The sequence below is a fragment of the Tetrao urogallus genome, assembly GCF_951394365.1.
Source record: "Tetrao urogallus genome assembly, chromosome: 22".
NCBI classification, from domain to species: domain Eukaryota; kingdom Metazoa; phylum Chordata; class Aves; order Galliformes; family Phasianidae; genus Tetrao; species Tetrao urogallus.
The window spans coordinates 4,068,899-4,186,474 of NC_136835.1; the positions used below are offsets into that span (position 1 = coordinate 4,068,899).

A 117,576-nucleotide genomic window follows, 5' to 3' on the forward strand; every position below is an offset into this window, starting at 1 on the left:
TACTCATATATTCACCAACTATTTTCTCCCTAATTATAAAAATGAAGAGGTCAGTCATAACATGTTTTTAAAGTCAGTGGAGAGCTGGACTCGGAGTTTAGTTCACTCTCTCTCTCCTGCCTCCAGCACCATGTTACTCCCTCAGATCCTTCTGTCCATAACATCATGCACAGCCATCCAAGCCCCAGCTTCTCAGCGGTGCACGCAGATGAGCTTCAGCTTCCATCAATGAAACAACGGATTCCGGTTCCTTTGAGGCCCGTTCTCTCTTCTGAGCTTACTGCCAAAGAGCAAATCCTTGACCTGGGTCTAGTGGAAATTAAGAGGCCCAAGTGCACGGGCCATCATGTCCCCAGACATGCAACCAGGAGTGTTCAAGATGAACCAAAGGTGGGAAAGATGCTCTCGTCAGTCCACATACTGGGTCCTTCCCAAGTAAGGTATGTCGACAGACTGTATGATCCGTCCTGCAGTGCGTTCCTCAAAAATGATGATCTGCAGAAGAGAGGCACATGGAAAGCTCTTCATACAAAGGCTGAGTTACTTAACAACTTCTAAGGGTAAAGGGCATACAATCACTGCAGAGAAAGGAAGGATCATTTAAAGAGATCAATCAATATGACTTGGAACAGTAACTCTGATTCTTCAGCACCGCACAATGCAGAAAAGGAATGAGCATCAAATCGGCTTCATCTCGATTTTGAACTTGATGCTGCACTGTGAAGTTTAGCTGAGATCTTTGTCATGTCTTAATGACTGTCAGAGCCACATTCGTAGCTTTAGAGCAGCACCTCCCTTCATTTTCACAGATCTGAGGAGCTACGTCTCCTTCCTTCTCTACTGCCCTCGTTTTCAGCTGTAGCTAACTAATTAATGTACTGCATTTGTCTAGATCTTTGGGGCATGACCCTGAGCAGGATCTTTAACAACACACACACAAGACATCAGAGCCTCTCACCTCATTGCTCCCTTTCCACAACCAGGGGCCAGGAAGGTACAGTGTTTCCTGAGGTCCAATTTTCCAGTAGCGGCCAAGGTTGTGACCATTGACAAACACAACTCCTTTTTCCCAGCCCTAGAATCAGGACAGCACACAGAATTAGTGAAGCAGCTGTATCTAACATCCCTACAGGAAATGCACTTGCACTCTTTCCAGTCACTTTCTGCAGGTTTTCTGCTTGCCTTCCTGTGCCATGTCTATAAAGAAGGAGGTAGGGATAAAACTTGCCCCTCCTTTATGTTTTGTGCCCATCACTCTTCAGCAAGTAGAAAACAAATAGCCCTTGCCTATCAGTGATCAAGACTAACCATTCATTAGCAGCTCTGCTCCATCAGCACTGCATGTTTTCTCATTAAGGCCACTGCAGACAGAACAGCATTGCCTGCCAGCTTTAGAAGACTTTTTTTACACCATCAAAATAATTTGTTTTCTCAAAGCACAGAGGAAGACTACAAGGCAGCGGCCTTGACTGGCTCAGAGCTGTGACACAAGGCTCTCTTCAACCAGCTTTTGCAAACCCTCATGAATCAAAAACGGTGGGGAAGGACAGGGACTTGCCTGTAGCTTCAAGAAAGTATCCTGTGGTTGATGCTCTATCCACAGCTTCCCACGAAAAAAAGCTGGACCAACAAAGTAATCTGGGACTGCGCTCCATCCAGCAGTGTGCCGCAAGCTGAAAGAGAACGGCCAAGCACAGCTAACAGCTGGGCAGCACCCACTTCCAACACAGCCTCAGCATCATTTCAGAGCCCTGCTTACAGCAGTGGATGGGATCTGTTACACACAACAAGGCTGCAGTTTCCTTCCATGCCTGATGGAAGGAGTTACTTCCTGCTGGTAGTGCCTGAAGGCAATATCTTTTGCACTGCAAAATGGTGATGCTGTTAGCAAGCACCTAGCTGAAAGGAACAGGTGGAACATGTCTTGGTCTTCATTCTCCTATGCTTGCCATGCCACTGAAATGCAAGTCCTTGGTGCAAGAAAAGGAAATATGGAGTTTCACCATCTCTGCTGCCCTCTGGAAGCAGAGGACAAACAGAACAACCAACACAGAGCACCGAAGTCCCACAGAACCCTTACAACTGCATCTCTTGGATATAGGGAATTTATTGATCCAGTGCAGCATGACCACTACTGAACGATTCAAGTGAAAGCCTATGACAACTCCTTTCACAATGCCACATCTTCCTGCGCACTCACTGCAAGCTGACTGTGCTCTGCTGCTACTGGGCAATTGCCAGTGAGTGGCTGTGGTGTGGCCAAAGCTGCCCTGCAGTCACGGGTTTTGCACATCACCCCTCAGAAAGACCCCCTTCACACAGCACCTGTTAAGACTGTCCTTAAAAATTTCGAAATGTTGATTTTTCTTTTTTCCTCTTTTAAAAGCCTGCTTGGTTTCACATCACCTCTCCCTCCTTCCTACGCACGTTGCGGGAGCTGTGCTATCTTGGGGGACGCACATGTGTTATTTTCTGACATTAACAAAACTCAAAATAGTCTGTTTGGAACATTGGCCAGAGCCCACGGGGTATCTGTTGTCTTCAACCGTGTGGAGAAAACAGCACTGTGGTCTGAAACGTTTTGGGGAAAGGTATCAGCAAGGAACTTAGCAAGGCACAGATTCACTCACATACTTTTACATGGCGTTGCCTTTCTGTTACACGTGTAACTGCTGCCTCCCAGATTCTGCACTGCTGCTAAGCAGTTGGTTTCAAATGAGCAAGAACAATTGTTAAATCCCACAAACCTTTTCAAGAAGTCAGGTTTCATCTCCAGGCTGTAAATCTTGAAGTTCCTCAGGGGGGTTTTATTCAAGAAGATGTCACCAATTAAGCCTGTAAGAGCAATGGGGGTAATGAAGAGTTGAAAAGCAGCTAAAACTGATAGATTCTCCTCTCTGAATGCAAGGAACAGCAGGAGATGGAAAGCAGCCACGCTCTGCAATGGAATTAGAGTCCATATGGTCCCATTGCTCATCCAGACTGAGTGGAGAACATTACTATACTTTGGCCTCTCCATTCCCTCCTTCGCTTTAACTCACTAGGCCATTAAAACACCCTCCAAGCAGAAAACACTGCTGGCACGCACAGCAGATGGGGTTTTGTTGTTATTGTTGGTTTTTCGTTAGCTGCCCACGTAGAGATTTGTTAAAGCACTAGATCAGTTACCTCTCTAATAGGAACAGCAAAATTTAGCACGGGGAAGCACTCACACCCAGGGCTGATGCACTGTTTTTCATCCAAAGATCTTAAAATACTTTAAGAAATAATTTCTCTCCAGCACTTCCTTGTTAGATACTCTGCATGTAGCAAACAGAGCCTAGGCCCTAATCGAGCCCCCTAATTGCAGGGCTGCAGTTGAGCCTGCCCAAGAAGTAGAGGCTTTATACACATACTCTGCAGTATAACAAAATTAGTACAGTCACATGCCTCGCTCCATTATTCTTTCTTGTATGCTTTTTGCATACATTTCCCCACTAAAATAGAATCCCGGGGTTTCAACCTCTTCCAGCTCCACAACTGTATGTAATGGACTTGAAAGTTTCAGCAAATTCTGCTCAACAGGATGTAACTCGTTCCTCCTGAATACGCTGAGCGTTGTGTGAGTTTTAAAATGCTGTGATTCTCCAATATCAAACCCCAGGGGAGGACAGAGTTTAAAAGAGGTCTTTTCCTTCCTGCCCTGTGAAGTAACACGCTCAGAGAGCAAGAGAATGGATACCCTTCCATCACCTGGCAAAATCAAACAGAGCAGGACTCAGTGATGGCCTTGGGTTCAACTGCTGCCCTATAAAGTGAGATGCCTTAATGCAATTTGTCAAGCAGCCGCTACTCTTCACCTACAATCACTGCAGACAGGGAGGGATGAACAGCAGCTCTCACAGGTTCCCTCTGTCACACCATTTCCCCCCATCTCCCTCACGCCTTGGCTACAACTAACACAGCTGCATCAGTCTGCAGTTTGTAAATTACACAAGAAGTTTCACAGTACTTAAACCCAGAGAAGCATCTCGGACAGTGAGAGGCTCCATGAACAACAAACTCAACTCGCCTTTCCGCTGCTCATTCAGCGCCAGGCCATAATTGACACGACCACGGTTCTCAACCAAGAGTCTTAACTGCCTGAATCCCTGTGAAGAAAGAAGAAATGAAGAAGAAATGGGAGAGCATCAACAAGAGCAGTGCACAGCACTAATGCCTGGAAAACAACTGTCAGCAGCAGTGCTGAAGAGGGGAAGTAGCACCAGGACTTTTGGCAGTCGCAATTCATTGCTTACTGATGGTCTCAACCTGCTCATAAAGGTTTTTCCTTTTCTTCCCCTGTTGAATTTTTAAATACCAGTTTGATGGAGAAGTGGAGTTTGACATAGAGCAGGCTTTTGGCATGTAGCTTTGCCATGAGCTTCAAGAGCAGCACTGAGTATTCATGCCTGCTCACCTTACCCAAGGGGCTGTGCACAGCAAGAAGAACTTGGCAGTGAAATCATGCTGTGTTCCACTAGTGAAATGGTATCTCATTAGGGCACACCAACCATCCTCTGCATCAGAGCACCATACCAGCTAGTTAAATGGATGAGGTGGGAGGTGCCTTCTTGGGAGCTACATCTCATTAGAGGTTTTGGTTCTGTGCGCAACCTCCATCAAGTTACCTGTCCTTCAGGAAGGGAGAGCTCCACCGTGTTGTAGTCCAGCTCACCAACATACATGGTGTTCACAAACACCTGCATAACAGAGCACAAGAGACAAGAGCAGCATCTCATCAGTTACAGTCTTGTGTTGTGTAGGTTATCAGAGCAGTATCTGGGGAAAAAACTGTCTCCAATGGAGATTAGAACCTAGGGTCCACAACTCTCTCACTGATTCAGTCCGGGTGGAAAAAAAAGATTCGAAACCAACATTTCTCAGAGCATTCAAAACTTAAAGATATTCTGAGTTTTAGCAGACCTCAAGCTGATTTACAAATGAAAAGGGTTGGCACTTAGCTGAGAACTGAAAGAGCAAGTTCTAATGTAAAAACATCACATCTTACTGCACGGTCGACCCATTTGCTGCCTACCTGCTGAGGTCAGAGCATTTACATCAGTGGAAGTTGGCCCCAGGCTCCTCACCTGTGCTCGGTCCCGGACATGGTCTCTAGAATGCAGGTGTCCACCACCAAATATGACAGTCTCATAGAGTACATATCCATAGGACTGCCCACTGCTATCATTTAGCTGGAGGTTCTCCATGTTAACTGGGAACTCTGATTTAATGGGCTGCAAAGGAGAAAGAAGTTGAATGGCAGCAGTGCTCTCTTAGCACCAACAGGTCACATAAAGGCAATTCATTTCAGACAGGCATTCCACTCTGCCACAGATCACATCCACTCTGGGAGTTCCCAGAGATCTGTTCTGACCTGAGCTCCCTTGTGACCCTATGAAAGCTACAGCAATAAAGGCAAAGTACCAGAAAAAGGAGCCAAGGAGTTGCAAAGCTGGAATTCCAAGAGAACAAAAGCAGCAGTAAAAAGCGTAAGATAAGAAAATAGGTTTGCTTGACAAAACATCCTTATCCCTGCATACCAGTGCCAGATCTTTCCCTGCTAATAGGTGATGACTTTTCATGCTGAGGTGCATAAAATTGGTGGTACTACCTGTACCAGAGATGGTAACACATCCCAGAGAGAGATATATTGATGCAACAGGATCGCACCGTACGACGCCTTGCTTTCAATCATGGGAGGGAGAGGCAGAGGCTGGCCTGCAATGCAGAAAGAAAGATGGAGCAACTATTTCAGATGCAAAAAGCCGACACAGATCTAAGGCCTCTCCAGACCTCTTCTGATCAATCTTTCCACTGAATTACAGAGCCCTGTATCTGCTGCCAAAAAACGTGAAACAAGTACAAGGGTTGAGTAAGAACTGCAGTCATTCTGCAACAACTGCCACTTGTCTGGGCCCAGAACAGTAAACACTAAGACATAACAAGATATAATATAGCCAGTGGTGTTTCCTTCAGATCTGCATTTATTTCCAAATAGCCACCATACATCTCAGGGTACAGTGAGATGATGCCAAGTGCTACCTGCCAGCTGATCACAGACTAAATACCCGAAATCCCTGGTCCTCCTTCCCATCTTTTGGAAAATGCTCCCAGACAGTCAATCAAAGCTGCAGGGCTCTGGCAGTTTAGAATATTCTGATTTAGTGCAGTGGACTGCAACAGTACTTTGGCTCTAGGATTTATAATTACCAATGATTGTGCTGAAGAGTTGTCGGAGCTTGAAAAATTTGGATGTATAGTCTCCAGCCTCTGTCAGCACAGCATCGTAATCTGAAAAAGAAGCACACGTACCATCATTCAAGAAGTGGGAGCCCAAAACAATTCTCTTAGCAAGAGACAAGTTAAGGAAACTTGTACTATGATTTGTGTCACTGTACCTAGTGACACATCCTGAAATGGGTCTGCAAACAGGAAACATCAAAGTAAGCCTCCTCTGAGATAAGCATTTGCTTCAGAGCTATGTTGCAGCTCAGCTACCCGTGACCATGGGGTTGCACTGATTATTTCAAAGTGCTTCTGCAACTCTTAAGTAGCTCAAAGGGCAGCCTGAGCTGCACTCTCACAGTAGGTGCATGAGCAAAGCAGTGACAGAGAACTCACCGTAGCTGGTGACATCCGACTTGTATTCATCAGTCTTCAAAGCACCATTCATGAAGCCAAAGTTGGTGCCTCCATGAAACATGTAGAGATTAATGGATGCTCCTAATTTCAGGATGCTTGCTACAGTATTCACCATTTCTGTAAAGGAAAGGCAATGCCAAGAAGTCCACAAACCAAGAAGCTAGGCTAAACCTCTTCTAGTAAAGCAGACTCAGACATTCTGGTCCTTCTCAGTCAGCCATGCCTGTGTAATTACAGCAATTTGTACTGTGATCTGCATTTAGCCCTCAATAAGGGCAGCACACCCATTGGCACACTGGGGTAGATTAATCCATGCAAATATACCTCTTGTACAGGCGAAAAAGTAAAACTCATGGACACAGGCAGGAGTTCTGCTCTTAAGCAGGACTACTCAGTCATACTCCTGAACTCAGCACAGCAACGATCCAATTACAAAGACAACTGCAGGAGGATGAAACAGGCATTAAAGTACACTTACACAGGTCTTAGATGCCCTTGAGGTGGTGGAGTTATTTATTTTAGTACTAGATTTCCTTCCTAACGAGCTTGTAAACTGCAGTAAAAATGAGTACTTATCAGAAGGTGTCACAACTGCAGGAGGCTTAGATTTGCCCTGTTCCCAGAACATTCATTCAGTAGACAAATGATGTTACTATGATGAGGGGTGCAGAAAACTTCAGTGAAGATGATATTTTGGCAAAATGGGGTTTACATCAGCTCAGGAGGTGGAAGAGAGAACTTAAAGCACTTGTTACATTTTCAACATCAACAGAGCAGCTTGAGGCCTTGGAACACATCATAGCTAATACCTTCAGATGTCTGGTTCTCTGCACAAGCTCAGAATGTCCCTCTTGGAGAAATAGAAAGGAAGCCGGCTTTGAAAAACAGGAATTAAAGAGAAGCTGTTTACCAGCACTGCTGAAGAAAACCCAGGGCACAGCAATGTGTTCACTGAGACATTGGTCATTCACAAAGATTCACAGTAAAGGTTACACATGGACAGAGCATCTGAAAAAGTTCTGCCATTTTTCTGTTACTGTTTGCAGAGGAAGAATCCCCCCTCTACAATACCACGTGCTGCTCACCATCTGCATCGAAGACATAGTGAGGGCCTCCCCAGTTATCAAACCAGCCAGTCCAGTACTCCATTACCATCTTGGGCTGATCTCGCTGCACCAAAACAAAAACAGAGTTACAATGGACAAAGGGAGTCTTGCATGCATCCCTCCTTTTTTTCCTCAAGTGGGCAAAAAAATAAAAGTAAATCAGTGAGTAGCATGACAGTGTGGGCCAGCAATCCAGAAATGGCAGCAAAACCAGAAAAGTGCAGCGTGAGGCACGAGGCAGCAACCACTGCACACCATCAGGTGATACCCACCAGTTTTGGATATTGTTGTTTGGTACAGCTGTAGCAAAAAAAAAAAAAAAAGTCTAACCAACTGTCAGTGTTTAGTTTTTGCTAGAAATAGGCATTTATAAATGTCTACTTATCAGCTATGCCACTGCCAGCTGAGGGTTTGCAGGTGCACTGCAGCCAGCGCTTGCCAAGGTGGGAACAGCAGACCTTAGCAGCTTAATGCCTTTTTAATGCTGCATATGGCGTTGGCAGGAAAAAATTAGCCTTTGCAGGAATTAGGTCTTCATTATAAAGGCTCTACACACAGAGCAGTTGCTTCCCATTCTTCACTGCTTGCCAGCTCCCTCAGCTCCTGCAGAATTCCACCCGGCCCCATCACCTTGCACAGAACAACTGCACTCCCTGCTCACGATATTTATTTCCAGTCAAGGCAATTTGGCCATTTATTTGATAGGGGCTTTATCTGATGCCGCATGAAATAGCCAAGGTAAGTAGCATTAAAGAAACTCATGTTTCATTAGGAGAAAACAACTGCAGGTGCCTGTAATGACCTAATTGCTCCAGGTTCAGACCAGCTCTCAGTAATATGTTTAATCACTCCATCCCCAGTAAACAAGTCAAAGAAGTTCTACTGACTTCTGGAATAAGAGATCATGACAAGGAAAAGGTAACAGAGCCTCACATTCCTTATGAATATGAATGACAGGCTTCCTGTCTCCTAATTAGTAAGTGTGGCAGTGGAGGAGCTGCTTTTGCTGGGCTGTGCTTTCTGTATGCGTTCAGTTTGTGTGAAAGGTGCCCTCTGTTCATTTGCTGTGTGTGGTGGAATTTTCCTGGACCTGAAGAAAGCAGAAGCACACAAAGCAGAATCTCTTTTGTCTGAACAAGACAAAAAAGAAGTTAGTGATGGGATTCAGCTCTCAACACACCAGCAGTAAGGCTGCATTTCACAGACTGAGCAAAAGCCAGGGGAAGAGATCAGAATCGAATCGATCGTGGCCAGGGGCACATGTCAGCTGTTCTGAACTTCCCAGGCTGACATCTGGAGCACACAGAGCAATAGGGAGAGAAGAGGACAGAGAACGCAAGGAGAAAAAGAACCTGTCACTAAAAATCAAAATTTGCTCTTGCCTTGCCACCCCAGCATCACACAAGATACTTTCAGCATCAACTGCTCATCAGGCAATTCCCTACCTCTTTTTTCACACTGATTCACATCTCTGACAGTGCAGGGAATTAGAGGTGCTCAAGCAATACGCTCCGTGTGAATGCATTTCTGCAGCAAACGTTAAATGCCAAGTAGGCTGGGCTGCTCGGAGGGCAGCAAGGGCACTGCACTGCTGGAAGGTGCTGCTGGGAACTTTAGTCTGCATCTGAGGACCACAGCCTTCAAACAGACTCCTGAGGGATTGCACAGCACCAGGATAAAAGAGCCTGGGGAAAAGAGCAGCGACCTTCTGGAGGAAGGGCAACTGCAAAGTAGGATGCTATTGGGTCAACACTTGAAAGTGGAGTAAGCAATGAAAGTGGGCATTAGAGAAAGCAACACGGCTGCATGCCGTGTTCCCTGTTTGACAGTTACTTTTCTTGGGGATCAGCTACATGTATAATCACATCCACAGGAGCTCTTGTTAGGCAACTTATGCAGAGACCAGACTGCTCCACCAGCTTTGTGCTTCGGATGGTCTTTTGTCCTTCCCACTGGTACACACTGCACTGTCACTACAGAAAACATGTTTGCCAAACAGCCTCGTGGAGAGCACCTTCTCCTGCCAAAGCGTGCTCATTTTAATTATTTAATCAATCACTGAATATTCAGAAAAGAATTACTAGGCACTCTAATCTGTTAGGCACTAAAGATGATCTACGCAGGCAGACCTACAAATTCAACCAAGGAAAGAGAAATAATTCAGTTTATTGCAGCTCGTGGCTTTGTGACAAATCACATCCATCACCAGATGTCAGTGCCCTGTTGTTTTACAGCAGTGGGTGCAATTGTGCCATACTCTAGTAGCTGGACTAATAGCCCTTCAATACCTTCTAATTTGTTATGTAGGACCCTTTTGTGGATCTAATTGTCATTAAAGCCCAAGTAATAAAGGGCTTGCTGCTTGCACCCAAAGGGTAACAAAAACTCCAACTATCCTCCCAAAGAATATTGTCTTCCAACAGAAGGAGCACTAATTTTCTGTTGAGATAAGCTGTCCTTAGACAAACAGAGTCTTTCTGCATCTTACCTGCACTGTGTCCAGGTATTTCAGTACACCAGGTTCCAACTTCTGAAAGTTAACAGTGGCCAATGCTGTCAAGAAAAGAAAAAGCTGTTACCAATTCAGACACCTGCAAAATGCTCTCATGCATGGGCTCATGCATCAGCCCAGAGAGAACTGGAATATCACCTGAACCACCTCCCCAAGAATTTCCCATCAAAGTCCTCACTGAGCATGTGGGACCAGAGGGGACCACAGCACACAGTGGAATACCTGCAGGCTGTGTTCTCAGCCACAGCATTCAGAGCTACAAGAAAGAGAGCATCAGAGTGCCTCATCAGCTTTAATTAGAGGCTGTAAAGCACCTGGAGATCCTCAGATAAAAGGCACCGCATAAAGGCAAACTTATTATTAGAGCATCATCTCTGGATGCCGCACCAACCTCCCAGGCTTTAGCTGCAGGAATGGCAGGCATTACCCAGGCAATCTCACTGCTTGTGATGTCTGTGGGGATGGGGAGAGGGACTGCAGTGGGAGTGAACCAGGCAGAAACTGTGAGTGGAAGACGGCTCTGTGCTCCTGCCCCATGCAGCACAGGGGAGCCAGCAGTGCTGCATGCTGCAAAAGCTGAGGCAAGAGCTGGCAACACAGCAACCTGCTGTCAGTGTCCCAGCTCCTAACAGATGCTAGAATTGTTTTCATTTGCTGGGATGCTCATTTAGCGTATATTCAAACAAAGCAATAAAAGAAGAACTATTTTCAGCCCTTTAATCTCATGGAAGCAATGTTCATCTCATGCCTAACCTCACTGGCAGTAGCACTGCCTGGTGTGACACAGGAGCAGTGAGGTGTTTCATCTGCACCTATTCAGATTCTTTCTAGACCTCAGTCACTCCGTTTTCCCCAGAAAACTTTGAAATTGCAGGAGCAGTAGTGTGATTCTCTTGTAAAAAGTGACTTCTTACAAAAGAGCCGGCATGGGATCCAGCCCCAGTTGTGTCAGACAGAGCACTTCAAACAGAATACTTACAGAAGCAAAAGCTTACTTCTCTCTATATATACCTTGAACGTAATGGGCTGATCTATATAGTGTGCTGAGCTGAAGAATTCAGCACAGGCAAACACAACAGGAGAACAAAACAAAATGTAGATTTAGCCTTGATGTGATACATTAGTTTGCAATCCTGAAGGCAATGCCTAATGCTGCTCCTTGTGCAGATTAACAGCACACCATTCAACATTGGACAGGGATGGAGAACCAGGCCCAAAGCCTTATTCAACCTTTCTACAGTAGGCAACGCTCCCATGCACACAGCTTTCCATCACGGTGCTTTAGCTTTGGCCTGGAGGGAACCTGGAGCTTTATTTTGGTGCCCATCAGTGCCCAGATGGGAACCAGAGCTATAAGGCACGAGTTTCTTGTCACTCACTGTGCCCACAGAGGAATCAAAGAGCTCTCAGCATGCAGCATGCTGGAAAAAGTAACTCTGAGCATGATGGAGCTCGGAGCTGGAAACACTCCTGCAGAAGATGCTGAGGGCTGGATGGGGTGTTTCACATCTCCTGGACAGCAGTGAGAGGGTGACCCTACGTGGTCACAGCTGGAAACTGCTGTGCTCCAAAAGAATCAAAGCACTGCCTGGTGTGACACAGGAGCAGCGACGTGTTTCATCTGCACCTATTCAGAACCCTCAAAAGCAGAGAGGCTGCCTCCGTGTGGGGCAATCCTGCAATCACTGCTACACCATGCACTGGGAAATAAGCCTTTCTGAGAAGGGACTGCTGTTGTTCTGCATGCTTGCAGTCACCCAGGGCTGAGCTCCGGCCACAGCCACAAAGCAGCTGCTCTCCTTCAATGCAATTTCATTCAATTTCATCCGCTGCCCCAAGGAACAGCCTCACCTGCTTCTCCCACGAGCTCTCACCTCCTTCCACTAAGCCAAACGATAACCCATTCTTGTTGTCCGAGGTCATCAGCAGCTCCACAATCCCCCTGCTTAACAGAGCCTGCATTAAAAAGAGGAAAAGCCAGCGTTAACAGCCCGAGCTCTGTATTTGTCAGGATATTGCAGTGTTAAAGCACGCTGTCACCATCTCTTTGTCTAACAATAGAAACTAATAGGAGAAAAATGCCCATTTGCCAGTGAGCATATCCATCACAGGACAGCTGGGGTTCTTGGATAATCACACCTGAAAGAATTGATGGGTTCCACAGTACCACAGAGCGCTGTATGCAACGGCACTCCCAGCCTTGTTAGAATGCATGCACACGCATGCTATTCCCACCAGGAGTGCTCTCTCACCCTCGTCCCTTCACACTGTGGCTGATGTTTGAAAGAGGGATTAGGAACTGCTAGGAGCAACTTAACCCCTCTTCTCAGTACAGCTGCAGTCAGAGGAACTCCAGCAGCTCCAAGGAGCTTTGAACACACGCCTTCACCCTCCTTAATACCAAACCAGGAACTGCAAAATGGTGATACGAGCACCCACAGCACGTGTGCCGACTCGTTACTACCTGCTGCTCATTTAAACAGCCTTCTGCAAGTTGCACACACCCACACACACTGTGCAGAGGAGACCTGAGCATCACACACAATCTATGTTAGAGATGACAAATTCAATTCAGGGTGGAAAAAACGTGTTTAGTTTATCGATCTGTCATCGCTGCATCAATACCCAAACGGATGCTGGGCTCTGATAACAGAACTGGAATTTCTAGTAAGTTTTAGGATAACTCTTTAAGCATTTAGAGCTAAGTCTCTTCCTTTTTAAATATACTTTCCATTGAAATACAAGCGCAGCATGGGGAAACAGCAGAGCTGGAAGGCATTGAAATGCACTGCAAGACTTCAGTGCGCAGCACAGAATCCAGGAATAGCAGCAGTGTCTGAGGCAGTCACAGGTGTGTGCTCAGCTAACCTCAGGTCACTGCCAGCACACCCTCTCATGGCCTGAGATGGCCCAGCAGAGTGAGAGGAGGACAGATTTTCAGGCTTTGTGTGAATTGCACTGCACGCTAAGTGCAGGTGTGATCTACTTGCTGAGCTGAGGGCCCAAAGCACCACTTCAATCCAAGGAAGCTCTGCACACATCCAGCTTTCCCACAGCTTCTTCTGGAAGCACTGCACTTCCTCAGCTGTAAGCTGTGCACAATTCTAGCATACAACAAAGCAGCACCACAAAAACACACCCACAGGCCTGGTGAGGAAACGTTATCTGTTCTGACAAGTCTATGGAACATCACAAGCTCTTTCATCACTGAGAAATGGAAAAGTAAGAACGGGGCTGGCACGCTGCTCAGACACAACAACCTCTGTGCCCCATTCATCCGGGGCCCTGAAAGCCACTGACCCACTTGCTTGTCACGGGGCATGGGAAACAAAGAGCAAAACAACGCAGATAAAAAGAGGCAATCTTGACTTTATCAGTTGAGGTCAGCAGCTAACCTTAACATGTTTGCATGCATACTTGCTATATATCTTTCCCAGCAGTATGAAATCACTCCAGGAGGTAGAGTTAGTGCAGAAGCAGGCACCCTGGGCAGATCAGGACTCCTGCCTTGATTGAAGAGCCTCCGTATTCTTGGAACAACAAGATGACCTGCGCCAGAACTAACCTCAGGGTAACACCTGCACACCCACAGGGCCTCAAAAAGACCTGATAATGCTGGGAACACGCAGTTCATAGGACGTACAACCTCTCTTCTCTACTGTCACACTTCAGGTATTCGATGAAAAGAAACCAAGAAACAAACTTTGTAAGACAGACTGCTGATCTGTTACTTCCTGTCTTGCTATTGTACTGGGGAAGAGTGAGCAGGCCTGACTTATGTTAGATTTCCCTCCTTGGGTACTGACCAACTTCACTACATAGCCTGGAGGCAGGGAGCAGTCCATTCCAACTGAGTAAGGGAGACGTTAGGTAAAATTAACCTTCCTTTGGGTAAATTAACCTTCCTGATGCTGAACCTCAGATTACACGAGATTAGGAATGGAGAAACCCTTCTTTGATGCTGTCCAAGAGAAGCAAAGCAGGATTAGCAGGAGACAGCTTCTTCAAGGCCAGCTATGAATGATGGCCACTCCTCCATTTCTGTTACCCTCTTCTCTTGAATACACAGGAACTCAGACTGTCAGCAGTGAGAGGTGTAGCCAAAAGAAGTACCATGGAAAATCTAGATGGATTTAGCAGTGATGCTTTCAAGGCTTCCCAAAGGCATGGTCAAATTTACTCAGAAGAAAGTACTGCAAGGAAGGTGGTTTGAGTGGGACTCACCACAGAAACAAGTAAATGTGCCAACATTACCATTTTCACGTAGGCCATGTAGTTTGGGTCTTTGGCATAGGAACCATATTCATTCTCCACTTGCACTGCAATGATGGGACCTCCTCTCTTGTACTGTTGGAAACAAAAGGGAGACGTTCACTGCGATTTCTAATCAGAAGGAGCAGAACCACAGCAGTGCTGGCTTACAGAAAAGATGCACACATCTGCACAACCCTCCCAGCACAACCAAACGTCTCCCACTGCAGAGCTGACATGGGCAACTACAGCAAACAGGGGTTGCCCAAGTGAAGCTGGTAGATTTGTCACTGCTTCGACGTGCTGCTGTGACACAGCCCAACACTCATCTGGGTACAAAGGGGCAATGGCTGTACTTGCCTGAAGAGGGACTACGATAGGCATGAGGCGATCAAAATAGGCATCCACTGCCTCTGTGAAGCCCTTGTATGTTGTTCTCAGCTGCATCTCTGGGTCCTGCAGCAGCCAACTACGAAAAAACCAGCAAACAGGATCTGTTAAAGCCTCGTGTCAAGTCCAGGCTGCTAGGGGAAACACCACTCATTGACAGCAAGTCACTTTTGGGCAGGAATAACTGATCCTCCTGTGTCACTTGGCTAAGCTCTCAGTGCAGGTGTGGACAACACAGGGAGTCACCAATGACGTGATCTTAACTCTGCTTAACTCTGTTCTCTCTTAAGCTTCTGCCCAACCAAAACACGCTCAGGTTGCAAGGCGAAGGAAGTTTTTCTACTTGCACACAAGCTAAAACCTGAATGTTAAATTATGGTGGGTGCTTCCAACTTCAGAAACATGGCTGCAGAAACAAAGTTGCTGCAGCAGACGCTTGTATGTAGATAATGCAGAAGGCAAAACAATCCTGCCTGCTCTTCATGTGCTGTTTGCAACAGCGTAAGTGATAACTATAGAGGGGATTATTCAAGAGCAAACCAACAAGTACAAAAGGGTAAGCTTATCACTCTAAGGTTACTCCAGAATTGCCCGTATCCCCAAAGGCACCCTACAGCTAAGTGCTCTCTCATAAAACCCCAATCATCATTCAAATCAATGGTTCCAGTAATTGTTCCCATGGTCTCTTCTGCTGATTTACAAGATTTAGTTGGCTGCTTGGGGGTTAACACAGAAACAGGCAGTCTAAGAGCAGAAGCATGTACTGCTGTAACAATATAAGCAGAGGAAGACTGCACCCCCCCTGCCTCTGCAAAAGGCATCAGTGAGTTCTGCTTTCAGAGGTTGGGAAGACATCCAGCTCAGTGAGCTCACAAAAATCACCTTCAAAGTCCTGTACCTGAACCGTGCAGGAGACAAAAGGCATTTTGAAAAAATAAATAAATGAAAGACTGAAAGAAAGAATCCCCAAGTTTCGTCACGTGTCTCTACTGAAGGAAAACAAGGCGTGTGTAACCAGGCACTGGTTCCACTGGGATCCAGTACCCAAGCAAGCCTCAGTACTGACGTACTCACCTCAGCTCCCAAGGGCTCCTACCAACAAGCAGTTTGCTTTAGGAGAAAACACAGCCAGAGTTCGGAGAAGCTACAGGACCTTAGGACTTTATCACTGCCTGTCAGATCACACATATCTTCCAGCAGGACTTTTAAAATGGACCTGAGATTAAACGAATCCTTTCATCAAGCTGCAGATGCTACTGATTGTATTATGAAGACAGTCAACTTGCAACAGCAATGAAGATTTCCTCAATTCTGTTTTCCTCCTGTAACCATTATGTCATAACAGCTATTGTTTTTCAACGTAATTCCTCCCCCCACCAAAAATAAAATAAAAGGATTACATCTGCAGGCTTACTATCTTTATTCCACAGCAGAGTTCAACAACACGATGAGCATTCACCTGCACTTACCTGGGCAGGCCACCGAGGTCCCACTCTGAGCAGATGTAAGGTCCAGGACGCAGAATCACCCACAGCCCATTCTTAGCTGCCAGGGAAAGGAAGGCCCTAGAGATACAGACACTGTGATTACTGTCTGACTGCAGCATCCCTACTCCAAGTTCCCCTAATACACCAATCACCATGAGAATTTAGGTACAAGAACCAGAAAGGAATTGCTAGGTGAAATGATTACACTGGATTGATGCTTAACTTGTAAGCTCCCAGGGCTCTGGGAAGCAGGGGAAGAAGTGATGGTCTCCATCACCAGACCAAGGCAAGGCTTTGCTTCAGAAGCTGGAAATGCTATCTTCACCCAGAACCAACACGCACACCCTCCCCTCAGTATTTAATGACAATATTTGCACCACATACTCCAGATCCAGGTTCTCACTGAAGTCAAACTTCCCTCGTGTTTGTTCATGAAGGTTCCATGGTACATACCTGAAAGGCAAAGTCAGGGCAGTGATGACGAAGCGCTGTGTTTGTGAAGCACAGAAGAAAAAAAGCTGCGTGCTCCATTTCTTAGTAACAGATTCAGGGATCACAGAATGCACACATTACAAAGTCCCTACTTAAATGTTATCTGTGCCTCTTTCCTTTTTGTCACGAGCCCCTTCCTTGCTGCACTCTTTTCCTGTACTCTGCAGTACCTGAGTTTCTCAAGACCACCAAACACAGTGAGATCAGCAAAGAGGAACAGCAATCACTGTCTACATTTAAGTGACAACCTAAATTTGAAGACACTGCATCTGTGTAAACCACAGATGCTAAAGGGGCTGGCAGGACAAGAAACTCATCTTTTGCCACGGCAAGTACCAACAGACATCACCAGGCGCCACCACATCCCCAGCAGCCTTAAGGCTGTAGGCACATATCCCAGGGAGAGGAGCGAGCACGCTTACGTTGTGAGGGTGTTCAGACCACACGCCTTCATCTTCAGCATGCGATCTTCCCAGTATTCCCTGGGGACTCGGAAATAGTGCATTGAACCTCCGAAGATACGGAAAGGCATTCCCTCCAACAGGAACTGCGAGCGCTCCGTCTGCAGCCCCAGCGTCCTGCCCCACAGCCGCAGCGGGACCAGCTCGCTCCAGTTAAACCTGGAAGAGAAAGGGGGAAAGGTGAGCAGCCAGCCTGCAGCAAAGGAGCACGTCCTCCTACGAGGGATTCGTCGCGTCACCCCCTCAGTTTAAAGGGAGATTCAGTTCATCACTCAGGAAAGACGGCGTCTGCTGTCATCACAAACTTACGTCCGCCTGCATTCCTTAATGAAGAACCAGACCAAATGAGACGTCGGGTTCTGAAGCACTTACCGGCTGGAATGCTTATAGCACAGCTCCATTCAGGTCAGTTCCTGCATGCAGGAAACTACCTCCTATTGCCTCGCACTGCTCCCCAGTTCATTTTGGCTGAATCAAAACAACCTTCTTATCAGCTAGTCCAGATCCAAAGCAGCCACAGTGCCTCCATCAGACCACCCCAGTTCCATACATGAATACACAACAGAGCTGGACAATAGTAGCTTGTTCCACTGAGACATCATCACAGCCAGATGCAAGAAGTGAATTCCAGTCTCAAGAAAACAGCAACCCACACATTTCAGAAAAAGTCACATTTGGAGAGGGAAATGCCCCAGCCTCTGGCTGTGTTCTATACTAAGTGCAGAGCGGGTGTTAGCAGAGGGTGAAGGCTTTCAGAGCTCACAGCCTACAGGGATTACTGCCCAGGAGCCTGCAGCCATTACCTGTCCTCCAGCATGAGACAGGGACACTACGAGGAACTAAATCTAGGGCTTCCCACATATGGCAGGGCTGGCTGGCAAGCACAGAGTACCTGTGTACAACAGCATTCTCACAGGGCTCTGAAACAACAGGCGGCAGGCATGGGTAATACCTGGAAAAGCAAGTCTAGGTTAGAATTCACTGCCTTCAGTCAATGAGTACTCGTGCATTTATCAAATCATTTACAGAAAATGGCGCTGAGCAAAGACTTAGTAATGTATCCCATTCAGAAGGTGGTACAGGAACAGCAGAACTTTTGTGAAGACAGCACAGCTGCAAAGAAGAAGAAATCAGCATGAAATGAATGGCAGTCATATTGAAAGGATGACTGCCTGGATAGGAAAAGCATCAGAAATGCCCACCACCACAAGCTGAGCACAGCCAGGGAATGATGACTTAAGGCTGAGGAGCAACAGCACTGCCCTGAGGAACTGGCTGGGGGAGCCTGAGGCAGGAAGCTCAAAAGTTCAGGTGATGTGAATTTTGGAAAAAAGTATACATCAAATCTGTTCATGAGCCAAAGCCCTGAATTACACCTGCACACAGCGCCGATGCAAACAGTGTCACTGGAGGCAGAAGGAACACGGCGCTCAGGAAGCATACGTGGCCAGATAAAAATAAACTAATCACTTAATCTCATCTTCTTAATCCTGGCCATAACTTGGCTGGAAAGTCCCCTCCGAGTTTCCCACCTCCCAGCTCCAGCAGCTTCTGTCACCAAAGAGGCCTGGGAGGACTGAGGTCCTCTCTGCACCCCAGGTGTGATGGAGTTTGTTTATCGCCCTACACCATGTGCTCAGGATGGGGAGAATGCTGGAAAAGAAAGTCAGAAGTGGGGAATAAAGCCTGGGGGCTACGAGCTGTCTTTGGCAACACTAAAGGATGCGCTTCAGAGGACAAAGGACTTTACAGCTAATCCCTAAACCCTACTTAGAGCTGCCCAAGAGGAATTTGTTGTTTATTTCAGGCTTCTTTTGACTTCAGAAAAGTGAAAGCTTCCAGCTGCCTTCTCGTGCCCACATCGCAGTGACCAGCAGCGCATTTCAGAGTGCTTTACTTTCAGGTGAGCCGAGCCACGGGGCAACGCTCCGTGCCAACCAACGGCGTCCAACGGATCCACTCTCGGTGAAGCCAGACTCCCGTGCTCCCACCGCCATCGCTTCGCAATGACACGGACACACGCGGAGGACGGCCGGCAGAGCGCTCGGATCGATGCGCAGAGGACGGATCCATCGGCGCTCTGATGCAGTGCATGAGGTCAACGGGCGGCACGCCTTCAGCACCCAGCGCTCTCACAGCAGGCAATAGTTATCATTTTACCGCCGTGTTTATTTAAAGCCCAATCCACTGGCCGAGCACCTAACAGCCGATGTGCGCTGCGATAACCGGAGATGTTCCTTTGATTCCCCGCCCCTGAGCGCCCATAAAGCAGCGGCCAATTCATTCTCGTGCTGCACAAAGTTCACAGCGCTGCGCCCATCGGCAGCTCCCAGCTCCTGCGGGGCTCAGGTGCGCTCAGCACGGCCGCAGGTGGCCTCGAACCCGGGGCCGTCGCACGGCTTGGGCGCAGCTCCCCATTATCGGAAAGAAATTGACGATTGTTAGTTATTATTATTATTATTATTATTATTATTGTTATTATTAATCTAAACCTGCATTTCTCGGCCCCGCCCGCCCCCAAGCCCGCCCCCAAGCCCGCTTCCCCCGGCCCTCAGCACCGATTGAGCGGCGGGGCCGCGGCGGCTCTCACCTGCGTGCCAGAAGCCACAGCACGAGGAGGAGCAGCGCGACGCCCCCGAACCGCCGCTGCCGCCGCCCTCCGCACGGCCACATGGCGGCCGCCCGCGGCCCCGCCGCACCGCCGCACCGCCACCAGCGCTGCCGCCGCCGCCGCCGCGCCCCCCCCACCCCAAGCGCGGCTTTGGGCCGCTCCGCCCGCCGCTCGCCCTCCATTGGCTGCGCACAGCCGTGCCCCGCCCCATTCGCTGAGCGGCGCTGATGATTGGCTCGTTCTCAGGGTGGGGCGAGGGCGCGCGGCGCAGCGGGCCCCAGTCAGTCAGTCAGTCAGTCGTCAGTCAGGCGGCGCGGTCCGGCCTGCAGCCCTCTCGTTGCGCGAGAAAACGACCAGAACTTGCTCAATTTACCATCGCAGCTTTACTGATTACAACTGCGGGGAAGAAATTGGATTTGCCAACATTTGTACTCCCGCAGCCGGAGCTCCGATCCGAGGGCTGCGTGCTGGGCTGCGTGCAGGGATGCAAGGAGTGCTGCAGAGCAGCGGGAGCTCCTCCATAAACGCTGCTGCTGCGGGTCAGAGGGCTGTGCTCGTGGTTAGCTGGTGTGCAGCGCTGCCCCTCGCCTCCATGATGGGGTTTCAAGCAGAGCGATTAGTTCCTTTGAATTCAGGTTTAATTGGTAGAATGGTTCCAAGCGGTCAGGCTGCGCCTCCAGCTCTGCCTGCAGCTCCTATGTCCCAACTCGGGATCTCCTTCCATGGAGGATGGATGGCAGCCCACAGCCACGATCTGGGGACAGAGGCTCCTGTTCGGAGCTGTGATTGACATCTTCAGGCTGCACAGCACAACGCCAGGCACAGAGCACAGCTGTGGCTGTGTGGGTGCTGCCCAGCTGTAAGGCAGGCAGGCTGTTTCCACAGAGGGATTTTGCTCCTGGCTTCACCCCTGTAACAGGTTCCTGGCCACAATCATCCGCATCACCTCGTTGGTACCTGCAGTGGGTCAAGGATGCAAAAGATGGTTAAGAGATGTTCTGATTCTGCAGCTAGTGAGGGCATACAAAGTTCTTCCCTGATCTGCACAGAAAACCTCTCCCTGAGGGGAGCACCTGTGGTGGCATTGAGGTGGCAGGCTGAAATACAAAGTGCTAACGCATTGCTCAGGAAAGGCTTCAGAAATGCTAGTGCTTCTTTTTATTTGGGCACTGGCAGGGCACCAAACACTGAGCTGCACAGGAGCTGTGTGAGCAGCTGAGTTCACTGCTTTGCTATGTGACACATGGACAGCACACAGAAAGCACAGGAAAGTTTACATCCCTACACGGCGCCTTGGTTTTACGTGGATGGGTTTCAAAGAAAGGAAAACAAAATGAGAAGGAAGTCAAACTGAGATTAGAAAAGGCCACTGCACACGCAGCTGTGCCCAAACACTGGAAGAGAAAGAAAGCCAAAGACTAAATGGGAACTGCTGGAGAGTGTCAGCACTCGTCGGTGGGAGTCATCGGATTAAACTGGATGGAGGCACCACTAACATGACAGAGATCTCCCCCTGCTGTAAGACCCTTCAAATACATGGCAACTTCACCAGAGAGTTGGAGATTTTACACACAGAGCTCTTGGCTGGGGGATGCATGCATGTGATATCAGGCACAGTTCAAGCTCAGGGCAAAACTAGCTTCTGAAACCTTAGAATCAGTCATGTGGCAAGGCCTGGAAGGCCTGTTCTTTCTTGTTACACAGCCAAATCCCTGCCTGCTAACAGCATCCTTTACCTTCCAGGATCTGGTGGACTCTGACGTCTCGCACAAACTGCTGCACCGCATAATCCTTCAGGTAGCCATAGCCCCCATGCATCTGGAGAGCCTGGTTACAAATCTGTGGAGACAGCATTGCTGCTGAAGTGACTTACTGAGGACAAGTCAGCAGCAGAAGCACAGTAAGAACCCAGGAACCTGGGCTCGTTTCTTTTTTTCTGGTCACCTAATCTCATCTCTTAGCAGTCTGGTGTGACAGCAAGGAGCTTTCAGTTGCCATCAGTGCTGCTCTCAGTGCTGTCATTTTACCTATGTGCTGTTTCACATTAATGGTGCAGTTATGTGAATAATACAGCACGTAAGTAACCAAAAAAGGCTTTACTTAACAAAGGTTTTGCTGCGTTTCCATGCTGCTATTGATAGAAAAACCAAAACACCAGATCACCACCTAGCGGCAGTCAGCTGAGGAATCTGTTCAAGGCTTTGATTTCTATTGAAACGTGACTCCGTGTATCTTTATCTACCAACTCGAGATGTACAACCCAACAGGCAGCAAAAGTGCAGAACGCTGAGAAAACATGTCTGTATGAAACTAATCTAAGTAGTGTCATAGCACAGACTTCACTTTTATTTATTTTTCTCTCTTCTTGCTTTCTTTTTTCGGGGATATTTTGTGATAATGATTGATTTCTGAGTGGTCTAGGAAAGACCATTCACTAGCTAGGACTTATCAGCATGTAACATGTGTGTTACCCTTTGAAAATGAGAACGCTCTGCTGCCTATCCCATGTCCTTGCTTGGTCCTTTAGAAAGTTGTGCAGAAAGCCTAGAAGCCAGGAGATCTGAACTGTGGAGACACAAACAGTGCAGCCTCCAGTGCAGAACTCTGTCCCATAAAATATCCTGGTCCTGAAACGAGGCTTCTGGCTCCATGAACGTGCTTGGATCTCCCAAGATTCCACTTCAGATGAGTAACCTACCGCAAAGCACTCATCAGTAGCAAACAGCTTGGCCATGGAGCACAGCACGGCTGCGTCTTCCCGTCCGTCCTGCAGAGCCCGTGCAGCACTGCGCACCATGAGCCGTGCGGCCACCAGGCGCGTCGCCATCTCTGCCAGCCTGAACTGCAGGTACTGCCAGCAAGGGAAAGATGAGGTCAGCATCTTCAGAGTGCCCTGAACCACATCTCCGCTATCTGCAGGCGGGTCTCATGCCTGACATGCTTTCTTACTGTGGAAAAGCACATTCCTGACTTTGATCTCTGATCTCCCTTCAGGTTTACCTTTGACACGTTGAGAACGTCTGCCTCTAGCTGTTTGTTCAGCCAGAATGAGACAAAGAACAGTTTGCAGAATGCAAATCTGGTAGAGAGCTTACCTGGTTGTTTGCTAGGGGTTCCCCAAACTGCTTGCGGACAGTGAGATGTTCCTGAGCCAGAAGAACAGAGGCGTGAGCAGCTCCTAATGAGCAAGAAGCTGGTGGGAGAAAATGAGAACACAGAGTGACCATGAAGCCAATGCAGAGTCAGCAATATAACCTTGCCCTTCTCACTTGTCTCTCTGCTGTCTGTTTTTCTCACCAATGTTTATCCTGCCTCCGTTCAGACCCTTCATGGCAATGTTGAAGCCCTGCCCTTCAGCTCCCAGCCGGTTGCCAACAGGAACAACGCAGTCCTCAAAAATCACAGCCCGAGTTGGCTGAGAGTTCCACCCCACCTAGGAAAAAAAAAAAAGTACTTTCCAAATGCTTGGGGAGCAGCACACATCCATCTCACAGCACAGAAATGCCCAGCCTGCTCTCAACCCCTTGATCTCATTGCCAAGCTGCTGCAAGAGCACCTCGGAGCCTGTGGTCTATGTGGTTTGGTGTCGGTGTGCTGAGCTAGAAATTGGAGTGTATTTGAGCAGAGCAGTTCTGAGATTAAAATCCTTCATTTAGCAAGTGAATGTTATTGTGCAAACTTCATCAAAATTAGACGTGGCTTGGAAAAAAACATCCCAGCTGATTCTAGTCCCATTCACCAGAAGATTCCCGGTGCTTTCTTTGCAGATGAGCTCATCTCTGTCCTGCTCTTCCCTCACAGGAAATAAAAAGCAAGGCTCTTACCTTCTTCTCTTTCTTGCCAAAGCTGAGGCCTGGTGTCCCCTTCTCCAGCACCACACAGGAGATGCCCTTGGGGCCTGGGCCTCCTGTGCGACACATAACCACGTATATATCCGTGTCACCTCCTCCGCTGATGAAAGCCTGCAGAAAGGTACAACAGGAAAGGGTTGGCTGCTGGATGTTAACTCAGAGCCTGCAGCACCAGCCAGGGTATAAGAATGGAGGGGTGAAGTGGAAGGACAAAGACTCCACTGCCAGGAGGCATTTAGGGACCCAACTGTGCTAAGCTCTGGTGGGCGCCCTGCAGAGGATGTCACAGCGTGGGGAACAGAGATGAGGAGACAGAAGGAAATGAAAAGGATGGTGAGACCCAGGACCCTTTGTGCATGCAGTGCCATCCAGCAGCTTTAAGAGGAGCAAAAAGGTACCTTGGAGCCATTCAGGACATAGGTGTCCCCTTTCCTCTTAGCTGAGGTCAGCAGGGAAGCTGCATCACTTCCACTTCCTATTTGGGAGGTAAGGGAGCAGCCAATGAAGCAGATCTTTGAAGACGGAGCCTTTAAGCTGTCCTGGGAATCATACCCAGAACTGGGGTCTGTACCACAAGTATTCACCAACCATCAACTGCCCCTTTTGAACTTCTGGTGATTGCACAAGAGAATGTGAAAAGAAACATTCTGCCTCTGGCTCCAGTAAAATCTCGCTAGGAGTGAGGGAGATTTTGTTGGTAAATGCTCACCTGGCTCAGTAAGGCAGTAAGAAGCAAATTTTTCCATGCTACAAAGCGATGGGCAGAACCTGTGCCTCTGTTCCTCATTGCCAAAGGTGTCAATCATCCAAGCACACATGCTGGAGCAGGAGAGAAGGAGCAGCATTACAGTGTGTGCATGTGAACACAGCCCTAGAAGGAAGGTGGGTCATACAAGAACATTCCTGACACAAAGAACAAAGCTCCACAAAAGCACTGAGGCCTGAAAGGTTATTATTCCACCCCCATCACCTGCCCCAGGCACACTGAAAGGGAACAAAATTACATACCACAGAAGCTGGGAAGGACATCAGCTTCCATTCACACCAGGGTTGCTGCCTGGTGGAACAGCACATTCCCATTTAACAGCCTCAGCATTCCCCTCAGCACCAAGCTCTATTTTGCAAAGCGAGCCCTTCTGTGAACATGTCTGTATGAGCAGGATAGGGCCCTGGTATCAGCTGTGGCACTGTACAGAACAAGCAAAGCAAAAAAAAAAAGCTTTTTCCAGACAGGTTACTATCTATAGACAGCTTAAGTAGATGAGCAGGAAACAAAATCCTGAACTTAATCCCATCCTGCATGCCACGAAGCCAAAATGACTTTAGTGGCATCTTGGCTTTTGTAGCCTATCTGCTTGCTGCAGTCAAGGGATCCTCATAGTGCCTGTTTGGGCTGCAACTGTAAGTGAGCACCAGGAGAGCTGTCTCCAGCTGGATGCAGAGCCATAGAACAACTGTGGCTGACACCATCCACCCTCTGCACTCACTTGTGGATGCTCATGTAAGCAGTGGTGCTGGTACATCCTGTTGATAAGGCTTCAAAGATGATGGAGGTGTCAAGACGTGACAATCCAGAGCCACCCACGTCTGGTTTCACGTAGATGCCACCAAATCCCAGCTGGGCTGCCTTTCGCATTGTTTCCACAGGGAATATTTCCTATTGGAACAGAGACACCAACAGTGAATGTCTGTGGTGAAGTTCTGAGACACCACGGCCACCAAGTTCGGTCCCAAACTTCTGCAGTGTTTGTTAATTGGATTGGTTAAAAGATAAGCAGTTACCTAGACAGGTACACACCATCTTCAGGGGTAAATTCAAGCTTCCAGATGATTGAATTACCTGCTTAGGAAGGCTTTAAGGGAATTTCGGATGGGTTCCCACTAGCAGCATCTTCAAATAAATCCCTATTGCTGTCCTTACAGCCCTGAGAAGCTACTGAAGGGATCCTTCCAATGAAACCCAGGGGCAAGAACACCTTAAGGGAGCAGAACAACCCTTTGGAGGCTGCCGTACCTTTTCATCCCACTCAGCCATGTGAGGAGCCATCTCTCTGGTGGCAAAATCAAGGGCCACTTTTTGGAATTCCTTCTGCTCCTCTGTCAGACCAGCAGATGCTAGAAAACCAGAAAGGGATCAAATAGGTCAGCATTCATGCTCTCCACTACGAAGCCCATTTCTCTGCTCCCTGGAGCCACTGGGATCTGTGCTGGAGAAGGCTTTGCTACAACCAAACAGCCTCGGTGCTGCACACATCTTTGGCTGCTCAGCACCGTGCTGTGAGGTTGGGGCAGGGACAGCACAGCTCCTGCAGCTGCCACACCATCCTGCTGCACAAGTACAAGGGAAAGCTCCTGCCAGTTCAAAGTGATGCTAGAAGGCGAGCAAGAAAAGAACCTCTTTGGAAGCTGCATGGAAAGCTGTAGCTACATTCTGCCTTGGAAAACTGCTTTGTTTGCACGCAGATCCGACGTCACTTTGTTAGTTCCTCCCCTAACATTCACACAGCTGCTGCTGCTTCTCTCCTTAACACATTTAAGTGCCGGAGCAATTAAGCAGGGAAGCGTTACGGGATCCTTTAGGAGACCACAGGCGCAGTCCCACCGCCGGCAGGGAGCGGGTGTGGAGGTCGGATGTCAGCGGGCACGACATGCTGAGCACGGCTTCCCGATCAACCTCGTGCAAGCGCTTATTATCGCGATGCTCCGATCGACTCCCAGGTCCGAAGCACAGAGGTGCAGCCGGAGGGCCGTCGGCGCTGCCGCTACGAGCACGGGGCAGCGGGCACCGCGAGCATCCCTCCCTCCTCCCCTCCCTCGGGCAGCGGGATCCGGCCTCGCCCCTGGGAGCCTTACGGTCGATGCAGGACGCGATCCCGCGTTGCCGCAGCAGCAGCGGGGCCGTAACGCGGAGCCGGGCCGCTCTCCACGCCATGGCGGTGCGGGAGGCGGCGCCGCGGCGGCGGCCGGGATTTGTAGTCCTCGCTTCGGGGCCGCCCGCATTGGCCGCTGGAGGAGGCGAGCCGCCGGGCGATGCCTTTTTTGCATAACGGTTACAGACTTCCGACTCCAACAGGGCGGGGGACGGCGCGTTTCCTCCGCCCGCGCCGAAGCTCGGGCAAAGCGCGAGCATCCTTAACCCGAACGGCGGCCGGAGCCGGTGAGGGGAGCGGTGGGACGGGACGCTGGGTGCGGGCGGGGGGAAAGTTGGTGGCGGCCGGGCTGACGGGAGGAGGATGGCGCAGAGCCACGTAACTTCTGACAGCGGCTGCCGACAGAACGGGGCTGCGGTTCCAGCGGCCGAGTCGCGCTGCGTTTGACCAAATGTTCGCGTGCAACGAGCTGCGCGCTGGGCAGGCTGGACGGAGAGCAGCGAGCGAGCTGCTTTCGCTTTCCTCGCAGCACGGCTCCTCTTACGCGGCAGAAAACGGCCGTGCTGCGAGGCCGAGCGCCTTCGGGACTTTCCTTCAACAGCTGTGGGGAAAAGCAGCCCTGCTGCCAACGTCCATCAGAGCGCGGCTCGGGAGGGCAGGTCGGGTGTGGTCCTCAACCGGTGCCAGGATTTGCACTGATAGAGGAAATGGCCGAGCTCAAGGGAGGAATACACTGCACTTACTGCACAGCTTTTCCATTCTCTCAGCTATCCCAACTTTTTTTTTTTTTTTTTTTCCCTCGGCTTGCCAGTAATCTGCCCTCTTTCATTCTGCAGGTGCTTCTCGGTGAAGAGGATTCAAAGAGCCCAGAGATGCCTTGGCCAAGCAGAAAGAGAGACAAAGGAGCAGTAGCAGGTCTGTGCTATGTCCTGACTAATTGAGCATCTCTTACACGGGGCTCCACTGCAAGTACAGCCATATAACCGTCATGTCTTTCAAGCCACGTGTCTTTGAGACAGATCTGGGACAGATTTGAGACAGCATTTCCTCTGTAAAAAGCGGGCTGAGCATCCATGTGTGACTGAGACAGGTCTGGTAGATGTAAGAGAGGGACAGTGGTGTATTGTCAGCACAAGACAGTAAAGAAATGTGACTCATCCATTTATTAAGAGCTCTCAGAGCCTGCATGCTAGAGCTGGTCGGTCAAAGTGTACCCGGTTCAGTGGCACAGAAATGATGTGGTACCATCTGCAGAAAACACAAAACAAAAATGATTAAAAGCCTTGCACTTAAGGCAGTGTTATCTGATGTTTAAAGCATAAGATGAGAGAATTAAACAGTTGCTCCTCTGTGCTACTCATCTGTTGAATAGGCTCCAGCAGATAACCACCTTCATTCCCTTTTATCACTGCTTTTTGCTGTGTACGTTCAGGACAAACAGGCAGAGGGGCTCCCTCCATACTGGAAGCACAGCAAATGCCTTAATATAAGGTTTCTAGCTAATGCAGTAACCAAAACAGTTTCCTTTGCTGCTGAATTTTCCTGTTATTTATCAGACTGATCTAAATTGACTTCTTTTGGCCAGCTGTTAATTTCTCAGCAATTAATAATAATTAAAAAAAACCCTTCAAATAACACTTCATGAGGACAGTATGGTCTATCCTGGCTTTGTTTATGCACACAACAAGAAACAAAATCTGTATTTCAGGTGCAAACTAGAAATGTGCAGAAACAGTGATAAGTAAAGCAGCTACCTTCCATGTAAGATCCAGGGCACACCGAACTTGTGATTGCACTCATATGACAGCATGGGTGACTAAAATGGTTTCAGCACCAATCCTTATCAGAAACATTCTGTTTTACCAGAATGGTCTTTTCTTCCTCGTTTCTTTTAAGATAAAAAGGAGCCTGATGCTAAAATTGCCAAGACTGAGGAGGAGAATGAAGATAAGGAAGAAGAGGAAAAGTCCACGAAACCTCCAGCTGGGAGCTCCAAGTCAGGATGGAAGAACTGGAAAAAGGCAAAAGAGTCTGATTCTGGTGGGGAGGAAAGCAAGATAACATATTGCCATTGGCTTCTGAAATCGGAACCAGAGAGCAGGCTTGAGAAGGGAGTGGATGTGAAAGTAAGCACTGACAGCCATTCTAGTATTCTTATTCAGCAAAGTCAACTAAGTAAAGAAGCAATTTCACTCCTAAGCAGATCATTAGCACCAGGGTGCTGAATTACAGGATCACACAGTTCAGACTATTTGCAATATCAACACTATTGAGTCTCTGGTCCTTCTCTAAAAGCACTTGTCTTCCTGAAAAAAAGGACAAGATAATTCTGTTCACCTGAAGGGGTTTGATACTTAAATTGGGCCCTTAGAATGCTTAGCTGTAGGTAGCAGGGACTCCATCTGTTCCAGGCTCTGCCCTTACACTAAGCATTCCTTCTTCATGAGGATTTTTCTTTAAACCCTATGGGAACAAAACCAAAAGTTTTTGTGAAGTTTGAACTATAACTGAAGGAGCTACAAACGTTTAGGTAAAACAGACAGTAAGGCAACAGAGATCAAACTGCCTCCTGGACTTAACCTGTGTGTTCATTGCACTTGGCAGTTCAGCATTGAAGACTTGAAGGCTCAGCCCAATCAGACAACCTTCTGGGAAGGAGTAAGAAACTACCAGGTAAGAAGCAGATGTCAAAGGCTGAGTCACTGAAGTATCAGTAGACAAATGTTCTCTCTCTTCACAGATGACTTGTTTCCTTTGCCTGAAGTGCTGAAGTATTTTCTTTTGATGTAGTCTGCCTGCTTTGACAGCTGTTTTCTGTCAGGAGTCAAAACTGCTTAATTATCTCTAAATTAAACATAGATGCAAGCTGGGTAATATTCTCTTCAATCGTCCATTTTTTCTTTAGCTTCGTCTCTCTCAGGTCCCACAGATGATCAGCTTCTATTTCCCTTGACACCTCTAAGCAAGAAACTGAGCCAAACGCTGTGCCTTGTCAGTGTGCAGCTGTCTGCTCTGTCTGTTCCAGGATTCCTGTGCAAAGGAAAGCCACATGCACTACCTCTGCCTAATACAGTCTGCCCTGCTGGCTGCTTGCTGACAGCTAACTGCAGTCTCTCGCTATCCCCAAATGAAGGAGTCTGAGCTGTTACAGTCCCTCATACCTTCTAACAAAGAATACCTTGCTCTTTACCTTTATTTCATTTCACTGCAGTGTAGAACATCTGTATGACCAACATAGGAGAGTTGTATGAATAGCACTGAAGCTCATACCTCTCTCCTGTTGTTAGGTCTTGCTCCTAGCAGTTTTAAGAAATCCTGAGAGGTTTCGTATCAACTGCTCAAAGTCTCTCACTTTAATTTGACAGGCAAGGAACTTCCTGAGAGCCATGAAACTTGGGCAACAGGCATTCTTCTATCACAGTAACTGCAAGGAGCCTGGCATTGTTGGCATTGTCAAGGTGAGTGCCCCATTCTATGTGTTGGGGGAAAAAAAAGTAATGAGTGGGTTAACAAACAGTTTGTTAGCCTTACTTCTGTTTCACAACCAGAGGAGTGCAGAAGGAAGTCTAATCAGAGCAGCAAATAGGCCTAGGGTATCTGGGCTCACTGTATGTATTGCAGTGAGCATCTTGGAGAAATGAAACCACACCACTGTTACCTTGCTGTCATTTCAGAGCATCTCCAGCCATGCAGAACATTGCTCTGCACTCATGGCTTCTGATTGGTACCTAACTCACTAAATTCTGCTGTGCAAGGCAGTGGTGTGAAGCCTAGGGCACAGGAAAGCTTTTTCATTAAGATCTGTACCCAGTTTTCCTCTGTTACTCGTGTTCCCTACACTTTGCTCTCTAAAGAGATGATGATGCTCCATTGACATCCATACTGTCCTGCAGTGCTTCCAGCCAAGGAATCTAAAGGAAGGAAATACATCTGTTAGAATGGATTTCAGAGAAAGCAAAGCTCACTTTTGCACCAGCATTATTCCTCTTCTGTCCAGGCACAGCTTTCTCAGGGGCATTTCATACCCTTTGCTGACAACAGCATTTAACTGACAGGAGCTCGTCTCACATTCATCTCCCATTCTGTTTCAGATTGTAAAGGAAGCATACCCTGATCACACACAGTTTGATCAGAAGGATCCTCATTACGATTCCTCCAGCAGGAAAGAGAACCCCAAATGGTCCATGGTAACGTAGCAAACTAAATATGATCATTTTAAACTCTGTGTTTGATCCCAGTGCAGTTAGGAGCCTCTTACATTGCATATCTTCGGAAGCTTCTGCCCTAGCCTACCTACCTTTTTCTCCATCAAGAGAAAACCCAATCCTGATTGTTTTCTCTACTCTTCTGTTACTTCCACAACAAAATGCATCTCCCTGCATTTTCAGATCTTCCTTGCATGGAGGTCAGTTCTGCATCCATTGCAGAATTCTGGGTCAGGAAGAACAAACATCTTCAAGCATTACTCTTAGTCTGTAGCAATGAAAACTATGGTTTTGATTCATACTACATTATAAGGAAGTGACTGCTCACAAGCTGGCTATAAAACCTGCAGCTTTGTTTTATATTGTCTGTGACCACATAAAGGTATGTTTCTAGTGCATGGTGCTGAGATTGATGTAAACAAGTGGCCTGCCAGAAGCATCTGAGATTTTCAGCCTTCAGCAAGAAAAAACTTCTGTACCATTACAAGATGCTGTACACTGGTCATTTGATTCAGCTTAAAATCCTCATGTCCCCAAAGATCTTATGTGTTATCTGGATGCTAAATCCTTCTTCATCCATGCTCCTCTGCTGCTCATCCCCTGCCAGGTGGATGTCCAGTTTGTGCGGATGACAAAACGCTTCATCCCCCTTTCTGAAATCAAGACTCACCACCTGGCACACAAAGCAGATGGAGGGCCCCTAAAGAACATGATGCTCTTCTCAAGACAACGTCTTTCCATCCAACCACTGACACAAGGTAAAAGCCTTCTCCTCCTTTGGTCTCAGTGCCACTCTTTCTGAGAGGCAGCCTCCAACCCAGACAACTTGGAAGTCCCACTTACAACTCTCTCTTCCTTACCTTCCCAATACAGAGGAATTTGATTTTGTCTTGAGCCTGGAAGAGGAAAAGCCACATTAAGAAACTGACAGCAGCACAGCTTGTACCCAGCCCATCGATGCCTCCTCCTAAACCAGCATAATTCTCAAGTTTACTCAGCCACAGCAAGGAGAACAAGCCTGCAAATGATTTGAAGCTTTATGTTCCTTACTCCAACACTGTTGTTGTTGTTGTTTTTTGCTTATTTTTAAATAAAGCCTTTTAGAATCAATTGAAGCTACTCAATTTTAGTAGTGGTGACATTCTGCAGTTTCTCTCTGCAATTTCTTCTCCTCCTTTCTGGAGGATGCAGTGCAGTTCCATGTACTGCAGTGGGACATTTTTCTGCAGAAAGGTGTCACTTTGCTTCTGTCTAGAGCAAGAAAATTTTGGTGTATACACATCTAACCTAATTACTGCCAAGCAGACCATTGTTAACTTCCTGCAGGTACAAAATTTCCCATATTGCTTTAGCAGTGACATCAGAAAAGAGAAATTAGCCTGCTAATTTTTAGGCTATGTGTCCTCTGTAGGCACGGCTTCCACCAGTGACATACTTTCTAAAGACAGTATCAAAGCAAAATGCCTTAATGCCATAAAAGAAGAAACCCAAGCCAGGCACTACAAATCATATCAGACAAACTCACAGCATTTGATGGCCAAGGCTGGCTCTTTTTTAATTGGAGAGACAAAAAAAAAAAAAAACAAGTTTTAAAATACAGCCATTGAAAAGACGACGAATTAAGAAACATGTAAACACAGCAGAGGCTTAATTACAAGTTGCACTGCTTGGTTTAGTACTTGCCTGCTCCCCCCTACCTGAAGCTGCCTAGGAGAGAGGGAATGACCCAAGTAATGAACAGAACCATCCAGCTCAGGGGAACACAGCTCAGTGTCTGCCCCCCGCCGTGCTAATGAAGTGCTTTCCTAGAGTACCTTGTTCTATGCTTCCACTTACCTGCCCAGCACATCTGCTCCACCCCAGACAAACAGAAGGCCTAATGGGCAACGGGTTAAACGATCCTCAGATGAAGTAAAAGTGGGGATCGTTTCTAAATTGTGATTTCGCAGCTGGGGACACGGGGGAGAGAGGCACAAAGGAGGAAAAAACAAAACAAAAAGCCATATAGGCTCATGCACTTTTTTTCAACCCTGCCCATGGAAGGGGAGTTGAGGAACTAGATGATCTTTAAGTCCCTTCCAACCCAAGCCATTCTGTGATTCGTTCTAAGCAAGCTCTCTAGAAGTGATGAACAGATGATTAATTGAAATCTCCTTACAGTGCATTATCTTGTCAGACTGTACTGATGCTGCTCAGACAGTAAACAAACCACTCCTGGAATGCAAAGACATTTTCATCCATGGGGTTTCTTTAATACCACATGGCCTACAATCAAAAGGAATTCAAGAGGGGAAAAATTCTAAGTTGGAGGGGAGCTGAGGGCAAGCAGAGGGTGGTTTAGTTGCTGCTGTGCTCAGCTTAGCTGTGGAAAGATAGTCTGCTATCCCCTGAGGCTCCTGCAGGAGCTCCACTTGTCTCTCAAAGATTGTGTATTGCCACAGCAAGGTGGTTCCCCCTTCACAGAGGGGGAGTAGAATAAGTGAGTGTCAAAATAACAACCAGATTGCTTTGCCAGGTGAGACCTGCAGACATCACCACCCCTTGCCCTGGCGTAACAAGGTAGTTGTCTCAGCTTTTGCTTCAGTCTGAGGAGCACACGGCTCCAGCCCATGGCACACACTTCTCATGTAAAGAAGAGCAAGTCACGTCTTCACTATTACAGAGCAGAACACGGTGTGACACGAGCATTCAGCAGAGATGAGTTCATTAGTGTCCTCTACAACAGAGTGAGACTGCCCAGCTCTACTAAAAACCACAACCTTACACATGGTGATTAAAAGATAACTTACTTTGGCAAGCAGAAACACACATTGATCACTGAAATACAGTAGCTGTCTTATTACATAAAAAGCTCCCCACCCTGACCCCATTCCCTCCACCAGCATCATTCGACTAAACGAAGCAGAAGATGCTTCCATTTCCCAGCTGCAAGACAACTGTTCTACATTCAGCTGTAGGACAGAGGCAGAGGAGGTTCATTCCAGAATCAAAGCAGCTGGACAAAACCACAGCGAGCCACAAACTTGCAGAAAAACTCAGACAAATCCCACTTGATGGAGCTCCTATCCCAGCATCTAGTGCAGTGCTGTCCCTCCATCTGGTAGGAGCTCCAGCCACCTGCTTCCCCGAAGGGCATCTGAACAGGATGGATATTCTCCAAACTCAATCAAATCCACAAAGCCATTTCTAATTTTTAATGGAGGAATGATTCCATTCTGGGAATGTTCTCATGATTCTACTTAGCTGAAGACTAAAAGCAGCTTATTTTAGAATTAAAAAGAAACAAAAACAACCACAACTGCATTCAGGTTCTCAGCTCAAGGCACACCCTCAGACCTCACTGGTGACTTCAGCTCAGGCCTCAAGAATGTCTCTCTGGAATTTGAGAACTCTACCATCCTTCCAGCTCCTGCTTGGCTTGTTCTAGCAGCATGCATCAGCCACGAGCTCCTTAAACACCTGCATCCTCTTTCTGGCCTTACCAACCCTCATTCTGCAGGCGAGAGAGCAAACAATACAACACACGTTTCTGTACTGCTCTCTGCCCTGCTGTGATGCCTGCTCTGTCACAAGGACACAAAGCATCAGCACAGCAGCATGTGCAGTACAAACTCACTCCCACAGTATTTTTCACATCCCAACACTGTGCTCCAACCTCCCGAGGTTGGTCTGCCCTGCTCCGCAGCAGCAGCTGGGACTGCAACCAAAGGCTGAATCTCAAAGACAGCGCTCAGAAGGCACTGCTCTCAGCCTGCAGCCTTCCTGCCCTGACTTCTCGACCACCCAGCACCACCGCTTGCTCCTCCTGACCCTCACTGCACTGCCCAGCCTGTGCCACCTCTCTGTTCCACGTCCTACTGGATTCACATGTCAACCAGCCCAGCTCCCCCCAGCCCAGCACACGGCCAGGAGCTCCCACAAGGACACACAAGCCGTCCTGCTGCCCATGTCCCACCAGCAAAGTGGCTGCGTGGCACTGCTACATTCTATAACTGCTTGTGACAAAGCATCCACCGCCAACACGAAGAGGAAGAGGAGGCAGTGAGGGGATAAGATGAAGCCACTCCAAGCAGGCTGCGCCTCAGTCTCCGACTCCCTCCTCTACCTTCCAACTAAATGCTGTTTTTCATTTCATTTTCCCTTGTGCAGATTTCTGAAAGGCAAGAAAAATATCCATCCCACGCAGTCCCAAAGCAACCTCTGCACCGCTGAGCCGCAGCAGGTTTGGCTTTCACTTGCTCTCTCCTTCCCTGCAGCCACACCAAAAGGGTCTCGGGGCAAAGAGGAGATCAGGCAGCTCCGCAGCCTCCAGATGCGCCTCAAAGCAGCCGACCCAAGGAATGTAGTTGATGGAGAAGCACTGAGGTAACTTCAACTCTGCGCCACCAGTGCTCCGCCTCGCCCTGCCCTCCCAGCCCCTTCCCACCCTGCTAGTCCTTTGAAGAAAGGAATTGAGTTCAAAAACTGGTTATTTTTTTTTTTCACAAAGTCTCCGAAGTGTTTTTTTCTTCCTCCTCGCTGCTGTCCCCGCTGGCTCCACAGCAGCCCTCCTCTGCGTGGCCTCTCACTGCCGGCCGTTGTTCTCTGCAGGCTGGCTGGGGGTCTTGGCCTCCGTGTGTGAGGACGTGCCCTCAAACCGCTGGGAGGCGATGGCTGCTTGGTGGGACATGCTCTTCCTCACTATGTCTCCTTTCCTCCAAAGCACCACCTCCTGCAGCAACACATCCAGCACGGCTTGTCAGGGCTTGTGAGACCTGCCCCCAGCCCCACCCAGACCCAAAGGCTGAACCAAGCTGCCCAGCACAGCTTGCACCCAGTGGGAACTTGCCCACGCTGGCATCTCTTCCACAGGCTACGCTGCCTTCCTGAAAGTCGGGTAGAGCACTCCTCCCCTGGATCTGGGCATGGAGGCAAACCCAATGGCTGTCCAGAGCTGATCTGTCCCATTGCCACTGCTAACTACATCAGAATCAATAAATCAAAGCGCTGGAGCAAGAGAGATGAGAAGTACTACTGGGTGAGCGCCTTCTACATGAATTCCCAGCAGAACACACACCCGACCCGTGTGGACCATCTCTTCTAGGCCTTCTCTGCATGCTCTAAGCTGTCCAGTCCTTACAGATACTCTATTAAAAAATGTGCTTCTCCCCCCCAGCAACCCAGCAGGTGCTCAGTGACAGCCTGTGGGTCTGAGAGGACCAAACAGCTTTTCTCACCTGCTGTTTAAAGTAGCGTCTCTCTTCCTCGTCAATCAGCACCAAGTTGAGGTAATAACGCACTGAGAACTTCTTGTTGATGTCTCTCATTGTTGGAGTCAGCTCGTAGCCAGCCAGAAAGAGTCTGATGGGAATGGACTCCCCTACAAAGAGCACAAAACATCAGCATGGCATCCTGGAAATACAAACTAGGAGTGCCAGCAAAACGACATTTCACTGGGATACATCAAACTTTGTGACTTTCCAGAAGGGGAGCAAAATGAACTGACAGACCTCAAGTTCCTTCAAAAAGCCATCAGCACACATGGTCCATTGCCAGATCCTGCTACTGGCAGCAGCTATTTCACCTCAGCTTTAACAGTACAGAATTTGTTTGTGACCTGCACCAAAACAGCACTGCAGGAACAAACAAAGTGACATTTTTCTCTGGCAGGTAACTCTGCTGGGCAGTGGAACTGGAAAACAAGTGGCACAGGAGGCTGGAGCTGAAGTAGAACACGTTCTGCCCTGAGTTGCAGCAATGCCAACTGATGGTCCAATCCAACTGTGAATCTACATCTGTTCCTGGTTCTGCCACTCCTTCATTAAAGAATTAAGTAAAATCACTGCTACTCGTTATGCCTCTATTCCTCCCATCACTCCAGAGAAAGAAGAGGGTCCTATTTTATCACCCACATAAATGACCATGAGTTCACCTGTAAAACAGGATGCGTATTTCTAGTGAGCTCACAGAGTCAGCTGAAAATGCTGCAGCATTCATATTCCCACCCTTAAAGACTCGAGGAGAAGAATTTCAAAGTCATCTGCTTTCTCACCTCTCACAGGGGCACCGTCCATGATCTCATATTTAGCTATTGTGTCATTCTCATGATAAACGTTGGGTCCAGTCCCCGTCGTTTCTCTCTTGATGATATCTATCTCCATGTGTTTGATCTTGATCCGCACTAGCAAGAAGTAGATCTTACCGACAATCACATCTTTTAAATGATACCTGGCATACGAAGGAGGAAAGCACCACAGTCAGCATCGCGGAGCAGATCAGGGCAGCAAAGAGCCCATGAGTCACTTTGCTCTTATCCTCAGCCCCAGCCATAAGGTGGAGCGTGTGAAGAAAGTGCATTTGAGACACGAGCTTCAGGCTACCAAAGAAAGCAGCCCCTGTAGCAGATTCCCCACCACCACTGGCTGCTCTTGAGACACTTACTTGGACTTGTTATACTCAAACTCAATGTGCAGGCAGTCCTCAATCCCAACCTCCATCTTAATAGAGGAGTTGAGCTCTGGGTAGGTGCTAAGAGTGTGCACAACTATGTCCATCTCCTTCACCACGTCGTTCAGCCTGCGGCTGACAGTCGCTCGGAGGAAATACCTGCAAGGGAACCCCCTTCCTGTTAGTGCTGCATAGGAGTAATGGAGATGAAGCAAGGAGGGGCACGGGGCTGAACGGATTGCACTGGGCTATCCAAATAAGCTTATCAGTATCACAGAATCACAGAATGGCTTAGGGTGGAAAAGACCTCAAGGATCATGGATCTCCAACCCCCTGCCACATGTAGGGCCACCAATCTCCCCATTTAATACCAGCCCAGGCTGCCCAGGGCCCCATCCAACCAGGCCTTGAACACCTCTAGGGACGGGGCATCCACAGCCTCTCTGGGCAGCTGTTCCAGCACCTCACCACTCTCACGGTAAAGAAATCCCCCCTGACATCCAACCTCAATCTTCCCTCAAAGTACCCTGGCTTCTGGAGCAGCCAACAGGTTGCAAAGCCAAAAGGGAATTTTCAAATGGAATAACAATTTCTAAGACTCTTCTAAGCTTTCGTGCATTTGTGAGCCTGAATTACCTACGTATCATTCTGGGGATCTCAATAAGAGCTTGCAGAGCACACATGGAAAACCACTGTCCTTTTGCAAGAAGTGAGATCACATTGGTCTCCAGGGGCTGCAGATCTCACAATTTTCCAGCCCACCCTCTGAAGCCAGTGACTGGATGTGAAGTCAGTTGGAGCACTCAGATGTGAAATACAGCTTGCAACATATGAATGAGATACCAGCGAGGCATCTGTTTGCATATAGAGCACAATTAAAGTCTACAAGACTGATTACACGATGGTGAAAATGTCCCTGCTGAGGACTAAAGCAAACAATTTCTTTTGTGGTTCGTTTTTTTAATTACCAAGTAAATTGGAAAATATTAGGTAGATTCAGAAGGGGCTGATTTCTCTCGTCACAGAAATGGGGCCAAACAGGTTCCTTTGAGCCTGATGTATGCTTATAAAAGCCCTCAGAGACAGCCTTTCACAATTCAGAGCATCAAATTTCGTTTGGAGTCACATTATAAACTCACAGGGATGTTTTGGAAGGGATGCTGCACTCCAGTATCACTATGGTAAGCATCAGGATTTGCACACAGAACTGAGAATAGGGGTCAACAAAGGGAGGAGACTCACCTCAACTTCACATTCTGCCCCGTGTAGGACTCATAAGGTTTTTCCACATGTGTGAATTCAAAGTCAAATATCTGTGATTGAGTGAATTCCCCAGGACGGGCCAGGTCTTTCACCAGGGACACAAACTCATGGTGGTTTCCTCGGTCATAGTAGAGCTCTAGGAAGATTCAAGTCCACGTTAAATGAACAACACACAGTAAGGATATGCAGACTTCACAGCTACGAACCACGCTCATGTCCAGATCATTAGCACTGCACAGAGAACCTGCTGGGGGAGCCCATGGCTGCAGCACACTGCACTTGTTCACTGCTCTCCATGTAGGCCAGAACTTGAGCACATGCCACCACTGTGGCTGGGACAGCCGGATCCTCGTGTGTGGCAACCACTGAGCCAGTACAGCAAGCTGCTGCTTAGGCACAATTAGCGATGTGCTCGCTCTACCAGTCAGCAGAGCTGCACACATTAATGGATGCCTGAACTGAACGCAGTTCTTCACAGTGATGCCAAAGTCAGGAAGAAGAAAGGAGTTGTTCTGTACCAGCTCAGGTTCCTGGTATATTTACTTGATTTACTGCTAACCTTTCCCACGCTCATCTATACTCAGAGCAGCCCTACAGCTTGCATCACCTTTATGCCAGAAGACATTGGCTCTTATATGTGCTTAAGGCATAATTCAAAGCAGAACAGCAATGCATTCAGAACAGAAGGCCAGCAAACACTCAGCAGCTCTCATCGTTTCCTACACAGCCTTATACTCAAGGCCAAAGGCACTGGCACTATAATGAAAGGAAAAACACCACTGCTTCTATGGAGCAGCAGTGACAGAGCAAAAATGGAGTGCTAGGATGCTTCCAGCTGGTGCTGCTTCAGTTTTGATTCACACCAGAGAACAACAACAGCACAGATCCTCACTGATTCTGCACTTAGGCAGTGCTCAGTGCATAGCAACCAAACGTGTGTGTCCATCAGCCCCAAGAGAACAGGTAAACATCAATAAAGAAGAGCATTCACCTTTGGGAGCACAGCCTAAACCAGCTCAACTCATGTGGTCACACTGCTGCAGTTTGCCACGCAAGCTCCTTGCATGACATGGGACTGCAGGCTCCTCCTTTAATGCACAATTCCTTCTACATTTAACAAACTTCTCTCTCCCAAGTCAGAGCAACAGCAACTTAAACTCCACAATTTCCATTTGCAGCTGTGTATTACGCATAACCATCAATGAAATCTGCCCTTCCCAGCCCTGTGAGTGAGCTGTGTGAATGCAAGACACCCACGCAGTCCTTCCCAAAAGTAAAGCCTCAGCCAAGCTGATACGTTCTGATGAGAAAGCAAAAACTGAATTGCACACACAGGTTTACCATCAGCACTGAGCTGTGCAGAAGAGGCTGTTGGGATGGACTGCAAGAGTTCAGCAACAGCAGCAAGATTCAGTTCTCTGCTCCTTGAGATGTACACAGAAGCGCCATGGAGCTCATCAGGCTGGGCAGCAGGGTGACACACACAGATCAGCTGTGGGGCAGCAGTGCCACATGTGCCCACTGGGAGAGGAGTGCTCACTGATGTGACATGGAAAAGCCTCGTGCCACGTAAGGAGGAATGAATATCATCTTCCCACACGATGCAGGAGGCAAGGAGAGGTGAACGTCAGCTTGCTACGTTCTCTGCCAGCTCAGAAGGGCAGAGATTGGCACCTTGAAGAGAAAGAACTGATGTTTCCCACACTTTTGAAGATTTCCACATGTCAAACAGGTATAAGCTGCAATTTCAGCTTTTGGAGCTGAAAGGTTTAAAAACCAACCCGCCAACATCTGGTTGGCACGCTCAAGGCACAGTAACTGCAGGTGAACTGAAATCTTCAGTGGGTTCTGTGCTCGCAGGCTGGGCTCCAGCACTCAGCCTGGAACTGCTGCACTCCCTGTGCCCCATCCCCATGTCTCAACCCTTCAGCTGGTAACTCATGTTTTACACGTGCTGACCTCATGGCAGCGAGGAGTCCGAACAGAAGGAGAGCTGTGTTGAGATGGAAAGCATGCAGGGAGTGCCATCAGCAATACCAGCTTCCACACCTTAACCAGCACAAAGGGCAGAACCAAAGGACACAGCAGCTCTGAGCACACACTGCCTATGGCCACGTGTATTAATTCAAGGGTGTTGTTCCAAATATATCCAAAATGGGGGAAAAGAGGCATGCAAGGCAGCATGGAGTGGAGCAGAAAGTCCATGCCTCGTTTCCACCGAGGATCATAACAAAGCAGGAAGCCTTCAGCTCCCTCTGAGCAACAGGCTCACCTGCACTCGAGCGTTCACAAGCTCTCTCAGCCTATCCTTCCTTTACAGAGGGCGTTACGCACAAACAAGGCCAGGAAAAAGAACTGAAAAAACATCTCTGAGCAGGAACATCTCCAGTTCCATTTCCTACAGCGTGTGATTCACAGTGCAAAGGCTGCAAGCGTACAGCTTGTGTTTTCAGGGCTAAACCTCAGTGCAGAAGGGCACAGTATCACACATGCATGGCTCAGCTCGTGCATCAGCACAGAGCAGTGATGCTGTGAGACATCTCAGAGTTACCCTGGCTGTGGATCTCAGCCACGGCTGTGAAATGCTGCAGTCACCATCAGATTGAGGAGTGGGTGTGGCAGCCTCCAAGCACGCAGGAGATGCTTACATCCAAATTGGGGACATGCACATAGAGCTGCTGGCTGCCAGCAACAGAAAGTCAGCGGCCTGTCTGTGCCACGATGTGTGCTCATCAGGGCGAAGCAGAGCAGAGCTGGAGATGGACACTGCATGGCACAGCTCATAGGGTTCAGGAAAGCTGAGCTGCAGCACTGCTATGCACGGTGGAGCAAGGGGAGAAGGTGCAGTTGGGGATGTGAAATGCACATAAAAAAACACCTGATTTGCCATCCTCTGCCCTGAGCGTCGCTGCTGCGTGGAGACCAACGGGCACACAGCAATCATCACGCCGTGCATTAACCAAAGCAGTGGCAAATGGACACAGTCTGGAGAGTGCTACCGAGCAGCTGTCAGCACCAGGCCCTCCAGCCAAGCCCTGAGCCTGCAGGATGGAGTTTTACACCGAATTTCACACCATCTCAGTGCATATTTATCAAGGGATTTACATCAGTGACTGAGCAGAAGGGAAAGAAACAGGACAAGGGAACAACGACCTGGAAAAGGCCTGGAGCTGTAAGCGAGGAGCCGGGCTGCTGGCCGCGGGGATTCTCCGTGCAACTCGTAACCCACTTTCAGCACCCGGCACACGTGCGGAACCGTCGCCCCGCACCGCCACCGCGCAGCCCCGCTCACCGATCTGCCCGATGAACTCCACTTTGATGCCCTGGTGCTCCAGCCGCCTGTTGGGGTGTTTCAGGGTGAGGATGACCCGGCCGGACACGGTCTCCCCATCGTAGAAAAGGAAGTATTTCTCCTTCTTGCCCTCCTCCGTTTTGTGCTCCACCCGCCGCCGGCTCTCAGCGTCGCTCAGCACCAGCTCCACCTCCGCGCTCTGCCCGAACCCGAAGAAGCTCATTGTGCCGGCGGGGGCGGCACCGCGGACAGAGCCCCGCGGGGACGAGAACGCGGAGGGGCCGACGGCGGCCGGGAACCGCCGGGATCGGGCGGCGGACGCTCACCGCTGGGGCGGAGGGGCCGCAATGCGGCACGGATGGCGAATGCCGGTGCGGCACGGCGGACCTGCGGGGCGGGGATCTCCGGACCGGCTCAGCTGCAGCGAGCCCGGAGCGGGCGGGCGGGCGCGGCCCCGCAACCCCCCACGCTCGAGCGCCGTCCCCGCCTCGCAGCGCACGGTACCGGCCCGGGTCGCACACAGCGCATGCGCCGTCCGCTCGGGGCCGGGAATCGCGGCGCGCTCCCCGCCCGTTCCCCTCGTGCGCAGGCGCCGCGCGGCCCCGTGGTGTCGCGCTTCCGGTGTGCGCAGCGTGCAGGCGCGCTGAAGGCGGAAGCGCTGGGATTGGCTGGCGCGGCAGGCGGCGCGCGATTGGTCGGTTCGAAGCGCGGCGGCGCGATGGCGGTGGAGGCTGAGCTGCCGCGCGTTGTGGCGGAGTGGCGGCTGCGGGACGTCCGTGAGGGTGAGAGGGTGGCAGTGGGGTAATGGCTGAGGGCCGGGGCGGCCGTGCAGGGGGAAAGGAGAGCGATGTGAGGTTGGATAACACCGTGAGGGGAAAAGGGAAGGGGTGGCGGTGGCGTCTGAGGACGATGTGTGCGGCCTTCGGACCTCAGTGAGCACTGGGGGATGGCGTTGGGGGGTTATGGGGTTGGTACTCTCTGCTACCGCTCCGTGTGGCTGCTGTGCTCTCCGCTTGTTTGAAGTGTTTGCCTGCTTATCTGCTTATCTGATTTGCTTAAACCCGTTTTTCTCCCAGTGTGGGTGAGCACGGTCTGGGACCTGGATTTCACAGAGACGGAACCGTTGGATCCCCGCATTGAAGAGGAGATCACAGAGGATGGGCTGGGCGCCTTCAGCTCTCTGTACCAGGCGCTTGCACCGTTTGCCACTGGGGACGACAAGAGCAGAGGGGTGAGGTGGATGGATGGCAGTGGGCTGTGCTGCTCAGCAGAGGCTCTGTACCTTTTTATTGCTCAGTTTGCCCTGTCTTGAATCTCACAGCAATATTCTACCATCAGCCTCTCATCTGACATACTCACTGGAATGTTTTAGATGGAGCCTCTTTGTGTGTTAAAATATATATACAAACACAATTTACTGAAATAGTGATGGGAAGGTTCAGCCTCTACAGCCATACCACCAACACCTGCCTCTGATGTTGGGAGCCAGCATAAGAAAATAGGAGGTGTTATTTTTGGGGCAGCCCTTTTCTGCAGTTGGTTACAATAGAGCATGAGAAAGCATTCTGTGCGTCCTTTACCTGAATTTCTTATATTCTGCCTGTGCATTCTAACACGTGTGTGTAATAGAAATGCTGAGTCACAGCTTGAAGCAGTGATGGAGCACCTGGTGGGAAGGCAGGGCCAACCCAGGGGAGCTCAAGTGCATGCAGTGTATCTGAGTGACGAGAAGGGATGGAGCCAGGATCCACCCCTTCCCAGACCTCATTTTAAGGGTTAGCTGTAGAGGCAAGGGGGTTTCTATAGAGATTCTTGCCTACCTGATGCCTTCCAATGGTAAGCAAATATTTTTCCTTTGTTTCTATATCCACAGCTGCTCATTTGGGCTTGTTCTCATTTGCTGCAGCCCAAGCTGCTATTATTGCTGTGCATCACATGGAAGGTGATTTTCATACGGTTTGGCTTATTTAAGAGAAGTTTATTTAATTTTTTTTTAATTAGTCTGTTCCCTGGATAAACGCTTTTCTTGCAGTCAGTGTTGTACCTTTTTAATTAAGGTTTTTTCCTTTGCGGATATCCTTGTAGAGAGGTGTGTTATTATTGGGTTTCTTACTGTTGTTCTTGTATTTTGTTTTAGAATATCTGGCGTTTGTTTGTTGAAAACAACCTCTCTCGTAACGCCCTTGTGGCTGTGTGGCACCACTTTGTCCAAGCAGGCCTGAATAAAAGAGCCAATGCACAACAGAGGGTTTATGCTCTCCATGCAGCTGGGTTGTACTTCTTACTGCTTGAAATTCCAGGTGAGTGAAGGGATTCACCTCCTTATTGTTGAATAAAGCATCGTTTGTTCTTGGAAGGGGTTAATACTCTTTGTGTCCAGAAGATTGCTCACGTTTCCTTTTCTGGACAGGCAGTATAGCTCATCAGATGTTCCATGATGTGATGTTTGATAAATGTCTTCAAACCCTGACAAAATGCTGGCCTCAGGGACAAAATCTGATGAGGAAGAGGAAGAAGGTGCATGCTGAAAGCTCTCAGACCAATGCAAGAAGAAACAGAAGAAAAGGAATGGCAAACAGGAATGGCACCTCCAGTGTAAGATGTTTGTGTAATCTTCAGATACAGATCTCTATTAGCAAGCAAATCATTGGCAAGCTATTTCAGTTCTAGGTCAGTGTAATGCTTCTCCTTGCTTTTTCAGCCCTTTTTTTTCCTCTTACCCTTTTATTCAGCTGTTGATCTCTGCTCTCAATCCCCTACCTATTATTAGGAATTTCTAGAGGTGTGATGATTCAACATCAGCTGCGGTTCTTTGGCTGCTGACTAATAGAACAATAAAGCTTGTATATCTGTGATGTGCTGTTAGACAGTTCAGTAGCAGAGGGAAAAACTAATTGGTATCATCTTCAAGAAACTCAACAAGGTTACAAGTAGCAGCTGAGTTTCCTTACTGCTGGGGTGTTGAGGGCTAAGTGCTGTGTTTAGCTGTACTCAGCTGACAATTCTGGTGTTTGTAGGGTTGTTTTTCCAAGTGGCACTGAGGATTTCACATCAGAAATCCTGAGAGAACAGGCAAGGGAAGTACGGAGCAGATAGCATGGCAATCACTGTGGGATGGATTTCCAGGTGTCAGATTAGAACTGAGGTGGCAGTCTCTGGTTCTGAAGGACTTTATGTTTTAAATTCTTTGCAGTGAGAATAAGCTCTGCTGGAACTTTCTTGTATCCAACCTCCATCCTGTTGTCTGTTTTGCTGTTACTAAGTGTGTTTCACTAACCTGAAGAAAAAGATTGAGAGTTTTGGATATGAAGTATTGCAGGACCTAGCCTGGGAATTCTGGGAAGCACTAAAATGTGTGAGAGAGATCAGTCAGTGCTGTGGGATGGGGTGATTCTGTTTCTCTTACTACCAATACAGATGGAAGAGGTATTTGAAGAGGAGGAGGAAGAGGATCATGAGAACGTTTACTTTTCAACAGATGATCTTCTGCAAATTCGCAAAGCAATCTTCCTTCTTTTACAAAACTTCTTAAGGTTTCTACCAAAGTTCTCCCTAAAAGAAAAACCTCAGTGCTTCCAGAACTGCCTGCAGGTAATGAGATTCCTTGAGCAGAACGTTGTGTCCCCCAGCACAAACAGGCAGTGCAGAACACTGGATGGCCACAGAACGTGGGCAGTGCTGCCTTTCATGAGCTGCCCCCCCAAATATTGCTGTCTGTGAAGCTCAGGCAGGTTGTCTGCTCTGTGGCTGTCCCTCATGCTTAGCATTTGCTGGCTACTGCAAGCAGGGCAGTTAGTGTTCCTTTATAAGGTATCAATCCTCCCTGTAGCTGGAGGAGAGATGCAAAGTATTGAGCCTGCAGGCTTTGGAGCCTGCTTATGTTCTGCTTTGACTGAGGGGCCGTGGTTTCAAAGCTAGAAAGGCTCACGTTCTCTGTTCTGGCATCCATGCAGACCTGCACAGCTTGTCCTCATGTGAATTAGCTAAGTTTGGCTTTCTTTCCTTGCAGACTTTTGTTGAAATGACAAACTTTGAGCCAGTGGAACGCGAGTTTGAGTTTTCAGCAACAATGTGAGCAATTGATTCTGACTGTTTAAACATTGCTTTAAAAAGTAAAGCCCTCAATGCTTGGGTTGTTATTATCTTGCTTATACCAAAATGAAAGCATTGATTTCTTTTACTTGAGATAATTAGGATGTGTTCCACCTAGCTAACAGTAAACAACATTTAGTGAATATTGAATGTTTTCCAGTCAGTGACCACATGTAGCTGTAGTAGATGTTTCTCACGTGACAGATGAAGATATCTCTGCCTTCCTCTGTTTAGGAACATTACTCGTGCCAAGTATGTTCCTGAGCTGGCCTACCATGGACTGTGGTTATTGTGTTCACCTCTACACGGCACAGAAAATGAGGTAAAATTTGGGCCACATCTTTTAGGGTTCTCACTGCTTTATTGAAAAGCAGATGTTTCTTTCATCCTCTGCACGTTGTTTGGCTTGCATGTTTTTATTTTACATGATATTTACATTTCTGTGTGTATGTTTGCTGGGTCAGTGACAAGATGCTTTTTTCTACCCCCATGCTTATTTCTTTGGCTTGCTGGATGATGCATTTCACATGCATTATGTTCTGTGCTTTAATGACTCTTGCCAAGTGAATCGAAAACAAAGGACAGCTGCAGAGGCATTGGATCTCAGATTCTTAATACAGAGAGTTCCAAGGTACTGCCTTTGCCTGAAGTTTTCTGGTTTCCTGCTAGGTGGAGCTCCAGCACTGTTGGCTGGTGTGCAGTGGCTTTGCATTGTGCAGTGAAGCACGGTGGGAAGCAGGGAAGTGTTCTGCTCAGATAATTATAAGCAGGACTGATGCTAATTCAGAGAATGCTGTCGTCATGCAGCATCCAGTTCTACCAGAAATCTGTCTGCAGCTTTACATTTTTATTTTGTTAAATTATCAAGCACGCTGTGTCATCTCCTGCTTATCTGTGTGCTGCTCTTAGGAGATGGAGCTTTTGAACTGTGGGTGTGACTGTGCTGCTGTGCTTTGGAATCAGCATAATCCCATCTGAACTAGTTTTAAGCTAGCGAGCCAGGGTGCTGTTGGCCATCTAGTCAAGAAATCCTGGAGCTGAGTACATGCTAACCTGGTATACTTGTAGCTGCCCAGCCTGGAAGCCTGTGTGTTTCAACCACCTCTGTTTCTCAGTGCAGCTTCTCAGAATGGTTTACATTTGTAGTATAAAGAAGATCCAATAGCTCCTCTTTCAGACCTGCTGCATCTTCCCCGTCTCTCCTGTTAGGCTGCTCAGTGAGTGTCAGGATGATGAGGCTGTGGTCCCTGAAGTGCAGCAGGGAGGAAACTCCCAACATTCACATGCATGTGGTGGTAAAACACACTAGGAAAGATAAAACACACTAGGAAAGATGTTTCTTGTATTATTGGTCCTCCCTGTGTTATTTCACCAGAGGTCAGGTGCTATTGTTGGGTTCAGAGTTATTTCATAAACATGGCTAAGAGTGCTTATCTATCTGCTCTGCTCAAGATAGATGAAGATCCATCTTGCTGCTGAAGGTGAACCTGAAGGTAACCTTTTCCTTCCAGATTCTTCGCTGTGTCTTCCAACGAATCCTCAGTGTCATTCTAATGGTGCAAGGTGGTGCAGGTTCCAGGCACGCGGTCCTTGCAATCACATCAGCTGTGATCAGTGCCAGGAATCAGGCTGTAAAATTCATCAGGTGAAGTACAAAGCTCTGGCACTACCCTTCCTGGGTAGGTCTGCTTTTTCTTCTGGCTGCCTTTGCTTTACACTTTGGTTGATGAAGGGATGAGACAAACTGAGAATGACTTTGATGTTGTTTGCACGATTAAGGTTTAATTAAAATTCCTTTAATGTAAGTTTACTGAACTTGTTGTTGGAGGGGAAATAAGGAGCTGCTAGACAGTGAATTGACAGTGAGTGGAGGGGACGTACCTTCTGTGTTGTGCTTTCTGTTAGCATGCAGGTCACTTCTCTTTGGCTCTTTGCTGCCTCTTGCTTAAGGATATGTGTTGCCTTTGTTTGTTATTCTCCCGTGCGAGGATCCACGTTGTTCAAAAACACATTTTGTGTAGAGATCCCCAGACAGTGTTCAGTAAGATTGAGAATAAAGCAGCTTTTCATATTGCCCTCTACTTGTAGAAAAGTATTGGAAGAAATGTTTTCTGTCTGAAATGTCAGGTCAGTGCAGAAGGTAAGGTCTGCTCTCTGACCGTGTCTCCTACACCAGCACTCATTACTCCTGAATATGCCCTCTGCCTGACTTTCAAAATGCATTTCAAAAGGAATGCCCTACGCTTGATTTTTTTTGCTCTGTTATAAAAACAGCCTTACTTAAATGTGCTTGGCTTTTTTTTCCTGTGCAGTTCAGTAGTAGAGGAGCTGAAGGAAGCTGCCTTTCCTGTTCTTCGAATATTACTGCAGCACATCTGTACCAAGGTATGCTAAGTTTTGGTGCATGTTGGGCTGAAGAACTTTGGTGTGAATACATTGCAGTACGTGTAATAATTAAGAAATCTGTTTCCATGGTGTTTTATAAGGAAAGGAAAAGATTTTCCTTGTTGTTAAACGTATTAACAGCTTGATTGCGCTACATCCTGCAAGCATGCCGACACTGCCCACCTCAGTTAGAATTAGTTGTGTCCCACTTCTGACCTTTCCAAACTGTGCAGTTGCTTTCAACCCTCTTACTAGGGGAAAATGAGGATTATGAGAGCTCTGTACTGCCATGTAGAAGCACTGCTTCTGGATTTAATCAAGCTCCACCTTTGCTTTGGGGAATTTGTGCTGCCTGTGGTGAGCGCTGAAGCAGTGACCAAGGAAGTTGGGATTGTTGTCCCAGTGCTTGCTGGATGTGCCACACTGCCCCATTACATAAATATTTCTCTTCAGACCTATACACCCTCTGGCTTCTGGGACAGTGTTGGAATATCACAGTGCAAACCGCTTTTGGTTTCCAGGTCCCAGATAAAGCTGATTATCGCACGTATGCTGCGCAGGCCTTGGTGAATTTGCTGAATAAACTCCCATCTATGGAGTTTGCTGACTTCATTGCTTGGCTTTATAAATACTCACTCCACACAAAAGTAAGTACATCTTAATATCCCAGACTTTAGCCACAGTAATACTTTGGAGATGGCAAGCTTAGAATCAGCCCTGAACAGGGCTGTAATTGCTAGCTAGAGGCAGGTAGGCTGAGTAGGTAATACCTGTGTCTGTTTTACACACTAACAAAATGCCTTGTGTGCTTATTTTTTTTCAGATTTCTTACAGAGTGTTTGCACTTGATGTAGCTTTAGCTTTGTTGGATTTGCCTGAGAGAAACCTGGACTCCTCCGTGTCGCTGGATCACCAGAGGTTTCTGAAGCACAAGTTCTTAGTGCAGGTCATGGTGTTTGGCCGCTGCTCAGACAGAGCACCTGTAGTTCGTAGCAAAGCTCTGAGCAGTTTTGCCCACTGTCTGGAAATGAAAGCTGCTGCTACTTTGGATAGTATACAGGACTTGTTACAAAGTAAGCACTATCAGTAAATTACATGGTTGAAATATTTCTTGATGTGTCTGGGGAATAATTCCTGGGAGATTGTAGAACTGGTGGTCAGGATCTGTAATACCTGCACAGAGCACCCTTGGTGTTTGCCATAAAGGGAAGTAATAGATGTGTCTTACTTGTAGCCTTACATCTGGAAGGTGCTCATTTTGTGTACGTGTTCTAAATAGATTACTCCATGAGATACTTTTGATGGGTGTTTACTGAACACTGAAATTGTACGATTAAAAAAAGTTAATTTTTGACTGAGGGTTGATTAAATCCTGAGTTGCCTTTTGCCTCTGCTAAATTCGTTTCTTTGTGATTGGCATTCTGCACTCCCTTGGGTTCGGTAGAGGCCAGATGGCACAGTTCAGAAGCGTGCACACAGCATCGTGTGGTTGGATGACTTGCCTGCAAAAAAAACAAAAAACAACCCTAAAAATCAGAGTGACAGAATATGCTGAATGAGAACGATTCATTTAATTTCTTTTTTAATTTCTTCTTGGCAGGCTATGAGCACGCAGCCTTGGAAGCAAACACAAACAGCGCGAGTTTGATGCTCAGTGAAGGTGTGGAGTCATTTTCTTATGATAAGTCTCAGGCTTTTCTTGGCATGCTGTTTGCTAAAAATATGTGTACCCATAAAACGTGGGGCATGCGTGAAGCTCTGTTTAATGGTGAATCACATTGAGTGAATGCATGCCTTTTTTATTCTTCAGCTTTTAACTTCTCTTCCAGTTTTGTCCAGTCATCCACTGAAGACCTTACCAACTTTCAAAACGATTGAGCTGACCAACAGCAGCAGTGCTGCCATGGTGGATGGTAGGTGATAAATTACACCAGCCTTTCACGTAGCTTTTCAGAACTTGAACTAAAATCATATTTTCTGAAATCTGTTCACTGCCCATTTCTCAAAGAGCAGAGATTTGTTTTGTACAGCTATTTGAAAAAAAAAAAAATAGGTGATGAAGGGGTGGAAGTTCTTGCTATACAGAAATGCTATTCCCACTTAAATTTGGAAAATACATTTAATTGTGAAATACTGGTGTTCATTTGTACTAATGTGGTAGCAATACTCATGGCAAAGCAGATAATTTATGCTTTCCCAAAAGGATGGTAATTGATGTGGGATGTAGTGCTTGTAACTCCATAGATTTAAGGGTAATTAAACCTCTTGCTTCAATGCACAAAGAACGGATATATTTTCACTGCGTAGAACACAGCACCTTTGTCTGGCACTGTTATGCAGGGAAGCATTTAATGCTCTGCAGCACCAGGTATTGGCTGATGTTAAAAGCAAAGTGTGAGGTTAAATGGGCTGACGTGATGTCAGTCTGCTAGCTCTAATTTCTTAATGGCATGAAATCAGCACAGAAGTTGGCTTTCGTGGCTGTGATCTTTCATAGAATTCCTCTTCTATGTGGAGGCCTCACATTCAGGCCTCTGTCAGCATCTTCCTCTCAGTTGTTGCTATTCACCTCTCTTGAACTGCTGACAATTCAATTTACTGCTTAGCTCACATCCTGCCTCTGTGTCTTTGTTACATTTCTCATGCTGCTCTTCGTGTGGGATCTCTCCATATCTTCATGAACCAGGCTCCTGTCTTCTCTATTGAAAGCTTTCTTTCAAAACATTTTGCTGATAAATTTCATTAATCTGCTCTCTAAGATAGAAATATCCTTCAGGCCACTAAAGGTATTGTGTATTCCCTGTTCAGTTGCAGACTCTGTGTGGCAGAGGATGCCTGGTTTTGTATCTGATACCCAGCTGAGCGTACGCTTGGCACTTGGCAAAACAAATTAAGCAAAGGATTGGATCAGAAAGGGCTGTCTGAGGCTCAAGAGGATAGCTGCAAAACAGGCTTCTCAGAGCCAGTCAAGGTGCATTAGCAAAGCTGTCTGGCACACGCTTACTTGGCTTCTGCCTGTGCTAATTTTGCACTTCTATGAAGACCAAACAGCTCGTATTTTAGAAGCAAAATAAATCTTCGCTGAGGATATTCAGGACTTGCTAAATGCACCAGGGTAAAGATAAGAAGGGTAGGGATAATCTGCAGGGTGAAGTATATTCTACAGAATATGCAGTGCCTGTCAGCCTATAAACACTCTATTCCCTTGCTAGTTCTCAGCCATTTAGAACTCAGCATTTATTTGTTTGGTTGTTTTTATTCCTATGCCACTATGCATAGAAATCCATGACAGTTGGCCAAAGTTGATCATTTTAGCAGATTTGGTCACCTTCACAAGAGCAGTGTGACTGTTTTCTTGGCAGCATCTTGCAAAGAAAAGGTTGTGTCTTTTTCCGTCAAGCTATTCTCAGGAGTAAGATGCAGTTGCAGTTACCTGTCTGTTAAGAAAGCACCAGTCATGCAGATTAAAATCCCTTGGCTTCCTTTGGTTTAAAAAAAAAAAGCCTACTCTAGACCCTCTGTTTATTGGTTCCTAATGACTAATGCTTTCTCTTAATGGCAGCATGGTGGCTCTCCAGATGAATCTCTCAAAGAAACAGATTTCTGAATTTGGGAGTTCAAAACGTTCTTAGGAAATTTCCAACTTTGAAGGTAGCCTGGTACCTTTTACATACAGAAATAAATGAATTGGAAGCTACAGATCATTTTTGCTGTATCAAATGATTTGGGGTATCGCTTGATTTTGTGCTATGTCCTGTGATTTGTTGTCAAGATGACAGAACTTGGATTTTCCTTCCCCTGTCAGAATGGCAGCTGCAAAGGAGAACCTGCATTCTTTCTGTTTGTTGTTGTGCTTTCAGTCTTTTTCTCTTGCTCCTGAAAGTAACAAACTGAGCACTGCAAAGCGTGCAAGGGGAGCTCAGGGTGGGTGTTCTAACTTCTTTTTATCCTGGGTTTGCATAGGAAAGGAAATCATGGCCCTACTGAGACTGAGAGCTGGGGATGAGAAAACCACTGTGAGGAAATCTGCTCTCCAGGTATGGTGTTCTTTGCATGATTTCTTGTTCTGCGTGGTTACACAGAATGCCACTGGAACAAATAATTAAGCTGTAGTACTGCAGTGAATTGTATGCAAGTTTGCCCAGCTGTAGCTTCTTGCTATTCCCACTGAGTGCATTCAGTCCTTAAAAAGGTCATTTTTCTAGTTCTTGATAAGTAAATAATGCAAGGAAGAAAAAGTGTTTGAGTACTCTTCTGCTGGCATTCACTTATTCCATCATTTAGAAAAAGAGCCTCTTTCCAAATGTCAGTAGGTATTTAACTGAAGTGACTTCCTTATAAACTGAGGTTTAAGAGGTGCTTTGTTTGTTTCCACCTTGTTAGCAAAGAGTTTGGGCTGTAGCTGGCATCATTCTGAGGAATGCATTGCTTTCCTTCTTGCTTAACTTCTTTAATTGAGAGGTGAACTTTAAAAGGGATCTTCTTCAATGTGAACTTCACTGTTTTATAGAATACAGGTCTGTTGTTGACTGCCTCTCCCCCAGTTAGTTCTTTCCCCTCGTTTTCCCCTCCAGGTCAAATCACAATGAGAACACTTCAGGTTAAGGGTTCCTACTGTTTTGTTGTGAGGTTTTCAACCCTTTTCCCTCTTATTGGCAGGTGAAAGATGTAGGTCATAACAAGAGAAACGTTGGCTTCAAAGGGGAATTGCAGTATTGACTCAATGCAGAGTTTTCTTATACAATCTGAATGACTGATAAGATGTTCTCTTAGCATTCTGTACCAAGTTCTGCCCAGTACTTAGAAATTATTAATGTTATGTATCTCACTGAAAGGGAAACGTTCTATTCCCTGTTGACTTCAATTAGAGATGAATTTATTTTTGATTCATTACCTGGCGCTCCTGGCCTGTGTTCCCAACAAACTTATGCTCCCTTCTGACTTGCAGGTTTTTACAAACATCCTGAAGCACAAAGCAATCCCTTGCACTGCAGAAGATTTGTCCACTCTGCAGGACCGCTGCAGGGACCCCGCTGTGTCTGTGCGGAAGCAGGCCTTGCAGTCTGTGACAGAGCTCCTCGAGGTGAGGAAAAGAGCAACACCAATTCTCACCCAGTCCTGACGTAGCTGAAGTGTAGGTTAAGAGGATGGGGACACAGCAAATCACTTGTTCATTCCCCACATTTCATTTTATGGCTGTGTTTAATTCTATATCTTTTTATTATCTTTTGACTGGGAAGCCATCACTTGCACATACTTGCCATTTATGTGGGATGCTTTCAACTACTGGAAACACTTTTTTTTTCCTGCCTGTTGATTTATGTGTCATGGAAGCGATGTTTATGTTGCTGTCCTTGTGAAATGTAAAAACCTGAGTCACTTTGCTGAGATACAGCATGCTGATGATGGCATTGTAATGTTTTTCCTTCTTTTCTATTTATTCTCAAAGGTTTGGTAACTTAGTCACGGAGCATAAGGTTTGTATTAATCAAAACTCTGGTTTTAGTGTTAAATCATCTGCAGTACAGTTTTATTGTGATACACTCATAATTATTTATAGGGTTTCAAAACTAAGTGTTGCAGTACTTTAGCCCAGGCAGTTTGGTCATAGATACAACCTGTACTTTCTGCTGCCAGGGAAATGTGTTCTCTTGGTTCATGTGCTGCCACATCATGCCACTGCCTAATTGTAATTTATTTTACAAGTTAATAGTGACTCTATAGATGGTTTCTAGGTTTTTGTTGATCTTACCTGTGCTTACAGGCTCACATCATGACTAAAGGATGTTTCTAACACTGTGTTTCTCTCAGGCTCAGTACGATGATGTCCTGGTGCACAAGGCATGGTTGACTGGAGTTGTGCCTGTTGTGATGGACTCTGAAAGCTCTGTTCAAGAAAAGGCCTTGGAATGCCTTGATCAGATTTTGTTGCAGCACATAAAGCATTACAGTAAATTCAGGAGGGAAGACATAAAGCAGGTGCTGGCATGGGATCTCCTGACGTTGCTGACTTCAGAAAGCCAGGAGCTGAGGCAAGTGTGGCTGTCCTTCCTTGTGGGCTCCTCTGGCATTTCCAAAACACTCCTTTGTCCAGTAGATCTTTGTTGCCTTTATTATCTTAGCATTCGTGGACAAAATCCAGATTATTTTATTAAACTTTTAATCCTATTAGAACATGCAGCTTTTCCTTTACAGTAGGAAATGGCTTAGTGACCGGAGGACTAAGATACAAGCATGGGCTTAAGTTCTCAGCTTTCCCATCCTCTGTGTGACCACAGAACAATGAGTGTCACAGTTTAAATGCACGTGCCACCTATTGTACTGGGGCAAAAACCTGAATTTATGGGTGTGTTTTTTTTTCTAAGCTATTTGCACTCAAAGCAGACCATGAAAGTGCACGTTCCTCTAGAGATGGCAGCTGTCATGCTGTGAACTGCCTGTGTTGCTCTGCCAGTTCCTAGGACAGAGGAGCTGTCAAACATACACATCAGCAGTTGGTGAGAAGAGTGCAGTTGTGCTTTGTGTTGAGTGTTTTGATTTGCTGCTCTTGTTACCTGTGCAGTCTCCCTGAACTCTGGTGTTCATACACAGGAATGTCACTTGCTATTCTTGATGTGCTGGTAGCAGCAGGAATGTTAAATGGAGGTGTTCTGATGACAGAAGTAAGAGAGGCTATAGAAGGAGAGGAGATCTCTTATTAATTCTGATGTACAATATGTTACTTATGACAAATGGAATGATTCTGTCTGATTGCAGAATGTTGTGGGATGGAGCAGAAGAAATGGACTGATACAGTATGACAAGGACGCAACATTGATTAAAGACAGTTGTGTGTTTATTAGTCAACAGGGCATAATGGCTCAGAAATAGAAGATGAGATACTGGTTGTGCTGCCTTGCCAATCTGTAAAACTGTCAGCATTCTAATTTAGGCTATTTTATGACACAGTTTGAAGATTCATGGTACCTTTACTTCGTGATCTCGGAGTACCTTGCAGCTTGATGTATCTTAGAATAAATCTGTCACTGTGGGTATAAATCTGTCATTCCAGCTATGGGTAGTTAGAGTTAAACAGAAGAATGCAACTGGTGCTGTCCCATTAAGGATGTTAAATAAAAACTGCTAGAAAGTCTTTGGTACAGGTCTTTAGTTGTTGAAGTATCTTGATTTGTTCTGATACTGGTTCCTCTGTCTGATAAACATATTCACTCCAGGTCTGTAGTGCATCAGGATTGATCTGCACTGCAGCCATCAGAGCTGCTAACAGAAAGAGTGACGGCAATAAAACCCGTGGCAGAAATCCTGGTGTATTCTGAATAGAAGGAAAGTGAAGTGATGGCAGCCTTGTGCTTCACTGTCCATCCTGGACAGATGTGGGATTTTGCTAGTGGTGTCCAAGACCTCAAGAGTTTTGTTCACTCCTTGTTTATCTTTTTTCTTGTAGCTGTTATATGAACAAAGCTTTTCATATTTGGTCCCGGCAGAATAAATTCTCCTCTACTTTCATCAATAACGTGATGTCTCATGTGGAAACAGAGCATGCTGTGCCAGCTTGGATGTTGCTTGCTAAGGTGGCAAGTTCTTCACCCAAGCTGGATTACTCCAAGGTCATCGAGTCCTGGTACACTGTCAGCAGGTATGTGTGTGCTTTGAGCTCCCCTATTCTGCAGGGAAGAGGTGGAGGTAAAGATGAGCGAGTGAGCACTATCTGTCCTGCCATAGACACAGTGCTGCTCAGATCGACATTCTTTATTCGAGCAACCACGTTCTGCAGGTAGGAGGCAAGCAATAACCCCCAGATTTGTGCAGCCATCAAGCCTTACGCTGAGCTTTTTGAGTTTTCGTTTGGTTTGATAAGTCTGCCTTGATAGAACATAACCAAGATGCATGGGTTTTTCTGCTGTGGTTGGTTATTTTCCAAAGCATAAATTTTTGTCTGCTCTGCTGTTTTCCAGGCAACAGAACACGAGCAGTAATACTACAGGACACGTACTGTCTGTCATCAGTCATGTTGCAAAGCACCTCCCTAGGAGCACCTGTGAGAGGCTGATTGGTGAGTGGCCCTGAGAAACTGCACAGTGGAAGGCACAGTTCACTTTTGTCTCCCATCTAAGAGTTATTCTCCATGGAGGGTTGCTTGGCCTACAAAACCCCCATGTTGTGTGTCATCTCCTTTTCAGATAACATCAAGCACTGGCTGAAGGAGTTTCAGTGTCCCCTGGAGGTGATCAGCTCAGCTGTGGAATCTCTGCAGAAGCTCTGCTGTGCCTATGCAGGTGTCCCAAAGAAGACACAGGTGTGACTTAAAATGCTTCTTTTAAAATAGTTTGTTTCACACATGTAAGGACTGAGACCTGAAGGCAGCTTCTGTCTCCAGCCTGTTGGTTGGTTGTCTCACTAAGCACAGAGGATCCAGCTCCAGCCACTCAAGTTTGTTCTACTTAGCTGCCTTACTTGGTGTGCTGCAGTTTTGCTGGAGAGCCTCCTGTAGCTGGGGATGAATTTGTAAGAGTTCTTTCCTCAGAGGCTTTGTTTAACAGCTGAAATAGCTTGTGCTGACCTTCTGTCAACTTGCAGCATTCCTAAAGCAGACCTTCACTATCAGCAAATCCTAAGGCTTGCTCCACTTGAAAGCTATAAGCTCAGGTTATTCTACATCAGAGCTGGTGCAGAAATCTGTATTTTTCTAGGCCCCTTTTAATGGGCCCAAGCCCAGAGTTAGTAGCACATCATATGCATGTAAAGATTTTAAATTGGGGATTTATGTGTGGAGATGGTAAACAGAACATAGTCAAGATGTTAATAAAGTGCCTAATTAATTTTATTATGGAACAGGAACTGCTCAACCAAGTGTTTGGAGACTTAATATCCACTTGTGAAAGTTATATTTCAAATATCGTTCTCAAAGAGGATGGAGCAGAGCAACTGCAGGAAGATCTCTTGGTAAGTTTGGTTCCCCTTTGTGGGCTGGTGAAAGGATGAGCAGGTTCTCAAAATGAGGGGTCTGTGAAGTTCATGGCAGTAACTGTTACACAGGAAAATCCTGATGTAGGTGCTTGTGTATGGCAATGGAGTCTTGACTCTATTGGCCTGGAAGCATTCAGCAGTTTGATATCTTAAAAATAGCTCTAAGGATGTGGTGGCCCCTGTATTTTCAGTAAAATGAGGCTTTTTCCTTTGCTTTTCCACTCATGCTCTTTATGAAGTACTTCAGAAAGTAAGTCTGTAAGATGTGTAGGAAACATCAAGGTTTATTTTAATGTTATTAGTATACTGGGGGGAGGCTTAGTGTGTTAAACACACACAATATTTGCTTCAGAGCTTCACTTTTTGTTTGTTAGCTGCTGTCTGCTTGAAAGGACAGAGGGAATTGTAAGTTGTTCTTGGAGATGTAACCATGCTGACTCCTGCTGACACAATTTGCAGCCCAGCTGTGGCCTTCAGTCTGCAGTGTTGCTTTCTCTTTCTGTAGGTGAGGCACCTCTTCCTCCTGGGTGAGGCTGCACAGCTGTGTCCAGCCAGAGTGGAGAAACGCATCTTTCTTTTGATCCAATCCATTCTGGCTTCTTCTGAACAACGTGAGGCTCTTTCCCTTCTGCCTTTAATTTTCCTTTTATGAACGATGCTGTTTCCCAAAAAGCATGTTTTCCTTCCTGACCCGTTCCTTCTTAGTGTCTCCTCCTCCTGATGGTGAGGAAATGCCAGCTTCTCAGCCACTGTCTCAGTTCAGAGGATCAGCCATGCCTCCAGTGATCAGAGCTCATGCATTCATTACTCTTGGTAAGTGCTGTCCTGCAACAAAAGATTGCTCTTATGTCCCTTTCCCACCCTTCTTGTTTGCTCTCTGCTTCAAGTTCTGTTCAAAAGCCATGTCAGCTCTACCAGATAGATGCAGCACTCAGTGTTTTGTTTTGCTTCTGTTTGCAGCGTTCAGCAATGCAAATATCCATGGTAACAAGTTGCACAAACCATAAAAGTCTATGAGACTGTTTTTCAAGTCTGTTAATGCATTTTTCCTATATAGTATTCTTCAGATATATGTGCTGTCCTTGTACTCAGAATTGGTTGCTGTCTAGCTGAGAGATCTTCCAATTTGTAGTAGGGTGCTCAAGAGAGGATGAAGAAAACCTGATACTTTTGGTGCAGAGTAGATCAGAATTTCTATATGTAGTTACCTTTTCTCCTTAGTATGAATGACCAAATTTCTTTGTGATGGAAACCTGGTCAAATCTGCAATTCCAGTATAAAAAAAAAGTGCTCAGTGAAGCTTTGGGTATTATAGCTCTGCTGTAGATATGAGCAAATCTCCTATCTGTTGCAGATAGACAGAATCATTCTTTCCTTAACTGCTTTGGGAACTTTAGTACTTCTTGGACTGAGCTTAAAAAGTTGGGAAGAAGTGATGTTAGAATGCAGGCTATTTTATTTTAAGTTGGTTTAGTAATGCTCTTAGAGGTGGGTGTCTCCCTGCGATGCCTATGACAGCTGGGGCTGTTCTTTTTAGCTGCTTTGAATAATACCCTGTACACAGGAATAGTTCACTGTGAGGGAGGGAGTTTGGCATAGAGACCCACACTATAGGTCTAAAAAGAGTTTGGAAGAGCTCCTTGGAGTATAATTTCTTTGAGAGGTTGTGCAGATTGCTCGTCAAGTTTCAGCATATGTTTCATGTTTATTCACCTGTTTACTCCAATTCTTCTCTTGGCTCATGTCGGACTCGGGGTTAGGAAGAATACATTCACAGCACTGACAGCCTCATCCCTATCTCACAGGTAAATTGTGTTTGCAGCACGAGGATCTGGCCAAGAAGTGCATTGCAGCTCTGGCTCGAGAGCTGGAGGTGTCCCAGGACGTGGCTGTGCGCAACAACGTGGTCATCGTCATGTGCGACCTCTGCGTCCGCTACACCACCATGGTGGACAGATACATCCCCAACATCTCCTTGTGCCTGAAGGACCCACATCCCTTCATTCGGAAGCAGACGCTGATTCTGATTACCAACCTTCTGCAGGTAAACAGAGGTGCTCTTCTGTTGTGCTGAGCACTGACCAAGAGGTTATTGCTTATAGCTTGATTCTAGAGCGTAGCTGCAGAGTGTCTTAACTTGTGAAGGCTTCAAGCGTGCATTTTGTTGCTTTCTCTCAAGGTGGGCAAAAATCAATGACACTTAGCACAGCTGGATAACAAGATTACTTTTATCCACTGGTTATCTCTTTTTCTTATCTTGGTTTCTGTGACTTCCCTTCCATTTTGCTCCCATATGAACGAATGTACCGAGCATCGCAGCACCTTTTTCCTCTCTTTGCTTATTGTTTTAAAGTTGTGAAAGTGGAGAGGCTGACAATATTTGCCCCTCCAGTGTTCATGTGAAGCCAAACAAAGCAGATTCAGAGTGTGCTTGGCTCTGAAAACAGTGTTGAAGAGCATCTGTGCCTTTGGCACTGGAAAGCAGATTTTTCTTGCTTCTCCTTTTTTATTGGCCTGTCTGGTGAACCTGGATGCTGTGTGCTTATTCTGCTTCAAGCATCTCCTAGAACTGTATTTTTTGAGGTTTATTTTCTGTACACAGCTGTGAAGTTGTATAGCTTGTTTATTTCTCAATGTATATTCTGGCAGGCTCCATCAGGTACTGCCCTGGCTGCTCTGTGAAGATTCACACGAGTTTTTCCTGGTTCAGGCTAACTTATCACCTGCCCTTTTATTTTAGGAAGAGTTTGTGAAATGGAAGGACTGTCTCTTTTTCCGTTTCATTAGTGTCTTGGTGGATCCAAATCCAGATATTGCCAGGTAAAATACTCATCTGTAAAGTACTGAAGGTGTTGAAGGTATTTATGCCTTGCCTTACAAAGCTTTCTGCCACATTCTGTAGTACTTTGACGTAGCAGAAGAATTGTATAAACTGATCAGAAGTACACATTCATGAGGTTTTTGTATGTTTCAAAGTCTCAAGCTGCTTTGTTTTGTGGGAAACATGAGGCACTTTCCTCCAAGGATGGAAGATGGTGTTGATACTGGATGCAAATGAGCCTTGGACAACTTTCCCTTATTTCTGCCTGGAACATCCAAACTGAAGTTTGGTCTTTCCAGGGCTGTCAACCCATCATTGCTTACAGGTGCACGTTCACACCTGCTCTTCTCTTTTTTAGTATGCAAAAATGTCTTTCCAGTAGGTGGTGGCATTGCAACATCTTGTTCCTTGAATTCTAGCTGTGGAACACACTGCTATTTCATTGGTAGCTTTTTTTCTTTGCATCTGCATTCAGAGGCTGTATCTACATAAAAGTACTTTCTTCAAGCCTGAGATTGACTTTCACCTCCTGCCAGACTTTTGGTGATTAACTTTTTGCAAAGTGCTGTGTTTCAGTGACTTTACTCATAAAGGTAATGAAAACACTGTGCCTGCATTCGAGTTCAAATTTATTTCTGTCTCTGTTTTAATGGCAGTAAGTGAGTAGTACTGTGGATGCTGGAAAGTGCTATTTTCTTGAATGAAAGAGTTTGAGGTCAGTAAGCTAGGATTGTTGTTCAAACCCAGGTATAACAGGGCAGGAATTAAATGGGGTGTTGAGGGAGACGTGGGAGTGGAGAGCTCCTCCTGTAGTGCTTGTGACCCACTGCTGTGTTTCAGGGGTGACTTCTAGAAGCTGCCTAGTAAGTTCTTCTTCCTTTCTAGGTTTGCAGAGTTCTGCTTGGTGCATCTCTTGCTGAAGAGGAATCCAGTGATGTTCTCCCAGCACTTCATCGAGTGCATCTTCCATTTCAATAGCTATGAGAAGCATGAGAAGTACAACAGGTTCCCACAGAGCGAGAGGTCAGCTGAGCACATTTCTCCCTCCTTAGTGCTGAATGGTGGCCATGCAGCCTTTGGTAACAGAAGGCATTTGTGGCACTTAATGTTGTGTATGCAGTGTGGGAAAACAGCTCAAAGAGATGGTGCTGAATTAAGTGTTCTGCTTTCTCTATGAGACTTCTGGGAGAACTTCTGCATGTAATTTGTGGGAGCGTGTGGTATCTTAGCACATTTATGGGTCTTGAAAGTGACGTGCAGATATTCCTTGTTGATTCTGAGTCTTACTATTTCTGTGAGATTGCATAATGTGACTCAACCATGTGAAATGCCTTTCTCTACTACAGGGCAAAGAGTCTCTTCTCTCTGAGGGGAAAAGATAACAAGGAGAAAAGGATGCATATCTACAAGTTCCTGCTGGACCACTTTACAGATGAACAGAGGTTCAGCATTACGACGAAGATCAGCCACAGTGTCCTGGGTAGGGGCCACCTTTGGGCAAACATCTTGTGTCTATTTAGAAAACAAAACCATAAGGCTGCAAGTCCTATGGTTGTTATCTTTCTGTCTTTCCTGGCACTGGTTTTTCCATTAAAGTGATTTTTTTCTCCTTCCCTGCCTGTTCCAGCATGCTTTGTGGATGGGGTCCTTCCATTGGACATGGAAGCCAGTGAGCTGCTCTCAGATACCTTTGCTATCCTTAGCTGCAAAGAAATCAAGCTGTCAACAATGAGATCAAAACCTGATGAGGAGATTCAGCCTGATGAAGATGAAATGGCAATGGCTAATGCTGTCATGCAGGCAGCACAAAAAAAGCTCATCTCACAGGTGAATGGCACTTGGGTCTGGGTGGGGAGAGGACTGTCCACAGTGCTGAGAGGGCTTTGAGCTTTCTGTGTTGGGAAGACTTGTCAAGCATTATTGGAGTAATGTAATGGTGCCAAGGACATACAGTACATGTGAGTTGTTATTCAGGCTCTGTCTGTAGATTCACTCTGCCCTGAGGGCATGTATGGAAGCGCTGTGTATTGCAAAAACAAGATGTTAAGGCTAGATTTGTAGCAGCCTGTTGTACTTGAAGGGTCAGTTGGGCTGATCAGAAATGCATTTCCTGTTTAAAAAAATAAAAAGCACAAAACAAACAGCTTTAATTTGTTTAAATTTGTTCTCCAATCTCCTATTGTTAAAGCATCTGAGCCTAAATGGTTCCTGGTGCACCTTTAGACAATTTGCTTTCAGTGTGCAGATGGGCTCAGTGATACCTCTTGAAAGACTTCCATTTAGGTTAAAAGCCTAACCTGCATGCTTGTAGTATAAAAGTGGGCTTAATTGTGGTAATTCCTATGCTATGAAGCAGTAATTTCTTTCACTTAGGCCATTAATCTAACAATGGAGTGATTTCTCCTTTATTGTGTCTTGTAACTGTTTGTGCCTTGTTTAAACAAAGGTTCAGAAGAGGAATTTCATAGAGAACATCATCCCAATAATCACTGAGCTGAAATCCTTGATGGAGCGGAAGAAGATCCCAGCTCTTAGGGACCTTATGAACTACTTACGGGTGAGGAGAAGTGTTCTCTTGTTGTTCTTTTTCTCCTCTTAACTTAATGTGTTAGGTACATAACCAGTAATGGAAGGAACAGCCTTCTTAGAAGGAAATTTGGAAGGCATAGGATGTTGTGACACTGCCACTGTGTTAAATAAAGCAGGAGGTGGAGGGATTTTAGATTCAGATCTCACAGTGTGTTACGTGTGAGCCTCCTCATGGAATGTGGGCAGAAAGCTTGAATGCTGGAAAGGTTTTTCATGTTCTGAAGTACAGATTGGAATTTAAACTCTTAATCTGTTAAAAACACCTCTGCTCTACCAACTGGTATTTCCTTTAGCGCTTAAAGCAGCTGTGGTCTGAATGGAGGCATGAATCAGTAGTCAGGAGAGACTTCTGAAAGGGTTTAAATATTCTTTATTGCTGCAGGAAATGATGCAAGACTACCGAAATGAAATTAAAGAGTTCTTTGCTGTGGACAAGCAGCTGGCAGCAGAACTGGAGTATGATATGAAGAAGTATGAAGAGCAGCTGGACAAGGAGAAGTCAGACCAAGAGCAAATCTCAGCACCACAGGCAGAGGTTGGTGGGGCCATTAACTCTGTAAGCCTTCTGTCCACTCTGCAAAAGTCTGTGTACAAAAGTTTGTGCACAAACAACACCCAGATTCCTTACATATGGATGTTGTAATGTTCTCATACTTCTGTGCATTTGCTGACAGAGGCTTTGGTTTCGAAGTCATTTAATATTAGAAAAACTGCAAACAACACGTGTTTGCCAAAGACAAGTAACAAACAATTAGTGTAAAAAGAATTCAATTGAAAGGGAAGGATGAGTCTAATTCTCCACTGTCTGTGCTTACATGCTGTATCTCTCTGTTTCCAGAGTGATAAAGATGATAAATGGGTCAAAAAGAAAAGGGTTTATTTTGGCTGATTTTATACTTAAATGGAATGGAAACTTTATTTCTGTGCTAGGCATGCAGATCTCTTTTTTAAGCCCAGTGTGCTTAGCTCGATTGTCCCAAATTATTTGAGATACATACCTTAAAATGAGATGACTTTTACCCTGGCAGCTCTTTTCTTTTTCTGCTGACCTAAAGAAGCACCTATATATAGACCTTTAAGCTAGAATATACATATCAAAACTTACTGTTTGCTGCTCGTTATAATTTTGGCCAGTGAATTCTTTCTCCCTGGTATCCATTTACGTCCATCATACAAAGGATTCAATCACACAACAAGCTGTTCTGTACGTCTCCTATCTAGAGTTGTCTGCACTTGTGTCTGTTTTTAGATCTGCTCTTTCCTTTCTTTCTGCAGCAGCCTCTATCTTTGGAGATGCCCTTACCTTCTGGTGCCCGGAGCGATAATGCCCAGTCCTCTGTGAGTGGGAGGCAGCTCTCATCCCCTGGATCACTTCCTTCCTCTGTGCCTTCTGAGTTTATTACACCTAGAGCTGATGTTCCAAAGCAGCCCTTATATGGTCACAGGTATGGGTTTCTGTTTATGTGTCACGTCATGCATTTCATCTGGGCTTGCAGCAATAAGTCACTTCAATGTTGCTGTCTGTCTCTTGCCCCGTAGGCCAGCATCCTTGAGCACACTTGCCATCTTGAACTCTGCCTGGAAAGCAGTAGAGGCCAGAAGCAAGCAACGCAGCAAGAGTGCTGGGGGGATTTTATCAGCTCAATCACTTCCACCAAGTACAGCTAACAGCAAGCAAGGTAGAAAGATTGCTGCAGACTTACTCAGTGTTGGCCTGGGTCTAGTTGACACAGCATGGTTGTTAGACCCATGAGGTCTCTGAACATTTCTATTCTTATTTTCTTGTTGTATGTAGCTTCTTTTCAAAGTGTGAATCAGCTGTCTACTGGAGCACACGTTCCTGTGGGGGGCCGTGCAATCAGCACACCAGAACGTAAGTAACCCAACAGAACCCTTTCCAAATTGGGCTGAGTGCTCCTTCTGTAAGAGAGGTAACAATGTGTGGCTTCCCTGAAGAGCAGAAAAAACTAGTCAGGATTAGCTATAGATCATGTACTTATCTAAATGGCTGTGGTAAATAAGAATTACTCTGAAACTGAAGATCTCATGGGAAAGGACACTGAAATATGGTTTTCATTTACACATCACAGGGTGTTACAGTATTGAATCAGTGCATGAAAACATTTTCAACAGCCCAGAATAACAACGAACCTACTGCCCTTTCTTCTTTTATCAACTGTGGATTGCTGAGAAGGCATGTTGTCCTTCTTTAGCAGGTTATGTTGCCCAAGCCGTGCAGGACTCTGTTGTCCCTTAATTCTCAAAGTGTAGCTTAGCACATCTAGACTGAATTACAGAACCCTGCTGTAGGGGGAAATACTCAGGGTTCAGTCCTTTTCAGCTGTACGACAGGAGATTCCTTTGTCCAAACAAAAGATCCCAGGTGAGTTGTGACCTGCTTCTGTCACTGGAGCAAGCAGTGAGCTGTGTCAATTGAGATCTGCTCAAGGAGGATTAATAACCTGCACAGTCATTTCTGAATGTTCTGCCCTAAGGAAGAGCTGAACTGAGCTTTAGAGAAGGAATGATGTGTTTTTCTACTCTGCTGTAGGCATTAAAGTGAAAATACATAATGATGAATCTCTAGTACACAAATTGTGAGTCTGCTGTGCTTATATCCACTGCAGCTGAATTGCCATCTCAGGAAAGTTGACCTTCAAAAGCTATGCTTTTCTGGTATGTTGTTTTTTCTGACAGCATTCTGCAGTCTTACAAATGAAGCTGAGTTTCAGCAGATTTCCTTCCTTTATGTCAGTTCATGGGCACACTGAACTCCTTTAGGTCTCTGTTTCTCATTACGTTGAACTCCCTCCCCTGCTCAGGAGTGAACTCCAATTAAGTTAGGAGCCCAAGTGAGTGTCTGACAGGTCAGCTGTCATCAGGCAGTGAATTTTCATGGGGCAGGGATGATCTGGAAACACAGGTATGAGTGTGTTGGTTTTTTTTTTGCCTGTGTCTGTGCAAATACCTGACCTGCATGCACACAGGAGAGCCAGCAGCACGTAGCCAATAAGGCAGTCAGCCGTGTGGCAGTCTGCAAATACCTGACATCCGCGAGCAGGCAGGAGCAAAGCAGTGGCAGTGATGTGCATCCACTGGAAAATCTGGCCCTTCTCCTTCCTGTGTGCTCCAGTGTTTGGCTCCATTTGTCTGTCTCGATGTTTCTCCTCGCTGACTGAACAGCAGGCAATGATCTTTGTGCAAAAAAAAAACTAGGGTATGTTTTTAGAGAGCAGAAATCTTTAATTGCCATATCTCTGTCTGGAAGCTTGCATGGCTGTTTCTCTTAAGCGTAAGCACCATATGGCATGCAAGGAGGAAGAATGTTAATCTGCAGTGGCACTAAGGCTGAATTCCTACTTAGTTTCAAGGCAGCATGCATCCTTTGGTGGAGAGACAAACTGCATGAAGCAGAATCATCACTTCAGTTGGTTGTGTTGAACCATCTGCATGGTGCTGCTGGGTCTTGCAGGCTGACAGACAATCAAAAGGAAGCTTTTTTTTTTCCCCCAGGTGCATTGTTCTAAAACTGTTGGAGATGGAGCTCTTTGTAAATCATTTGTACTTGAGGAAAACAGCTGTCTCTTTATCTTACTCAACTGTTCTGTCAGTCTGTCCTTCCTGTCTGTCACCTCCTTATCTCTCCTGCTGGTTACTTTGAGAATGGCTGAGTGGGTCTGGACAAGTGTGCATTTATTCACTGTGATACATAAATGCATGTTTTGAAGATAATACCTTTCTTTGATTGCAAGGGAAGCCTCACTTGACGGCAGCTCTTTAGCAGAGTTTCCATTTCCTACCCAATAAAGCATTTTCTACTGTAATTCCTTGTGAAGGTTTCTGGGAAACAGGAGCATAAAACAGAGAGCTGAGAGAAGAAAAATCTGAATACTGTGACATCTCTCCTGAGATAAATGACAGGAGAGTGACGGCTCACAAGTATGGGCTGTTCAGGCGAGCTAAATTCTACCTAGTTTCCCTGTCAAGTGATTCCTTGTCTGGCTGCAGACAGTTCCTCTTGGAAGGGCTGTTCAAATCCTTTGTCATTTTTCAGGGGCCCCACGCTCTGCCCTGACTGGGCCACACAACTAGTCTGACTGTGGTGCTGAGGGCAGTTCATGAGGTGCTGTGATGGTGGATGATGGCTCTAGCATCTAGCACAGGACAAGGAGGTGCCCCAGCGAGGTCCCACATGTAAATTGATTTCCTCCATACACAGGGAAGGCTGTAATTCAGGAGTATGAACCTGATGTGCACAGATGGGCATGTTGTTTGGAGGGGCACTGAGATCTGCTGAGTTGGAAAAGAGAGATGCTTTGATTGACTACTTGCAGTTAACTGGATATACCTATTCTATGTAACACCTGAGTGTTACACTGCAGCACATCTTCCCTCTGGCTGAGTCACAGGCAACTCATGTGTTGTTTTTTCTTTCAGAGACCATTAATGACTTGACTTTTGGTGCTGGGGTCAGTTACATCAGCTTGACACACACACCTGGTTCTGCTCAAGGCAAGTTACCCGTGTTTCTAGTTCAAGGAGGGTAAAAACACAAATCTGTGGCATTTTAAAAATATGAAAACGTGTGCATTATTTGCAGAGAATAAAGAGGCTGAGGAGCAGCCGGGGGACATTATCTGTTTGACATCACCAGAGAAACTGTAAGTTCCATCTAGCTCTGAAACAGTGACCACAGTGAGAAGGAATGCTAGAGCTTCAAAATAAATGGTGACTTTGTTTCTTCCTAGGCCATCCGTGCCACGGGAGTGGAAAGTAGAATCTCCAGCAAGGAGAAAAAGCAGTCGGAACGGCCCTCTGAGGCGCTCCCGGTGGAGAACTCCTCTGAAAACAGAAAACTGATCCTTTCAGTGAACTTTTGTACAGAATCTTCATCATGTTTTGGGAAATGTTGTCTTTTTGCTCTGTAATGACAAATCACTGTGCACAAGTGACCTTCCTCGCCTGTTTTTGTTCAGATCTCACATGTCTGGAGTATGGATGTGCAAAGTCTGCGTTAACATGTATATTATAAGCTGCTGCTGCTGTTGGCAAAGCTCAGTGAAGTGAGGAAGTGAGAAAGCTCTAGTATTAAGGGAGGCTTGCAATTCATTCACAGGATGTATAATTTGTCCATTTGGAAAAGTAAAAGCAATGTACAAGCCTAGCAATAAATGCATTTATCGCAGCGTGCAGGAAATTGAATGGCTGGGCTTATTCACTCAGTCCCTCATTGGTGATGAGGGTGTACTTGGTGATACACTCAAACTGCTTTAATTTGAACAAAGGTAGAACAGCTTGTCACTGCCACACCCCTAGATCTGGTAATTGCATGCTACATCACCTCTTATTTGTTGTGCAAACTCCTATGCGTGTGAACAACCTTCATGTTCTTTTATACAGAACATTTCCATTCTTGAACTGTGCTATTTCCAATTATTAAGATTTTATGAAAATAAATGGTTATAGAATTAATTCCACCCACAACTTTTCCCTTCTTTTTGATACAAGTTATTAAAGCAGGATGTGAGTAACTTGCTAAAATCAAGGTGGGTAAGTCATATACGTGCATAGCTTTGTGCTCTGTCCAGAGACCTTGTTTATCAGAAATGTGCCTGGTGAATACTGGCTTCTGAATGCTCCTGCCTCCCTCTGATGCTATGTAAACCTAACTGAAATTTTCCAGTTGCTAATTTTTATTACAGGGCTCAGGCCCTGGATTTTGCTGCAACTGGAAAATGGGACCTGTTGTGTTTGTGCTGATTTCTGTTACCCAAAAGTAGATCACAGGACCACAGTTGCATTTTCTGCACAAATGGAAACAAGGAGGCTGAGCATCTCTGTGCCACAGCCCTTCCAGAAGCACTTACCTTCTGCACTGGAATCTCCTTGTTTGCCCTCACCTTCCTTATTTTATTTTAAAGAACAGAGAAGCCTTCAAGTGAGGTTAAACTTTATTCTCAAAATCAAAGTAAAAACCTGAGAACAGGAGACGTGGAATGGCTTTGGCTTGAGCAATGGTTAATTATGGCATTGTTTATTTATTTTGTTCCCCTCCATTGAAGTATTACTTAACTGCTTTACATATTATCTTACTCAGATTCCAATTTTATTTCCTAATTTGTAGCTTTTGCTCTGTCCCAGAGCAGCATGAAGATCAGCCCTGTGAGCTCTGATCAGTCTCCTATAGAAAGAATCAAGGACCAAGAACTGATGACCAGTAATGTTGCCTTGGACCTCCTGCAGCCCAACTCGAGTGAGTGCTCTGAGAGAACACTTCTCTTCCCCTGAATTCAAAAGAGAAGCCAGCAATTAGATTATTTCTTTTAAAAACAAACACAGGAAAACCCACAGGAACGCTTTAGAGCTCGGTATTTATGTAAAACATTCTTGCAAAGTTAAACGTCATACATTAGTACAAACCTAAAAATTATTCACAATGATACAGGTTCCATCCATCAGATCTCATGAGCTGTGCTGGGGGATCGTCTCCCCTCCTCTCGTTAGAGATGCCACTGTCACATGGAAAGGTATAAGTTGTGATTCTTAGTTTGCAGGCTTCCCCCATGAAGGCTGCCTTTGGCTCGTAGCAAAACTGTAGATTGTACTCCCAGAGCTACCCCAGCTCAACCATTTACCTTCTCTTCCTCATTAAGAGTATCCTACAAGCAGCACAGAATGGTGGGTGTGCAGAAAGGAATGCTGTGCTCACTGCTGCTGTAATGACAAGGGGCAGCATGCAGCTGGTGAACGCCACTGCGTGCCCACCTTAAGGTTGCCAAAATGAGTTGAGAAGTAGCCATGGTTGTGGTTATGGAAAGAAAATGCTGCCCTAGCTTTAGTTTTGCTTTCATTAGCAAAAGGAAAAGTGGTAATGTTTAATGTAGGTAAAACAAATGCAGCAATGGCATATCCAGCAAGGCAAACAAAGCAGATGAATGCAGAACGCTAAAAAAATAACACTGACAGTCCAAATCATCAAGTATTCAAAATACTGTCTACATGAAAAGTTAAGACAATTCATATTGGAAATACAAGAATACTAAATTATGCTACATTTTAAAAACTTCTTAAACCACAGCACAGTTCTAGTGTTGCATCCACATCTTGCAGTTTTAGGCAACCCACTGCTTTCCAACACTATCAACTCATGCATCAACACGAGTTTCCATTCATTCTCTTTAATGCAAAGAGAACTAGATTTCTTTTTTTATTTTCCTTTTACCATGGAGAGAAAAGTTGCAACCGACACTACAAAAGTGCTTCTGTGTTGACCTTTTGCTTTCCCAACTCCAGAAACAGTTGCTTGGCTATGCCATCTAAACCTGTAACGTTGCCATAGCTGTCACAGCACCATGTTAGTGCTTCAGGGAAGTTGCAGAGGGGGAGCAAACAGCAAAGTCACTCTGTCACCTTGTTGGAACCGAATCCAAAAAAAGCCATCCCTGGGTATTTCTTGCAACAACAAAAACAAAGTGTTGGTCACTGGCAAGAAAAGTTCAATGTATAAAAAAGCTGATAGGTCCTGCCATAAATTTACAAAAACTATCCCTGAGTGACTCTGTTCTGTGTCTTGTAAGACCTCCTGTGACAAGGAAATTGCTGAGGGTAGCTTAAGAGGAAAGAGATGCTGTTCTACCTGCAGGTTTGTGTTACACTCTGCAGTAACGCTGATATGCTCTGACAGTGCTGTACTATAGCAACGTTTGAGCTCTCCTCTGTAGCTTAGAAAGTAAAAAAATAGCCACGTTACTTAAACACTGCTGGCATCACGTATTTACACTTTAAATAGAAACGTTACCTTTTCTGAAGTAATCAAAATAGATCTTTGCAAAAAATTTAGCATGTGGGATTTTACAAAAGAAAGGGAGAAGGTTTAAAAAAAAAAAGCTTGAAAACATCTCAGTACCTTTTCTGGGACTCTGGGCCCACAGAAATATTTGGCTTTGATTTTCCTGAAAGGGACGACTGAGCACTGGGTTCTGTGCCTCCACTGTAAGCCTCTTTAACGGGCCAGCAGACGCAAGAGGGAAGCCTGCTTTGCAGATTAGAATGAGGGGTTACCTGCGTGCAGTGAGCCTTCTGTAAAGCAGCCAGCAGCAGCAGTCCTGCAGCCTGATGCTGCCTGTGTTTCTTGTTAAACAGAGTGATGAGTAATAAGTCGACAGAAGGGCTGAGAACATTAGTTGTGTTTGCTGTATGTGTGCCTCTCAACCTGTCAGGTGCACCTGAACAGTCATAGTCAAAAGCACAAGACAATCACAAGTCACAGCCTGGCCTGGGCAGCAAACTGCTGCGAGGAGGACTTCCCCCTCGTATAGATAAATGGGCAACACTTATTCTTTGCAGTCCTACTGCTGTATCAGCACCTTTTTTCCCCACTAGTAATGTCTACATAACGCTGCTCCCTGGTTGGTTTGCACACTGAGGCTGTGTCCCTGCAGCACAAAGAGAAGGCAATTCCACAGACTTCCATAGCACAGTCTCTTGGGAAGTATTTATCTTCCTTACTCCAAGGACAGGTTTAGGGGATCCTGGTGGTGTCCCTGAAGGCAGGGGAGACGCAAGTTGGGCAGTGAGGAGTTGCTTTAAACTTTGGCAAAGAAAAACAAAAGAGATACAGATAGCTAGCTATCAAGTTCTTGTGTGTTCCAAACTCTTCCAAGCGCACTTAATTCGTCTTTTGCTCTCGCTTCGAGTTCCTGGAGGAGGTATTTTCACACTTGCTTTTGCTGGTTTGCAATATTCTTTTGGCATCTTATATGACAAATGAAGATTTGTGCCTGAAGTCGCCCTGCAACAAAACAATTCTGGGTGTGGGATGGATGCGGTGGCATTGCGGGCACCCCTTATTTCCTGCTGCCCACAAAAGGCAGATCCCACAAAAGTGGGATCACTGAGCATTGCAGCCAGCACGTAAGGAGGAGGAGGAGGCACCAGTTATACCAGTTGGGTGCTCCCTCTCCCCTTCTCCCATACCAAGGTGTGGCACAGTGCTTCCTCATTCCCTCTCCAATATCTCTGCTAATAGGGAGAGGCTTTTTTTCTCATCTTAAGCCGAGTGATCTAATCAAATCCCAAAATGCAAATTCTCTCGTAAAAGTATCGTGGCTTGCCCATTTAATGCAACGAAACTCATCCTGAGGGGTGTCAAGCTGTAAGAGAGCTGAGACAGAGCAAAGCTCTGTCTTATAGCTTTTGGCATCAGTTGCTTCAGGCATCTTAAACTGTTCATCATTTCTAAGGAAATGACTCAGCCTTTACCCTTCTGTTTTCTCCCTGTTCTAAATCCTTGTTTCTCAGTGGTGTTTGCTCTTAGAAAGTCTATAGGCCCTAAAAAAACCCCCACCCTGGTAGTCCTCTGCCCACCTCTTCCTCTCCAAAGCAGCGAGATGTTAAATGCAAATCATTTGTTACCTCATCATCTGTCCGGATGTAATTAACACCATCGGGTTTTGCTGGAGTCTTGTAGCTGAAATAAAGGAAAAGATCTTATTTCTGGGACAAGGCGATTGCAGGATTTGAGAGGAGGTGCTGAGAAAGAAGAAAACAAGGAAGAGCGGTCCAGTGAACAGAAAGCAGAGAGAAACCTCACAACACTGAACGCGGAATAAATGTATCTGCTGAGAATCTTGCTATTTACATACATTATCTCTTCTGCAGATTCTGCAAGAACATCGAGGCTCGTTTCTGATCTGTGAGAAATTCCCACCTTCAAGTGCTAATGCTGTTGTTTTTAACGTTCTAATGTGCCTTCTAGAAGGCTTGTTTTTAATCCCAAATTTTTAATCCAAATTTAGGTTCCGAGTCACAGCTAGCAAGATTTCCTGCAGAGAGCCTACTCTTTGGCATATATTTGCTATGCATCTCCTCATGCCTTCAGCTAATTGTGCAACGAGCTCTGCTTGCTAAGTTGTAGACCTCTGTATGCCAACAGCACGTTACCTATTGGACAAACACCTACTGCTATTTAATTGCGTTGGTCCCCTCTTACTGTGAAAAATATGAGGATATTAACACACAGCTCCTGTTCCCCTGTCTCTGGTCCTGGTAGTGAGCACAGAAGGAATGATACCAACATTCTCCCTGAGGCACAGAAACCTTTGGTGCAGTGCTTGCAGAGGGGATCTGAATACTTTGAGAACTGTAGTCTTTGGTAGGGAGCTAAGAAGAAATATACGAAGTCAAGCACTGAAATATACAGTGAGATGGCAATAGGAACGCTGGATCCCAGCTTACCTTTCCCCACTCTCTTTACTGTTTGCAAAGTAGCCTCTCCTGTAAGCACAGCAGATTCCAAGAGTGATGAGCACCAACACTGCCACGACCACCAGGACTCCACCAATTATCCCACCAATGTTGAGGTCATCTGACAAAGACAGAAACCACAATCCAGCAATTTTCTTAAGGCAGTGACAATATTCTACCTCTACGTGCACTAAAATGACATTTCATACGTGTCAAACTGCAGAAGTTCCTAAGAATTATGAATTATTTCCACTCTGGAAGGACTCAGATTCCTTCCAGAGCACAGAGAGCTGCTCTTCTGGTCTAACAAAAGAGGGAAAACTAACAAACTTTCCTCCTCTATTGCCTTGTGTGTAGCAGGTCCAACCACATCGTTCTCTGATTGCTAGTAGTTAAAGATTCTCTGATCTTCCTTGGATAGTTTGGATCTCCTTGTACCATCCTCCAGATACTAAAATGCTTCTGGAACCTCTTTGGGTTGTGAAGAGCGGGCTACACAGCAGTACTGCAAGTTTTTCTCCTTCAATGCTATTCAGCTTTGAAAATGCCATGCAAAAACCTGGTCCTGATACCTTCCTGGAAAAGTCAGCTGTGTCTGGGGCTAGAAAGACACCCTAGGATGCCCCCCTTCCCTCCCCATGATGATGGTGGTTTATTTACAGTGAAATATTAATTAACATTGTCAATAATTACATAGAGCCACTCACAGACTTCCATCTCCTGCTCCTCACACTTGGCAAAGCCAGCATCGTTTGTTGCAATGCAGGAGTAACGGCCCGTGTCACCTTTGTGCACAGCATGAAAAACCTGGGGAGGAGGGAAGGTGGAGGGATGTTTAACGTGCTGAATGTGTAAGGGTTACTTTTCACGTGTTAGAAAGCAGGGCCAGAGCTGCTGTGGGGATTCACACAAGGACAAGATTATTTCAGAGAGGGAATTCTCTGCTTCTGCGAGCCAGCAGTACAGCAGCAGGAGGGAGCAGCTCTTTGCTGTGGACCATGAGATGTTCTCCTTCCCTCTTTCTAAAGATGCAAGTGGACCACATGCAAGCAGCTAGGTTTTTGTCACATTCATCTTCCCTTTCCAAAGTCATTCAGATCCCAGAACAGCAAACCTTCCAACTATCCCTTCCTAAGAAGCCATGCAATGACTTTTTTCTTTTCCGAGCCACTCCATTTTTTAACCCGCCCTGCAACACAAGTCTTGATTACATCCACGAGGACGTTACCAGAGTGCCTGTGGTGGGATTCAAGCTGTAGGACGAATTCTGGAATTTGGCATTCGATTTTGTGTCTGGTGATAACGGCTCGCTGTTGCGATACCAGCTGTACGTAGACTTGGGGTAACCTTCATTCTCGTGGCAGTGGAGGGAGGCTGTCTTACCCACAGGTACAGCTTTAGGCACCGTGCATCTCGGAGTCACGGGTTTCACTGTGGGAAAGACACAAGCTGTGTGAATGATAGTGCTGAGCACAACGCAGTGACTTTGGCATGCTTTGTGAGGTGGCTGTGCTACAAAAGGCACCAACACCTCCAGCTGTTTCCAGATGGTTTTAAGCAACAAGATTCTGTCGAATGCCAGTTACAACCCTGAGAGAGACTCTTCTGTTAGCTAGCAGCGCTTGCAAAGACAGCTGGACCTGGAGCATTACCTTGGACTGTAAGCTGGATATTTATCTCATCTATGGTTTTGGTATCAGAAGGTGCTGCCACTTCACAGCGGTACGTGGCCGTGTCCATGCGGGTGGTGTTTTTAATCACCAGTGATGTCCGGCTCAGAATTTCTGCCCGAGTTGCAAAATCACCTGATGGAGAGGAAAGAGAGAGAAAAATGTCAGGAGAGCCGCGCAAAGTAACTTTAAGGATCTGAATAAAGTGGTTGACTGGAGGCCAGAGAACCACCCAAAGGAATGTAACATGAAGAGCCTTTCTCTCTGCATGACCACAAAGGAAACCAGTGCTGCTAAGCATGTAAGAGAATGAACTGCAAAGCACCACCCCAGAACTCAAAAATTGGCAAAACTGGACGTCCACGTCAGCCTCAGATCTTTTGGAAGGCTCCTCTGCATGTGGCTGTTGGTCCCATTTCAAGTGACCACTATCTTGGAGTAGCTCCAGTTGCATTTCATATGGAAGGATCGCAGAGGTCAGCATTTGGTCCCGAGAGCCCAGACATGCAATGACCATGCAAGGAGCAAGTTCTGGAGAAGGGAAACGGCAGCACTGACTTTCATGCTCATCTCCTACACAGGATCTCCCTCCAGCTCTGGGGCTCCTTACTGAGAGCAACCAGCAATGACCTGCCAGAGGGCAAAGAACATCCTGCTCTCCTTCCACTTTGTGCTTTGACTGCTGAGCTCTTGTTCCAGAAGAAAGCAGCAAGACAGCCAGAGGTCCTTCCTCTCACAGACTTTTCTGTTCTCAGTTCTATTTGTTGCTGAGGCTGTTTGGAAGTCTTAAGAGGACAAAATGTCTTCATACCCTGCATTTTATTGTCAAAAAACACATAAGAGGTTTCGCCATCTCGGATTTTCTTCCACTCTATTCTGGGATCCGGTGTTACGGTTGATTTAATGATGCAGGATAGCTCAACACCTAGAAAGAGAAATAAAGGGAATACAGATTAATAGGCAGCAGCTGTATTTTTGTTCTGCTTTAAGCCGTCTCACACGCTGTTTTATTAGGAGATGCTGCCCACAAAGCAAAAGCCTTCTCTTTCATGTGCCTCACAAACAGAAACACTGCTGGGTTCCAGGAGCTGTTGGGGAAGATGGACTTTGGCCAGCAAAAATAATAGTTGTACAGATATCAAGTATGGAGAAAAATGAACACACTGTTCTCTCCAGGCTCTAACGTATGGCAAACAAGACCTTATGACAGGGTGAGCCCACAGCGCTGTCTTGCTGCTAATCAGAGCATACAGTGTGAGTCAGGACAGCAGAATCTCCCTGGGTGGTGTCTGGTCATCTTCTGGCAACACATTGTCTGCCTGAGCGTCCTGGGGGCCACAGTGCCCAAGGAAAAGCTCAAGGCATCCCATCCCCTTGGAAGGAGGCTTTGCCATCTCCATCTCCTCCACAGAAGGCAGCATTGCAGCACAGCTGAGTGGTGGCTCACGCCGTACCACACTGCTTGCGTGTCTCAGGACCAAGATGTAAGATAAATTTCCCCAGCCCCCTTCCAGTGTACTAATTGCAAGGCGACGGCCTTTCCTCTATTTGGGATCCAGTTCAAGAAAGCACTCAGGCAGCCACTTTGCAACGCCGATGGCTTTCAGGGGACTTCAGCACACTATTTCAATCAAATCTGTGCAAAACAGAGAGAGATACAGACATATTCCTAAATGCTCTGCTGAATCTCAAGCTCTCAGCAGCCCTGCCTCACCCAAAAAACAGGTATCAGGAGCAACAAGCCAAGCTTTTCTCAATGGTTTGGGTGCAAAGCTCCAGGCAGAGGGCAGTGCACGGCGGTGTTGGGCAGCCTGCAGCCCCAAAGCACTCACTCTGGAATTCCTGCACCACAGGCTTGGTGTTGCTGGATGTCAGCTCCACGGCCAAGAGTCTCCAGCCTGGAAAAACAAACAGAAGAGAATAAGAAATAGCACAGCTCATAATTCACCCTGTAGAAGCACATCGCCTGCTGGGAAAAGCTCTCCTCCAGCTCTGAGGGCTAACTTCCCTACATAGAAGCTGTTCTGTGCTACCCATGCCAGTCCAGCATGACAAAGTTTATTTAGGAGCTGTGGTGTAAATACAGGAAAATGTAATTGTTGGAAGCAGCAATTAAAGAGGGTGATTAGCATAATGGCACAAAACCAGTGCCAGCACAAGCTGCTACCCTGTGCTTCACACTTATGTAGAGAGCAAAGGAATTCTCATTCTGGTGACGAGAGAATGAATGTATTATTCTGCAAACAAAGCCAATGATTGGGAAGAGGGGGGAAGCAGGTGGGTCTGAAGGGCTTTGGTCAGTTCCTAGAAGACAAAACGTGCCAGCTCTCTAAGACACTGACTGTACCTCCAAGTGTTTTGGGACTCTGTGTGGTACTGTAAAACACAAGGTAGAAAATGATGAAAGGGCAGTAATTCAGGAGAGACCAGAGAAGTTCAGCACTTTGGGTAGAGTTCCAACCCAACCCATACCGGGACAACAGCTCTCTTGTGCCACACTGCATCCTCAGAACACAACCGTAGCAGAAATGCTGAGTCCTGGCCTGAAGCAGTGATGGAGCACCTGGTGGGAAGGCAGGGCCAGCCCAGGGCAGCTCAGGTGCATGCAATGTACTGAGTGATGGAAGCGATGGAGCCAGGATCCACCCCTTCCCAGCCACCATTTAAGGGTTGGCAGTGGAGGTGATGGGGTCTCACTGGAGATCCCTGCATGCTTGAGGCCTTCTAAAGGTAAGCAGCTCTTTTATTTTATTTCTGTCCCCAAGGCTGCTGCATTTGAGCAAACCCTCACTTGCTGCAGCCTGGCACTTTGCTACCCTGCTGTCATTGCTGCAGTTTTCATTGCATTGCAGCAACCTATTTCCTCTTCCTGCCCCTCCTGCTCTGAACTCCAAAATGTTTCCCATTTGTGCAGCCCTTTTCTCCCTTTTGCATGTTATTTTCTTTTGAAGACTCTGCTTTCCTTGTCTTTCTGCATTTCACCAGAGCAGGTATCATCGATGCCCATTGCCTTCACCAAGCATCTAATCAGCACAATAAAGATGATTGAAACAAGCTCCTCAGTGACATGAAGGCACACATTATCTAAAGGTTCAGATTCTCTCAGAGTAAGAAAGTCATAATAAACCTGAATAGAAAGCAGAAAAGGCAGCTGTAAGAAGGAAAAAAAGAGCTCTTCAAAATCACAGCCAGACAGCTGGGGATTCCTGTGTGCCAGCCTTCCGGATGGAAAGCTTTTGGTCGGAGGGAATAAGTGACAATGCAAGGGCAAAGCGCCTTTGGTGGAGCGGATCAGACACCAGAACAGCAAGGCAGAGCTCTGAGAAATGCCCCAGAGATGCTCCAAATGATGCTCCTTTCCACGTTACTGGAATGTTCCCTGCCAGTTCTTACCACCCCTCATTTGCTCAGTGCGGATGCTTTGCTCAGTGCCTTGGTTCTCAGCTTTCAGGCCCCAAATACCTTTGGGGAGAGCTACGTTTGGGCAAGGTTTAAGAGCTGCCTTTGTGCACAAAGTCATTGTTGTTCAACAAAAAGGCGGTGGGGGATGCAAGCTATGAGCCAGGCAAGCAGAGCTGGTCTTAGGGCCTTGGCACCCTTCCCCTTTGTGCATTTAGGGCCATGGAGGAGAAATGCACGTGGGAGAAATGGGAGGAAGAGGGACATGACAGAGCTTCCTTAAAGGAAACTTGATGTTCCTGGTTTTTTTTTTTTCCTCTTGCTCTTGTTTACAAGAGATCATTTTTCAGATAAAAAATGTGCCCAACCAAATAGATAACATGATAACAATCTGACTGAAGTACTGCTGGTCTCTGAAGGTCCCTTCTAATTGAGCTATTCCATTCTATCTATTCTGTCCTCCTACAGCCCCAGCACAGATGGAAGTGGAGATGACATTACCTCAATCTTACATTATCCTAAAGGAGCTAAGGCAGCACTTCTCCATGAGATGGGGACTCCATCAGACTCTGCCCCATCTCAATGCTCAGAGGTTAATTCCCAGCAGCATCTTTCCTTTCCCACCCATTAAACACAAAAGCTTGAGGTCTGTCCCTCAGGCACAAAGCAGGATGGCAACAAATTTTAGGCAGAAGCTGAGTCCTTGGGGGCTGTGCAAGAGACTCACATTATTACACGTATTGACTGTGGGCACAGATCAATGCAGCTGCTTAAATCACCTCTAAGCCAGATTTATTCTTCTGCGTGTGGCACAGGCATGCTCTAAATAACGAGATGCCTGCAGCTGCGTGGAACAAAACTCCCCAGAGACCACCCAGATTGTAAAGCAGGAGCAAAACATCTTTACAGCTCTTCTCAGCATCACTTGCAGGTATCCCTTTCATACGGGTCTCTGCAGGGCTGGAGCAATTTAATGGAGGCAGTGCTTTCCAGCTGCCAGCACGGTGCTGCAGGAGCAGGGCAGCATCTGCTCTATGTCACACAGCTCTGTTGTTGGCACTGTCTCTCTGGTGATCGTGCTCGTGCGTTGCTTTGTGTTACATCATCCTCATCGGGGGCAACTGTCACCCTTAAAAAGTTTGTTCCAAAGATGTTCCTTTAGGCATCGTTGGGCCCAGTGCAAATAAGCAGCAAAAGCTCTACGTTATGTAAATCCCACTTCAAAGGCCTCAGCACCAGGGCTGTGCAGGAGAGCTGTGCACAGGCATGCACTCCTTCCCAGAGCAGCATGCATGCCACAACAGAGGCACCCACCAGATCTGTATGTACTGTGGGCTCAGCCAGACATATGGTTGAATCCCAAATGCCATCAGCTCTCCAAATAGAATCCAGGACAAGGCAGTGAAGTCTATAGCATATTCTTATGGTGCTTCTTTTAGCTGAGGAGAGCCAGCCCATGCATGTTGCTGTGACTCATGGTATCTGAATCACTTCAAAACGCTGCGCTGAACCTACAGAAGAAATAAACTTGCAGCTTTATAGACAACTAGGCTGTGTTAAATCTCCTGTCTCTGCATGGGGCTTAATGCAAAGCCTGACCTTCTGTTTCCTTCCACCCCGATCTCTTATCTGCTTAAAAATTCAAGGCAGAAATTTGAAGAAGAGGTAAAATATTCCTTATGTGCTACAGACAACAGCAAAAGGATGACCAGGAAAATACAAAGTTGCTGCCAAGAGGCTGAACTGCAGCACAGCAGAGCCCTGTGCCAAGGGTGCAGTTATCTGATACGGTAATTTTAGCTAATGCACTGTTAGGCACAAGCAGTACGAAAACACACAGCTGTATTTAAACACCCACCCACTGAAGGAACAAAAATACGCCTTTCTTGAGGTGTCCATCAGCCATGAGCCGCCGCTCCATTTGCAATTCAAAACGCATCATCTAAGCCATGTGGGAATGCTGCAATAAGCCACACGCCTTGTTAAGCATCTCTGCTTTCTGGATGGTTACTCTGTGCAGCAGCAGTGCCACGAGGGTGAGACTGGTAGGTGTTAAAAAGCCATCAGCCCAACACTCTGTGTGTCAGCACCTTTGTGAGCACCCTGCCAGCACTGAGAGATGGAGTGGTGGGGAACAGCACAGAGGTGATGGGGGCAGGGGGTGTGAGACGAGCTGTGCAGCCCAGCTGACCCCAGCACGGTCCCTCCATTGGATGTGCTGTGTAGGAAGGGAAATAGCTGTTCTATTTGTGAGAAACCCCCAGAGGGACAGCAAAGGAAGCCCGCAGTGCTGTGCTGGGCTGGATAAGAGGAGGAAGAGGGAGGCCAGGTTCTGTGCGCTGCTTGCTTTGAGGAAATGGGAGAAAACTGAAGAAAAATCCGACCTTATGCACCACAAAACATCCATCCCTTTTTCTCTTCATGGTTCAGGCTCTTTTTCCTCCTCTCTGTCCCCAGTGCATCTCACTCCTGTTCCGCAATGCAACCTGTGTTGGTGCAGCCACGGTGGGGCAGGATGGGTGATGGAATGTGTTATAGGAATGAGACCCCAAGAAATGCTCAACCTGCTCTGGCTCTGCAAGCTCTGAGGTTTTATGTTCTGACTGTGCCTTGGCTTCTGTAACACCTAAAAGGACTTAAATCTATCTGTGACATATATAAGCCTGAATTTATATAGGGTCCATACATGTGTAACCAGGGAATAAATGGCGTAGCTCATTCTTACTTTCTCAATAATGGTTCTCAATGGATCTGCTTGGAAAACCCTTGGTCCATCTGCTCTCATGCTGATGAGGATGGCTTTGGGAGAGCAAAGTCAGCACTGAGGATGGCTGGGGAAGCAGCCAAACAGAGCTGCACGCCTTTCTCCTACTGCAGCTCTCTGTCTGCAGATGCATTTGTAGAACAAAATCTTAACCTGTTTAAATCACTTAAACCATCACCTTCAAGACCTGACTCTGTTTGCTGCAGATGAGGCCCATTGGCATCCAAACCATGCACACAACCTTTTTTTTTTTTTCCTTCATCTCTTGTACAAGAGGATTTACTGTTCTGCCTCCTAATCAGACAGCAAAGCCATTGGTACACAGCCAGCCCATGCACCCACACTCAGTTGTGAAACAAGTTGCTAGCAAGCAGATACACAGCCCTCTTAAGACAAAAGCTTCTTCTGCAGATAACCATTCCTCCTCTCTCCCATGCAGGGAAGGAAGCACAGGCATTTGCCCTGTGAACACCACACAGTGCTTTCTGATCACCTCCCCAGATCTGGTTTCGTCGTGCTGGGTTGCAGTTGCAGACATGCTGCCTCCAACGTCCATCTGACAAGGGCTTCTGGAGGGAAGAATTTCCCAATCTTCGGTTGTGGCTCTCCTCAAGGCAGCACAGCATGTTTAGAGGTGAGATATTAAGGCCTTGCATCTCTCTGCACTTTCACAACAAGGCAGCCTATTCTCACGATCGGGTTTGCTCACCATCAGATTTGGGCACCACCTGCCTTGCAAATCCAGAGGCCCGTGCCAGAGCTGTCTGAACAGGTAGACTTCAAGCTCACTCAGCATCTTAGCAGACACATGAACTCTTGGCTGGGCATGTTGAGCTTGGACACTGTTTACCTGTCTTCTTGTGCTCTCTTCTCCCTAAGAGCACGGATGCTTTAGGAGAGGCAGCGCTGAGCCAGGCTGGGAACGTGGACAGAAAGCTCCCAGCTGGCTGTGCCCACATGTCTGCTGAGATCCCCATGGGCAGAGCTTCCCTATGGCCATTTCCATCTGTTAATGGGCTTTACATTCATCAGTTAAGCTTCGGTCCTCCCAGATGCAGTGCCCCCCTCCAACTCAGTCCCATTTCACTGGAGGAAGAAAATGAGTAAGGAATACAGCATGCATATCAGTGTGCAGAGGATGCACGATTATGAGATCTGGGAGAATGCCTTACAGCAGCAAAATTAAAGGCTGGGAACAAAAACGGTGAGCACTAAAGGGAAGTAGAGATATCTACACAGGGCAAACTTGAAACCAACCCTTCCTGCCTATTCCCACTTGCCTTCCATTGTTTCCCTGGGCAGCCCCAAGAATTACCATACAGGCACGTCCTACATTATTTCTCACTTCAGCAAGTCCCCTTCCTCCCAAAAGTGGCAGATGCTGGTACCAAATTAGTGCAAAGTGGGAGGGAACCAGCTGATAACTGCGATAAGAGCCAGAAGCAGTGGTCTCCCTCCCTCCAGCCCTCTCCCTTCCTCCCAGCTGGGCTCCCATTGCAGCAGGCAGATGTTAGTCTCTGGGGTAGAGTCAGGTCAGTGATTCACGACAGGGAGCTGCGGCCAAGATCAGGGAGACAGAAGAAACAAATGGGAAAAGGGACAAGTTCCATTTTGGCTTTTGGTTTTTCTTTTTAATCTGATGGTCTCGTGTGGGAATTTGACTCAAGCGCTGCAGAGAATCTCGTAAGCCAAAGCGACATTTTCCAGGCTGAATGCCAGCCAGCACACAGGCTTGGTCTCAGCAGGTATTTGACTTTGGGAACTGGGTGCTCCCTACCTGCCTGACCCCAGCTTTTGATGAGGACACGCATATCAAAAGCTGCCTGGAATGCAAAGACAGGAACTAAGCGGATATGCTATCAGCACCAGGCTTTGCAATGCTCTTTAGTGTCTGGCTGTGTCCCAACCATCAATACAGAGACTCGCAGGGTTTTAGCCTATAATCCTCTATTCCTCTGTCTGTGACTCTAATCTCCTGATCCTCCGTTCTCCTCCAGTCTACGGCTTGACCAGCAAAACACAGACCTGGCCTTCTGCTTATCAGAGACCAACAGTGTCATCTTCCTGAGGAAAGTGGGAGTTGGGAAGAGAGCAGCAGTCCTCAAAGCTGGGAGCCTCAGGTCTCACACACAGCTGTGCAGGCAACGTGTTGCACAAAACATGTATGAGTGAACACATGAACACACATCTGCCTGTGGGCTTGCTACCCAGAGCCTGTCTGCAGAACTGCTGCTGGTGAGAAGGGGCCGTACGCCTTCTGCAAGGCAGCTCTGCAGCAAATCTCAGAACAAAGGATGCAGATTTACAAGGGAAAAAAGCACTGGGCAGAAAGCTGTGTGAGCCGTGGGCCTGAAGATGTGTGAGCTGGGAACACTGCTGAGGGGGCAGCCCTGATCCGTGCAAGCAGATCTGAAGAGCTTCACCTTGTCAGCATCAGCCAGCACAGGCTGCAGAAGGGAGTGCAAGGCAGGTCCTGAAGGAGCACATCAGGATGGAAAGGCAGCCTGTGTGAAATCACCGACAGACAAAGCTGTGGGCCCGGGTGCAGTGAGAGCACGATTAGGGAGATGCTGGCCTGAATGAGCAGGAGGAAAGCAGTGCGATGTCAGAAGAACAAGGGAGAAAAGGGAAGAGTCATTCTGCATGTCCCAGCCTGGATCCCTGACCAAGTTTGTTTAACAGAGCGGAAACAAACCTCGGCACGGAGAGGTTAAAAGCCTCCCTGTCCTGGGGGAGCTGAACGAGCCACACATCCGAGAACCAACTTCTCCCAGACCCTGCCTTGTTTTTCTCCTCAAACATATCTCTGCTATTTTTAGCAGAGCATTTTCTCAGCCGAATGCTCCCAGCTGAGTGCTGGTCAGGGGCACTCGTCCCAGCGAGGCACAGCCCAGCATGGAAGGTTTGCTGCTCCTGTCCCCACCATCCTGCAGGCTTTGGGGTCTGCGTGCCGAGCTGCCAGGAACGTCCTGGCATTCCCCATGCATGTGGTGCAGGCAGGGCGAATGCTCTCGCAACCCCAAGCAAGGGGCTGCAATCCAGAAGCAGATGAAGAAGAGGGTGGACTGTGCTGGTAACCGTCCTCAGGGTTTTACTGAAGAGTATTGAATGATGGGAAGGAGATAGAAAGAAATGATTAGGCTGACATTAATAGCAAGATTTACTTCTGAGTGCTAAAATCTATTTGGATTCCTTCCAGCACCTCCGAGGGAAACAGTGGAAGCCTTTTGTTCATAAAAGTTGCGACTAAAATCAGACTGGATAAAGCTTAAGGAAATACCTCTCAGAGGACAACCCTGCCTTGGCTGCTGGAAACAGATGAGGTAACTCCCTTCCTCTCCTCTGCTTCTCTCAGGCCCCTTGTTCCTCCTCAGCCAAAGTGCTAACCTGTCCGTCAGGCCATCGCCTGGCTGCTCAGCCTGCAGCACAGAGCAAGCTCAGGATGTCCACCCGTGTGCAATTAGTGATGCGCCAATTAATGTCTGGGACACTCGGCGGGGAAGCAGTGCCTGTAATTTCTTTCATTTCCAGCTTGACTGAATACCTGCCTGCCAGAGATGGGCACATAAATCAAAAGGCCAGACCAGGGCACACGGGTGGACAAATTGAATACAGCAGGGATGAAACCCCGGCTTGTCTGTGCTAATGTGCAGTTACAGCTTTGGGGAGCCTGGATGACTGAGCGCTTTCAGTGCTGTGAATGAAAGGCAGAGCAGCAGCAGTCAGTGACAGCAGAGGAGATCCCTCTAACAACGGCCCCTTCTTGGTCAGCGTGCCTGTCGCCTGCCTGTCCTGGAGACATGTCAGTGAAGCAAACAGATTGGGAACATATTTGCACTCCCTGCAGCAGCACAGAAGCCAGCCCTGACAGAGGAGAGCAAGCTGGGCTCTTTTCTGCTCCTTCTCTCAGTGCCAAGTTTCCAGCTTTGCTTGAAACCTGCAGCCCTGCCTTCCTTTGGCAGGGGAGAAGGGAGGGGACAGGCAGGGTCAGGAAATACTCAGCTTTCGGCTCATGCTTGCAGCAGCTGGCTACAAGAGAAGGCAGCAGACTGACACAGCCACACACCTCCAAAAGCCCCACAAGAGATTAGATCTGGCACTGTGCAAACTCATCCTCCTCTCTAGCTAAGCTTAAACAAATGGGCCCGAGAAGAGCATTCACCTGGGCAGCCTGCAGATGCTGCATGAAGGCTTGTCCTTCCAATTAAAACCTTCAGAAAGTTTTTCCTAGCCCAGCAGGAATCCCAGGAGCCCAGAGCCCCTCTCTCGACTTTCATGCACATGTTCAAAACCACGGGCACTTAACCTTTGAGGCTCCCGGTGACGGCATTTTATGGATGAGTATGTTTCCCCTAACATCTGCCCCCTGTATCAGATGCTGCCAGAACCTCTCTCCTGGCTCTGCTCCCAGCTGGAGGACAGACAATGGCCATTTGAATGCAGTCTCCGCTTCCCCTCCCAAACAGCCTGGGGGAGATGGCACATTGGAGCCAAGGCAGCACTCAAAGCACAACTTGCCAGCCAGCCAGCGACAAGTCTCTCCGGATCACGGTCTGCCACTTCTCTCCCAGTGCAGCTGAACCACTGGCTGCAGTTGTTACTGGACATCCAGGTCAGCTCTGCTGGGCACTTACTCCTGGCAGCATCCAGCCAACCACACCGAGTCTCCTCAGCACGCTGCTGCAGCTCTGAATGGAGCTGAAGTCAACTCTCCTGCTGGATTCCCAGCTTTGCTGGCCAGAGCAGTGGGTTGCAGACCTCTCCTGCACCTCTCTGCCATGCCAGCTCTCCTGGAAACACGCTGCTCACCTCTTCTCACCTCTTTGCCACTCCCTGCTCACCTAATTGCCATTCGTTGACCCAGGCAGTATTCAGGGCACAGAGGAGCAGTTCCACCTGCAGGAGGACTGACAGGAGGTCAGCCAGAGCTGGCTTGGATCCTCCTAAAGAGCCACGGCTCTGTCTTGCTAGAGATAGCATTGCTGCTTGCATCCCAGAGCTGTTCAGCCTGTTTGGCACTATTGCTGCTTCAGAGACTACACCAGAGTGAGAACAACCTGTCTAGACATCAGTTAACCTCCATCAAATCCCACTGCCACATCAAAGCACCGCTGCAAACTGGCTAAGTAATAGCCCCTGCACCAGCCAGAGGCACTCAGATCCATCCCACCGTGCTTCAGAGCTCCTCCTTAACCTGGGCACTTCTGAGAGCAGGGAGAGATGGGATGAAACATCTCATTATGGGACCATCAGAAGTGATGATGGCTGCTCAGGCTGTGCCTGTATCCTTCTGCTCAGCAGTCAGAGTGGGGTGAAGTCACGGCAGCTCAGGTCAGCTCTTGAGCTCGAACCCATGGGGGCAGCAGCGTGAAAGGAACAGGAGAAGTTTTGGGTCCCTTGAGCACAAGTTACCTGCAGTCAGTGCTCTTGGGAAGCTACCATCAGCCCTATGCAGCCACTAAAAGAGCACCATCTAGCTCATTATTTTAATAGGGGTCCTTTGAAATACCTCCTGCGTGAGAGACAGCTAGGAGAATCCTGTCTGGCTTTCTTCTATCTCAGGCAGAAACAGCTTTTATTTAGCAAACTGCTGCTAACAGCTCCGTCTCATTAGTCAGTGTTTAGGGAACCAGGCTGCAATTGTTCTGAAGCCCGGTGTTGCAGAAAGCCTTGCTAATGAGGTCTAGAGGAGAGATTCCTCCTGACAGGCCCACAATGACCCAGAAATCCTACTTAATTCCCCGTCAGTGAAAAGTGCTGAGTAACAGCAAGGTGCAGAGGCACTGGGGGCTGATCGCAGAGCCAGGCTGTGGCCTCTGTTCACACTTTGGGCTGTGATGCAACAGCTCCAGGGTACAGCCCCGGTGCTGCTCAGCTGTGTGCTGGCTCCCCAGGCTGAGCAGAAAGGAGTCTGGAGTGGAGATCTCTGTTCGGTGCAATAGGAATTACAGGATTAGGCACTTTGAAGCAGCCTGGCTGCAGCTAGGGCTCTTCTGAAACCTCCTCAATGGCAGCAGCTGGAAGTGGGCTCTGCAGTGCAGCAGGGTTTGGCTCCTCTGGATCAGGCTCCCTTACCAACAGTGCCAACAACTCTGCCAAGAGCTTGACTCAGCAAGCTCAGCTCACAGCTGTGCCCCGCAGCTCCCAGACTCCATCCACACAGCTCCATCAACCACACACAGCCCTGGGAGCAGCATCCCCTACCAGTCACGGGCTCACGCTGAATCCTCTGGTGGATGTGGGATGAGCAGCAGCTCTGCTACGGCAGTGTGTGTGCCCTGCAGGTGCTGTTAAGCTTCTCACATATTCTGCCATAACCACTACTCCTTATTTTTCCTCGGAGAAAAATGCAGCAGGCTGGCACAGGCTTGGTCCACAGGCATCCTGCTTTCAAGTGGTTTGCTTTCAGCAAGCAGAGCCATGTACCATGGTGAGGAACCTCTGGGCTGCATGGCCCAAGGCCAGCTGGGGGAGAAGATGAGGTACAGGGACCCAGCTGGAATGCAGGCTGCATGCAGCTGACCTTCTAGACCATCCCCAATAAAGATTCTTGCAGGCATCTGCTTGCCACCTGTTTCAGCCAGCAGACATGGGACTAAAGCAGGAATTCTGGACTTGAATGCACAGTCTGTTAAAGAGTGGTCTAAAGACTCTCACCACGTGAAGCAAGTGCTGATGTATGCTCCATAACAGACTCAGTGCAGAGGAATGCATCTTTGCCCATCGTGTGCAAGACTGCTACTCCCATACCACAGATGCATCTCTGTGTTTAAAGCACAGCTCAAATCCACAAAGAACTGCTGCTCCAAAAATCACCAGCCAAAACAGTGTCTACAGACAGTCTTAAAGTGACTAATGATCTGGGGAGCCTCTGTTTCTGAACACCCACTCTGAGATGCTTGGAAGCAGCATGATTTCAAAAGGCATCAAACGTGCGCCCTTCAGGTGAGCTTCCTGTTAAAAAATGTCAAGCAGAGAATCTAAAATCACCAGCCACGTTGGACCAGCTATGGCTGCCAGGTCACGTTGCTTTTGACTCTGTTTTCCAGCTGACACCTCAAGCCAAGCTCCTCGAATGTCAGCTCCAGAAGAAGGAAGGGCTCTGAAGTGGAGCTTGCTCTGCATCTTCCCTGCTCTGCTGGCACAGGGGAAGGATCTGCCTCGGAGACATGAGGAAAAGACATATGCTGTGAAAGGAAGGACCAGCTTTATTTTACCAGCCTGTGTTCCCACCAGAAATGTGCTTTAAAGACTGCCTTGCAAAGTAGGAATTAAATCCAAAGGTGCCTGTGCGTCTTCCTTGCTGTCATCCCATTATCAGTCATCTCCAGCTTGCTCTGAGTCAGAAGATGAAAGGTTCATAACACCACTTATCTTCCCACTTAAGAACATGCTTAGCAGCTTGCTGCTAAAGGAGGATCCTCAAGCCTGGGGAAGCAGCTGTGAATTCTGCAAATGGGTTCCCTGGCATTTCTTTGAAGGAGATACTACTTCTCAATGAAGGATATGAAAGGGAAACCAGGGAGTGAGGAGAAAAGGGAAGTCTTTGTAGCAAAGAAAGACTTTGTGTCAGGAACTTGAAGCTGAGTGACAGATGTGAGACCTGCGACACTTGTGGGTCTCAGAAGTGACCGAGGATGAGCCAGGAATTAAAAAGCTCTTGGGAAATATTTAAGCAGCCAAACTTTTCTGTCACCAGACCACAAGAAGCTCCAAAAACACGTTCTCCTCGAGACTGTGCAGCTCTAAGCCAAGGGAAGGGATCCCGTTACACGATGCAGGCAGAACGGCTGGATGCAGCCCAGCTCCAGCTCTAACAGCTGAGGCCAGCTCTCTGCACAAGTCCCCCGTGCCTCTCCCGCAGAGCCAGATAAGGGATAAGCCTGCTGCCTCATCTCTGAATTTGACCCTCACCTCCTCTCTTCATAGAGCTAATTGTTATCGCAGCGAACCTGGGGCCAGCTTGCTTTGCTCCACGCTTAGCAGCTGAGTCAAGCCCTCAAAGCTGCCAAACAGAATCTGTTCCAAATAGCTGCAGAAAGAGGAGGCTCGAAGAGCCTGCAGCAGAACCACAATCCTGCCCTGGTGAGGAGAACAATTGCTATTGTGGACCGACAGCAGGCTGCTGGTGGGCAGCAAGCACGCCTTGCTGCTGCGTCGGGGAGAAGCTCCCAGGCCCTCTCACGTTCAAAGAATGAGCTGGAATCTGGAGTTCCCTCTGTCCCCTGCCTCAGCAACCCAGCACTGCTGACTTACCAGCCCTGCTGACCTGGGCTCCGTGTCAACCCGTTCAGCTGTTGACATGGAGCACTGAAGATGCAGTTGGTAACTGGAAGAGGGAGCGCCTTGCAGTCGGCTGCCAGCCACAGCGCAGACTTCAAAGGGCTTATCTTGCCCTGTGTGGGAGAGCATGCAGTGCCTGTGGGCAAGGACAGCTGTTTGGCCAGGCCCATCAGGACTTCTGAGGGAAGAAGAGAGAAATCAGTACCTGGTTTGACCCTTTCAGCATGCGCAAGGCAGGCTTGGAGGCAGAGCGGTGCGCTGCCCTGTTATTTATGGGATGCTGAAAACTGGCCAAAACGAAGGGAAAACACCAGATACTAAGGATGCTCATCAGCTCACTTAGCTGCATCTGCCTGAGGGAGAGCACAGAAGATTCAGGTGGTGATTACAGGGCACTCTGGCTTTCATCTCAGACCAGCTGCCCAAAGGCAGCTCCACCAGCACTGACCAAGCCACAGCCAACTCACAGTGACTGGCTGCTGCACAAGGAGATAAGCCTGCAGCTCCTCACTCCCTGAGAGATCAGACCAGCCCCATCTATGCACTGTATGCAATCTCAGCAGAGGAGATAAGACCAAAGGAGAACACAAAGCAACACCTCCTGTGCTGTAGGAGCTCCTAGATCAACAAGTTGATCCACGGTGGTTGCAGCTACCTTGTTTCATGGCATTCGTGTCTATTCCTGCCAGCAGATCATTCCTGCTAATGAGGAGCTGTGTATTATTCCCCTTAACTTGGCTGTTGGTTTCTGGACAACTGAATACACCAACCCCCCTCTCCCAAAGGTTGAGGACTCCCACAGCTCAGGGCTGGTCCATAGGGACAAAGGATTGTGCAGAGCTGGGACTCCCTCTTCTAAGATGCAACATGGATGCAGGTGACCTCACCATAGAACAGATGTCATCCGGGCTCTAAAAATCACTACCTCCAAACAACATGATGGGTATAAAGAAATATTTATCTTCAAGCTTTCGCAGAGCTCAATGCAGAAGAAAAAGATTAAAGCAAAGATTTAAGCTTAAAATAGCTGTTGATAAGATCCTTTTGGGGGATAAAAGCTATTTTGCAGAAGCAGAGGACATTGCAACACCTTTCCTGATGTTAACTGGGGAAGCTCCTGGAAACCATTCAACAGTGTTAGCAGCCAAAGCACCTCAGGAGGAAGTCCATTAGCAGGCAGCAATCTCCTTAATGGATCCTCTGGGTATGTGCAGAGCTGCCTTGCCTATGGATGCTCCATTCTGTCTGCTGCTGTGATTCAAGAGTTGTTAGTGCAGCCACAATCATCCAATACTGTAAGGAATGCTTGTAATCTTTCAGGAAGCCCAACAGCCCAATGAATGGGGATGTCAATTGGTGCAGTGAGGTGTTGTTTGCTTTATACAAACCATGCAAAACCAGAGCTGGCTCTTTGGGAGCACTGCACTTCTTCCCGTGGAAGCACAGCAGCCAAGCTCCAACCCACCTGCAATCTGCTGGCCCTGATCAGGGAAGGCAGATCTCAAGAGGTTACAAAGGTGGGGATTTTTCTAAGAGGCCGGGGGTGTTGGAAGCACAGCCAAGTAATGGCAACAAATCCCCTGAGATTTCCGTGGATTTCTGCAGCTCAGCGGCAAATCTCACCTACGCCCCAAAATGTATTTTTAATAGAGCAGTCAAAAATCTGCACGTGTTGAGCGTTGCCAAAGCGTTACCTTTCAGCCTGATGCCAAAGACGTGGCAAGTTGCTGGCAGGTTGCAGTTTGCAGGCTCTTCAAAGGAGCTAGCTGCTTCCAAATGAATTAAGAGGACTCATTAAGAGGACTTTTCTTCACCCAGAGGGTGGTGAGGCACTGGAACAGGTTGCCCAAGGAGGCTGTGGATGCCCCATCCCTGCAGGCATTCAAGGCCAGGCTGGAGTGGCTCTGGGCAGCCTGGGCTGCTGGTTGGTGACCTGCACACAGCAGGGGGTTGGAACTGGATGAGCATCGTGCTCCTTTGCAACCCAGGCCATTCTGTGATTCATGACTCTTACAAACCTGCTGACCTTACTGTGGTTGTAGTAATCAAGGACAACGATGGGAGCAGGTTAGAGTGTGTTCTGGCCTTTACTCTGAAATCCTGGGATTTATGATTAAAAAAAAAATAACATGCTTGAGCATGATCTGAACAGAATTTAATTTCATCTACTCCACCTATTACTGCTCTGAAACCTTCATTTCCCCTTGCAGCTGCCCACGTTAAGCCCTGCGCTCCGTCCTGCGTCAGGGCGCTACATAACCCAGAGCACAATGCCATTTTTACTGGCAGCTGAATTCTTTTTTTTTTTTCTTAGATTTTTCCTGGTCTCACTTATTTTAAAAAAAGGAATTGCTCCTGCATCTGCTGCCTTGTTTTTTTTCTGCCACTTGTCAGGTTTGCAACATGCAACATCAAGCACAACCTCCTTGGACGGCCAGTGCAGCAGAGGAGCTTTGAGGAACACCCTCTGGAGCCCTCACTCTGCTTTATCCAGGAATTTGGAAGGCCTGCCTTGGGATGCTGCTCTAATGAGAACTGGGCACCAGCTCAATTATGCAGCTGTCTCGCTGGTTTGAACTTCCAAGCTGTGCGTTGGACAGCTGAAGCCCATCAGAGGAGTCACACAAAGGCTTCTTACAGTGAGAGGCGCAGCAAGGCAATCAAAGGCAGCTACTGCTGAGCTCGAGTGCTAACAGACCCACAGCTGGCTGTTCTGGGGCAGGAAACGCCTTGCACACACACCTCGTCCAGCACTGATCGCCAGGGAAGCCCTCTGGAGCTCCATGTGTATGAAATGAGGAGCAGGGTTTGGTGAGGAGTGGTCACCCATGGGGCCAATATTCAGGCCATGCCCATGGGGTGCCACCCCTAGAGCTGTGCCCCATTGCCAAAAGTCTCTGAGAGCATCAGGTTGTGCAGACAGCCCTCTCACCCTGGGCTAATAGGTTAATACAGGTCTGGAGTTCCAAAGGGTGATACAGAAATACAGACCTGAGCTGCTCCAGATTTCTTCCTTCCATCCATCCATCCATCCATCCATCCATCCATCCGTCCGTCCGTCCATCCATCCATCCATCCATCCATCCATCCATCCATCCATCCATCCATCCATCCATTCCGTCCTCCTGACACTGACAACTTGCATTTTCAGCATGGGAGCCTGAGACCTCAAACACAACTACCTACCTCCTCTGCCCCCAACTGCTGGCAGAGCCATACCCACACAGTAATCCAACCCCTTGGGTGAAATGAAGACTGACTGCATCCAGAGCATTCATTAGCTTAATTAACACCATTAAGTGGTTCTTAGGCTGCAGCCTGACTGAGCAGGGAGTGGGTTTCATGGCCACTGCGATGCTCAGAGCTGTCATTCTGAGCCATTTCCAACAGCACAACACTGCTGATACTATGGGGAGCAGACAAACACACCCCTCATTCATTGGAAGAAGGTGGTGTGACTCATATGCTAGCTGATAGCGAAACCAGATTGAGCGTGCAATTATCCTAATTAATTTCATATCACGAGTTCATCTCTAATATACACGGTGGTTTCAAAGCAGGCCACCAGCTTTCTGCACAGAGCAGCTGAGAGACATGTTCAATCTGGTTTTTTGGGACTTGGGATCTTGCACAAACGTTGCTAACTCCCTCTCACCACTCCTAGGCTGCCTGGTAAGGAGTGCTGGAGCTCCATCAGGGCTCAGCACAAACAACCACGAAGCATTCTTAGCTCTAAGTGTGCAACAGGGGGCCAGCTCTGCTGTACCAGGCAGCACTGCAAGGACTGATAACACAGGCAGCATAGCCTGCAAGAGAAACTTAAATCATCACCTGTGGGAGCTGTGGGGAAAGCAAGAGTGAGTGGGGAGCTGGCAAAAGATGGGGGCAAAGCAGCAGGAGATGCAGAGCAGCCACTGCCTGTATTTGTGAAGCTGGATGCAGCAGCTCATGCTGCTGTATTTAATTGTTTAGGTGAGGTCTGGCAGCCCGACCTGTGTTCCTGATGCAAACCCTCAGCGTGGGGATGGATAAGTGAAAAACAACCCGGCAGGCGGGGAGACCCGGAATTCAACCCTTAAAGGAAAATAAACACGTCAGTGAGGAACCAAAGTTCACCATCGGGGCAGCATCTCTATCCTCAGCTCCTTCTCCCTACAAAAACCCCACTTTTGACTCTCTGGATCTCCTCGTGCCTCGATAACCAACTAATTCCCAACAGCATTCCGAGCAAAAAGGAATGCGCCGGTGTCACGTTCTTTGTCAACAGCTGTAAAGCTGATGGGATCCAACAGCTCTGCGGTGGTGGTGCCTGAATAGGAGCACCAAGCCCTCCTTAGGAATTTTTTGGAAGACATTATTAAGCATCTGATTTTGGCACTGCTCTCGGAGCTGATTGTCCCGCTTTCTCAGTGCCTGGTGAAAAGAAAGCAATGCTGCAAATAGTTCCCATCAGCAAGGAACAACATCAGCAGCAGAGCCAGCAGTGTTTGCACCAAGCAATTCGTGGTGCTGACAGCTGATCGGAACAGTTGTTGGTGGCTGAGACAGATGGACCTCATATATATATATATTGAAAAAAAAGGGAAGTGAGGACTCCTGTTTGGTAGGCTGAGAAATGCCCTTTGCACCAAACCTCAGAGTTAAAGCACAGGGAGAGCTGAGCTGAGCTTTCACGCTGCAGCGTGCCAGGGACCCGTCCTGTCCCCCCAGTGAATGTTTTATTTTTATCAGGAAATACTTGTGAATTTTGGGAAGGGCTCCACAGTTCTGCCCTCAGTCTGACATGTGAAATCCTCCAGATCCAAACGCTGATTTCCAAGGGAAGGTTGCAGCAGAGGCATCGAGGCAGGACATACAGTGGATGTCGGTTACAAGCTCTGCTTTCCACCACCGATGCTGATAATTTCCGCCAGCATAATTATGGCCGTGGCATTTCCCTCATGTGCAGAATCTTTAGATGCTTTTAGTGCCTGGAGCGGGGTACACACTGCACTCGCCATGCTTCACTGCCTTCTGTTTCGTGGCAGTGCTTTGAGGCCATGCCCAAGAGTTGGGTCCATTCTGGATAGAGAAGCACAGAGGCCATCCCTGCTCTGTAGTCTAAGAAGCAAACTGAGCTCCTAAAACAGTTTTGCAGCATCTCATTGGCCTTGTTGCCTTCCTTCTCTGACAGCCAGCGGGCTGGCATTGAACACAGCCCTGTGGGACCACCCAGCACCAACCCTGCAGGTTTCAGTGCACCTTTAATGTGGGATTCCTCCCAGTTCACTAACACAGGCGCAGTGCAACAAGAGTTTCTGTCCCCAGGCTTCTGCCTTCCACTCTTCCAGGCTTACGTCTCCAAATCTGAAGAGTGCTGGAAGCCATTGCAGGTTGAGGCACTGCAGAACCCACTGTGTTTAAATGGGGAGCAAACCCTCCTGCCTGCCAGATGAACGCTCCCAGGTGGCAGTGTGAAAGCAGCGGGGTCTGCCTGCATTTAGCAACTCCAAAGAAACACACAAGTAGTTGCAGCTCGTTTCCAGGTTGCTGTCTTTTAGGCCTGATTCAATAGGACGCTCAAGCACTGCTCCAGCACAGGGGGAGGAGAGGAAGGTGCCCTGCAGCCCAATTGCAAGAGAAGTTGGGTGAAATCTGCTCTTTTTCCTCGCTCGAATGGAACACCCAAACCCAAAGTTGGGACCTAGATGACTGTGATGCTCCAGGTACTCACAGTTCAGCCTCAAACACAGCAAAGTGAGCAGAGCCCCAAGTGCACGTCTCATTCCAGTGGAATGTTCACATCTTCTCACCCCTTCTCTTAATTTTGGGGGGACCCAAATCTTAACTTTATTGAAAGCCCCAAAGTCTGAAAATCATTAGGAACTGAAGAATTCCTTTGTCCTTAGATAAACTGGCTGAAGTATTTCGATACGCTCCAGTCTGGAGCTGACCCCAAGCAGTTATTAGTGTGCACAGCCCCGTGTATCTCAGTGGCTGAACTTTCCAAGCCAGTTGCTGATTGGCACTCTGACCTCCCTCCATCCCTTCTCCTTCTGCTGCCTGCCTGGAAGGGGGGGCAATGGGAGCCCACCGGCTGCTGTCCCCCCCTCTTCATCCCCCCGCTATTAATAGCCAGACAACAAATGAGCCCAAATTCATTCCTGAGCGGAATTAGCAAATGTTTTTGCAATTAAAACTGCAAACATTCATGCGGGCCCCCGGAACAATAGGCGCCTGTGCCTGGGCTTGAATAGGGACTAGTGTCCGCCCTGCCCGCCTGCCGAGGCTGCACATTCCTGGCACCCTCAGCCCTGGACCCGCTCTTTGCTGAGCTCCTCGCTGCCTTCCCCCTCTCATCCCATCCCACAGCTCAGCGCCCCTCGGGGTCCGCTCTGGGATGGAGGCAGCGCATTTTTCCCATCACTGCTCACCCCGGGTTGGGACAGGGGCAGAGCATCCTCACTTCGCAGGGACCCCGATCAGAACAGCACGTCCCTCTCGTCTCCCAGGATCAGGGCAGCACGTCCCCTTTCCTGTCCGGCTTCGGGGCAGCGCATCCCCCTCGCTCCCCGGCAGCAGGGCAGCGCACCCCGTTCCCACCCGGGACGGCGATCAGGGCAGCACGTCCCCCTCGCTGCTCGGGATGGCGATCAGAGCAGCGCATCCCTCCCCTCCCCGGGATCGGAGCGGCGCATCCCCGTTCCCGGCCCACCTCCTCTTTCACCGCATCCCTTTCCCCTCGCTTCTACGCATCCGCCCCGCATCTCCCCCGTCTCCGAAGACCTTTCGGAGGATCTCCGGGTCGATCCCCGACGCCCGGCACTCACCGAGCAAAGGCAGCAGCAAGAGAAGCGCCGGCCGCCGCAGCGCCATGATGGGGTGTGCGGAGCAGAGCCCTGCGCCGAGCCTGCGCAATGCCCGGCCGGGGGGGGCGGCCCGGGGGCGGGGGGTGCCGCGCTGCCGTTGCTGCGGTAACTGGGATGGGAGGTGCGGGACCGGCGCCTGGCACGGCGGGGCTACGGAGGGAGGCGGCCCCAGGGGTGGGGATGGGTTCGGTTCATTCGAGCTGTGCTGTGAGATTTAGGGGGAGGTTTGAGTGTTTTTGAGCGCTGGCGACTTAAAAAGGGTCGTTCGTGGGGGTGTGCCTTGCGAAAGCTGGCGGAAGCTGTGCAGTGAGCGGCAATGCAAACTTTTGGTCTGGTTAAGGGGAGGGAGAAACGCGAACAGCCATCGGGATCTCGGAGAGAGCTCCGCTCCAGGAGTTGGCTGCATCCCGTGCTGTGCTGAGCGAGTTCACCCCGAGTCTCTGTACGGTCCCCAAAAGCATCTCAGAGCCTTTTACCTTGGTTAACGAGACACTTCTCAGCACTGGGCGCTCGAGTCCCTGCTCGTTTGGTCCCCTGCAAGAGCCGGGGTCAGGCTGGATGGGGCTCTGAGCACCTGATGGAGCTTTGGGTGTTCCTGTGCATTGCAGGGAGCGGGATCAGATGGACTACAAGGTCCCTTCCACCCCAAACCATTCTGTGATTTGAAGTCAGCCTGGGTGAGAGCCGGCTGTGCGTCACCAGCTGTCAGTGCGCTGTGATGGGGATGTAATTAAGATGCTGTTGAAAATCAAGCAGCTGGAATGAAAGCCAAGCTCTTCTCTGTTCCACGAGCTCGGCAGAACGGGTAGAAATTAAGGGATGTAAAAACGTATTTAACTTGATAATGTGGTGGATCTAACTCCCAATGCTAATGAGGAGACTTAAAAGGCTGATCTGAGCCTGGTGAAATGAATACGAAGGCACTCATCAGTCCTAATGGCCAGATGGGACACTTCAGTGAGGATGCGGGGGATGGACTCGCTCAATAAGACTTGATGGCTTGCAGCCCAGCAGCACCAATCTTTGGGCCGGGTCCCCGTTGAGCAAGGAGTCATTTTATCCTGCTTCCTTCGGTCTGAAGGGATAGAGATGTAAAATCCAGCGCCACAGGCTGCAATCAGTGATCTCAGAGGACAACACTGGGGCATGAGATCTGGAATATCACCTCATTTCTATGCCCATCCCTGTGTGCTGCCCCACGGCTGTGTCATGGCACAGCAGAGCCATTGGAGATGTGAAGCTCGGCGAGCAAAAGGAGTCACAATCAATATTATATGAGAACCACTGTGCCCGTCAAACCGGGATGGCAAAGTGCTGCAGTGTACAACATTGATTTTCACACACAAATGGAGCTCCCCTTTCATTATTTAGCGGTGAAACAAGTAGCTAGAATAAAATATGCACTGAGAGCAGCCCTGTGCATGCAGGGATGTATTCAGGCGTGATGAGGGGCAGCACAAAACTGCCTCTTCCCATGATCTCATCGGTTGCTGAAGCTCTTCCCATCCACCCTCAAGAAATCTGCAGCAGGGGAGGGAAGGAGAGCACGCTCTGCCAGGGAGCAGGGATGGGCATTCTCACTGCAAGGAGGGGAGGAAGGTGATGGGGAGCAACTTGGGAGAGGAACACCTGAAGGCTGTAGGCACAAACACAGTGTTTGGGGTCTGAAGGCAGCTCAAAGGGAACGGCCATCTTCTCTGAGCTCGTAGTGCCTGGAGGGGCTGAACGGAGGTTCAAGCCCTGCTGGGAAGAAGCTGCTCCAACAGCCTGCGCCTGTCGTGGTGACTTCCAACAGCAATGCACGTGGGCAGGAATGCTGTTCTCTGTGGCCCTGAGGATGCTGGCACTGAGCTGTGACACCTGTGTGAGGCCGTCTGTAGCCTTGAGCTGTCCATCTGCACCTTCCCCTGTGTCAGGTCAGTGCCAGCCCTCCCTCTCAGTGATGCTGTGCTGTGCCAGGCCCATGGGGAGAGGGGGGGGGCACGGCGTTCAGTGCTTGTGCTCCCACTGCAGTGCCTCTCCAAGCTTAATTCAGCATCTCTTTTTTTTTTGCCAGCCACAGTCTAGACAAGCTGTTGCTCCCCGGTGTCACAGCCCATGACCCCACTCCTACGCCCGCCCCATCGCTCTTCCCTGGTTCGTGTCAGGCATATGCTCGTCTATTTTGAATGCTGTGTATGTGTGAGGCTGAGTCGCTCCTAATCTCGTCTCCCTCCCGGGGCGTCAGTCACTCTGGCATGTGCCTTTTCCCTGTCTGCCTCCCTCTGTTTATGGACAATGGATATTTTTAACGCCACCCTTTAATTAGAGGTAGCTTTCTCTGGGTGGTTTGCATGGAATGGAGCTCACGGGGCAGGCACAGGGCGCTGGGGGCTGGCCCTGCGTGGATCATTCCTGTTCAACACAAGCTCACTGTAGGAAGAGGACGGGCCATGAGCCAATCTCACTTAGCAGGGCTGGAGAACGAGAACAACACTGATTAAACAGGGCCTTGATTCAGATTTCCCACATAGAGATCCTTTCTCCTTGGCTTCCAGCACCCCAGCATTCCTACCTGCCTGGCTCTCAGCATCCTCCCAAGGCAGGAGGGATGCTCAGCCCCCAGTCGCATCCCCAGCACAACACAAGGCAGCTCACTGTGCACAGCCCTTCCCAGTCCCCACCGTGCAAGCAGCATCTGGCTGAGCCATCAGGCAGCAAGCACCCCTCGGGCGCGCTGCGTCCTGCTGCTCCGTTCACAGCCAGCTCCTCTCCCCTTCCCCATCCCCCAGCACAGCACAAGGCCAGCTGGGCATCATCACGTTCCATTGCATGCTTCCCCTGCCAACACCGGCTGGGGAGATGGCAGAGCCACGCAGAGCAGCAGGTTGGGCCCTGGCTGGTGACCCAGCAAAGGGCTCAGTGCTGCTGAGCATGGAGCTGGTACAGTGAAGCATCACCGCCTTCCTTGTTTAATAAGTGCTTTGGGTTTCACCATGCTGGCTCTCTGCTAGCAGGGCTGCCTGAATAAAGCAGATTTTAATGCTCCTTGTGACTCCCATGGAAATCAGCACTGTGCTCACACACTGCAGGTTGCTGGGCGAAGAAGAGTCAGAAGTCTGGCTCTCCTTGATCGCTCACACAGCCACTGGCAATGTCTCCTTGTCCCCACCTATGAGCTGAGTTTACCAGGTGACACATTTGCAGGGCTTATCTCATGGCACCAGTGTCTAGACTGCCTTGGTGACTGATAGCAGTGAAGTTTCTTGATGTGTTACTGCATGATATTTTCTGCTGGGGCTGTGCCCCGTGCCCTCCTGATGCCTGGCAGCAGCCAGGTTGCAGTGCTGAGCACAGCACTGAGCTGGGTTTGGAGGAGGAGCAGGGCTCTAATCTACCAGTCGAGTTGCACTCGTAAAGGCGATTAGACATATGCCAGTTAATTCATAGCAAACAGGATGGAGGGAGAATTTGCCACTTAAAAAGGGCAGACGAACAAGCCCATCATTCCTGCCATTCTCGGGTAATACGTGCTGACATAAGCCCTGTTTAGCTGCAAGTTTAGCATTGCTAATCCTGCTGCTCCACGCCTCTGGTTTTCCATCCTCCTCATGGCATCTTTCTTCCCCTTTCTCTGCTTTGCCCTTCTCTCCTGGTGCCCACATCTCTTTGGCCTTAGAGGGAAATGCTCTGGGGTGGGTGCTGGGTGCTCTGCTCAGAGAATTGGCTCCGTGGGGTTCAGATGGAGCACAGTGGTACCCACAGATGTCAGTGTGAGCACTGCGGGATGCCTGCTACACTGTCCTGTGGATCCTTCTGGTTCTCCATCACCTTAATGATGTGACTGTCCCGGCTGTCCTTGCTTGGCTGACCCACCCACGCAGAGCCCATGGATTTTCCTGGCGGTGCTGTTGGAGGCTAAGGCAGCTTGCCCTGCTCTGAGCCCTCCCCCGCAGCATCTGAACCTCATCCCTGACCTGGTCGGCTGCTGGGAGTGGATGGGAATCCCAGAGAGCCAGAGCGTGCAGCTATAGGGCTGTGCTTCTTTGGGGCAGGGGGTGGTTGGAGGAGCCGCGGGATGAGAGCGGAGCTCTCGCAGCAGGGCTGCGCTGCGGTGCGTCGCTGATGCCACAACACGTGGATATTTCGGCACGGGATGCGCACGGTGTGAGCGCTGCGGGGCGCTGGGGATGGCGGAGTGCCGGCACGGGTGGGAGCAGAGCATCGTAGCCTGCCCGAATCATTCGTGCCTCCGTGCGGAGCTTCAGAACGCATTTCTCCAGCCCAGGGGTTCCCCCTCGTGGCAGGACGCTCCCTGCTCGCCGCATCTCCCCGCTCGCCTCCTGCCTCGGGTGGCGGCGGCGGCTTTCATTCATTTATTTATTTATTTCAAATGAAGTTTTCAGAAGATCGAATGGGAAAAATGAAAGGGGAAACAGACTGATCTCCTCTCTGTCTGAAAGGTGACGCTGGTTCAGCTTGCAGGGACTGCGACCCGGGTGCCGACCGAATCCCTTCTCATCCTGCTGCATGCACGGCCAGCTCAAACCTTTCTCTGGGGCACAGCCTGCAGCTCGGGGTGTCTGCATAGCTGGGAACCTCCCCTCTGCATCGCGCTCATCATGCGGGCTCGTTGGAGGATGGTCGGAGCGCATTGAAGCGCAGCCGGCGGCACCCACGCGTGGCCGGGACCGCCAGGGGGAGACCTCGGCCGCGGCACGGGGAGGTTCTCCGGTTGAAAGCAAGGATGGCAGCGCCCGTGGGCCCGGGTGGGGTGAGAGGAGCGGGCTGTGCGGGCTCTGAGCCCCTGCCCGGGCTGGGAGAGTCCGCAGAGCTCTGGGACTGCACTCCTGAGCTGTGCTTTGGGCACTCGCGTCGGCATCCCTGCCGCGATGGGTTCCCTTTCTCTCAATAGCCATGGCTGTGTAAAGCTGTGCTTCAAAGCTTGGGATGGGGAATGAATAGAAGCAGGCCCAGTGCCTTTTGTTTTGATGGATTCCATTTGTTCTGTATAAACAGCTCCTTCCCTGTGCCAAGGCTCGGCTCCCAGGGAGGGTTGGGAATGCAGTGGGTATGGGATGCAGCATGCAGCCCCAGTGTGGGTCACCCCACTGAGAAAGGTGGATGCGGGGAAGGGCTTGAGGTGTGGACTCCCACCTTCCCTCTGTCCCCATTGTAAGTCTGGTGTCTCCCTGCCTCAGTTTCCCCACGCAGCAGATCTGCTCAGGCTCCTTCAGGTCTGCCAGCAGGAGGATAACAGGGGTGAAGGGAGCACTGGCAAGAACCAGAGGGGCTGGAAGGACCCGAGCCGTGAGCCCAACAGTGTTCACATCCAGCCCTGAGGATCCCAGCCCCCCCCACCCCCAGCAGGAGGAGGGGTGGATGCAGCAGGGGGACAAAAACGGTCGATGCTGGGGCTGCTCCCCCCACCCCGGCTGAGTCAGGGCACTCGCGGTCACGTCCCGGGGGCTGGGTGTGGGCCTGAAGGACGCAGCTGCCTCCCTGCCACGTCCTCTCTTCTCCTCCTTCTGCTCTGCTTCATCATCTCCTGAGTCATCGTCGCTCCCTCCTCCGCCGCCGCAGCCGAGCACAGCGGATCGGAGCGGGGCAGCCGCGGGGCTGCAGACGGGTGAGGGGTGGGATCGGGTTTGTGGGATCCCCTCCCGCTTCCCAGTAGCACCCAAAGGGTTTGAAGGGAATCCTGTGTTCCTTCGGTGCCCGGAGCTCTGTCCTATGGAAGGGAGTGGGGCAGGGATGGGGCAGGCTCGCTTCTGGCTGCTGGGGTAGGAGAGGCTGCTCTGAGCAGCACAGAACCCGGGTGCCAATCCCCGTGCCCCTGGGCATCCTCTTCCCAGCGCTAATCCCTTTCACCGCTGACAATTTGTGCCCTATTAATTCTAATTTGGGTTTTCTCTCCCAGCCGTTCCTTCTTGTGCCGCCTTTCCTGGGCTGCTCCCAGATGCCACCTCACCACGGCAAAGCTTTTCTGAAGCCCGTTTATCCCCACCTCCCCTCTGCTCTCCCTCTGTCCATCTCCGTGCTGATATCTGGGTCACGGCAGGGCAGATAGCAGCACATCTCCCATCTGCTTCCTCCCCACTCCTCCTCCTGCCTCTCCTGTGGGCATCCCCCGGTCCCTGGGTACCACAAACACCCGGGGGTGCCGCAATCAAGGAGGATGCTGAGAGCAGAACGCAGCGGGTCCTGCAGCAGCATCGGGTTGTGCTGGCAACCGCAGGGACAGCGCTGGCATCCCAACAGCCGCCCCGTTGTGCCGGCGGCTGCGACCCTGCGCCGGCAGAGGGGAACAAGGGCTGCTGTGTGTGCCCTGCACGAGGGTTGGCCCATGGCCCCGACATGCATTCCTGCCACGGGCAGGGCTTTCCGGGCTGCGGGGGGGGGGGGGAGGAGGGGGATGTGCTGGGACTGTATGGGGCTTGTTGTGATTTTCTTCTTCCCTTTTATTAGAAGCCTATGAGTGTCTTTTCGAGCAATTAATCTGGGTCATGACATTCACCGAGACTGGAGAGCCTGGGGCTCGTTAGCACTCAGCACGTGGTCACCTGCATCTGCCCGGCACCAGGAGCAGCATTCGGTCCAGCTTTAGCTTTTCCATTCTCAAACGTGGCCAGGAGATCCCACCATCAACATCACAGGACCTGGCTGCAGGAGCTGGGAGATGGGGACCACTGGAGCCTCTCTGTGCTTGGCTGTGTGTGGAGCAGCATATGTGCTCGGATCTGCTCCGTGCCTGCTGTTTATCCGCTTCCTTCGAGTTAACTTATGTTTCCTCTGCTGCCCATCTGTCTCCTTCCCTTCCACTCTTCCCTCGTCTCATTGCACACAGCGAAGGGTCTCCATCCCCAGCCACCCAGGGGTGGCTCCATCCCTCCTGACCACATTTGGGAGCAGCTCTGAGCCCATTCCTGCAGAACCGCCCTCTCCTCCCCTTCCCTCTCTCCCTGGTGTGTTGTGCACAGGGAGCACCAATGCTTTCTGCCCCTATTTCTCCAGCCTGATGGATGTGCAGAGCGTTTCGGCACCTCCGAGGCCATTTTCTGTCCTCCTTCATCTCCTCCCCCTGCACACTGTTTGCATTTCAGATTCATTTGATGTTTCAGCAGCGAGGCAGGGAAGCCCCACGTGCTCCCTACCAGTGCTTCCACCCGGAGATGGGCTATTAGGGATCCCCGGGTTCTTCAGGGAACACAAAGCACCAAACGCCGTATCCCGCATGCACCTGCTTCCCTCGCTGCTTCAAAGAGCCCTTGTGGCTGCTGCCTCCCACTCCTCCAGCTTTTATTTATAGTCTGCCTTGCTCTCGCTGCTTTTTTTCTCCCCCTTTCCCCAGCACAGCTGAGCTGCTGAACTGGCAGTGTCGCGGGGATGTTTCTCCATCAGCTTGGCTTCACGCAGCCATCGCGAAGGAAGCGGAGGAGAAACTGTGCCTGAGAGCCTCATCACTGCGCTCCTCCTGAGCACTGAGCATCCTTCATGGGGAGGGCTTGGGCACGGGGTGACCACTTGGGACCCGAATTTCTGACTTCCCCAGGTGCCATCAATGCGAGGGACGTTGCTGTGTCTCTGCAAAGGACAGCATAGGTCTTAGAGGTGGGACATCCCACCAAATTGTCCCACTGACACGGTGGCTGGGAGCTGGGCTGAGGTCATGCACGCTCATGATACTGATGGTGGCACTGATGCTCACAGCTTCCTCCCGTAGCTCTGCAGCAGCACAAACACAGGGCCCAGATGAGGTTTTCTCTGTACTTTTCCCTGTTGTTTTTCCTTCCAGGGAGCCATGCTGATGGGGCTGGTGCTCATCTCTGGTGCTCACTGCTGCTGCCTGCTCCTCTCCTCCTGGGGGAAGGTGGTGAGAGGACACGGCAGGAGGAGGGGGAGGGAGAGGGAGGGACCGTGGACTGAAATAACAGCCCCACAAAATAATAACACAAAACACCATCGCAGAGCGATGGGTTCACCATCTGCTGTGTGGGTGCCGGAGCAAGAGCTGCACGCCAGCCCTGCGCCTGGGTACCGCCGAGTGACTCAGCAGCAGGAGGGAAGGAGGGATGTGCTGGGATTCCTCTGCCCTGCGTGCCCTGAGAAATGACCTGATCCCATGATGGGGACCGGGTGGGGGAGAGAACAGCCTCCCGGGTGGCCGTGCACAGCCGGGTGCTGCGGGGTGCCATCAAGGCTGGGGTCACACTCTTCAGGCCTCCAACGTTTCCTTGGGAAGGGGGGAGAATCCAGGTGAAAGCAGAGGTATTTCTTAGGAGGCACGTTTCCATGGCACCCAGCAGAGAGATGCTTTGCCACAGCCCTGCTGCTCCGTGGGGTCCCTCAACACGGCGAGAGGAGCACAATGTCCCCTGGCCACCAGCTCCCTGAGCCCAGTGTCCCAGTGTCACCACCACCCTGAGTGCAGGGATCTGCAGCCTTCAGGATCTGACAGGTGGGACATGTGCTATCCAGGTGTCCCCAGATGTCCCCTGATGTCCCCACCATGCCATGGTCACAGAGATGCTGCATGGCTGGAAACCGTATGTCACCCCAAGGTGTCCCCAGATCCCATCCTTTTGGTTCTGGGAGCATCATGTTCCCAGATAACATGGTCCTGCCTGTGCTGGTGATGGAAACAAAAGCACCATTACTCACTGCCAGGGAGGAGTGGCTCAGTGAATTACTCAGCCCCTCCATCAGACAGGTCTATTCTTCACCCATCAACCTGGGGCAGTGGGGAGGAGGAGGAGGAGGGCAGTGGGGGGATAATGGCTCCCACCGACTGGTGACAGTCTCCAAGATGGGAAATCTGAGCCGGGGGGCACAGCCCTAAGTCATTGCCCACTCCCAAAAGACAGTGGGTGGAGCACAACTGGGGCTGTGGTTTTGCTGGGAGAAAGCTGTGACAATGCAGAACTCATCCATGCAGGTGACAGCATAATGCTGGGGTGGCATTTGTGGAGGCAGAGGCTCGTACCCTGGCCACCAAAATTGTAGGGAGTGAGGCGCTGGTGAAAGCATCACCCAGGCTTGCTCTTGGCAGGGCTGGCTTGGGGAGCTGAGCATCATCAGCACATGGATCGAGGTGCTAATGGCACAGAGCAAGGGATGAGCCAGCAGTGGATTTGCAGCCACGCATGCTGCCTCTTAATGGAGCCAAATCCTTGACCTGGGCTCAAGCAGAAAGGGGATTTGAAGTGGTGAACTGCAGTGGTTTGGAGGAGTGGGGTGGGAGGAGGATGAGGACAAATGGGGATGGATTTCCCAGGGGGCATCATCACGATGAGGAAGATGCAGGTGGGGAGGGATGGAGTAGTGAGGAAGGAGAACCTGGAGCCTCTCAGCCTCTGGGGCACAGCTGTGGGTGGTGAGGCTTTAAATAAGTGAGTGGGGGAGGGAGGGGCCCTTTCTGCCTCTTCTGCTGTTCTGTGCTGACGCCATCACCCCTGCTCTCCCAGCCAGGTAAGGGATCACATTGAGGCTGTGCAGCTTTGGGCATTAGTAGTGGATTAGGAAAGCTTGTTTGGTTTGCTCTGCATGTGGGGAATTTGCTTATTCCTGCTCTGGATGTGCTTGTCCCCCCCAGGGCTGGGCGTGGGCACTCCTGGCTGCACTGAACCCCTCTAAGCTCTGGGTGCTGCCACGGCTGGTTGCCTGAGCAACTGTCACCCTCACCCAGCATCCATCACAGTGAACGTTTTTGTGCTATCACACCCTCAGCACAGCAGGGCTGCAGTGACGGATGCTGCTGGGGGATAAGGGTCACCCCATCACCTTGCCATCCGTCTCACAGCAGTCACAAGCACCCGCTGGATGTTGTGTCCCAGTGCTGCCTGTGTGAAGTTACCCAAGGAGACTCCATAGGAGGTTCTGCAGAAAAGCAATTAGGATTTTAGAAGCGAAGGGGAGCTGCTAATTGACTCTGTCCATGCAAGTTAATAAGGTGTTGGTGCTATTGTTTAACTGCAGATGTGAATGCAGGTTGGAAATGGGAGGCTGCCGATCTGTCCCATGGGCATGGAATGCGTGCATGGAGTATTTGCATGGAGGCATTCCCAGGGTCTCAGGTGGTCTCAGCAGTGCCTTGCAGCCCCCATTCATTGCAGCAAGCTCTGGAGGGCTGTAATTAATTTGCTCCATGCATGCAGGGCTCGTGTGCCCACCTGCTGATGGGTATGCAACCCTTGGGGCTGCTTTACCACTTCTGTGCATCACCCTGTGAGCGTATATAGCAGCATGCAGGCATGCCTCAGAGCTGATAAGAGCTGACAAGAGCAGCCCTGCCTCTCTTGAATGAAATTGGCCAAGGTGTCCCGGGTGCTGCAGGAGAGCTGGGGGAGATGTTAATAGAGCTGCGGTAGGAGATGGGCTCCCCCAAGCACAGGGATGACGGCATGCAGGAGGGGCTGTCAGAGCGGGGAACATGGGCGGGTGGCAGCTGGTGTGAAGAACAGGTTGATTGGGGTGGGTGGGAGGCATCCGAAGGTGTTTGTTTTCCAGGGGAAGGGAGGATTTGAGGAGACGAGCGGAGCGCTGCAGGCAGGCGTTGGGTGCAGAGCTGGGAGGATGCTCTGCGTCCCAGTCCTTCCTGGAGGGGAAGGGTGGCACTGGGAGGTGACCTCCCTGTCCCTGCAGAGTGACGTGAGCCTGTCCTGGTCCCTCGGGTCCCATTTGGGCATCTTCTGTGGGTATGGGAACACATTTCCCCCTGCCGATCCCTTCTCCCCACTCATGCTGGGGCATTCCTGCTCCTTTTCTGAGTCAGATCCACTTCTGAAACAGCACTTTTGTCATTCAGTGACTTAATTTTAAGCGCAGGAACATATTAGTCAGACAGATCTGAGTTCTTTCAGTGCTGTCTAAGAATGAGCACTGCCTCTGTGGGTCAGAGCTGCAGCTGGGGAAGAGCAGCAGGTATCTGGGTACTCCTTCATTACACTGGAAAGGCTCTGTTCTGTATTTTTGTCCAAGCCCTCCTGGTTTTGGCTCTCAGATTGCTTCCCAGAGGGAAGCCCAGCATGAAGGCACCCGCTCAGCTTCCAGCTCTTCTCTCATCGCAGGCTCCTGCGAGGGATGCCTGGAAAAATAAAATAATAGTGAATCAACCATTCCCCAAGCACAGAGCGTGATGAGCTCCTGCTGCTATGAGCAGGGTGCCTACCTATGGGGATGATTTCCTTGGGTTTTGTTGGCCAGGCAGTGCCACGGCTCTGATGTCCTCACCAGGGAACATTTGCATGCTGAACACCTTTGCATTTCTGCAGGTGCTGCAAAGAGCTGGGCTGCGCTTTCCTTTCCATTGCCAAAATATATGTATATAAAAATAAAAATTTGATTTTTTTTTTTTTTTGCTGATGAAAGGGGTCAGACCCAGGTGGTGAGAGCTGAATGCAAATGCTGATGGAGGACACAGATCTCTGTCCTCCAGACCACTCCATGCACAGCGCCTTGGTGAGAAACGCAGAGCAAAAGCAGGCGAGGGCACGGGACAGAGAGATGCAAAGGGCTGCAGAGCTCTGTGCAAGGCTGCTGTGTCCTTGCCAGCTGGAGGTGACACACGTGCATGTGGCTGCTTCCTTTGGCCCCGTGCTCCCAGCACAGCAGAGCCCTGCTCCTTCCCTGCAGTGCTGAGGATGTGGTGGCCATGCAGATCCGTGCCCAGCACCATCAGAGCTGCAGCACAGCAGGGAAACGGCGCTTATTTGCTGCGACAGCTTTGCAACAGATTCTCTGGCGGAGCTGATTGCAAACTGCAATCTTAAACTGTAGGACGGCTCCTTTTTCCAGCCTGGGAGTGTGAGAAACAAATTTGTTTGGGTTATAAAAACATATTAAAAAGCAACACATTTTGTTGTGCAATATATATCGTTCTTCATGCCAATTTTTTTTTATTTTTTTATTTTTTTATTTTTTTAATGAGTGCCTTCCAGACAAAGACGTTCCTTATTAACTTTTTGTGGAGGTAATTGCTGGGAAGGTGGCTTGAGGAGGTGTCAGGCAGCCTCTGTGATGGCTGCGTCTGCAGGTAGGAGCTGCAGGGCTGGGAAGTGTCTGGGTTTCCTGGACAGGAGTGGTTTTTTGCTCAGCAGTTGGCCCCAGAAGCGTGAAGGTGTACATCAGGATGCACAGGTCTTGATGTCTGTAGCTCTCAAATACCACACTGAGTGCTTCCCTGGATCCTGGGATGTCATTGTCTGGCTTCAAGCAGTGTTTTTGGGTGCTACCAGCCTCCTTCACCCAGGACTAGGGGATAGCAACCTTGGGTGTCCAGTAGTGGGCATCTCTGGTAGGAGCTATGTTGGGTGCCACGATCCTTATTGATCCCTTTCAACTTGAGATGTTCTATGATTCTATGGCCCCCAGGAGCTGCAGGCAGGTTTCAACTCTGATCTCAGTTCTCTCAATGTCACCCCAAAAGGAGGCAGGGCCAGGAGATGGTTCCAGCTGGGTGTCATCTCCAACAGGTTTCTGTGCTTTCCTTCTGCTTGTGGTGGCTCTACCAGCTCACTGCTGGTTTGCGTTGGGGTTTTCTCGGAGGGGACACAATGTGTGAAACTCTGTGTGCCCATCTGAGCTCCTATAACAGGAGTGCTGTGTTAAAAGTGAACATAGGACTTCTAAGGAAGGGCATCCCAACAGGTCGGCCAGGCAGGGCCATCAAATAACTCGTCTAGTTCACAAGTGTTGCATCTCCTCCCCATGGCCTCCTTACAAGGTGTTAAAAGAGCAGCTGGACATCGCCTCTCCCCTTCAGCCATACTTTTCTGGAGCTGCTTTTCCTGGTTGCCCACCTGTGCTGGCCTTTGCCCATCTTTCCCAGCTCCTGCTGTGCCCATGGCCCACCTTGGGGGTCTTCGTGGCTCTGCTTTGGTGCCATTGTAAATGAATTAATCACAGCTGACCCCTGGCCTATCTTCTTGGCAACTCTGCTTGCCCAGGTTGGCGTCAGCTGCTCTTCAAATCAAGGAAAATGCCTGTGGGTTGTTTTTTTCAAATGGCACTAACTTTGATTGGTAATTAAAACATGCTCCATTTAATTAGGAAGGTATCACACAACCTTTAGAAACCCAACTATTTTTGTATATTTACTCCCATTGCTTATGTTTTCCTTAGTGACTTCAGCTCCAATTAAAGCCACCTCCTTATTAAACCATCAGCTCTTAAATAACACCAGCAGCTAAAAATACAGCGTGGCCACTGAGTGCCATCCTCACACCTCTCCCATCAATCCCTGGCTCTTACAGGCAGACCCTCCTGCTGCTCCCAGCTCCATCCACGCTTTGGTTGATCCCTGTGTTCCCCTTGGATTGGGGCAAGCTGCTTCTGTTCTTTCTTCTGGGTTTATTCTCCGTGAGGGCCGCCAGGAACCATTGCAGCTCTGGCACTTGATGCTCTGGCTCTGCTCCATAGAGGTTTTTCCCCACCTAAAGCAAAACCTTGCTGGTTACAGGCTCGGGGATGGAGGGCTGGCTTTGCTCCAGCGTGGCCATGGGGATGCTGTGGTGGGGTCAATCTCCTGTCCTATGCAAACAATTTGGAAAGCCTTGCTGGCTTGCTCCTTAAAAGCTCATCTTGACGCGCCTCCAGCTGCAATACGGTGCTTGCCATTGCTTTAGCAGGACTGGGGGGAAACAATCTGCTTTCACTCACAACATTTTGGGATGATACATGTATTTTCAATACGGGAACAATAGCCATCCTGCCAAGCTAAACACGAGCTGTTCCCGAAGTTGTTGGCGTTTTGCTTTTTGCCAAGGGTCCGGAGAGGAGGCGGGTAGGCAGCCATTAACTCTTAGCAGCAGCATAAAGGTGGCACGTTCCTGCGCTGCGGGAGCAGGGAGAAAATGAGTCAGAGCAGGAGCAGGGTTGGAGCAGGAGGAAATCCCCGGCAGGTTGCAGCGACGCACGTGTATATCGGTGCTGCGCTCGGAGCCAATTGGACCCGGCGCTTTGGGAAACCGAGGCAGGAGGTGTGGTGTGCGCAGGAGCATCCCAATGCTGCCTTGGTGGCAGGGGTGGATGCTGAGCTCCCCGCAGCACCGAGGTAATTTCCCAAAGGTGCCTTGAAGTTGCCTTAATGCGAGCTGTCAAAATGATGTAGAATCGTGCCTGGCGGGCTGTGCCGGCTCCCTCTCTCTCCCGATACATCTACCGTGACAATTTTGTCAAAGCTCGTTTTTGAAAAGCTGTTTTGACGGGGTGCTAATGGCTCCTTCTTAATCATGCAATTGTGAGCTCTGATGTCCCTAAACGCGGCGAGCGGAAGCGGTTTCTTTCCCTTATAATTAAAAAAGATGCTCCTATTGGGTTGGAAAGAGAACAACGGAGGGGTTGGAGGCTCTCAGAGCTCTGCTGGCAGCCCTGCATCGCGGTGATGCTCACAGCCTGCAGAGGCCCCGGGTGGTGCGAACCCATTTGTGGGGTGTGTTGTAGGGCATGGAGGGGATGCAGGGCTGGGGCTGCCCCGGAGCAGGGAGCTGCTGGGCTTGCCTTAATAAAAAGCCAGGTTAAAAATAAAAATCAATAACCATCAGATTATTGAAATGGGATTAATATCAATTTTAAACACCAACTCCCCCCCCCAGCAGAAATAACTACCCAGCATGGCCCTGCTAATGAGATCGGGAGCCTCAGCAATCAAGGCGGAGGATTAGAGATGATCAGAATAAATCCCAAATGATGAGGGATGCTTCCAAAGTGTATCCTTGCAAGACCCCACCAGCACGGACCCCCCAGGGCATGGGCTTTGTGACCTGGCCATGGGTGCTCAGTGTCTCCTCGTGCATCAGATCGCTGCCCCAAGTTCTGAAGAATCTGATTGCTGTTGGGTCAGATCCCATCCATCCACAGCATCTCATGGGTTCCCACTCTTTTTAGGCCTTGGGGCACAGGGGTGGCATGCAGACCTTGCCCAAAGCCTGCTTGCCACACCTCAGTTCCCCAACCACCTCTCATAGCCACCCTGGCTCTCCAGCTGTGCTTTCCCTTTCCCTTAATCCCCATGTGTGTTTTTAATGTCTCTGCATGCCTCTAAGCTCTTCCGAACCCGGAGGCCAAATGCTCCTTGTAGGATTCAGATGTCTCCCCTGTGGATTAGATGGGATGGCAGCAAATTCCTTGTAATTTCCTTGTGCGGGTGTATTATCTGCTTGGGGGCAGTGGGGGATGTAGGGGCAGCTCCTGTGCGTTTCCCATCCATGTAACATGTGCTGAAGGTTGGTGAGCAATCCTTTGCTTGGGCTCTGACTCAATTACTCTGCTGGAGCTGGATGGATGGGAGTTTTTTAGGGGAATTTCCTTTGAGGTTGGGGCTGCGTGGGATAAGACAACGAGGCTTTAGCTCTTCTTGCTGCAGCCCAACAGCCCCCACCCAGTGCTGGTGGGTGCCGTGGGCATCCCCGCCGCCTTCCTGGGCTGGGAGCATGGATTTGTCTTTCTGATGCCTCAGTCAATGGCATCGACCGGGCTGGAGTGAGGAATCAATTGTAATTGGGTCGGAGGGCCCCGCGCCGGGTGCCAGAGGAGTAATTAGAGCAGTGGAGGCAGTGGGGGGCTGGCTGCTATGAGGTCAGGACCTGGGGCATGTGCTGGGGTCCCCACGGCATCCCAGGGTTGGCTCCTGTGTCTCCAGCACCTGGGCTGCCCCGGGGTGATGAGAGCAAGGGGAATGCGTGGACATAGAGAGCAGGTGATGGACATCCCAGTGGGGACCAGGTTTTGCTGTCTGGGGGGGTGGAAAGCGAAAATTTCCCTGCAGCAGCCCTGAGCAACCCGCAGCTGGGATGCAATCGATGTGCAGGAGCTGTTCCAGCTCTCCCTGCCCTTCCAGCCTGCAGCTCGCTGGCAAATCCCACCCACACAGAGCTGGGCTGCTGCTGCTTCCAGCACAGAGGCTGAGAGGAAAGGGCCCTGCTGCTCTCCCCCAGCACAGATTTCTGACCATCTGGGTGGGAGGTTCGACTCCAAACTGTTCCTTGCAGAAGGAAAGTGGGTCTCGTGCATGATGGACACCCCTAGATTTTTCCTTTATGGGGATGCAAGCGAGCAGCATCCAAGCTCAGCTTCGGGGGATGCTGCATGCAAACGGGCTTGGGAGAAAGGTGGGGGTGGCTTTTGGTGCTGGTGGGAGGATGGAAGGGAAAGGAGGATATAAACTTGGGAAAAGGTCAGGCATGCTATAAATAAGTGGCATCCGGCAAAAAAATGTCAGCATGCAGCAGCAGCGACACACCAGCCTGGAGATGGAGAGGGAAGCTGTTATGTGAGATTGTGTCTGTGGGAATTGGGGTTATGGGATCTCGGGTGGCAGGGCACAAAGGGAGGATCTCCCTCTGCTCACAAGGTGGGGATGGGGAATGGACCGGGGCATACATCTGCTGTGTGCTGTCCTGTGGTGCAGGCTCTTACGGGCTGTCCTGCTGCTGTCTAATGAGGAAAATCCAAGGTTGGAGGCACATTTCCATTGCCTCCTCTCCCAGGACCATGCTCAGCTCGTTCAGGGTTAAGCTGGGCAGGTGGGAGGCTTCTGGCCATCCAGCCAGAGCTGTGGCTCATGGGCCCAGAGGATGATGCAGTGATAGGCGGGCAGGCAGCACACCTGGAGCCTCTCAGCATCTCTGGGGCTGTTCTGGGGTTGGGGGCTGCCAGCACACGAGGTGCAGTGCTGTAGAGCTGCTCAGCCCACGCTCACACCCCACAGGTCCCGCTCTGGGGCATCCCCTGTGTTGTGCTGGGAAGGTGCTGTGCTCCTGGGCTGATTGCACATTTGTCCCAAAGTGGTGTGACTCGCTGCCTAATCATCCTCCCCAGCAGCCTCTGAATACAGAGCTGATTGCTGCCTGGTGGCGGGGGAGCAGATTCGGGGCCAAGCCCAGCTGTGGGAAGAAATGCTGGTGGGGAGCTGAGAACTGGCAGATTCATCTCCCAAGTTTGTGCCTTATCCCTGTGTTTCTCCTCACCTGGCAGTGGGTCCACGCATCCCAGGGACTGAGAAGATCCCAGCTCTGTGCCACAGATAAATCAACCAGAGGGAGAAGGGCATATGTGAAGTTGTGCAGTGGATAAAGAGCTGCATTCCTGGTTTCTGGCTGGGGATTTGCTCCTTGCCACTGCAGTGTCATCTGGTCATCACCCTGAGCTTCTGCATCCCTTCTGGCTTAGGAAAGGTTTCAGGCTGCCACTGCAATGCCCTGAGCCTGGCACAGGTCCTGGGACAGCGTGGGGAGTGGGCACGCTACATTTCCTTGAGCCCATCTCCATGGTATCTGGACTGCAGCAGTTGGAGGGCCGTGGCCTCTTTTCCCTCTGCCTCTGCTCACATGTGCACATAGGAGAAGACAGCTGGCACTGTGCTGGCCTCAGGTGATGCTGTGCAGGAAGCTCAGCTCCCCAGTGGGCTGTTTGCAGGGGGCTCTGCTTTGCCCACCTAGAGGGGCAGGGTGGCCCCTCTTTGGTGGCTAATCACAGGAAATAAAGGGTTTTTTCTGACTGCTCAATGCTGAGCACAGTCCCCCAGCCCTACTCAGCCCCCAGCAGTGGCTGTTTAGAGCTACCCACTTGCAGGAGCAGCAGCACAGTGAGGATGTGCACAGCTTCAAACCCTTCTCCCCTGCGAACAAAGGCAGCTCTGAGCCTCCCCTGTTTCTTGGCATGCTATAACAGAGCCCTTCTCTCTGGCAGCAAAAGCCCTTTCCAATCCCCAGCATGCTGCAGCCCCTTTCCCTATCTCTCTGCTTCCCCTGCCAGGGAGGCTGCAGCCCAGCCCAGCACGTGCTTGTCCCCATCCCTGTGATACGGGGATCCAGGGGACCTGGCCACAGAGCCTTGGGAGCCAAGAACGCCTGGCTGCAGCCTGCAGCAAGCAGCAGCACAGGGGGGAGCACTCCTGCCACCAGTAATTACCGGCGATGCTGCTGCTGCCACATGATTTGGGGACGTCAGCAGAGTGTGTCACTGCTGATGACACGCTGCATGTGCAGGGTCTGGGGAGGATGCCAGGGCGAAATGTTGGAGTGCTGGGACTCAGAGTTGAGCCAGCCCCACTGCCCTGACCTTCAGTGAGTCACCTGTCCCCCACGGTGTCACACAGGTGACCCAGCCCTTCCCTCCTGCACCAAAGCCCCGTGCCTCAGTTTCCCTGCAGTGCAGGGGAGGCTGCCGTGGGGCTGCGCTTCCCCCAAAGTGTGATGCTTTTTGGGGATGTGCTAGGGGGAGGCCAGGACTCAGTGTCGTTACTCACGGCGATGACAGTGCCGATGACAAGTCCCCAGCCTCCAGGAGCACGTGCTGTGCCCAAATTCCCTGTGTGGGGCTGCGTTCCCAGTGCCAAGAGGCCCAGTGAGTAATGGGGTGGGCGGCGGTGCTGGGGCTGTGTGGGAGAGGGATCTGTGCTGTTGCCAGGAGGGGACAGCGATGGGTGCCTGCTACCCCTCACTTGAGGAATGCCTGGAGGGGCTGATGTGGGTCAGGGTCTGCCGTCCCACCTGGGCTGCATCTGCCCCAGCATCTGCCCTGTGATGATGGCTATGGATTTTTCCCCATATAGTGATGCAGTGTGGACCCTGAGCCTTTCCCAGTGTGGGCACCCTTTCCCATGGTGCTGCAGAGAGCTGTGTTTGGGCTGGATGAGATAAGGATGGGGTATCGCATTACCGGAGCCAGATCCTTCTTTGAGGTTAATCAGACAAGGCAGGCAATTGCTGCCGCTTGATACAGGGAGTGTTGTGTGAGTGAGTCTATTAGTGGGCTGATTACTCATCAGCTACGTTGGAGACCTGCTAACGGGAGGAAAAAGTTGTTAACGTGACTCAGCTGACCCCACTCTGCAGAAGTTAGTGTGTCTTTTCTGAAATACCACAGGTGGATTGCTCCACGACTTGGCCACGCAGCCAGGGAGGCATGGCAGGATGCTGCTCCTTGCTTGCCAGCTGGAGTCACACGCTGGTGATGAGCCACCGGGGCCAGGAACCCAGCACTGAGCTGCCTGCCTGCCTGCTCCATCACAGGGCTGTGCATTTCTCCCTGTGCTGACAGCGATGCTGCAGGCTGGCTCAGCATTTCAGCTCCCGCGTGCCTCTGCCCCAAAGCTGTCCCTCTCTTTGGGGTATGCTCTCTTCTCCTGGTCCCCTCCCAGGGTGGGGAGGAGGTGACAGCTGGGCGATGTGGGATGCTGTGAGACACCGAGTCCCACTTTCCAAATGTGGGCCGTTGCCTCCCGGGAGATCAGATGTTGTGAGACTCGTGACTCCATCATGCAAATGCTGGGGGCTGTGAATAATCCCATACGTGTGCTTGGCGGGGGCTGCAGCAGCCCAGGTCCATGCAGGTTGTTGTGCTCCTCGAGGGATGCTGTGCTGCAGGTCAGCCTCTCTGTGACCCGTCAGGTTAATTGAGACAAGCAAGCTGGCTGTCTACTGCAGCCCATGCCCTCACTGTGCCATAGAACCAGAGCCTTATTTCATTCTTTTTATTGCCCCGTGGGAGAGGCTGAACCAGAACCTCGCTGCACCCAGGGCTGCCCATCTCCATTTCCAGCCCCATCTTGTAGCTCATTCCCACTTTTTTTTGGTGCCCGTTCTCAAACCTTCCTCCTTCTCCAGTGATCTCAAGCCCAAGGGATCTTGCCCAAGGTGAGATGGAGAAAGCTGCATCCCAGTGCCTCTTGGCACGTGCATTGTCATTGCATATGCTTGCAACGTCAGTACCTCTCAGAAAAGAAAGCAAATAAAACACAATGACATTGTTATCCCTCTTGTAAGGCCAACTGGTAAACGTATCACTGGGCAGTTGTTGAGTGACTCAGCTCTGCATGATCCGCTTTGCTCTCCGTTTCTGCTTGTGGGGCAGAGGGCTGTGATACCAAGCTCTGCTCTGCGATGATGTTTTTTCCCCCCTCTGTTTTCATGACCTTTTGAGCTGGGGAATGGTGGCCATCCCCAGGCTAGTTGCATGGAAGAGCTTTCCTTTGAGATGGGAAGGTGCTGACTCTATTGGGGTGGCTCCAGTTGTGCACTAGAGGATGGGTCCCTCCCCAGATGCAGGGTTGTGGCTGAGGGTCCGGCTGCTCCTCGCCTGCTGTCAGCTCTGCCACAGCCAACTGATGGGAAAGTACATGGAGTGCCCAGCTCATGTAAATAAACCTGGCTATAAATAGAGAGGGAGAGAAGTGTGAAAACAGTGGGGAATGGATTTTATAAAACTAGCAAATTAGTCTGGAAAAACAAGGGTGTGAACCAGCAGCCCGAGCTCCAACCCAAGTCATATTCCCAGCTCTGTGATGGATGGCGGGGCTGTGGGGCTGGGTTGTCCCCATCGATCACAGGCTCTGGGTGCATCCTGCCTTGGGCTGTTGTGTATGTATAATCAATGCCCTTCATTATGTTTATTTTCCTTTGAATTTATGGAGACGCCCCAGCTGAAGCCATCCAGAAGACCTGGATCATAATGTTGACCAAAATAGATGGTGGCACTGCAGATGGGTGGGTTGAGCAGAAGGGGTGGGGGAGCAGCAGCTCCACCAGCCTCTCCAGACCCTTTCCTGTCGGCGTGGGCATCATGGCTGTGCCAGCCTGTCCCTCCCAGGCTGCCTGTCATCTCCTGGGAAGTGCAGTGGCCCGTTTCTCTCCTCGGGAGCCGGCCAGGCTGCTTGCCCATCTGGCATCAGCAGAGGTCTGCGCAGGGAGGAGAGGTGGGCAGGGAGGAGAGCAAAGGCAGAGTGCAGAGAAATGGCATTGAGTTGCGTCTGGATGCCATGGAATGGTCACAGAGCTGTTGTAGGGTGCTGAGAGGTGACACGGGCAGCACCGGATGGCAGGAGGATGTGACAGTGAGCAGGTGGCAAAGCTGATGCCAGTGGTGGCATTGGCACCGAGCTGGTGACACTTGTGGGACGGTGCATGCATGTGGCACCACGCTGTGGTGTCAAGTTTGTGACATAGGTGAGAGGGGCATGGCACAGGGGGCAGGTGGCTCCACTGATGGGGACGCTGATCCCATGCAGAGGGGGCACAGACGGCAGCAGGGCCATAATTGAACCCCCATGCAGGGGGTCAGGGACAGATGGTACCGCTGGCGGTGGTCAGGGTGGCACTGAGATGTGTCTGGAAGGTGGCACATCTGGGGACAGGGTGACACTGCATGGGGACAGGCAGCACAGCTGGGGACAGAGATGTGATGCTGCTTGAGGGCAGGTGCTGCATCACGGGACAAGAAAGTGGCACTGCTCACAGGCAGGTGGTACATCTGGGGACAGAGAAGTGACATTGCTAGAGGGCAGGTGGTGAGCTCGGGGTCAGAGAGGCGGCACCACACGCCGCCCGGTGGCACAGGGGGACGGAGGAGGTGACACATCTGGGAACAGAGTGGCGATACTGCTCGAGAGCGGCTGGCACATCTGGGGACGGAGAGGTGACATTGCGCGGGGACAGGTGGCACCGTCTGGGGACGGGGAGATGGCACACCTGGGGACGGAAAGGTGGCACCGCGCGGGAGGCGGGCGGCACATCGCGGAGGCGGCACGGCCCGGGGACGGGCGGCTCCCGGGCCCCGCGGGGGTGACCGTGCGCGGAGGTGACCCCGGGCCGGGCCGTGCCGGCGCACCCGGCAGTGCGCATGATACTGCGGCGCGGGGCCCCGTGCGCGCCAACCCAC

The 117,576-nt window shown here is 49.1% G+C and overlaps 6 protein-coding genes across 6 annotated transcripts; 2 read left to right on the forward strand and 4 right to left on the reverse strand.

Annotated features, from left to right (window-relative positions):
• Positions 1–408: 408 nt before the first annotated feature.
• On the reverse strand, positions 409–20,035 carry LOC306954588 (beta-galactosidase-1-like protein 2; the record flags this gene model as incomplete). Its single annotated transcript, XM_079545713.1, has 20 exons — positions 409–495; positions 959–1,075; positions 1,559–1,673; positions 2,748–2,835; positions 4,052–4,130; positions 4,650–4,721; positions 5,109–5,255; positions 5,633–5,739; positions 6,232–6,312; positions 6,643–6,780; positions 7,749–7,833; positions 10,258–10,322; positions 12,156–12,237; positions 14,536–14,628; positions 14,893–15,001; positions 16,392–16,487; positions 16,794–16,862; positions 17,324–17,521; positions 18,255–18,314; positions 19,953–20,035. The coding sequence occupies 20 exons, from the start codon at positions 20,033–20,035 to the stop codon at positions 409–411; spliced, it is 1,971 nt and encodes a 656-aa protein (XP_079401839.1).
• Positions 20,036–20,877: 842 nt separating this feature from the next.
• ACAD8 (acyl-CoA dehydrogenase family member 8) lies at positions 20,878–26,756 on the reverse strand (the record flags this gene model as incomplete). The annotated part of the gene is made up of 11 exons (XM_079545815.1): positions 20,878–20,930; positions 21,710–21,812; positions 22,672–22,824; positions 23,069–23,166; positions 23,271–23,406; positions 23,798–23,935; positions 24,223–24,299; positions 24,534–24,643; positions 25,312–25,481; positions 25,839–25,939; positions 26,678–26,756. The coding sequence occupies 11 exons, from the start codon at positions 26,754–26,756 to the stop codon at positions 20,878–20,880; spliced, it is 1,218 nt and encodes a 405-aa protein (XP_079401941.1).
• Positions 26,757–27,566: 810 nt separating this feature from the next.
• Positions 27,567–31,819, forward strand: THYN1 (thymocyte nuclear protein 1; the record flags this gene model as incomplete). Its single annotated transcript, XM_079545735.1, has 7 exons — positions 27,567–27,609; positions 28,591–28,820; positions 29,299–29,367; positions 30,060–30,152; positions 30,786–30,881; positions 31,507–31,657; positions 31,773–31,819. The coding sequence occupies 7 exons, from the start codon at positions 27,567–27,569 to the stop codon at positions 31,817–31,819; spliced, it is 729 nt and encodes a 242-aa protein (XP_079401861.1).
• Positions 31,820–35,463: 3,644 nt separating this feature from the next.
• VPS26B (VPS26 retromer complex component B) lies at positions 35,464–42,103 on the reverse strand (the record flags this gene model as incomplete). Its single annotated transcript, XM_079545797.1, has 6 exons — positions 35,464–35,610; positions 36,116–36,258; positions 36,931–37,106; positions 37,320–37,484; positions 38,568–38,724; positions 41,881–42,103. 6 exons carry the CDS (start codon positions 42,101–42,103, stop codon positions 35,464–35,466), a joined length of 1,011 nt encoding a protein of 336 aa, XP_079401923.1.
• A 495-nt stretch (positions 42,104–42,598) lies between these two features.
• NCAPD3 (non-SMC condensin II complex subunit D3) lies at positions 42,599–67,594 on the forward strand (the record flags this gene model as incomplete). Its single annotated transcript, XM_079545823.1, has 35 exons — positions 42,599–42,662; positions 42,957–43,111; positions 44,018–44,184; positions 44,295–44,475; positions 45,298–45,471; positions 45,890–45,951; positions 46,207–46,294; positions 47,484–47,617; positions 48,285–48,357; positions 48,879–49,004; positions 49,181–49,430; positions 49,958–50,017; positions 50,187–50,270; positions 52,321–52,394; positions 53,306–53,440; positions 54,169–54,395; positions 55,802–55,993; positions 56,313–56,410; positions 56,538–56,653; positions 57,193–57,300; positions 57,830–57,935; positions 58,030–58,137; positions 59,130–59,368; positions 60,065–60,144; positions 61,031–61,168; positions 61,492–61,625; positions 61,773–61,972; positions 62,592–62,702; positions 63,117–63,269; positions 64,010–64,179; positions 64,274–64,413; positions 64,530–64,607; positions 67,172–67,246; positions 67,335–67,395; positions 67,483–67,594. 35 exons carry the CDS (start codon positions 42,599–42,601, stop codon positions 67,592–67,594), a joined length of 4,473 nt encoding a protein of 1,490 aa, XP_079401949.1.
• Positions 67,595–71,489: 3,895 nt separating this feature from the next.
• JAM3 (junctional adhesion molecule 3) lies at positions 71,490–95,950 on the reverse strand (the record flags this gene model as incomplete). Its single annotated transcript, XM_079545833.1, has 9 exons — positions 71,490–71,525; positions 72,149–72,203; positions 72,971–73,100; positions 73,687–73,786; positions 74,208–74,410; positions 74,632–74,784; positions 75,461–75,574; positions 76,482–76,547; positions 95,905–95,950. The coding sequence occupies 9 exons, from the start codon at positions 95,948–95,950 to the stop codon at positions 71,490–71,492; spliced, it is 903 nt and encodes a 300-aa protein (XP_079401959.1).
• Positions 95,951–117,576: the final 21,626 nt, after the last annotated feature.